Here is a 142,797-nt window from a genome sequence, read left to right as displayed (position 1 = left end):
TAATCAGGGAAACCCAACCGTGCCAGGCTTACGAAGCTTCCTGAAGCTCTCAAGGCCATCAACAGCCAGGAGAATGTGAGCAGCTAGTTGTGAGATCCTAGGTGGGTCTAACTTGTACAGGTCTAGGTTTTGTGGGGAGGGGAGCTGCAACTAACAGACACCATATTTAGGGCATCTCTTCTTTCATATATAAAGGTTTGGAACCCAGTGAGCAATGAACATACAAAAGATATCTAAATATCTATGAATGGGAACACTCATTAAGACCAGACACCACTTGGACCCATAAGTGACAAACAAAGATTTTAAAGCTTAAAGACGACCAAAACCAGACATTTGATGGCTTACACTTACAATCCTGGCTAGTAAGGAGGCTCACATTGAGAGGATCACACTTTGAATCCAGTCTTGGAAAGAAAAGTTTGAGAGATGCCTTCTCAATGGAGATCTGGGCTTGGTGACGTGTCCCTGTATTCCCAGCTATAACAGGAAACTTCCTGCCCAGGCTGGCTTTGAACCACAATCCTGAGAGCCTCCTGAGTAGCTAGGATTTCAGCACCAGTTGTTTCCATCTCTCTTATTTTCCTATCTGCTTCATCTCTATTGACTCTGGAGAGCCCTGACTAACCTAATCTCCCTTCCAGCTGTTCCCAGCGGAGCAGCTACTGGTAGGCAGACAGGTGTTCATTTCCTTCCTATCTAGAGCCCTGGATGAAGGAATCACAAAGTCACTAATTATCACAACAATTTCACACTCCACGGAAGCCTTATGCCCCTTTAGAAGGCAGAAAGCTGAGGCTTAGAGAAGTTAAACAACTAACTAAGGAAAACCAATTTGAGACAAAAATTTCATATCTTTCCCTCAAAAGTACCCAGCAGTGTCCTTGCTAGACAACAGACATTGGCTCTGCAACAGCTTAACAGGAAGGATGGGGAAGATTAAGAACCTGAATGACAGAAGCCAACTTTAGGACTTTGGCTTAAGTACTTCATTATCTCTCTGATCCATGGAGAGAATATGAATTTCTTAAATAACTGTATAAAATAAATAATTGATTTTTACTATATCTAAATTAAGAGGAGAAACTTTCAAGAAAGCAAAAAAAACAAATTGGGAAATAATTTATAAAAATTGGGAATAATTTATAAAGAATTTCTACTTACCAATAAGAAAAGTGTCTTCAATAGAGAAATGAGCAAAGAGATAAATGACGAGTTCACAGAAAAGGAAATATCTTTAAACAATAAGACCTTTTCTCTCTTTGGTGGTCAGGGGGCTGTAACTCAAGACTAGACTAAAAGGCTGGATGAGGAAGCTGGTTGCTTATAATCCCAGCTACTATGAAGTTAGAGATCTAGAAGATCAGAGTTCAAACCAACCTCAAAACAAAGTTAATGAGACCCCATCTCAACCTACCTGCCAGATGGGATAGCTCATGTCTGTGATCCTGGCTATTCAATGAGTAGAGCTATGTTGGATTATGGTCAAGACCCTATTTGAAAACTAATCTTATCTCATAATGTTACAGTATTTTACCTTGTTATCTGATATATTGTATATATGTTTATTTGGTTATTTGAAATAGGATAGGAAAGGGGTAAAACAAGATGGGGACCAAGATATAAGAAAGGGTATCAATGTTTGTGAAGTTATGCACCTTCTATCTGGTGAATATAATGTAACCCTTCTATTAATTACAATTTAAAATATATGAAAAAGGAAAAAAAGTTTAAAAAAATGGCTGGGAACATGACTCAAGAGTGACAGTACTCCTGCTTAGTGAACACAGAGTCCTGAGTTCAAACCACAGTATCACCAAAAGACAAAAGAAAAACAGAGACTGGACTAATATACCTCGTCAAGCATATTTTGTAGACACACAGCAAGAAACCCCCATGAGTTTTCCAGTTTGCTGATCATGAGTCTCTCCTAACGTTACATGGAAGAGGACAGTGTGATAAAAGTAATTTGAAAAAGACTTTGTTGTTTACATGAATATTCATACCCTGGACAATCAATCAGCTCCACATTACGCGAAACTCAAAGTTTCAATAAAGGACACCCATCAGCTAAGGGATGGATTAAAAAAAATAATAAGGAGGAGGTACTAAATAAAACAGTAGATCAGGGAAAATGAAGCATAGCAAACAGCAGCCAGGAATTGAGAAACAAACATTATACGTAGAAACTATTTTCTTCGCTTCAACCTTTATACTTCTTCTTAAGTTGCAATATTAGTACAAAGGAAAAGAAAAGAGTAAGAGCAACTTTTACTATCTGATCTGCTGGCTCAACATAGCTACCAAGCTCTGAAAACTGAGCAAGGACAGTGCTTAAAAAAAAAGACATGTATCCTGGAAAAGCAAATACGTGGAAAATGACCCACCACCACCACCCCAGCACAAAGTGCTACACAAGGATGGATATCTATCTTGAAAACCTGTGTAGCAAAAGACATTCCTTCCCTGAAGGGAGGCCCAAACTCAATGATCAAAGTTTAATGAACCAGTCAGTCTTAGAGACCCTGAACCCAGTGATAAAACAGAACACAAAGAGTGGTTAAATGTCCCAGGTGTGAGAACAAAGGAAAACAAGTGCCCCGGAATCACTTTAAGCTAGACCCTGCCTTCTATACACATATCCCTGATGTCTTCCTTTGCAGTCGCTCTACGTTACCATATGCCCCTGCCTTTCTGCTTGCCTGCTTGCTCAACAAAGCTCTGCCAAGTTTTCCTGCCATCGTGACTTGTCCAGAAATTTTTATTCTGTGATCAAAGTCAAGGACCTGGGACCCCAAGTGGAGGGGGCCTTCCTCCTCCTCCTCCTCCTCCTCCTCCTCCTCTTCCTCCTTCTTCTTCTTCTTCTTCTTCCTCCTCCTCCTCCTCCTTTGCCAATCCTGGGGGTTTAACTCAGGGCCTAAGCACTGTTCTTGGGTTTTCTCAAGGCTAGCACTACCACTTGAACCACAGCACCATATCTGGCTTGTTTTATGTATGTGGTACCCAAAGAATTGAACCCAGGTCTTCATGCATGCTAGGAAAGCACTCCACCAGTAAGCCAAACTCCCAGGCCTAAGAGGCCCTATTTCTGGAAGAAAACTGAAGAAACCATTATCCTGAAACTGGGGACAATACCATTTGCAACCGGATTAGTTGTGAAATCACACAAAGTGCACAAGGAACTCTGTGCACACCATACACTTAATTGATGAGACAGTGTACCATGAATCCAGAATTACGGGGGGTACAATTCTAAGATCCAAACTGGAGTCAAAACAAACAAACAAATAGTGTTGGATCTTTTAAAAAGAGTACCTATCTTTCCATGAGTAGATAAATACTGTGATCTCATCCTTGCAAAGAAATTAAATATTTATTATTGCAGAATAATTTTTAACAGAAAGTTGCTCCTGAAATTCCTCCAACCAATGCATAAATGAAATTTTGACACCACTATCCCAGAGTGAGATGAATTCGGATTTAAATGGCAGAGAATGGGGGCTCAGCTGCAGTCATCTTTATTTATGCATGTGCTCAGGCGGAGCTAACAGAGAATTCTACAGGCCCAATGATAAAAGTTAACAGCAACATCAACCTACCGAACTTAAAAAGAAAATGACTTGCAAGCACTCTGTCCCCCAGAACCAATGGCCTGTGATAAAGCTAGGCCATGCAACTGAGAATGGATCAGCAAGAGTTTACTGGACAAATGAGTCAGTGATGATTTTTTTAAAGGCAATATTTTCTAGGTACCGGTGCTCATGCCTATAATCCTAGCTGTTCAGGAAGGCTGCAATCTGAAGACTGAAGTTTGAAGCCAGCCCAGGCAGGAAAGTCCATGAGAGTCGTATCTCCAACTAACCAGCAAAAAGCTGTAAGTGGAGCTGTGAGAGCGGGGAAGAAAGGAAAGAAGGAAGGAAGGAAGGAAGGAAGGAAGGAAGGAAGGAAGGAAGGAAGGAAGGAAGGAAGGGAGGGAGGGAAGGAGGAAAACCATTATGTTGTTCAAGTTTAACCTTCAGGCACAGAATAAGGTCCAGAACAAAAATACCAAACAGCTTTCAAACACACAGAATCAAAGTCAGATAATTTTTATCTCAAACTTTCTTCCCCAGGAAGCCACTTTCCTCTCCTTACCCAATTAACAACACTACTACCCTATCCCTGTTCAAAGGCTATCAAATCATTAGACCAATATCTACTGAATACTCATATATGTTAGATTGTTGCTGAGCAACAAACACAAACACCCATGCCAACTTTGTTCATGCCAGCTTGTTAGCCCTTCATCAGATAGTTTCAATAGTTGTGTTTGATCAGAAACCAAAGTAAGGACTGTAAAGGGCAGAACAGAAACTGAGACCTGCGAATAGTAATAGAAACACACCAGTTAGAAACAGGAAGTGAAGGTAGGATCAATTTTTTTGAAAATGAAGAACAAGAAGTTGAAGGTGAATATGTATGGGGGCTGTAAATAATACAAAGGAATGTAGAGGAGGAATTTCAGAAATAGGCTCTACATGATTTACAAAGGCCATGTTCAAACTTCTACCTTCATGTTGAATTCAATTTAAAAAAAATTTTAGAAGGAATTTTTGTTGGGAAGCAGCAGGTATGGGGTGAGGCTTTTATAGTTTGCATTTTGTAAAAAAAAAATCACGCTGGACTATCATTATATCTTTTCTTCCCTCTGCTACTCCTTTTCTCTTTCTTCTCCTTTTTCTTTTCTTTCTCCTCTTCCTCTAGAAAGAAGAGAAATCTCATTTTCCTTTTACTCCTTTTCTTCCTTTCTTTCTCTCTCTCCAGTTTCCCCTTTCATTCTTCTCTCTCTCTCTCTCTCCTTCTAACTTCCAGGGACCTTCCTATCTTCCTTCCTTTGCACCACTATCAGCTTCTTCTATGACATCTGGGGTCATATTTGTTAATATTCATGCGTGTGTGCGTGTGCGAGCTTGTGCGTGCATTCTTGCATGTGCGAACGCACGCAAGCGCATGTGCATACACACGCCTAGTTCTTTTTTATTATATTTTGTTTTGTTTTGGCTCATAAATTGTATCCCGGTTATGCCCCTAAAGAAATTAGTCCCCTGAAAATTAGACAAATGAAAGGTGCCAAATCGGATGACTCCAACCCAGGAGCTAGGAGCTCATAGCTGTAACCCTAGCTGCCCAGAAGGAAGAAATATGAGGACAACTCACCATTGGAAAACAGCCAGGATACTGTATTGACACTCCTAAACCAGTTGACCAGTAAAACTCCAGAAAAGGAGATGTGGCTCAAGTCAGTAGAGTATCAGCCTTGAGCAGAAAGGCTTAAGCAATAGTTCAAGGACCTGAGTTCAAACTCCAGTACTGGCACCAAGATTTGTTAAAAACAATGAAGATTACAATCCAGTCACAACCATATGTAACTTCTGAGGTTGGCAGATGTAGAAGATAAAATATCATAGAGACTGGCTGTCAGTAGATTAATCTAAACACAAAGCTGGTTGTTTAGCCTAGTGGTAGAGTGCTTACCTACCATACATGAGGACCCAGGTTTGATTCCTCGGTACCACATACATAGAAAAAAGCCAGGAATTGTGCTGTGGCTCAAGTAGTAGAGGTCTAGCCTTGAAAAAGCCCAAGGACAGTGCCCAGGCCCTGAATTCAAGGACCAGGACTGGTGAAAAAAAAACGTCTTTAAACACAATCAAGAAGTGTACTCAACTTGGGCATGGTGGCTCATGCCTGTAAACCTAGCTATTCAGGAGGCTGAGATCTGAGGGTCAGGGTTCAAAGCCAGCCCGGCACAAAAAGACCTGAGACTCTTATCTCAACTTAATCCCTAGAAAACAGGAAGTGGGGCTTGGGTAGAGTAGGGTAGGGTAGGGTAGGGAGGTAGCCTTGAGCTGAAGTGTTCAGGGACAGTGCCCACACTTAGTTCAAGCCCCATGACCTACACATACACAAAAAAACCCCAGTGAACTCAATTGTATTTACTCTGTTGTTATGGTCTCTTGATTGGATCAAATCAACTGGTATTGTTATTGATCTGTCAGCATTTTTCTCATGCATTCTACCAATAATGACATTCAATCATTCAATAATACTCCTTAAAGCAGTTTGCTTTCTCCAGGTAATATATCAACAAACTACTTGAGTATTAACATTGTGACCAGTATCACTCATAAAATGACTGGCCATCTACTAGAATATCACATTAGTCTAGTTGATTGACAGCAGAATGCTCACAAGACAGGAAGAGGGTAAATTGACAAGTGTAGATATGGTGGGAAATAACACTTATAAAAGTATCTGTGTCCGTTATTTGAAATTTGATAGGGAAGGGGGGAAAACCAAGACGGGTGGGGGGAGTGGGGGGGAGGGTAATGGGTACCAAGACATGCGAAAGGGTATCAATGTATGTGAATTAATGCACCTTCTATCTGGCAAATATCATGTAACCCTTTTATTAATTACAATAAAAAATTTAAAAAAAACAAAAAGAAGTATCTGTGTCCACATCAGAATTGGTTAACTTTTATGTTTCTGTAGACATCTTAATGCCATTGAGTTTGTCAGAATATAATCTGCAAACCTGGCGCCTATAATTCATGCTACTCAGGAGGCTAAGATCTGAGGATCAATGTTCAAAGATAGACCAGACAAAAGAAAAAAGTCTGTGAGATTTTGAGACTTTTTTCTTCAATTAACCATCCAAAAGCTAAAAGTGGAGATGTAGCTCCACTGATAGAGTACCAGACTTGAACAACAACATAAAAAGCCAAGCAAGAGCTTGAGGCCCTGAGTTCAAGCCCCAATCCTAACACGAAATAAATATATTACATTTTAAAACCCCGAAGCTACCAGAGGGGAGGGAGGCAAGGGCTCAAGGGATTGCACCTGGAGTCATTCCAGAAGATGAGAAGGACCACAGGGTAACCTGAGAAGATACAAACTGGGGACAAGTATATACCAGCAAACTAGAGGTTACCACCCTGGACAAGGACTCAGATAGGCAAGGAAAACATTTCTGAAGGGATAAAGTCCTAGCTACAAGATAGGAAGGAAGGCAGAAGCCATACTGAACATTCAGATGGGCCTTGCATAGCAGAGCAAATGACAAGAGTGTCAGAGATCTTTGTTTCTGAATCCCCAGGGTCTAGATCAGCAAATGTTTGCTAAGGAATCAAATGAAGCAAGCCTTCTTCATGTGTAACCGTGGAAGAGTTCCAAATGAGCTGATGGCTCTGTCTCTGTCTAACATGGATATAGACTAGCTCCATCTCCGTTGTTTTCTTTCGGGAACTGACAAGACTGACTGACTGGCACAAAGTAGGTCCTCAGTAAATATTCATGAGTTGGAAAATGTATGAATGATATTGTACAATTTATAAGAAAATGAAAAGACTTCGTAAAAAAAACTATATATTGAGTGACATCAGCCAGACCCAGAGAAACAGAACTTACCCTCATTTTAGGGTAGAGAATGTACCTATAAATCTATAAATGAACACATGGTGTGGTATGCAAATAGTTACAAATGAATTAACTGAAGTATAATAAATTCTCTAGGGAGCTCAAATAGTATAATGGTCAAGAAAGGCTAAGTCAATGCCCAACAAAATCAACACTGAGATACAGGTGCCTGCAAGAGGTGGGGTGAGGCCAAAGGGAGAGAAGTAGAGGATGTAGGGTGAAGAGGGAAATGGGGAGAGAACGTAGTCAAGAATTTATTGTATATACCACAAAATTAAGTGGAGGAAGGGGCCAGGAGTTTGGCCTAGTGGTAGAGTGCTTGCACAAAGACTCGGGTTCAATTCCTTGGTACCACATACATAGAAAAAGCCAGAAGTGGTGCTGTGGATCAAGTGGTAGAACTCTAGCTTTGAGAAAACCCAAGGACAGTGCTCAGGCCCTGAGCCCAAGCCCAGAACTGGCAAAAAAGAAAATAAAGTGAGGAAAGGAGTGAGTGAAAGTGAGGTGAGAATGCAGAAGGCAGTGATGATCAAAATGCAGTGTATTCATAAACTGCCTTGTGAAATAATACCTCATTTGTATGACTACCAAAAGATAATTTGAAGCATTTATATAAGCTGAAATGCATGAACAAGCAAATGTTTCTATTTGTTCTACCTTGCATCTTTCTGGTGTGTGTGTATACTGGGGCTTGAACTTCAGGCTAGGAAGTTGTCTCTTAGCTTCTCTGTTCAAGGCTGATGTACTATCAATTGAGCCACAGCTCCACTTCATGCTTTTTGGTAGTTAAAATAGAGTCTCATGGACTTTCGTGTCTGGGAAAGACAGTCTCCAAAGTAGCAAGGACACAGGCCCCAGCCATGGACCCACGGGTTTTCAACATGATTTTGTGGAATTGGTTGTGCTCGGAAGTTGCAACATCCCAGTGTCCAGGCTGTGAAGGTTCACCCAACAGTCCCAGACAGTTCCTTCTGATCAGCCCAAGGCCAGAAGCAAACAGCTGGCTTTGTATGCACATGCAACTACAGGTGCCCATGCCTCATGAGGGTCCCAGCCTGCCAGAGCTAGGAGCAGCTGCCAAGGTTGTTCATTCCAAAACTCCTGAGCCCGTGATGGGACCTTCCTCTACCCTTAAAACATGTGGCTCGAGGCGTACAGCAGCCTTACCTCCCAGCCCTGTGAGAGGCTGAGTGGCATAAGGCTGCCTGTGTTCCCTGGTTTTCCCCTGGCTCAGACCCACTGTCCTGACACCATCCATTTCTTTGTCCTTTCTGGGCCTGTCCCAGGGCTTCAACTCAGGGCCTTGTTCTATGCCTTGGCATTTTTATTCAAGGTTTTACCACTTGAACCACACCTCCATTTCCACTTTCTTTGGTAGTTAATTGGAGACAAGAGTCTCACAGACTTTCATGCCAGGCTGGCTTTGAACCACGATTCTCAGATCTCAGCCTTCTGAATAGCTAGCATTGCAGGCATGAGCCTCCAGGCATCCAGTTCAGTGTACTCTGTCTGAATGACACAAACAGAATGTTTTCTGGCAGTAAGAGAGCAAGTACATTTGGAGAAGACACTACAGGTGTGGAAAGTGGCCTTCACAAACCCCAATTCAGGATGCACAGTCATGAGAACTACCACTGGTTGCTTGACGGCAAGGACAAGCCTGGTCACAATGGCTATTATCAGCTAAGAAAGTGCCTCTGGTCCAGGTGCAGGCTTCTCTCCCATGGGGGACCACAGATTGGGAAAAATGAACAGCTGGACCTAGGAGCCTGGGATCTCTCATTCAGAGCTACAAGGATGCTCTAACCAGTATGGTCACAAGGTCCCCTGAGGCATTCAGAGAAAGCAGCAGTGATGAGCGACTTCAGGACAAGGAACAGTTCCCCATTCCAACCATACCACACCCTGAATTCAGGAGACCTTTACAAGTAGAATCTGTGTTATTGGTTCACAGGTGAGGAAAAGCTCTGACAGTATGGAAACACTTTTTCTAGGCCCTTTTACAAATTTTCTACATAATCAAACCTACTGGGAAAGGTTAACATTCTCTCTTCCATGGATTAAAAAAAAATCAGAAGTCCACATTGGTATGTGACTTGCTTGGAGACACACAGCTAGTATGGCAGCTAAACTACACAGAGGTCTGCCTGACTCAAAGACAGGTCTTCTAGGACCAAAGCTGGACATCTATGGCTCCTATCTGTAATTCTACCTGCTCAAGAGGCAGAGTTCTGAGCCTGGGCAGGAAGTCTAGGAGACTCTTATCTCCAATCAACAACCAAAAACTATCCAGAAATGGGACTGTAGCTCAAGGCTCTGTACAGAGCTAAACCTTGATCAACAATATGCTCAGGAACAGCACCCAGACCCTGAATTCAAATCCCAGAACCAACACACACACACACATACACACATACACACACACACACACACACACACACACACACACTCAAGCAAATGCTACATTATACTTGCACAGAGCCCCTGCAGGTATGGCAGCTAAGCAAAGAGCCCCAATGCTCTGCCCAAGCTCCACTCATGACTACAGAAAACAAATGTGGATCCCAGATGCACTGAAGCCTGGGAAATATCCAGGCTGAAATAAATTGGCTCTCCTCTAACTGTCCTACCGTGGAGACGGGGGAGAGATGTGACAGACATCATACATCACCTAAAGCCAAATTCAATTTGTACCCATTTATAACACAAACATGTCTCAGGTGTAGCATCCATGGAGCTCATGTAACATTCTGCACACTCCCTTCGGAGGGCTGGCAGGACGCAGGCTGCACAGACCCACTTAGGGACGAACGTGTTCCAATGTGAAGGAAAAATTAGTTTACTCAAGGTAAGAGGAGGGGGAGCCCTCCCACGCTTGTGAAGTGCCAGACAAAAACAAAAACATGAAAGGATCTGAAGTTCCTGTCCCTCCCCATCCCCCCAAGCCCCTGCTAAAAGAGGAAACAAATTGCAGTTGGCTTCCTCCATGCCCTGTGATTGACAGGACAGCTCCTAGGTGCAGACAGACCAACAGGCCTCCCAGCTGGATGAGCCAAACTGGAGATGCATCCAGAAATCCAGAGCACACGCTCCTCCCTCGCCCCCACCCACTGCAAGCATGGTCCCTGCACATAGCCTGTGGTGCCATGATTTCCTCAGTAACTTTGTGAAAGGTGCTTAGACTTGGTTTCCTGCATGCTAGAAGGAGGGCAAGTCTATGCAAGAGAGTGTGGGTTGGAGGAAGAAGGAGCAGATGGGAGGAAGGAGTCCAGTGTGCTTTGCCATTCATCATCATTAGCTCCATTCCTACTATTTGCAAAAATCCTAAGACATGACAGTAGTCCCATTAGCCAGCGCCAGGGGCCTTCAGCTCACAAAGCCTGCTGGGACAGCAAGGGTTCCTGAGGGAGGAAGAGGAAATCCCTGCTGGCTTTGAACCATAATCCTCAGATCTCTGCCTCATGAGTAGGCCTTACAGGTGTGAGCCACTGGCACCTAGCTTGCTTTTGCTAATGCATAAACTGCTAATGGTCAGCACTTAATGGTCAACAATGTATTGCTGTCAATGAGACCAGTTTAGAGACAGCCATAGGAAAGTAACACACGGGGGTTAATGCTAGGGAAATGTGATATGCTGTTTAAATGAATTTTTGAAAGATAACATGGAAAAGAACTAAACAATTCCCTTGACTGCTTTCACACAAACAATATAACAATGACTCAGGGTGGTAGAAGGGGTATTTCTCTTCCCCTAGCAATGTGATTGGTGGAGGGGCAGGGGTTAGGGAACTCTGCTCCAGGTTTCTGTCTCAATAATTCGATGAGGTATCTCACCGGTGTGGTGAAGAATGGCACACAGTGTGCATCCCAGAGTGTACACAAGCAGCATCCTTGTAAGATTATGACCCCGAAGTTCTGCATGCCATGCCCTTTAAATGCCTTTATCCAGAACACAGTTACACAGCACATCTAATGTCATATATAATGGGGATGTAATGAGAGGAGGGGGTAAAGAAAGGGGAGGAGGAGACCGGGAGTTTGGCCTAGTGGTACAGTGCTTGCCTAGCATGCATGAAGACCCAGGTTCGATTCCTTGGTACCACATGCATAGAAAAAAAAGCTGGAAGTGGTGCTGAGGCTCAAGGCTCTAGCCTTGAGAAAGTCTAAGGACAGTGCTCAGGCCCTGAGCTCAAGCCCAGGACTGGCAAAAAAAAGCGGGGGGCGGGGGAGGAGAAGAGGAGGATGAGGAAGAAAAGAAGGAAGAGGAAGAGATACGAGGGGAAGCGAGGAAGTGAGGAGGGGAAGGAAGAAAAAAAGGCATTCTCTCCCTCTCTGGCCTCTCTGAGCTTCCAGGAAGGAAGCGGGACCTTGCTGGTAATCTGGTGGCTCTGCCTAACACCTCAGTTTGGTGCTACAGAAAATAGCCTCAAGAACGCTGTGAATAACAAACTTTGAATACTGACATTTTCCTGATTAATAAACTCATTGAACCAACTTCTATCCCCCATTAAATAAAAAACAATTGATAGTATACTGAGATAATTCTTCTGGGATTTTTGGGGGAGGGGGTTACTGGGGATCGAACCCAGGACATTGCACTTGCTAGGCAAGCATACCACTGAGCTACATCCCACCCAAAGGCTGATTTTTCATTGGCTTGATTGATACTGTTATACTTTTCTTGTCTATAAAATTGCTTTTCAGCTTTGCATGGATTTCATTTTATCTTTCAGCTTCCCACATTTTGAGATAGGACCTTGCTAGGTTGTTCAAGCTGACCTGGAACTCTAGCTCCTCCTGCCTCAGCCTCATCAAATGCTGGGATTACAGTCATAAGCCAGCAAGCATGGCATTTTAAATTCACATCAAAATTGAGCAAAATGTACAGAGATTTCCCATATCCCCTTCTGCCTAATATATGCAAACTCCTGAATGATTAATTCCTTGCACCATGAAAGGTGTGTACACACACACACACACACACACACACACACACACACACACACACACGAACTTCACACTGAGTACAAAATGTCCCCATTCCTCCCTATGTTTGATTCTCAAAGTGATGTTTGGAGTCACTGGCTTCTCAAACCAGAGGCTAAGCCATACCTTGAATTTTTGAAGTCCGCTCTGGCTCACAATCAGCTAAAGGGAACCCACCCGTGACCTTGGGCTGGTCACAGCAGCCCTGTGTAATGAAAATAACACAGGCTGTAGAACTACTGTCCAATTTTCTAATAGCCATTTGTTGACCTCAAAATATCCAAAGTATGGCCATCTCCACATGTAACAAGTATAAAAATTATTCACATATTTTGCACTAATACCATCTTCTAAACTGGTGGGCTTTATGCATTTAAAAATACAGATCCAAATGCTACATTTTAATCAGAGTTACTTGATCTGATTTGAGATTTCACAAAATTTATCTTTCAAAGCATAGACGCACGTAATTAAGTGGTTGCAAACAGAGCTAAAATTTTTCAAATACTTGATTCAAGTGTCATTTTTTAGTCAAATTGAAATTAATTGAACTTAAATATTATTAAAATTACAATGGTTCCAGAGCACCTGCCACATTTCAAGTCCGTGATAGCTGCTGCCAGGGTGGACAGCACAGGGCTGTGGCCAAGGTCAAGGAAGGGGCCACAGATCAGCCTCTGAGATCCTCTGCCCATGAGGTCATGAGCCACACAGCCCCAAAGCCTAAGAGTGGGAAACCAAAGCACTTCCAGTGTCTTTGAGAGCGGCTACTCCAAGGCCATTAGTCTACTGAGGAATGGGTCATTTTTAAACTACTTTTATTTTAAAGTCCTACAAGATTTTTTGAGCTGGGCACTGGTCATTCATGCTTATAAATCTTACCTGCTCAGGAGGCTGAAATCTGAGAATAGTAATTTCAAGCCAGATTAGGCAAGAAAGTCTGTGAGACTCATATCTCCTGTGAACCACCAAAAAGCCACAAGTGGAGCTGTGGTTCAAGTGGTAGAGTGCTAGCCTTGAACAAAAGAAGCTAAAGGGACAGCCCCCAGGCCCTGAGTCCAGGTCCCAGTACTGGCACCAAAAGGAAAAGAAAAGATCACACAATGGAGAACAAGGATATCTTAGCCTCTTCTGGGCAGACTTGGCCTCCCTGGCCAGCCCCGATCACCATCCCCGTCCTGTTCTGAGGGTCTCTCCTGTCCACCCAAGGGATACAGCCAATCCCCTAAGCACTTCATTGCTTATCCCTTACAGAACCCTCATCAACCTCAAGTACTCCTGTGACCCCCATCTGTCATCCTGACCACACTGGCTCTGGCCCCAAGTCCTGCTTCCCCTCTGGACCCTTCTAGCAATCTACTCCATACCACAGCTTCTTTAAGTCTCCTGTCCAGACCCCTCTGTCTTGAGCACTATTGCTTCCCTGGAATTCCTGTATGCAAGCATCACTCAGAATAACAAGGCCCACCCAAGCCTCTCCCTGCCTCATTCTTCCTCTTGACTTCTCACGCTCTCAGACTCCATGCCATTTGCTCAGCCATGCAAACAAGAACCCAGATACCACCTTACATCAAAACAATCTGCTCTGTCTGTATTTCATTACATCCATCTCCTCAAGGTGACTCCAGTGAGTTCCCCTACATATTACAAAGACCTCAACATCTCACACTAGGCTACAGCCCCCAAACAAACAAATGTACAAACCTAGTCACAACCATATTTATATGCCTACAGTTCCTCTGTTGACTGTGTTGAGTTATAGCCTTCTTCTTCCTCTATTCCTTCCTTCACCACCCTCTGAGCCATGATGTAGTCAGTCACTTCCAATTGCTGTAATAAAATACCCTAGGCTGAGTACTTTAACATGAAAAGAGGGTTATTCAGCTAGAATTCTGGAGCGTTCAAGGGCATGGCCCTGGTTTTAATGGCTCTCGTTAGGGCCTCGTGGTGGATAGAAAGAACATTGGCAAGGAGAGGCTACTTGGCCACATCAAGCAACAGGAGAGGTTGCTATATGACCTTTCACATATCTCTGATCTCCAAGCCACCATCATCTTTCAGCATCAGTACACTGAGAGCCAAATTCCCAACACATCAACCACTGGGCTCATTCAGACCTGCCTGAGGGAGGCCGAGATGGAAGCAGAACACTCAGAGTTTCCCTCGTCACAGCCCCCAGCTGTATCAGAGGATGGGGAGGATGAGGTCACTTCTATTCTGTGGTAGCACATGAGCCACGGCAATGGGCTGGAGTGGTCAGTCCAGGATGAGACCACACAACTGCCGGAGGCCCAGAACCATTCATTCCTGGTTAGTATCCCACTGGAACCCTTACCTGCTTCCTCTCCTCCCTTTCTCCCCATCCCCCAGCCACCCACTGCAAGAGACCCATTTACATGCCTCAGAAGTGGGGATGAAGAGCAGGATCACTAGACTGTCCACGCCCAGAGGCCTGGGGCCATGAACTCAGTGCACTGGATGGAATGTACAGGCCACGCTACCTCACCTCCGTCACACATCAAGTGAGAAAGGATCTATTTTTACCTGCGTGCCCACAACTTCAATGAGCCCAAAATACACTGGGCTAAATGTGCTTCTGAGATGTGCCAAGTGGTACCCAGTGTTTCCTCAGAAGTCAAGTCATCGTGAGAAGTGTGGTGGGGGCCAGGCTAGCAGGGGCACACCAGCCCCACTGCTCAAGCTGGCTGCACCCCACACTCTCTCCTCTCCCTAGGGTCCTTACAGTGACCTGGATGGACAGACACCTCTCATGGAAGCTTCTAGCATTATCCCTCAGCACTGTCCAACACAAGCAAGCAGCCGCTTACTCCCCAGTTAGGAAGACAGCGGGTCAGAATCCCCACATACCCCAGGTGCAAAACACACCCAAAGATTACATAAGCTAAAGCCAGGCAGTCTAAGAGGCCAATTACAGTCTTGAGGCTCTTTATGTCCAGATAAGTGAGGGGGGGAGGGGGGATTTGTGATTTCAGGCTCCATGGGCAGAAACCTAAAGCATGTGCACCCATGACTGGTAGCTACCATCGACAGATAGTCTATGGGAAGAGGGGATCAAAATGCAGATCATGCTGGGCGTGGTGGCTCACACCTGTAATCCTGGCTGCTCAGGAGGTGGAGACCTGAGGATAGCAGTTCAAAGCCAGCCCAGGCAAGAAAGCTTGTGAGACACAAGTCTCCAATTAACCACTAAAACAATACAGCCAAAAGTGTAGCTGTGGCTCAAGTGGTAGAATGCTAGCCTTCAGCAAAAAGCTTAGAGCTCTGAGTTCTAACTCCAGGTCTGGTACCAAAAAAAAAACAAGTATAGATTCATGTTCCCATGAGAGGGCAGTGGGCGGTGCTGTCTGGAGGCCAGGCTGCCTGGATGGAGGAATGAGTCGCAGAGCATCATGCTCTGGATACAAACTGTGAGCTCATGGCATGCATAGGCTGAGCTGAGCTTCCTCCTCTGTAGATCAGGAATAAGATATCTCCACCTCTTTACTGGGAAGACTAGGTCATGAAATGTACCCAGTGTCCAGCATACAGTAGGTACTCTAAGGTAGACTTAGTGGGAGCATGCCTTTATCTGGCAGCATGAAATGGGCCCAATCTCGAAGAGTCAAATGGCTGCATTCTGTTCCATTGTCCTGATATGGATGTCAGCAGCTCGGGTGGAGAAACTTAGCCAACTTCTCTTGAGGACTGTCTTTCCTCTGTGTGTGTGTGTGTGTGTGTGTGTGTGTGTGTGTGTGTGTGTGTGTGTGTGTGCACGTGTGCCAGTCCTAGGGACTGAGCACTGTCCCTGAGCTTTTTTTGAACTTTGTTTTTAGAGCTGGTGCTCTACTGCTTAAGCCACAGCTCCTTAGTCATCTTATTTCAGTGGTTAATTGGAGATAAGAATTTCACAGACTTTCCTTCACAGGCTGGCTTTGAACTGAGATCCTCAGACCTCACATGTTGAGTAGGTAGAATTAAAGGCATAAGCCACAAGCTCTTACCAAGCCCAGAGTTTTGACAATTATCTCCCGCTAACATATGTGCCATATCTGTATGGCATCATTTATCTACATCTCACATGGTTTGTGGGGGATACAGCCCCAGACCACAAAGTATTTGCATATAAATGGAGGCTCCAGACATATGTCTGCCTTTAATGGGGAATGTCTGCCCTATACACCTCGTGGATAGATTGTGCTTACAGGCACTGAATGCTTTACTTTCTGCCATGGCTTAAAGTGTGCTGATCCTTTAACAGTTTGTTAATTCTTTAAATTTATAATCCTGAAATGTCCATTTCTGAGCATACAAATGATTTTCAACTGCCTGATGAGCCGTGGCTGCCAAGCAACCCAGGAAATCAGCTTTACTTAGAGACGTGAAGAGTCAGTGTTGTTGCTGTTGAAATCATTCCAATGATGAACCATTATGGCAGGGGCAGGAAGGGGGCACGGTGGGGGGAGAGACATTTTCCAGATCAGCTGATTGACTATCGCCAAGTCACTAACCCCAGTGACAGAAACCCACTGTTTATATGTATTAACAAATGCAAAATTCAGCCTTTATCCAACATTGAGCCAGTCACTAGGAAGTAAATCCAAATGGGAAGATAGGGACAGGGCCCCCAGAACCCATGACAGAGCACAAAGTAAGCACTCAATAAATAACAGGTGTATCCAAGGTGCCCAGCCTGCCCAACTTTGACACAAATCCACTGTCTCAGGCAGTGGGTCTACAAGGCAGGGTGGATGCTACCACTGTTTGTCACAGAGATTCAAAATGGTGGGAGGCGGAGAAAAGAGCTCTATGGAGAGTTGGCTGTCTGCCCAGATCCTCGCCTGGGGTGACAGTCCAGATATTCCATGCAATATTATAAATGGGATCAAAGACACATAAAATTCATCAGTGGGACCATTTTTCAAATGTACAATTCAGTGGATTTTAATCTTCAGTGTTTTGTGTGTGTGTGTGTGTGTGTATGTGTTTGTGTGTGATCCCCATCTAGTTCTAGAATATTTTTATTCATCCCTTCCCCAAAGAAATTCCCATTCCCCTTTCCTACAGCCCCTAGTAAATCACTTGTCGATTGTCTGGTTTTCTTTGTTCATCAGATTTCTGTTGCTCACTGTTAACCGTATTGTCTCTCATGGTGTTTCACTTAAGACACCGCACATTTTAAATTTCACCTAAGAACTAGCATGTATCAGAAAATCATGCCTTTTTCTGGCTGTATAATATTCCATTGCATGGTCCTGTTTATCTGGCTGCTGATAGACACATTGGGGAACTATTGCAAAGGGAAGTTTTATGAAGCCCTTATCCAATGTTAATGGATGGGGCAAACATCACTTCCAATCCAAGGTGCCATGGTCATTCCATTCAAATCATAAGGTCATTTACCTCAAATATTCAGCCACTCTTCTGACTTTCTTTTGAGATCAAGTTTCCCTCAGGAAAAGCCAGCTGCCAGCTGCTTATCATTCGCACACTGTTTTTGTTTTGCATCAAATATGGCTTTGTGTTTCCTCCACTCATATTCCCTAATTGATTTACTGACTTCAAATCAGCATTGCAATAGTCATGAAAGAAACTGTAGATCATTAACCTGTAGCTACTGTCACCATGAATTCCCTGGTGGCTGCATACAGATGAGGAGAGAGACTACTTGGGTGAACACAAGCTGGGTTTGTACTGGGCTCTGTTGCCTTAGCTCCTTGGTCCTCGCAAGCTGCCTGAAAGATTAGAACTAACTTCCTCCATACACCGATGACAAAATTCAGGATCCAAGAGATGAAATGACTGGTCTCCAAACATACCAACAAGAGGCAGAGCTGGCATTCAGTTGCCAGGTGTGTTTGTCAGCAAAGCTGCCTCTTGAGCCACAGCCAAGGCTTCCTCCATAGAATAATGATTAACAGTGAGCCAGCAGAGTCAGCTCCTACCACACCTGGAGCCTCACATCCCTTCAAGCTAGAGGTACAGCCACTCTGCAAACAAGCAAAGACTCTGCCCTCAGAAATCATTGAGGGATGGCAATTATTAGGAGGAGAAAGGAAAAGGAAAAGGAATAGGCTGGATTGGATTCTCAACAGGTGAGGACTGTTCATTGAAGAGCAGCCAGGGGTAGCAACCTTTCCATGGGACTGGAGGTGGTGGGGTTGGAGTTGGACTTTCATGGAGTCTGAGCAAGGAGGCAGAACTTAACTAAAAAGCCCTTAGGTCTAAGTGGGTGGGGGCTTTCGCTTGGGCCCACAGTGAGGTGTGTACAGCCAGACTTGTGCATTCTCCTGCCTGCACCTGTAATGCACCTGGGATAATAGAGCTGAAGACAAATCCTTCCACAGTGGTACCCCTGCGGTCTGCAAAGGTGGTGGGATTTTATATTCAGCAAGGATATAGCACTGGGGACCTGTGTCCAGGCCTCGAAGCCAGGACCTCTTCTGTGCTGCAGTCTTCAGCTGACTACAGAAGACTCAGCTGCCCAGCACAGCCTGAGCCTTGAGGCCCCCCAACAAGAGGAGAAGCTGTAGTCTAGGGACCACTTGACCTGTCTTTACATCTGGGAATGCTTCATATTCCTGTGCAGGCTTGTGTGTGGAGAGCTTGGGTTTAACAAGAGATTGAGTATGAGGCACTCATTAGCGGACCACCTGGACCCCCCTCATCCTTGCCCCTCAATCCAGACAGTGGTCAGGGCCCCAGGACATTCACCATTATGTCTGATCATAAGGAACCCAGGGACCGGTTCCCTGTAAGCACCTCACTTCTGATGATAGGTAAACATGTCAAAAATGTCCCTGATCATCCAGTAGACTTTCAAATCGGAACCTCAAAGGTCAAAATAGTCACAGTAATATCCCAAGTGGCAGATCCACCTGCCTCTTCCAAATCCACCAAGAGATCTGACTACCCCAGCTCCTCTCCAGTAGGCTAACTCCACATCTAACAACAGGATCTGCAGGGGCCACCTCAAATTCAACCAAAGACCCAACTCTTTATTCCCATGTCTCTGCAATCCTACCCACACTCCTCTGCCTCACAGCTCATCAGCACACCCTTCTTCTTGCTCAGGCCAAAAGTGGTGGCACACCATCTTTGAATGCTCTTTCCACTCAGTCTTCCACATATATCCAATGTCTATTCACATGTCAGGGTTCCCCACTTTGCCTCCTAAGTCAAAGCCCCTGCTGTGTCCATCTGCATTGCTTCAATGGTGTTCTTGAGGTCTCCTTCCTTTCCTATCTCCTGTAGCAGATAGGCTCAGAATGCTCCCCTAGCTTCCAACGTGGAGTCAAATCTAATTTCCTCTCTAATAGCCTCTTGAGGCCTTCACTGACTGAATGCCAGGTATTTCTTGATCATGCCAAATATACACTCCCTGCTCAGAGTCTCCAACTGACTGTTCCTTCTTCCTGAATGCTCTTCCCTTAAAGTCCAGGGCTTTACCTTTCCACCCACTCCAGACCTCACAAATCCCTCCTTATCAAAGGGACCTCCCATCTCCCTGCTCCCCTCACTCCACTTTATTTTTCCCCATCAAAGATGCCTCTGATTGATTGGCATATAGTAGGTGCTCATTACAAGATAGTAGGAGGAAGGGGAATGAATTCTACAGACACAGGAATTTAAGCCAAGAAGTTTAAAGCTCAGCCAGATTCACCAAAGCTTTGAGTGTACAAAAGTCAGAACTTCAGAAAACCCAGTCTGCCTAGCTCCAATACATCTTCCCTGTTTTCAACAATGAATTGCCTCTCTGGATCACAGTTTCCATTGGAATTGGAATCACTGTCCTGAGTAGAGCAAAAAGAATGGAAGACAGATACGACTTTCAAGAAAAACGTGGAAAATAAATGTTGTGGGAACAAATTGTCATGATCCAATTATGGTCACCAAACATTTATCAAGGGTCCACAAGCACATGCCACCCACTCTCCACACTCCTCCTTGGCCCGATAATGTAAAAGATACTTTAGAGAGCCGAAAGCTAGGAAGTAGATGCACAAAACTCCAATCCAGAGCTGGCATGGTAGTACACACATAATTCCAGCCCATGGGAGGCTGTAGCAGGAGGTCCTTAAGTTCAAGGCCAGCCTACACTACACATAGTAAGTTCCAGGTCAGCATCAGCAACATAGGAAAACCTGTTTTAAATATATTTTTTTAAAAAAAACAAACAGCTAGGATCTAATGCCTCACGTCTATAATCCCAGCTACTCAGGAAGCTGAGATCTGAGGTTTGTGGATCTAAGCTAGTTCAGGAAAGTCTGTGAGACTCTTGTCTCCAATTATATACCCAAAAGCTGGAAGTGGAGCATAACTCAAGTGGTAGAGCACTAGCCTTAAATAAAACAGCTCAGGGACAGTACCCAGGTTCTGACTTCAAGCCCCAGGACCAACACACACACACACACACACACACACACACACACACACACACACACACACACACACACACACACGTCATAAAGAGTTGGACATGGTGGCAGATGCCACATCAGAGCTATTCAGTTGGTGATAGTACTAAAAAATATACAACATGGGCCATAGATAGCCCATGAAAAATAAGAACTTACCTTCAAAACAAATTAAAAGCAAAAGGACTGGGTATGTGGCTCAAGGGATAGAGCGCTTGCCTAGCAATCTCAAGGTTCATTCACTATACTGGAAAGGAAGTGGGGTAAAGGAAAGGAGAAAGGGAGTAGAGAGGCAGAGAGGGAGGGAGGGAGAAAGAGAACGAGGAAGGAAGGGAGGAAGGAAGAGGGTGGGGGAGGGAAGAAAGAAAGGAGGGAGAAATTAGTCTATCTGGAATTTCCTTCACTCAACCTGAGATGAGATCTGTCAATGATGGCAATTCTCTTCATTAGACAATGGAGACAAAGGAGAACTGGCTCCCAAAAGCTACACAGGCCCCAGGCCAGCAGGAATCACAGGAGTTCCACTCTTACAGAACCCACCACCCATGGGGACCCCAGAGGGTGGACATGCTGACCAACTACCTAGTAGAACCACCACTACCACTGCCCTCTCCACACACTCAAGCATGCCCAGGGAGAGCGGCGCTGTCTGCAGAGGAGGGGTCAGATCTGTCACTCTTGCCATCTCAGCCCATTACCCGGAGTTATCTAAAACAGAAGGAGTCTATGTCTATACTGGCATTCATTGCCCAAGCCTTCCGGGATCAGGGTTCTCAAGTTTACAGTTCCAGAATTAGAAATTAGCTTATACTAAGTAAACTTACCCTGTGATGTAGTTAATACTTGGTGTTGTTGTTTTGTTTTGTTTTAAACGAAATACTTATAAGTGGGCTAACACAGCTAATGGCATAGAGCAGTAGCTGTCCTATGAACCGCCCAGGGAAAGAGAGACCTTTAATGCTGAAGTGAGAGTTTTCAAGGCACCAAGAAGGTCCTCTGTAGTCATGTGATAATGTACCTTGTCGTCATGATGATAATCACCTGTCCTCTGTTTGGTCTCCTTCATTGGACTGGGAATTTCCGAGAACACATATGTGGAGTACCATAGTGCCTCTGTATCTGTCCCCATACTCTGCTTGGATGCAGAGATGTGTTCATGAGTGAGGATGGACTGAACATGGGAATGTGTAACAATGGTCCAGAAGATAGATGGATAGATGGACAAATGGATGGACAGGTGGACTGGTAGATAAATAACTAGACAGATATGCCCATGAATGAGTGATTGGTGGATAAATGGAAGTATAGATGAAAATATACACAAAATTACAGAAGCTGCTGTGCACCTGTGGTCCTGGGTACTGTGGAGGCTGAGATCTGAGGACCATGGATCCACGTCAGCCTTAAAGGAAAGTCTGCAGGATTCTTGTCTCCAATAAACTCTCAAAAAGTTGTGGCTCGAGTGGTAGAGAGCTAACCTTGAGAGATACATAGATAGATAGATAGATAGATAGATAGATAGATAGATAGATAGATAGATAGATAGATAGATAGATGATAGATAGATAGATAGATAGATAGATAGATAGATAGATAGATAGATAGCTCAGGGAAAGTGCCCAGGCCCTGAGGTCAAAACCTAGAAACAGAAAAAAAATCAATCAATCAAGATTCTAGCGTTCAGGGAGCATTTGAACAGGGGCCCTTTTGGCACTAGACTGCCTTGGCTACAATTTCTCTCTGGCCAGCCAAATGATAGCATTACACCCCCCACTCATGGACCTTTATCTTTTCTGTTCATAGTTCTGTGATTTTTTTTCCATGGTGGATGCTGGTGAGATTTTACCTAACAGTTCTGAAATGGATTTCTGGGGGGAAAGTAGCTCCTCCACATGTAACAGATGCTATTCTTATCCACACAGCTTTCCAACCCACTCCTTGGTCATTCCCAACTACTCACCTCCATGACATCCTGCAAGATGGAGTTGCAAAGGTTGATTCATTATATGAGGAGAAGGAGGAGGAGGAGGATGAGGAGGAGGAGATTCCTATGAGTCTATTTTAAATCTTCAGTCTTGAAATTTCACCACATGTCCTCTTGCCTGTGAATGCGTGGGTGGTTCGAGTGTGCTATGGGCTTCCATGCCAGCCCAGAGTGCCCACTGTCCACTGACCCTTCAGAGGAGACACTTCCTGGAAACCCCACAAGCAAGGATGCTTCCAGAGTCAATACTGAGGGCTCACACATGTTCCTGTGGATACTCTGTCAGCGCTAAACTTTCTGTGTACTGAACAGATATTGTATTGATCACCAAAGTTTCAGGCTTTGGGCTGGGGACAAGATTGATTAGATATACTTAGTTTATTAAGTAGTTTATTTATTAAGCAAACCACCATGGCCCAGGAAGAAACTCAATAAGGAGCATAAAGTAAATAAAAGCATCATAGGATATAATAGAAACAAATGAATAAGCCAACCTATAAGTGTTAACAGATAGATATTTATAAGGTGAGAGACACACCTCACAGTGAGAATAGCAAGTGCTCTGCTAGAGTCACAGGGAGGAGGTAAGTGAGACACTGACGTCTCCGTGCTTGGGGGAGGAGCCTCAGGCTTATGCCTCCTATAGACACCTCGGGTGGACCTGAGTGTTTCCAATCTAAACACACACATCATCACATGTCCAGCAGTCAGTTTGGAGAGAAAGGAGGAAAGGTGGTCAGCCTAGAATGCTACCAGAGGAGGAAGCCCAAAGAGGTGAATACAGGTGGAACCCAGGCAATGACAATCAGGAGAAAGGTTCTCAAGACCCCAAACCATGCTACTTGGACCAAGGGCAGCCAGGCTCGGGGAAGCTCAGACAAGGGACATTTCCAGGTCTGAAGCAATGCTCCATTGGCCTGGGTGGGTTTCCTGAGATCAGGAACTCTTTCTTGGGGGTACACAAGGGTTCTCATGAATGTCTGCTATCCCTGGAACAGAAGTCTCTAAATGTGTCAACAAACTTGAGCTTCAAGTCTGTCCATCTAAATGATCAACTCTGCATCTCGATGGATCTTCCCCAAAATACTAGCATTTAAGAGATCTTCAGAGTTCATCTGTAGCCCTCCAACCATACCCAGAGGCTACCAACTCCAGCCCCTGGGAGAACCAGACAGAGGACAAGACCCAGTCAATCATGCTACAGAGACAGAATACACTGCGGTCAGCAGAGGCTGGACTTGGAAAGAGGCCTCATTCCTACCACATGAGACCCTCTCACTGCAATCAGATGTAAGTGTCCGCTGGGAAGCCAGCAGGAAGACCCTCAAGTGCCCATCTGTTAGGAGGGGATAGATTCGAGACTTCTAGCCTTTTAGAGTGCAGGGAGCTCCAATTAGAACACACCCAGACACCCAGACCACAGTCTCCGTAGCCTGGAAGAAAACCTTCCACTCCCCCAGCCTGCTGCTTCCCGTTTAGTGGTTAAAACAATGTAGGCTACATTACAAATCAAAATAAGCAACACTGCATTTTATAATTAGCCACAACTTGACAAACTAATAAAATAAAAAAACTTTTTATCTTCCAGGCAATTCCTATGGCTTTAATGATATTGATAACACTAACTTGCTTCAGAGTTTGATTTTACTTGTAATCTCTCCATAGCTCAGTCTATCCTAGAATTTATGCTATTGTGTAAGGTCATCTATTTGCACCTCTGTTCTATTACTTTATGACATCTTGGACATTGTGAACATTGCTTAGTGATCTGGGCATTCTCCAAACACAACACAGTACCTGGCATTCAATAAGCATATTGTATATTGAATAAAGTGTGCATGTGAGTATCTCTGACTCTGTAGGAGTCAAACTCACTGGAAGTCAATAGAAGCTTTGTCAAAATCATTTTTAAAGTATATGAGTACAGGTGGCTCATGTCTATAATCCTAGCTATTTAAGAGGCTGAGATCTGAGGATTGTGGTTCAAAGCCAACCCTACACAGACAAATCAGAAATGCTTTTTACCTCTAATTAGTTGGCAAAAAGCTGGGGCTAGAGGTATGGCTCAAGTGGTAGAGTGCCAGCTGTGAGCAGAAAATGCCAAGCATGAGTCACTGTACCATCACATACACACATACACACACACACACACACACACACACACACACACACACAGTATTTTAAATGATTATATAATGCTTAAATCTAAAACAATTAATGATGAACACAGGAATGCATAAGTAACTGGTATATGAGCAGGACAGGTAAAAATTACCAAGGAGCATAGAGAATGAGACATTTCTTCAAAATTAAGACACTCAAAAAAGCAAATATAAGATCACAAAGATATAGATCACAAAGTGGGGGAAAGTCCTAAAAAAGTGATGAGCAATTTGAAAGGATTTTATATCCACCTCCCTCTCTGCTTTATCTCCATTCCAGCCAGGACTGACATGGAAACTGTGGCAGAGTATGTTAAGGCAAGAGTGAGTTTTGTTAGGGGGAGGGGAGAACACATGTCTTCTCTTTGTCTGGATTGTCTTAGCTCAAGTGTGAGGGGTTCCATGTACCCCTTGCAAACAAGCTCCCTACAAGGCTGCAGGCTTTGCAGGGCCAGCAGCCTGCAGAAGAGCCCTGAACCAGGTTTTCTAACATCTGTATTTCTAACACAAATTGTGCTTTCAACCGAGCTTCCAAAAAAGGCAAACACCACCTCTAAGACTTAAAGAACATAAAATGTATTATGAAAATGTCTGCTTATCATTGGTAAAGGCATCGTGGCAGGTATATTCAGACCCTTTATGTCCTACAATTAAAGTACACAATTTTTATTGTTATTTAAGCATAACTTTCTCTCTCCTATTTCCACAGCCTTCTGCTCACCCTCTCTCTTACACACACACACACACACACACACACACACACACATCCACACACACACACATCACTATCACAGTCCCACAAATACCCACACAGATTTCCTGAAACACTTGTAACCTTTCTACTATTTTAATTAATTCTGATGATACAGAAAAAGTGGCAGGAAATTTTTCTTCTCCTTTTAGGATGATAAACTTAAAAAATATTTTGAGCCCTGTATACATGCTACTTGACATTTAAAGTTTATGTTGAACTTTATGGGTATCATTCAAGATGGCCCTTGTGGCCCAATGAATCTAGGCCAGTTTTCCTGAAGCAGGCTCCTTGATGTCATCCCTGGGACATTCTGATCCTCCTTGACTATCCAATCCTGGGTTTGCTTAATATAAATCTCCATGCCCTTGAAAAATTATTTTGCAAAATACTCCTAACAAAGTGCCACATGATTTTAGCAGCTAGCTTGGCAAGCTGAGCTGCTCTAGTGTTCTCTGGTGCAGAGGGATGAGTGAGGATGTTGGAATGGGGGATGAGTGAGGATGCTGGAATGGGGGATGTGAGGATGTTGGAAAGGAGAATGTGTGAGGATGTTGAAATAGACGCCTCCTCAACTTATGGTTGAACATGAAAAGCTGATTAGACATGATGAGACCTTCTGGGCAAACAAAGCAGCTGCTCATCCAAACTAGCTTCAGCAAAGGAAAAGGTGAGTGGTTGGAGTTTTTATTGTGCTTCAGAGTGGAATGAGTATGAGTTTTGAGCCCACAGAGCTGACTGGTCCAAGGAAGAATGGGGTCTCTTTTTGTTACCTTTGTCAGACTTCAAGCAGGGGAGAAAAATGTGCAGTAAGGATAAAAGATGTGAGTAATCAAATATAGAAAGAGAGACTCTTCATTTTTGTTCCAACTGTTGATTGGAGGACAATGGAAATGGGACATTTCTCCTTTCACTGAATTACACTGGTTGTGTGAGTGGGATGCTCTATGAAGCTGTAGCAGGAAGCCAGTAGGAGCCCAATCCAGTGGCTTTTCCTTTCCTGATCCATTCCCTATTGCTACTGTAACAAATTACCACATAGTTGGTAGCTCTAAACCTCCACAAATCTGTTAGCATGCAGTTCTGAAGTCTAAAGTCCAAAATCAGTCTCACTGGACTGAAAATCAAGATGTCTAAACAGTACATTCTTTCTGGAGATTTTATAGAAAACCTGTTTCCTTGAAGTTCCCAGCTTCTAGAAGCTGCTTGCATTCTTTGGCTTAGGGCCCCTTACTCTATCTTCAATGCCAGCAGTTTTAATACCTGCAAATCTCTCTCACGTTCTGGCTTCCACTTTTACCTTTACATATCCTTCCTCAAACCTGACACTCTGACATCAGCTCTTTTAGCACTCGAGAAAAAAAAAGTAATATATTTGGGCAGTACTAGGGTTTGAACACAAAACCTTGCACTTACAACCCTTCTGAGAAAAAATTTCTTAGTGTAAGCTTCTTAGGACTGGGAGTTTGGCCTAGTGGTAGAATGCTTGCCTAGCATGCATGAAGACCCGGGTTCAATTCCTCGGTACCACATACATAGGAAAAAAAATAGGCTTCTCGTTACATATTAAGATATGCATACATGTGCATATACTATAGATGTATATATTAAATATATTTTATATTGTTCCCTTGCCCTGTCTTCCTCTTCCCCCTTCCTCTTTCCTAATAATCCATTTGGGTTTTTGTTTTGTTTTGTGTTCTTAATTTTGATTCTACATACAACAGAAAATGTGATATATGTCTTTCTGAGTGTGGCTTATTTTGCTTAAACATAATCATCTCCAGCTTCAACCATTTTCCTGCAAAAAAAGACTTGTTTTATGGCTGAACAAAATTGTATTTGAATATATTAGAGCTCCTTTATCCATTCATTGGCTTACTGTTACCTAGGCTGATTCCATAGCTTGTGAATAGTGCAGGTATCTCTATTGTATGCAGACTTAAAACATTCCTTTAGGTATATGCCCAACAGTGGTATAGTTGAGTCATATGTTGCTTCTATGTTTGAGGAACCTCCATTTCCATAGTGGCTACACTAATTTACATCCCCACTCATGGTGTAAGAGGTTCCTCTAACCCTAATCCCACACCCCCCACCCCCAGTGTCCTCGGTATTTTTGTCTGTTTCTTGATGAGCAACTTTCTGACTGGAATGAGATGGAATCTCAATGTAGTATAACTTGCTTTTCTCTTATGGGTACAAATGTAATATATTTTTCATACATTAATTTCTACTTCATTTGTTCAGGTCTTTTCCCATTAACTGGCTTATTTATTGCTTTCCTGTTTATTAGGGATTTTTTTGTCTGGCAGTATACTGGAGTTGAACTTGATCTGGAGCTTGCTAGGCAAGTGCTCTACTAGGTGATAACTCAGTTCTTTGCTTGTACTCATTAGTTTTTACATCTAATCTTGCTTCCTATCCAAGCACATTCCTAATCTGTGATCTACTTTAGTCTTCTAAGTCATAGGTGGAATGATAGAAGTATACTAACACACCCAGGTTCTTTCCATTGAGCTAGAGTTTTGCAAACTCTTTACTACACGCTACTAATATCTGATGATTTGCCTCACCTCAGGGCCAAAGCTGACCATGAACAGAAACTTCTGAAGCTATATGACAAAGGATCATATAAAATGATCCTTTCCTATATTCATCAGTTTCAAAATAACTAACCCAGAGACTCTAAGCTTGAGTTGCTTGAATGAACTCATATTGTTTAGTTGTACATTCAATTGAACCTAGTCTCTCACCTAGTCCATTTTACAGATATCCGACAGGGCAATGGTCTCTCCAAGTACTTTTTTTTTCCAGTCCTGGGCTTGAACTCAGGGCCTGAGCACTGTCCTTGGACTTTCTCAAGGCTAGAGCTCTACCACTTGAGCCTCAGCACCATTTCTGGCTTTTTTCTTTGCATGTGGTGCCGAGGAATCGAACCCGGGTCTTCATGCATGTTAGGCAAGCACTTTAACCACTAGGCCAAACTCCCGGCCCTCTCCAGGTACTTTTATAGGTTATGGAGTAGAGCTCTTGGGGCTGCTTTTCAAGAGAGCTGGTATAAGAGCAGTATTCCCCTAAAGCCATGATTGTTCTTTCTCACAGAGGGACAGGCAGCAGCAGTGGAAGCAAACAGAACTTTAGTCAGTCATCAGCTTTTGGAAAGTAGAGCTTAGTACTGCATGCCAGGACATCTTCTCTACAAGGGTGATCACCTGAGGAGTCCCTACAGTACCGAGGATATGGTTTTCTCCTGGTTGAATAAGGACCAATGACCCCATGAGACACATAACCAACAGTCCTATGGTAAGAGTCACCGAGCATCACTCACTTCTTGTGCTGGGATTCAAACACAGCACAATCCAAGACTCCTGGGGAGATCGAAATATTTATAGCCAAGGCCAATGGAAGGAAGGTGACAACTTTGTACTCCTATCCCTCAATGTTCTCAAAACTTCCAGCTTTAATTAGTGAAATATATATGAGAAGCTTTGTAGCCATTAGCAAATGTAGTGTAAAGTTGCACATGCTCACCAGCAGGCATCAAAAGCAGCTATGAAATCAAAAGCACGAGAAGACCCTGGAAGGAATAGGAGTGGTCCAGGAGGTGGTAGCCCGCACCCTCTTACATCATAATCATTTTGTGCCTGCCCTCCAACAATGGGACCAATTCCCTGCCCAAAACAGATTCAGAGCTAGAAACATGTTTCCAGTGGTGGAGTGACACCACTGTAATGAAAAAGCTAAGCAATCAGGCAAACCCCTGAATTCAAGTCCCAGGACAGAAGAGCCCATCAAACTCTTACCTTCACTTAATCAACAGTGCAAGAATTAGAGGTATGGCTCAAATGGGAGAGTGCCAGCCTCGAATGAGAAATGACAAGAGAGAGTGCAAGGCCCTAACTTTAAGGTCCCAGCACTAAGACACAAACACACACACACAAACACACACACACACACACACACACACACACACACACACACACACACACACACACACTGAACCAGAGGTTAAGACTGGCAATGAAACACAAACATATGAAGGAGATGGAAACACTGGCTGGTCAGGGAATGCAGCTTTCGGGAAAAGCAAGGAAGGCATACACACACTAGTCAGATGGCTTGAGTGAAGGGAAATGTGAATTGCTTTGGCTCTTCACTGAACCAGGATGAAAGCTTCCTGCTGGTACCAAGGGGAAGAATGCATGGCTTATCTTACTGACTTTCCCAGATATGGGACAAGAAGAGAATGGGGCATGAGTGGCATCCATGGTCAAATGGTAAAAGTGGAATGGAGCTCTTCATTAAATCTCTCCCAGGCTGAAGGTGCAGCACAGTGGAGGAGGGCTTGCTCACAGGCATGTACCAGGCCCTGGATTGAGTCTCAAGGGCCAAAGGGAAATATGACTGATTCAAAGGACACTTAACTGGTTTTAAAATCTTTCCTTGGTTTACTCAGTAATAATTTTGCCTCCATTTCTTATCTTGAGACAGAAATGTCAAAGAGATCTATCATTTGATTTGCTTAATTCCCCAGAAATTTTCCTAAACCAGGAAGATTAAAACTCTACCTACACCAACAATAATGGCTAGAACGATATCTTCACACTCCAGCAAAGTGCAATTCAATGATTTAAAATTCTAAGAATGGATTTGTGCTATTCCTATGCTAAAGACCAAAGTAATTGGGAATTGCTTTTTCATTTTCCCTAGTCAATAATGACTCTGTTCTTTTTAGTCTGAAAGGAAAGTGTGAAACTGATGATTTATTGTGACTGAGATTCCAGATCTAGAAGACTACAAAACCTTTCAGAGAAATATAGTAGTTTGTTGTCCGTAATGTAATTACTTTTCTCGGGGTGGGGGGGGGGAAGGGAGGAGGGAAGGAGGGAATAACTTCCCCAGTTAGGCACATTAATAAAGACAAACTTAGTCTACAAAGAACACAATCCATGTCTTCCTGTGATCACAAGCCCAGATGATCTCTAACCTAATTGCTTTTTATTTTTCTCTTCCCAGCCAACGTAAAATTTCTACACAATCAATGAGACCAACAACCCAGTCAATCCAATTTAGTTAAGAAGGCAAAAGCAATGGATTGACTGCATATTCGATCAAGCTGTTTTATAGGAGATATTTCAGTCAGAGAGACATGACTATAAATTTTCTCAGAGAGGCAATCTGGGTGGAAAAACAAATAGTCCTGTTAGCTAATAAATGTTGCTTTTCAAACCTGCTAATCCCTTTGGATGCTTTATCACTGTCTGAAAACTTTGGGCTACTTTACAAAGGAAAACTCCTGGTCCCTTGAGGTTGTGTATAAGTTTTTAAAGTCAATACCACCTGAAACTAGAAGTCATGCCAATCAATAGCTAATGACTTTCAACAACCAGAAAGCCTGAAGAACCACTCACGGCATCACCTCACAGGAGATTTGGAGTACTACACACAGAGCTCCAAATATTGGTTTTACAAAAGCTTCTCCAAAAAAGTCCCACAAGTCGTATATATTAGAAATCCAGGCAGAAATTTACCTGGGGCATTCAACTTATCTGGTAAGGTAAAGATTTTTAAAAACTAACTAAGAAGATGAGCAACTTTGGAAGGCACACTTTGGGCAGACTTTATGTTGTTTTCTGTGTGATTTAGAGACAGAAGGCAGAACTAATCACCTCTAACACTTTGGAGTTTAGGCCTGGTGAAGTGAGGCAGCCACTGCAATAGACAATCCCAGAAAGGGAAACAGAAACGTAACAAATGAAAAAAAATTAAAAGGAAAAGTGCAGCATTTGGAGGCCTGGTTTACATTAGATGGTTCGAAGCAAAGTTCAGCTCCATTCAAATGAACACTGAAATTTGAGACTACCTTCACTATGCTTACTTTAAGAATAAGCTATCAGAACACATCACTGGCCTTCTGAATAGATATAAATAAAACATGGCTCCTGGTTGAAAATAAAATTGCTCCAGAGAAAATAAGTGAAAACAACCTAAAGTGAGTTTAAATAGATAAATTTCCTCTCTATTTTTTCACCAGTTTAATTTTTTAAAAATCTTTTCCTTAGCCAAGCACTAGTGGTTCATACCTGATTACTGCTCAGATGACTGAGATCTGAGGATCATGATTCGAAGACAGCTCAAGCAGGAAAGAAGCCTTTCTTTTCTTTTGTCATGGGGCAAGAACTCTGGGCCTGGGTACTATCCCTCAGCTCTTCAGCTCAACCACTTGACCTCTACCACTTCAGCCGCAGTGCCACTTTCAGTTTTTTGGTGCTTAATATGAAGTAAGAGTCCCATGGATTTTCATGCTGGGCTGGATTTGAGCTGTAACACTCAGATATCAGCCTCTTGAGTTGCTTGGATTACAGGAGTGAGCGACCAGCATACCAGGTAAAAAGCCTCTTGTTTATAATTAACTTTAAGGCTGGAAGTGTAGCTATAATACAGGTGATTGATACAGTGCTATCTCTAAGCAAAAAGCTCAGTTACAACACGGGTATAGTAGCTCACACTTGTAATCCTAGCTACTCAGGAGACGGAGATCTAAGGATTAAGATTCAAAGCCAGCAGGGAACAAAAGGACTTAAGACTCATAGCACCAAATGACCACTAGAAAAGGGGAAATGGGCTTTGGTAGGGCAGTAACCCTGAGCTGAAGAGTTCAGGGACAGCACCCAGGCAGAGTTCAAGCTCCATGACCCGCGCCCCCCCCCACACACACATAAAAGCTCAGGTATAGCATGCAGACTGAGTACAAGGCCCAGTACAAGACAGGAAAAAAAAACTTAACATATCCATGTGTGTGGTGCATGAGCATATATGTATAAATCACCATGTTGTAATAATTGCAAAACTATGTTAAAAGTGAGGAGAAAAGAAGATACAACTACCAAGTTACAATTGCATCTGTTAGTAGAGTTAATAAAACCAAACTGACTGAAAGCTATGAGTAATAGAGGGTGGAACACTGGAAAAAGCAAGAGTAGATAAAGGGATTCCTCACATAAAGTACAGTAAATACAAGTATAAACTATAGTAATCATCTCAGAATAATTAATGTGCACTTTAACAAGAATGGATGTTAGGAAAGTGGAACATACTTTGTAGGGTGTGAGTAGTAATGGCAGGGAAAGGACGAGTGAGAATGGAGGAGGGTGAAAAGTCAAAATCTTTTTTGTAATTGGTGAAAATGAAGCCAGACAGGAAAGTCTGTGAGAGTCTTACCTCTATCCACTAAAAAGACACAAGAGACACACAAGCCCAGGGACATCTGCCTAGCCCCTAAGGTTAAGCTGGCAGACCAATAAACACACACACATACACACACACACACACACACACAAAAATTAATTTTAATATTTTATTTGATTCAATGAACAATATGGCACATTTATCACTTGAACAATTCATAAGTGGAATATTGAGATGCTTGACATTCTCATTATAGACACTCTACAATTGTGCGTTATGATTCTGCATTACAGTTCAGCACTTTGTTATATATTTTTCCACTATAAGAAATCTCCACATATTTGGGTATTACTGTTACTTTTTTGCAAACTGTCAGGCTTAATAAAATTTTCTTATTTCTCACAGTTTGGACAACTTATTACCTCCGTGTACTATTTTTGAATCATCTTATTATAGAAAAAGAATTTGTGTGGCTGGTGCACAATATTAAAAATGCATGAATGTAACAACTATAAAGTTAAATAACAAATGAAATAATTCATTTGAAGGGAAATACAATCTTCTCTTCAACGAATTAAAGAATTATGAAAACTACTTCATAAATCAGCATAGGATTATCTCACAAAATGCCAGTATGCTAAGGTAAAGTAGTTCAAAAGATGACATCTCTAAGACAATATGCTAAGCAAAAAGTACACCATAACTTCCCATCTTCTTGGAAAGAATTTTGTTACAAATATCACGTGGGGCTCTTCACTAGCAACCAATGGACATTCACAAAGTTTGGCCACCTCTCATTGGTGGCTGATCTGTCGGCCTAGATTAATCCCTACATAATACTCCCACCAGTGTTATAATTAAACTCATGCCCAAAGTAACTTTTATAGTAGCCCCAATCTTCAGATGGTGATGATGTCGAACACATCCTTTGCTTCAGCCTTATAGAAGAAAGGGAGGCAGGACTCTCGGCTCAAGCTTGCAGGATCTTGGTGGGGTTTGACAGCAGGCAGCAGCAGAACAGGAGGCTCTGAAGTGGGGCTCTCAAGGGGCCCAAGCGCGCGAGCCTCTCCAGGGCCAGGCTCCAAGTTTTCTTCAAGACACACGCCTTCCAACTCTTGCTGGTCCTTCCTGACTTCCATCTTCAGGGGCCCTGCGAGGTGTGAGGGGGCCTGGGCAGCAGGGGCCTGGGTGGCTGCCAGCATCACGTCCTGGCACTCTGTGCCCTCCCCTGCAAGGCACAGCAGCAGCTCCTGCAGCTCCTTCCTCTTCCTCCTCTTCTCCTGGGACAGTTGGCTGACACACTCGTCCTTCTCCTGACACAGCTTCTCCAGGACGTCCATCTGCTCTTTGTAGGAAACGATGGTCTCTTCCAGGGCGCTCACGTGCTGTGCCAGCTGGCTGCAGCGGTGCTGGAGGTCATCCACTGCACTCTGGCCATCCACCTGGGCGGCCAGGTCTTCGTGGAAGCAGATCTTCAGCTTCTTGGGCGCCTGCGCTTCCTGCTTCCTCTTCTCAAACAGGCCATGTATCCAGCGCTTGGCGAAGGGGGCCTGGCCCTCCAGCTTTCTCTGCCACTGGGCTGCCAGCTGACTCAGGCATCCGCAGCGGGCCTGCTGCTCCTGCAGCTGCCGGCTGAGCCTCGCCTTCTTGCACTCCGCAATGGACAGTGCTTCCTCGTAAAAATCACACATGCTTTGGGGGTTGTCCACATCCTCCGGGACAGACCCTTCAGAGGCAGTTGCCTCCTCATCCTTCTCTTCTGTGCCCAGGCCTCCTCCTTCCCTGGGAAAAGCCAGGGAGCTCAGCTGGGCCCGCAGCTGCGCATTCTCATGTCTGGTGGCTTCCAGGCACTGCAGAGTGCCCTGGAACTTCTCCCTCTCCATCTGGGCCAGCAACTTGCGCTGCACCTGCTCCTGCTGCAGCCGCTTCAGCAGGTGGGTCTGCCTCAGCAGGTGCTGCTGCAGGGCCTCCTTCTCTGAGCTCAGCTGCTGGCTGCAGGACACGGGCTCTTCACTCGTGGCTCTGAGTTCCTGCAGCTGCGCCACGTACTGGTCGTGCAGCTCCTGCAGATGCTCAGTGGCTTGACTCTTGAACTCAGTCGTCTTTTTGCCCTCTAAGTTCTCCAGCTCGGCCAGCTTCTCCTGCAGGGTTGTCTTCTCCTGCTGCTCTGAGAGGAGCTGGCTGGCCAGCTCCTCCTTCTCAGCGCTCAGCCTCTGCAAGGCATCCTGCAGCTGGCCCAGCTGCTCCTTGAGCTGTCGGTTGAGCACCAGGGTGCATCTCATGGTCTCGTGCTCCTTTTCCATCGTCTCCAGGATCTTGCGCCGGTCCTCGGCGTTCTGATCCCACTCCTCTGCCCTCTTCTGCAGGATCCACAGCCGCTGCTGCTGCTCCAGCAGCTGGAGACCGAGGCTCTGGTTCTCCTCCACCTGCATGTGAAGCTGCTCCTGCACGTTCTTGAGCTCCTGCTGCCACTGCAGGGCCTGGGCCTGCAGCTGCTGCTCAGCCTCACATGGGCCTGCGGGGGGCTGCGGGGGCTGCAGCTCTGACAGCTGCTTTCTCAGCTCCACCAGCCTGCTCTCCAGCTCTCCAACCTGCCCCAGCCCCTGCTCCTTCTCTTCTCTCAGCTGGCTCACCTGCTCTGCCAGCTGCTGGACCTTCTCCTGCCCTGTGCACCTCTCCACCCTCAGGTCCTCGGCAAAGCTGTCTCTCTCCAACTGCAATGCTCTCACCACCTCTCTCATGTGGTTGACCTGACTTTCCAACCCTGCCCGCTCCTCTAGTGCCTGCTGGCCCTCCTGCATTTGGATCTTCATGGCGGCCTTCTGGGTCAGGAGCTCTTCCAGCCTCTCCTGTAGCTCTGTGTTCTCATCCTCCAGGTCTTCACAGCATCTGGCCTTTGCCTGGAGCTGCAGCTTCACACGGTTCAGGGCCTTCAGCAGCTCTATGTTGTTCTGCTCGGCCTCTGTCTGCTTGGTGGAGTCTGCAGACGAGGTCATCTCTAGCTCTGCCACGCGCTGCTCTGCAGCCTGCAGGCGGCGGGTGAGACTCTCCTGCTCTAGTGCTCTTTCACTGGCCACCTGCTGCATGTGGGCCAGGGCAGACTGCAAATCCCACTTCTCTGAACTCAGCACCTGTATGCACAGCTTGTGCTGCTCCAGCTCTACTCTCAGCGCTTCCTGCACACAGGCCATCTTCTGGTTCTCCTCCCTCTGTTGGTCCTGCAGGTCTTCCTTCTCGTGCTTCATTTGTTGGATGTCACTGCGCAGCTGCTGGATTTGTGTTCTGCTGGAGTCCAGGGCGAGCACCAGATGCTGGCAGCGCCTTTCTAGGTCCTCGATATTACTGGAACCTGTGACCCCCTTGCCCGTGGCAGCTGTGACAGTGCCCATTGGAGGGGGAGGCTCAGGGTGTGCGTGGTCTTGGGCCACCCCCTTGAGAACAGCACAGTCCCCAGCGGTGTTGGTCTTGGGGTTACCTCCCTCTCTAGTGTTCTTCTTGTTCTTGGATGCTGCAGGTCTATCAGGATGATTTCTCTGCTGGTATTCCTGCAGTATTTTCCTTCCTGCAGCTACCTTTTTTCTTCTTGTCTGCTCAGACATCCCAGCACTGGGACGGCGAAGGTGGGGGGGCCACATTCCCAGGCTCTAAACTCCACTCACTTCTCACAATCAACAATAACTCTGTCTACCTCCAACTCTGTCTCCAACGTCACCTCGATTCGCTCTCTCACCACTCACCACCTCTACCTCCCTCGACCGCTCTAGTGGTGTGAGCCCATAGAGGGATACCAGGGGTAATAGGCAGCATAGAATGGTGGGCGGGGCCTCAATGCTTGTATCCCATTGGTCAGAGATAAATGGGGGGTGTGGCAGACTCTTGTGACTCAGGCAGAATGGGTGGGGTCACCTGAGAGCTGCACTGGCAGCCCCTCCCCCATGGGGCTCTAGCCACTTTGGCTGGGGACCTGCTCTCCTTGGACAGGTGCACGGGTTTACAAGTCAGCCTCCCTGGCCTCACTCACACAACTGGGGTCACTTGGAGAACTTATGTGGGTTTTGCCAGGCTCCTGGCCTTGACATTCCTGCGTTGCACATTACCATTAACAGTCAACTCCGATGCCAGGGATTTGGAAATAGATGAGCAAGCTGCAAGGCACGGTGTACTTCCCAGTGCCTTTTGCTCCTCCGCAGCCCTGTTTCCATTCCTTCACAGTTTAGAAATCCCTCCAGTGGACCCCATTCTTTCTTCCAGCTTGTCCCATTTCCACAATCTGTTTCATAAATGTTTTTCCCAAGGACTCTTCTCCTGGCCGACTGTCTACCTTCTGACAGCATAATCCAGTCCTGGTCCTCTGCTTTCCAGCTGCTGCTGTTCCTCCTCTCCCCTGCTGCCCTGTCTACTCAGAGGCAAGGTGGATCCAACCAGCCTTTCTCCTGAGGTTCTTCTCCAGACTGAGGCAGAACTGACCTGAAACTGTCAAGGCTTTCTGATACCCAGTGAGGATGGTAGTGTTCTTTTTTCCCACCCAATCCCAGCCATCTCAGCTCTCTTAAATATTTTTCCCAGAAGACCTCACCACATTTGCAATGTTTAATAGCATCATATGGCTGTCCCTTGCCTGCTATATTTTCAAGGCTAGATATTCCATTAGATTACCTTAATTCTAATGTAAAAAGGAAGTAGCAAAAATGGCTGATACTAAGGTGCATATTTCTTTTTCTTTTTTATTGTGATTAATAGAAGGGTTACATTATATTCACCAGATAGAAGGTGCATAACTTCACAAACATTAATACATTGATACCCTTTCTTATGACATGGTCCCCTTTGCCTCCCACCCTCCCTGCACTTATCTTGATTTCCTTCTTCCCTATCCCATTTCAAATAACCAAATTAATCCCATATAAAATATTTCAGATAACAATGTGAACTATTGTAACAGTATGAGATAACCAAGGGATGGCAAAAGAGATGAGAGATAATATAGTATATTAAGAACAACAGTCATTCATTATATGTGTTTTGTTTCCTTATCCTGGTGTTCCTTTCATTTGGTGTCATACTATTTGGCCTAATGTCTCTGTAAATCTCTGCTAGGAGAGTGCAAGGTTTCTACTGATTTTGACAAACGAGGGAGACTATTGGGCCTATGTTCCTTTGAGTCTGGCTTACTTCTCTTAACATGATTTTTTCCTAAGTCTTTCCATTTCCTTACAAATGGGGTGATGTCATTCTTTCTGAGAGCAGCATAGAATTCCATTGTGTACAAATACCACATCTTGTTGGTCCACTCATCAACTGAGGGACATCTGGGTTGGTTCCATATCTTTGGTATGGTAAATAGTGCTCCAATGAACATCGTTTTGCTGGTGGATTTAGTATGCTCTTGTTTCTGGACTATTGTGTAAATGCCAAGTAGTGGAATTGCTGGGTCATAGAGGAGGAACTGCCATACTGCTTTCCACAGTGGTTGAATGAGTTTGCACTCCCACCAATAGTGTAGTAGTGATCCCTCCTGGCCACATCCCGTCCAGCATCTGCTGTTATTAGTTTACTTAATCCTGGCCATTCTAACTGGAATGAGGTGGAATCTTAGAGTTGCTTTGATTTTCATTTCTTTTATGACCAGAGATGTTGAACATTTCTTCATGTGTCTATAGGCCATTTTTATTTCTTCTTCAGAAAAGACTGTGTTTAATATTTTTAATGGGATGGTTGTTACTTTGGAGATTAGTCTTGGAGTAATTCATTTTTTTGAGCTGTTGATATATTTTAGATATGAGGCCTTTGTCCTTTATATGGTTAGTGAAGATCTTCTCCCATTGTGTAGGCTTCCTAATTAATTTACTAGCTATGTTAAGGTGAATGGTTTTTTTTGTTTTTTTTTGTTTTTTGGTTTTTTTTGTTTTTTTATTGTAATTAGTAAAAGGGTTACATGATATTTGCCAGATAGAAGGTGCATTAATTCACATACATTGATACCCTTTCACATGTCTTGGTACCCGTATCCCTCCCCCCCCCCACTCCCCCCACCCGTCTTGGTTTTCCCCCTTCCCTATCAAATTTCAAATATCCAAATACAAATAAATTCAATAAATCAGATAACAAAGTGAGATACTATACCAATATGAGATAACCAAGGGACAGCAAAGGAGATGAGAGACAACATAGTACATTAAGGACAACAATCATTCATTATATGGCTTTTGTTTCACTATCCTGGAGGTCCTTTCAATTAGCTTCACATTATATGTCCTTATGTATCAAGATTTTGCTCTATTGCAAAATCTGTTCATTGCAGCACTATTCACCATAGCAAAGATATGGAACCAACCTAGATGTCCCTCAGTTGATGAGTGGATCAACAAGTTGTGGTATTTGCAAACAATGGAATTCTATGCTGCTCTCAGAAAGAATGACATCGCCCCATTTGTTAGGAAATGGAAAGACTTAGAAAAAATCATATTAAGTGAAGTAAGCCAGACTCAAAGAAACTTAGGCTCAATGGTTTCCCTCATTCGTCATAATCAGTAGAAACCTTGGGCTCTACTAGCAGAGATTTGCAATAGAGCAAAATCTTGATACATAAGGATATATAATGTGAAGCTAATTGAAAGGGCCTCCTGGATAGTGAAACAAAAGCCATATAATGAATGATTGTTGTCCTTAATATACTATGTTGTCTCTCATCTCCTTTGCTGTCCCTTGGTTATCTCATATTGTTACAGTATCTCACTTTGTTATCTGATATATTGAAGTTATTTGTATTTGGATATTTGAAATTTGATAGGGAAGGGGGGAAAACCAAGACGATTGAGGGGTGTGGGGGGGGAGGGAAACGGGTACCAAGACATGTGAAAGGGTATCAATGTATGTGAATTAATGCACCTTCTATCTGGCAAATATCATGTAACCCTTTTACTAATTACAATAAAAAAAAGACATGAGGAACTCGGGTTAGAAATAAAGATTTAAAGGCATTCTTCAATTATGTAAAAGAATTATGTCCTTGGTTCCCCAAGGAGGGAACGATTAATGAGGTTAAATGGCAAAGAGTTGGGGACTGTTTAAATGATTAAGATGATTCATGTGTTTATAAGAATTTTCATGTAATTATTGCAATTGTGGGCAAATAAGGAACATTTTCTGCTTGAAATGGTATTGATTTAAATGATGTGTGAGATGTTCACCATTTCCAGGCACTGTGTAATTCGATTGGAATAAACTGGCAGGTATCTTTGTAATTATAAATAGTACATGCTTGGCCATGTACACTGTAAATAGCCTTTACCAAATGTGTTTGACAAGGACCATAATTAAAATCACTTAGTGAATTGCGGTAAAGAAAAGGCCACGATTTACTTGATGTGATTGGCTTAATTGTTTTTACGTGGATAAAATGATCGTGGATCTTAAAGATTGCCTGTTTGCAATTCTCCTACATCCTGATGATCACATTCATTTTGCCTTCAGTCTCTCTCGTGTTAATTTTCAGGGACTTATGCAAAGATTTCATTGGAAATTCTTGCCTCAAGGAATGGCCAATAGCCCAACCCTTTGTCAAAAATTTGTTGCACAGGCAGTGGATCCAATTTGTATACGCTGGCCACACATTTATATTTTGGATTATGTATTTTATTGACAGTTCAGGACAGGTCAGTCCTACAACATTATTTTGTGGAAGTTTCTAAAGCCTTTCTTAACCTGTCTCTGTAATTCCTCCCTCTAGGCCCCTGCCCTGGTTGACGTCCCACTGGATAGGAAATTTGGGTTCCTCTAGGTCTGAGAAGGCTGGGAAAAGCCTCTAGGACCATGACAGCCCAGTCACTTTTGCCTGCCCTGGGAAACATCAGGGCTACAGAGTATAGGGCAGCTCGCATCTCCCCATCATGGGCATTCAGTAGGTTTCCTGAGCACTCACTGTGTGCGCAAAGGGCTCAAGGGGAGCTGTTGGAGTGGGAGTCAGGGAAAGACAGTTCATACATGGCTCCAGGACAATGAGAGCCCAAGCCGTTGAGGTCACACAGCAATTTGGAGGAACCAAGTAACAAGATCAAGCACCCTCAAGTGCATTGTTTGGGAAGGCTGCCCAGGGGCACAAGGAGGTAGAGGTGGCACTCCTACAAAGAGGAGAGTGGTGCTCACCCCTGTTATCTAAGTCAACCTGTCATCCCTCCTGCACACACTGCCTGTAGCCCAGCCAGATGACCAGGCCTGCCGGGCACTACGGATATGAGGAATCTCAGGACCACAGCTCCACACATGTGCTTTAGGGCATCAGAGAGGAGGAGAGGAGAGGCCCAGGTCCTGAATCTGCTGCTTCTCTCTCTGCACCCAGAGTCTTCTCATTCATCTTGGGTTACTGGAGGAGAGAGTCCCCAGACGATTTTCTTGAAGAACTGGGTCCATAGTGCTTGAGAGACCTTGTCATATCTCTACACTGCAATGTGCCTGGGTCCTACGAGGAGGGCCAGGCCTGCTCTCTGCTCACACAGCTGCAGCAATTGGGTTCCAAACAACCATAGCTTGAGAGTGAACAGATGGGGAATTCGGAGTTGTCTGAGTTGGAAGAAAGTTCCAAGGCTTCTATGGCACCATAGAAGGGGACCCTGGCAATTCAGAGGCCTTGGAAGAAACCCTGGTAAAACTTCCTGTGGCTGAATAATGGGACTGAGGCTTTTCAGGCAGGCAGCCCTGTAGAAGGTCTTTTCTTGAAGTTGTCCCAGCATCTGCAATTATTGTTGAGAAACCAAGTGTCAAACAAGGAGCACTTGAAACTGGGTCCAGGATCAAGCATGGAAGAAATCCTAGCATCTCAGGCAGAGCTGGAACCTAGGGCAGCCTCAGATCCCCCATCAACTCCAGGACCAGCTGCGGAAATCCAGGGTGATCCTCTGAAAATTGACTTCCTCTCTTATGTTCACATCCTTTGACCAAAGCCATGAAGTAATCTCCAGGTGATCCCATGACCCAGAGCCTTCCATCATTCTCAGACCTATATCTTAAGACTGATATCCAACACTTCTTTCTTCCGCAGATGTAGGAGTAGATGGAGCCACTGTGTAATATGGAACACTTAGCCCAATGATTGCACCAACAATCCTAGACCCAGGAATAGAACCATGCATTCCTGGAAGACAAAAGACCAGGACAGTGTCCACTCCAGAATCCTAGCAGCCACAATGCATGAATGAACCGATTCTACCATCTGTCCAAGCACCAGCCATTTGTGCAGTATTGACCCAGGCTCCTAAGTGCATTGCAGCAGACAGCCCAGAACAAGAGCTAGAGGCCCGAGGAAACTGAAGATTCATGTCTGATGTCCGTCCTTGTGTGGAAGGAGTCATCTTGCCACCTTGCAAGAGATCCTGACAGCTTTTAACTACCAGATGAGGATCCTGAGCCATGTGCCCAGCAGCCTTTGCCACACAACCTGGATAGAGTGCCCACACCATCTGCAAACATGGACACAGTTCCAAAAGTCTCAGAGGTGAAGCCCATCCTGTCCTTGCCATACCGTAGCACACACTTCCTGAGAATGAGTTGGCTGGAAGCCTCGGGGCAGAGTTCAATTGGTCATTTCTTTCATCTCTTGGGAGGCTCTTTAATGCCCTTAACCCCTTTCCAGACTTGAGCTCTGTTTAAGTGGAAACCCCGTAAAGTTTCAGTAGATCCTAGCACCAACTGTGGTTGCCCCCTTAAACCACTGTGTCCAGGAGGCATTGTATGTAATTACTACCTGCCTACTGGACCACAGCAGAGAGGCAGCAGACAGAGCCAAGTTGTTGCAACACTGGATTGAGGTGGCCCTGCCTGCTGCAGGAGGGCCCTGGGAAATTTCTCCCCTTTCCCATCCTGACCAGGCTGCCTACTCACTCACAGCCACTGCCTGACTCTTTTCCACAGAAGCCTTGTGGCTGGGCTCTTTGGACTCAGCTCTACAGACACCAACTCCTTCACTGGGTTCCCATGCTGTCCTTAGAGACCAGGGCACATGGGACACTTGGAATTGAGCATAACAATGGAGCCTGCCCCAGGCACAGGAGTCAGTGGAGGGCTGTGGCTATGATGTGTGCTCAGGGAGGCTCTGGCATTCAGACAGGCCCTCCATTCAGTCCCCAGGCTTCAATCAGAGAGTTCAGCAGCAGTGGCAAGTACCAGGTGGAGACAAGTGAGCAGCTGGGCAGTGGGAATGTCTGCCACCACCTACCGTGCAGTTAGGCTGCTCACCCACACCTTCCTCACACTTTTACCGTTCATATCACTCTGCTCCCAACATCTGTGAGTCCAAATTATGACCAGACACAAGCGAATCTTGTTCTTTCCTCAGCCCATAGCCCTCCAACAGAGCTGAGTGTGAGGCTATATACTAGGCTGCACTTGCTTCCCCACAGATGTCTGGATCCACACAATGAATGCTGTGGACTCAACCCAAGAAAGAACCCCGCACTGAAGGATGCATGCTTGGAAAAACAGGGCACCATGCATGAAGCCTGAAAGGATAAGTTTGACAATTTGGAGAGGGAGGATGCATGGGTTAGTAGGTGATTTACATTAACATGCTAAGTGGATGCACTGGGAGTCCATTAAAACCATTTCTCTAGGACAGCAAGTTGGTTGCGGGAATTTCTCTTTGCCTGAGTTCATGGCAGACACTCCCACATATGCATTTCTAAAGGAAAGCTTTTCAGGCTCTGAGGTGATTCATTGCAGAATGAGGAAGAGGAGGTTGGCACAATCCCATGTGAGAAATCCTGACCTTGCACACAGCCTGATTTGCAGGTGCTGCTCTGATCATTTGCTCACAACACCTGGGGCTAGATGATCAGATGTTACCATGATTCGTTCCACAATCTCTGAAATCTGAGTGCTGTAAATCACCTTTGCTGTGGCCATTGGCTGAGTGGGCAACTCCTGGGTTCCTTCTGTGCAGACAGGGAAGACACTCTCAGGTGTTGGAGGGCTGGATATCACCATGCGCATCTGCAGGAACAGGGAGGCCACACCAGAACCAGCGCAGTGCTGCAGCGAAGGACACACTGCTCAGCTGCAAGAAGAGGTAAACTCACTCAGTCCCAAAGCACACTTCTTCCAACTACGTACATTCCTCTGCCCTGGCACAGCAATGAAGAAATCATGAGGTAATATCAAATGAGGAGACACAGAGCCTCGAAAGAGGATTACTCATTTCCCACATCCATCACAGATTCATAAGATATATAAGTCCTTTTCACCCATAATTTCTTTTTTATTAAAGCATTTATTAACATTGTTTATTACATCATATTTCAAATGTCGTGTTGAACAAACATATATTTGGGAAGGGAATCTCTATATGCAATCACTGGCACATAGATTTTAGAACATAATTAAAATTAAACTGAGCATTTGTATATCATAGATACATATTGATATATGTAGTAAAACATTATGTGTATAGAGTATATAGTCCATCATATATTTTTGTGTCTATGAAGTTATGTTTATTTCTCCAAGATCATGGCCTTAATCACCCCTAATTTCTCTGAGTTCTAATAATACATCAATAGTTCTCCACCTTGGATTTTATGCAACTTACGGGAAGAAGTTTTATTATTGTGCCTCAATTAAGCAGTTTTAAGAAGCAGCCATAAAAGGGCTGTTTCCATTCTTTTTACTTCACAAAGCCAGAGTTCCTGTGGGCAATATGTTCACTGTGGCAGGGACACAAACATGATAAGGAAGGACAGCAGAGCCTCTGCCCCTGGAATCCTCCAAGATAGCCACTGAGGATAATGCACTCTCCTGGAACATCTCATGATCGAACAGGGAATTCTGTTTCAGTATTAAAATGGAAACCTCCTTTTACGTGCCTGTGACTCACTTCAGTAAATTTAGTGACTCAGGGGCCAAAAATTTCATCCTCACATAAATAAGATACAAGCTGTTGTTCCAGATAGTCTTCCAGGCTGTTGGCATGAAAACAAAGTATTTCAGATGGACAAATCTTAAAGCTTTGTATGTGTGACAAAGAGTAACTGCTTAAACAATCACAAATTAGGTGGAGAACAGCTCTTGGAATAAAAGCTGAATTGCTGGAATAGTACAGTATGTGAAATAACAGGACATTTAATCCAACATCTTATGTAATGACTATACAAATGAATTATCTATTTCCATCTGTGCACGATGTGATGAAGATGTGATGAATGAGTAAACAAAGCTGAAGATAAAATGTGATGCTTTCAAGAAAACTTCCCATGCTGTGAGCAGATTGCAGAAAGCTTTTCCTTTCCTGTGAGGTTTGACTTGAAATAAAAGATGGTCAACAAATAACTATATGCTTGGCAAGTGGACATTTGGTTACGTTTTTAGCAATGCATTCCTACTTTTATTGGATTATAAGCACCAAATCTGTATCATAGTTTAAAATATCTTGTTAGTGTTTTCCTTGAAATCAGAGAAATTTTATGTTCAGGGATCTTCCTGTGAATTTTTTTAATCAACCTCTGGGATAAGGAAACAAAAGCCATATAATGAATGATTGTTGTCCTTCCTGTGTATTTTTATTGCATCTACTATGGGTGACCTGATATCCACCATCAATGAAATATAAATTTTTACTTACTTTTGTCTACTAAGAGTTTCCTCAAGTCACTAGAGTATTTTTGCCAGTTTACTTCTCATATACTTAGGTGTGAGATTACTTGAATGTTTCTGTGTGTGTGTGTGTGTGTGTGTGTTTGTGGGGGGGGGTGTTTGTGCTGGTCCAATGGCAGGAACTCAGGGCCTAGGCACTGTCCCTGAACTTTAAGCACAAAGGTACTGCTCTACCACTTCAGGCAAGCACTACTTCAGAGTTTTTTGTTGCTCAGTGGTAGATAAGAGTCTCTTGCAAATTCACAAACTGACTTTGAACAGTGATCCTCTGGTCTCAGCCTTGTGTATAGCTACTGCCCTGTATGATATCAGTTTGTATGATTTCCAGAGATACAACAAACCAGCTAAACTCTAGGTACTTGCACTGCAGCCAGCTTATAATTTTTTCAGGATGGCCCTGAACTGAGATCCTCCAAATTTCTGCCTCTATGGTATCTGGGATTTCAAGAATGAGTCATGTATCCAAGCTCATTTAATGTTTTGAAGACAAAAGGAAGATTGAACCCACACGTGGTGAAGCAGAGATTGGGTTGGGAGGGATAATACCAGGCTCCAATCTAAACCGTAGGACCAAGACCATGAGACTAAATGTCTGTGTCTCATCTTCAGAATGAGATGTGTCCACCCTCCTCTAATGCATTGAAAGCACAAGATGGGTGCAAGGAGAATGTGGTGAGGTGGGCAAGAGTTTGGGTTGGGTGGGATAATGCATGGCTCCACTCTGTGCCTTAGGACAAAGGTCATGAGAAGAAATGGCTGAATATAATGTACACAAGGAGAAACCCAAAACCCTCTATTCTGTCAGATGTCCTTGGGGGCAACACCAGGTTTTCTCAACACACAACTTGAGATGGACTGGATGAAATACACACAAATATAGGTGTTCAAGTTTTGAGACCTGTGTGGGTCTGGCATTTCATTCCCACTTTCCATATAGTGAAGGATACAGGAATTTCTGGGTGCAGCTCCCTATCTCATTTCTCAACTATACTATTGTAGTAAAATTGTTTTGTTTTGATATACAGGAAATTCTCTGGTCTTCACAGCATTACATTTGATCACAGCAGTCTTGTACATTTCTCCCAGAGGACGGGAATTTCACTGTGTTGTCTCACAGTCGTGATCATGGGAGATGTGGTGAGAAAAAATGACCATTTGCTAATGTCTGGTGCATTGTGTCTTCCATGAAATTGCCATCCCAAATGTTTCTCTTTAGAAAAAAAGCAACCTTCTTCTATAACCCACAAGAAGGGCAGTATCCTAGATAGGAAGAAGGAAGCAAAAGTAGCCACAGCTCAGCATGCGTGCTTTTGATCTGATTCACACGGATTGCAAGTGACATTCATGGTCATATACATCAGAATGACAAGGAAGACAAACTTCAACCACACACCGGACAAAATTCAATTGACAAAGGGACCATCGGCGACTTCATCTTTGTCCACAAGATACACTCTATGTCAAAGAGTTGGTGTGTGTGGCAAATTTTTCTCTCTGTTGTCTTTGAGAATGAACACACATGCACAGACACACAAACAGAAAGCTTGATATGACAACAGGCACTGATATCCATTGAGGACACAAAATTTTCCACTGTCATCACAGAAGAATTGATTTTGGTTTTGGAAGTGTATGATGGATGGACTGAAATGTCAATTGCCCACAGTAGTTGGAAGTGTCATTAGTTCAAGGTTTGTGGTGACAGCTGAAATATCTTGAACTAGAGAGGCGAGCTATGAGATGAGGGTAGCAAAGAAAGGTATCTGCTAGAGATGAGACATGGAAAAGGGGAGAAGTTTTGGTTTTCTTTCCTTTTTCTTTTTTGTGGGTCGTGTGGCTACAATTCTGGACCTGGGTGCTGTCCCTGAGCTCTTCAGCTCAAGGTTACCACCCTATCCCTGGGCCTGAGCAATGTCCCTGAGCTCTTCAGCTCAAGACTACTGCCCTATCACTGAGCCACAGGCCCACTGCCCATTGTTTATTCTAATGACTAAGTGGAGACAGAAGTCTGGCGGTCTTTAGTGCCTGTGCTACTTTGATCCACGATTCTCAGATCTCAACCTCCTGACTAGCTGGGATTTCAGTCATGAGCCACTCTGTCCCACTAGTCCAGAAGATGTGAGCAGCTTTGGTTGTAACAAGTCATGCAATAATGAACACTGCAGTTAAGTAATCTCTAGTAGTTGTTGTAGACACTTACCAGTATTTTCTTAATTTCATCCCCCAACATCCTCTCCAAATGTGTACAAGAGTAGAATTTCATTATGCTGTGAAAGAGAAAGGTAAATAAAATAAACACACGTGAAGAAAATGAAACTGTGCTTAGAAATTTTGTTTCAAGGAAGTATTCATCTCTTAAAGAAAAATAAACACACTTGGTAAATGAACACAATGTCTTAGATGTAGGCGGCCAACATGATTCTGAGCATTCATTGCATCCTAGTCAACCATGGCCATAGATATCAAGGGGTCTGGTTTCAGGTCATGTTCCTCACATCCACAGATCAAGTGGAGGTTCGGGGCCCGGGCCTGGTCCACGAAGAGGTCGTGGGACGGTTCAGAGGTGAAACCCCGTTGAGGAAGTTAGGTGACCTGGTCGGCGGAGGAGGATGGAGAGGACAGGCATGAGGGGTGGGGAGGACGGGACAGGGATCACCTCCTCTCCAGTCTATTCCACATCCTAGCACAGGAGGACCGCGTGGACGGCTCCAGAGGGAGGAAGGGGAGTCCAGGGCGGTGGGGACCCCCGCTATCAGCCATGGAGACACTGGGCCTGCTGAGTCCTTATTTCTGGCTCCTCAGCAGAAGGGGCGGGGAGATCCCGGAGGAGCAGAGTGGACTTCCGGGGCAGGTCCTCCAGGGTCCAGGCCCAATCAATTCTCTACCTAAGGACAGGGATTCCCTCCCCCTGCACAACTTTCAGATTCACCAGCCAAAACGACCAAACGTCGGTCATCTACCGGTGTAGAAGGTTTCTGAGCAGTGGAGGAAGAATGAGGCCCCTCTGGGTTCTTATCTGTGTCCATTCAGCCTCAAGTGGATTCAGACTTTTCCATGACAGCTAATCCTGAAAGGACCTTCCAGAGCTGAGGGTGGCTCAGGTAACAAGGACCAACTGACCCTGGGGGAGAAGTCCCACAACAATGAGGCCCTGCAAGCCTTTCTTCCATAGGCCTGGGTTCTCTCAGCTATTTGCTGTAGTGTGGGAATGCTGCCAATGAACTACAATGACCACCTGCTTCTTGTGTGTGCACTGGTGCTCTGTGCATCAGGGCTGGGTCTGTGTCCTGCTCCCTCCTTTAGCGCTCTCCTAGGTTCCTTGTCTCCCTTTACTTAAGTCTCCATTTCCATAAAAACTTCTTGGCCTCCCCACAACCTATGCACTCATCCATTGAACCCTTATCATTCTGGGCTATGTGTTTAAAGAAGACCTGAGTGATGGTGCTGAGCAGGTCTTTCCACCCAGAGCCAGCAGCTGGTTGCCCATCCTCAGCCACTGTTTCCATAGGGTCCCACACCTCATGACAGCACAATCTGGTCTCAGTGTGTCAGCAGTCCCAAGTGGGCTGCTCAGGGACCTCTCCCCAACAGGAACTTACCAGATGCTGACATTCCTACTATCTCCCTGAGTTCACCAGTCGGGAAATTTAAATCACTCTAAGCTCTGTGTTGTTCTAGATTGACTTGGAGGGCTTTCTGGTAAAAAGCATTACAGATATGGCACTTTAGTCCCTGGAACACTGTTGATCATTGCGGTCATAATTCCACCTCAATCTGTTTACTTCTGATGTTTTATTCTGCCTGCTCCTCAGGTTCTCACTTCATCCTTACCTAATCTCCTGGACGATTCTCCCTCCTCTGGCCTCCCCTGACCTCCCAAGCACAGAGGTGCCCTCCTCCTTTCTTATCCATCTTGCGTATGGAGGGCACTCATGAGTTTCTATTGGTGCCCCTCGTTGCCCATCCCACTTCGCCCCTTGACAATCACAGGTGCCTTCAGAAAAAGAAAATTGTACACATAATGAAATTACTCCGTTTTTTCCTGAAATATTCTAATATGGCATAAGATTCTCCCAAGATCTTCTATTGGAACAAGCCATATATGTATTCTCACAACTGCAGAGCATCCACAAATTTACCCACAGTTTCAAGTTCCTCCCAAATGTCAACCATCTTACTATTTGCTTTTAGTTGATAGTGTTTTCTTTTCTTAACATTGCTGTGTCACTTTGAATCACTTTCCCATTCAGGGCTGAATCCCAAGGTAATGGATACAGTGAAACACTATGCAATCCACCAAATTTTGTTTGTATTTGCTACCATCTATAAGGGGTTACCAGGATGCTGTTGTCATCTGTGTTTTGTGGCATATGGAATTGGTTTTTAGATAAATTGCTATAAGGAACAGGAGGAGATGCTAAGGTACAGAGAGGGAGGATGGCATTGCTTTCATTCTACATCCAGCTAATTGTGTCCATCCAGTTGTCTAGCCGTGACTTCTGGGTGAAGGGATTGCCAAGGGGTCACCCTTTGGAGGGAACATTGCCCTCTCATCATTTTCAATATTCTTCTATCCTTACCAAATGTACCACTGAATGGATTCATCTGGGTACCTAATATCTGTCTTAGAGTTCCATTTGTATTTGACACTTCGACCTAGGGTCACCTTCATCTGCCTTATGACAAGAAGTGATGCAGACATCACAGACACATGCCCACGGTAGTAGTTCTTGCTGTGCCGGTTCTGCCACTTGAATAGGAGACTGGGCCTTGAATCTTTATGCTCAAGCCTGTGAATCCAACACATTGGCCATGAACCAAATTTCCTACTTCTTGCTGATTAATTGAAGATGAGACTCTCATAGGCTTTCCTGCCTAGGTTGACTTTGAAACATGTTCTTCAGAGGTCAGCTTCCTGAGCAGTTAGGATTGTGTGAGCCATTGGCATCTGGCAAAGGACAATGTGTGTGATTCCTGTGGCATGTCCTGTCTCAGGACATGGATGTGAGTAGCTTCTCTATCTCCTTTTTGTCACAACATGTACGAACGAAATTTATTCTCTGTCAAGACAGAATGCGCAGGGACCTCATCTCTACATGAGGGCAGTAAAATGGCTGACAGCAGCTGTCAAGGTTCACAGCCTACGATGGACACAGGGAACTACTATTCAGTGGAAGACAGCCTCCCCCTCACAAGCAGACCCTAAGTGGAATCACTGCAACGTGGATTGACTGGGGGACTAAAGCCAACAAGCACTAACACTAGTAGTGTAGAACACATTTGAGATGATTGGCTGTGCCAGGTGTGAAGCCAGTAAGTATGTCCTCAATACCAGGACATTTGCTGGACAGAGGACAGTGGGAAGGTATGTGGAGGGGAATGGGTCTAGTTTTCCTCCTGACCTGCAGGAGGTCCGAGGGAGCAGCCAGTGGACATGTGCAGGGGTCAGGTGTGAGGCTCAGGCTCTGGGGGGCGGGGTGTGATGACATCACCTAAAGAGATGACATGACAGAGGGCTAGGCAACAATGGGGGCACTGCTTAGCAGCTCATACATTGCGCTGCAGCTGAGCCAGCTCATTTGTGTGGAAACTTTGAAGACAGCAGGATGTTTTCCTGCTGCTGTCCTCTATTCCACAGAAAGAATCAAAATGGAGAGTTTGATCTCATTCGCAGACAATGGCTCATCCCTTGGCCTGGTTGCCTGCGCAGAAACCCACGCTACATCCCACAGGTGAATGGAGGAAGCATGGGCCAGGAACGGGGGGAGTCATCACATCTAGTACTGTGTGGCATAGGTGTCTGCATTCTGGGTGGGATGTGGGTACATGAGTGTGTGTGAGGGAGGGAAGGAAGTGGAGCCCCAAGCTGTTGGATGGCCAGGAGCCTTTTCCCATTGCTGCTTCTTCTTCACCCCAGTATGGGGATATTTTAGCTCCAAGCCTTGCTGATCCCTGCAAGGCAGGATACCTGCGGGGAGGCAAAGTAAAGCAGCTGGTAGAGCACCTGGTACCTGCCCTGCTCTTCGGAGATGCCTCCTTCGTCCCAGTCTTCCTGGGAACCTACCGCACCTTCACTACCACACAGCACATACTGACCCTGCTGTTCAGCAGGTAAGCAGCTCCTGGGAACCTAGGCTAGACCAAATGGCTAGACTCTGGCCCAAGTTGGTGCCCCAACATGAATCTGCTTGAAGCCTGGGAAGTAGCATGCTAGGGACAACACCCACACTGCCTGAGGCTGGAGCAGAGGCCTGAGCTGTGAAAATGCCTGTCCTGGCCCATGCCTCCAACAGCTGGGTGGGCAGAATTGTGGGTGGTGCGTGGAGAAGCTCCCCTCTCCTCAACACCCCCTGCTCTCCATGGTGCCCTCACTGAGACCTTAAGCAAAGCCTTTTCCAAATTCTAAAGGTGAGTGACCTTCTCTCTGGGGTCCTGAACTAACTGAACCTCACTAGGAAGCACTAGAAGGACACGGAGAACCCATGCCCACTCAGATATGTAGGAGGCAGGTAGAGGCCTCTTCACCTTATGTCGGGAGGTATGTCAGGCTCCACTCAGTGTAAAGAATGGGGTGATTCTTGTCATCCCAAGCTCCATCCTGTGCTCAGAAGCCACCAAGAACTGCACACGTCACACTCAGGGACAGTGCAGGTGACTTCCTCATGTTATTCCCTAGGTACAGCTCATTCCAACAACTTGAGGGGGAGAAGGCAGGAGCAAAAGGACCACTACAGCAGTGAGTGTGTTGGGGAAGAGATGGGAATCTGTTTTCAGAGTGGGGCATTAGGGAGCTGCTTTGTGGGAGGCCTGGGAAAAGTGAAATGGTACCCACCTGGCTTGAGAGTTCTGAAGGAGAGCTTGAGACCTGCCAGGAGACTGTGTCCACATGGGGAGCTGGGGTGAGTTCCTCTATTCCTGAGGAGGGTGAGAGAAGCTCTGGGACCATGCCAGCCCAGTCACCTTTGCCTACCTTGGGAAAATCAGGACTAGGGAGACTAGGACGGCCACACCTCCCCATCATGGACATTCAGTGGGTTTCCTGAGGACTCCACGAGGGCTCAAGGATCAGGCCTTGCCCTGTGGGTTGAAAGCAGGGAAAGACGCTTCACAAAGGGCTTAAGGACATGGAGGTGAGGACAGGTTACCTCAATGAGCACACGCAGGTCTCGAGAGGGACCAAGGGACAGGATGACCATCCCAGAGGAGATAGAGTGGATAGTCTGGGGAGGCTTCCAGGGCCAAATGAAGGTAGGTGTGGGGCATGTGGAAAGAGGAGGGTGGTGCTCACAATTGTGATCTAAGTCTAATCTCATCCCTCCTGAACATATTGCCTATAGCCCAGCCAGGTGACCTGGCTTGCCAGGGACTTGGACATGAGCAGTCTCATGACCACTCTATACACGAGCTTGAGGGGATCTGAGTGGAGGGGAGGCCCAGCCTATGACTCTGCTGCTTCTCCCTCTGCTCCCAGAGCTTTTGCCTTCATCCTTGGTTCATGGATGAGGGAGTACCCTGAAGATTTCCTAGAAGCGCCGGACTCGTCCTGCCTGCAACAACTTGTGGCATACCTCCACCTGAATATGCCCGGCTCCATTGAGGAGCACCAGGCCTGCCTTCTGCTCACCCATCTGGAACTCAGGAATCCCAAACAGCCAGAGCTTGAAGGTGAGTAGCAGGGGATGGGAAGGAGACAATAGCTGGGAGATTCTGAGCTGTTTCCAATTGAAGGAAGCCAAAGGCAAAGGGAGCCAGAAGTCCAGAGGCCTTGGAGGGCTGTCTGGAACACTTCCTGTGGTGGAGTCAAAGCACTGGGGCTTCTCAGGCAGGCAGGGGTCTCCTGACATTAGGGCAGACTTAGGGGAAGACAGTCCTGTAGGGATCTTGTCCTAAAATGTTCGCTGCAGCTGCAATCCTTGGTGATTCTGCAGTATTGCATGCCACGCATGAAGCCCTGGAGGCAACAACCCCCCAGGAAGGAATCAGAGCATCTTGGGCTGAGTCCCCTTCAGCTCCAAGCTCTGCTGGCAAGCTCCAGAGTGAGACTCTGAGAGATGCCTATTCCTACTTGCCTTTACCAGCTGGCATAGAAGACATAAAGCCTTGTGCAGGTAAGCTCATGACTCCCAGCCTTCCACCTGCCCCAAGTACAAGTGTGGAGGGAGTAGTCCCAGACTGAGCTGCTCCCTCTGATTTAGGAGCACTGGCAGCCATCTCTGAGCCTGGAGGACCTAATCCACTGGAACCAAGTACTCTAGAGCCAGGAAATGATGAGGAAGTTCCAGTGTCCACTCCAGAAAGCCAGCTGCCTCAAGGCAAGGCTGAAGCAAATCCCCCATCAGCCCCAACACCAGCGGCTGGTGCAGATCAAGCAGAGGCTCCCATGAGCACTGTGGCAGAGACCTGTGTGCTAGTTGTAGCGGCTGCAGAAGGACGATTTTTATCAGCTGTGGGTCCTTTGCTGGAGGAACAGGCAGCATGCCTCCTTGCTGGAGAGGTGGCCTGTCTCCCCCCAGCAGTGGAAGAGCCTGAGCCAACTGCACAGGAACCTGTGCCCCCCATTGAGGAGGAAGCCCCCGGGCCATCTGTACCCCAGGCGGCCTGTCTCCCCACAGCCAATGAAGAGCCTGAGCCATCTGCACAGGAACCTGTGCCCCCAATTGAGGAGGAAGCCCCCGGGCCATCTGTACCCCAGGCGGCCTGTCTCCCCACAGCCAATGAAGAGCCTGAGCCATCTGCACAGGAACCTGTGCCACCCATTGAGGAGGAAGCCCCCGGGCCACCTGTACCCCAGGCGGCCTCTCCCCCCACAGCCTATGAAGAGCCTGAGCCATCTGCACAGGAACCTGTGCCACCCATTGAGGAGGAAGCCCCCGGGCCATCTGTACCCCAGGCGGCCTCTCCCCCCACAGCCTATGAAGAGCCTGAGCCATCTGCACAGGAACCTGTGCCCCCCATTGAGGAGGAAGCCCCCGGACCATCTGTACCCCAGGCGGCCTGTCTCCCCACAGCCAATGAAGAGCCTGAGCCATCTGCACAGGAACCTGTGCCCCCCATTGTGGAGGAAGCCCCCGGGCCACCTGTACCCCAGGCGGCCTCTCCCCCCACAGCCTATGAAGAGCCTGAGCCATCTGCACAGGAACCTGTGCCCCTCATTGAGGAGGAAGCACCCGGGCCATGTGTACCCCAGGCGGCCTCTCCCCCCACAGCCTATGAAGAGCCTGAGCCATCTGCACAGGAACCTGTGCCCCTCATTGAGGAGGAAGCACCCGGGCCATCTTCACCTCTGGAAAAGGATGCCGAAGGTTTCAGGGAGGTTGTTTATCCACTACCTGGCAACGATCAAGGCCATGGCCTGTCGATCTCTGAGGATACCAGGGCTACACTGCTCAGTGCTGCAGAGCTAGAGCCAGACTCTGTACCCCTGGCTAGAGAGGCACACATGGGAACTGAGACAGACCCAGCTCCCTGGGAATCCCTCACAGTGGGGGATTTTCAGATTTCCTCCAGGGGGCCATCCAGGATTTCTTTGTTGAAGTTAGAAGAAATGAGTACAGCACACTTGGTAGAGTGGCTGCCTGACCAGAAGGCCGAACAGTTCGCAATCATGGCTGTGGTGAGTAGCTTGGCATGCAGTCTTTCCCTCTCTCCTCTACTGCCCACACCACCATTTCCCTGGGCAGAGGACATTTGTACTGCACATTCCAGCTTGGTGAGTGCAAAACCCAGGACCAGGTCTGGGTTCACCAAGTCAAGCCATCTTGATTTCTTGAGGGACAATTGGAATCACTGAGGGTCCAGGGATCCTGATGGCTCAGTTAGTAACAAGGACAAGCAGACAGAAGCCCAGGTGCCTTGATCTGTCCACTGGCCTTTGCATCCTTAACCCTCAGTGGGGGCCTGGGGACTGTTGAGATCCCATGGCATTCACAGGACATGCCACAGGGTGAAGGCCAATGCCTGTGGACTGCAGACAGAAAGGAAGTGTGGTGGGGAAAGCAAATGTGCCCTGCCTGGGACATGCAGGCTGAGGCACCTCATGGTTGGCAGAATGAAATTGGTCCATCCCTGCCCTCCTCTCTAGGCCCTCATGCTCTTTTTAGGGACACACATATGCCAGGGGCTCTCAGAGGTCCAGGAAGGAGCATGGAGACACACCTAGACATGCACCTCTGCTTCCTGAGACCCAGTGCCTAGACCTGCCTCACATGCCAGGCAGAGGCTCTGGAGGCCTCAGGCAGAGTCCCACTGACCATTTCTTTTCCCTTTCCAGAGGCTCTTCAAAGAGCTCAAACCTTATCATTGTTTGAGCTACGTGTATTCCGACCCGGATAAGAAGTGTCAGGAGCTCCTGGCACCTACAGTGCTCGCAATTTTACAGTTTTGTGAACGAATAAAAACATGTGTAATAACAACATCGGTGTTGGACCACAGCGCCGAGGCAGCAGACAGGGCAGAGGTCTTGGAGCACTGGATTGAGGTGGCATTGGTATGCTGCAGGAGGGGCCTGGGACCCTTCTTCCCTCTCCCATCCCAACCAGCAGGCTGCCTGCTCACTCACAGCTGCTGCCTGAGTCCCCAAACCCCTCCTCAGGCTCTGCCCAGCTTCCTGCCATGTGGCCTCCTGCTCTGCTTCCTCTAGGATGGAGTCATCTCCCCAGGCTCCCTAGCATTCATCCCAGTAACCAAGGTGGAGCCCTAGGGTCAAAGCAGGACCCGGGGGGCTGCTCCAGGGCTCACCTCACACATTCCTCATCTCTAGGAGAGCCACCACCTCAAAAATGCCATCTCCGTGTGTGCCATCTTATCTGCCCTGCAGAGCAGTGCCCTGCAAGGCCTGAAGCAAACATGGAGAGCTGTTTCCAGGTGGGTGTGCCTTGTTCCTGGGTAAGTGAAGTTTGGTCAGCCTAACACCCCTCCTCCAGGAGCCCTGGGACACTGCAGCTGCACAACTCAGATATGAGGGGACTTGATAGGACTTGCCTGCTAGGATCAGCTTCCTCTCCAGGCACACAAGACCCAAGGCCACAGGGGACTCTTGACACATTGAGGCCATCCAGTCTTTAGAAGCTCTTCCAAAGGAAACCACTCTGGTCTTTGGCCCCTAGCCTCACAATGCTCTGCTCAACTCCAGGTGACCTAAGTGTCATGGTGGAGCCACATGCAAAGCTCTTCTCCATTAGGGTGAAATCTGCCTCAACTTGAAAATCCACTGCCTCTCTTCCTCTCCCTCCCTCTACTATCTCTCACCTTGTCTCTGCCCCTCCTCCAGGGGGAGCCTTGAGGTATGGCAGGAGCTGAGGAAGATCTATTCGATGGAGAAACACTACAAGGTGGTATGAGCCCAGGAAGAAGTTTACTCCAGAGGAGGGAGGGCGAGGAAATCCTCCCTGATGGGGTTTCCAAAAGTTCTAGTAGGCATCATGTGGGAATTTAGGATGAGTCATGGGAAGGCTGGAAGCATGGGTTCTGTGCTGGGGTAAAGGGCAGATTATGTGGAGAACCAGTGACTCCCCCTTGCTTGGCAGTCCAGTGGAGTGAGTGCAGGCCAGGAGGCATCCTGGGTGTGTGAGGAGGGGAGGAACTGTCAGGATGGGGAATCTCCAGCTTCCTCCTTGTGGCAGGTCTGTGATGGGGCTGCCTCCTCTCCACCCAGCCAGCCTCACACCCAGAATCTCAGAACCAGACCAAATAGCACCATCCTCTTGGGCTGCTGCAAATGTCCACACTCAACCTTGCAGACAGGCCTTCCCATATGCTCTGATATGCCCAGGAAGAGTGATGATGGTCACTGGGAACCTGACATCCTACGACCCCAGGAAAGCAGGGAAGGTGGAGGGTTGAGTGAGCTGACAGTCTTCTAACTGCATGCTATATCCTACCAGGGCCCACAGTCCACACGGATGGCCTTCTGGAGCAAACTCAAGAGAGGACTGGGAACGCAGAAGGAACTGGTGAGTGTGCATGCCTGAGGCAAGAGACTCCCCAGCAGGAGAGGACAGGGCTCCCACAGCCACACACAGTGATGAACCCCCTTCATTCCTGACCTCTGCCCATTCCTGCAATGGGCTCCCACAGCCACACACAGTGATGAACCCCCTTCATTCCTGACCTCTGCCCATTCCTGCATATTGCAGGAAAGAGCTGCATCCAACAGACTGTCTCGCATGGAGCTGAGAAATTGCCCATCTGTCAAGTGTGCCAGCCTAGGATTGAACCAGACCCAGACTGATCCCCACTTGCAGGGCTGAGGGCTTGGGTAGGAGTGGAGGGTGGATCCTTGGGGAAGGAGCCTGTTATGCCCTAAGAAGTTCTCCTGGCTGGCACCATGGCACTGGGGTAAGTCCGGTGGGACTAAGCAGGAGCCTAAGTGAACTCTTATTTTTCACCACCCAATACCATAGGACTACTCCGAGGGCACAGTCCCTTACCTCGGCACCATCCTCAACCACTTGGCCTCACTACACCACCATAAGGACAAGGACTCCAAGAATGTGAGTGAGCCAGGGGACCAGGCATGGGGAATCAGATAGGAGAAGAAGAGCCTCTGGATGCCCCTGGAGCTCCAGCAAGAGGCCGAGTTCTCCCCAGCTTCAGGCATCCAAGCAGCACAGCAGAGCTATCTTCTGATGCTCCTGGCAAACAGCTAGCCTTCAGTGCTGCTGATGACTTGGGGCCATTTCTCCGTGGGTAGTGGGGCAGGGTGGGAGTGTGACAGCAGGTCCTCAAGGTGACCTAGCATGTGGGAAGAGCCCGTGCTTGTCCCTAGGATCCTCAGTCTCTGCAGGGTGCATTGAGAGTTGAGAAGAACAGTCAGATCCCTGTCCTCAGGCCCCCTGTCCCTGCCCTAGACTGAGAGCAACCCTAGTCCAGGTATGGACCCATGCTGCCCTCTGCTGACCTACCTCGGTAGGTGCAAAGTGGCAAGGCAGCCTTGAGCTGCAAGCACCATTTGCTAAGCACAGTGGCTCTCTGGTTTGCAGGGCAAGTGGATACACATGCAAAGAAGAAGAGAGGTGAGGAGATGAAGCCTCCCAGCACAGGGAGGCCAGCTGTGCAGGGCCCTTGGGTCCTTCTTTTTCTCTGAAGGTGGAGGACCGGAGAAGGGGGCATGTGGGGGGAGCTGTGGGATGGGCCCTGGATCATAGCAGGCAATGAGCAAGAGACAGAGCCAGATTGAAGAGCGACCCAGGTAAGGCCCCACATAGGTAGCCTGGTGCCCCTCCACTGTGCAGGCCAGTGAGCATCCTGTTCTCTTTCCCCCAGGAATATAAAGTCCTGGCCTTGATCAAAGAACTCCAGGGCGCGTGTCAGGAGCTCCACGTAGTTCCTGAGGAGAAGTTTGTGACATGGTTCACAAACCTGAAGCGCCTGAGTCCATCTGAATGGTGAGCTGGGGCACACAGAGGGGGCAGCACACATGGGGCCTATGGAACCCCAAGTTCCCAGGGGACCTGGGATGGAGCCCCAGTGTTGGCCCTGCTGTGCTCACAACTCCTACCTGTCTTAGCGACAAGCTGTGCCAGGAGCTGGAGCCTCCCAGGTGGGCCAGTTTCCTGTGCAGGAAGAGCAGGAAGAGTAAGAAGAGCTTGGTCCAGAGGAAGCCCTCAAAAGAGTAAGCAGAGGGACCCACAGGGCAAGGGACTCCCAGGCTGTGAGTGGTGGGATAGTGAGCCCCAGAAGCTGGGGCTGCATCCCGCCCGCTTCCACACAGCCACCTTGGGACTGAGCTGTGTGGCCTCAGCTCTGCCCACATCCCTTTCTTCCTTGGTTCCCATGGTGGTTCCCATTCCCAGAGCAGAATCATGAAAACTGCCTCAGGCTCAGGGCACACTGTGGTCTGGGGCAAGCATGAGTGCCCAGGGAGGCCCTAGGATTAAGGTAGGCCCTCCATTCAGTCACCAGACTTCAAGCAAGACATTCAGCAGCCATAGCAGCTCCCAATTGAATACCAGCGAAGAAGTTAGCATCAGAAGTATTAGCCACGAAACCTCTGGACATTTGGGCTTCTCAACCAGGCCTTCCATACTTTATCGTCGTGGATACCATTCTACTCCCAACATCAGCAACTCTAAGATTGACTTCCAATATGAGGTGATCTTGGGGTTCTTGAGCCCTCAGCCCTCCAGGAGAACTGGGCACAAAGGAATTTATTAGGTTGTTGCCAGTTCAACCTTTGGAGTGGACTTCAACCAAGCTAGTAGCACTATCTGATGCTTTGGGGAAAATTGCCAACTTTTCTGGGTTATTACAATTAAAACTTTAAGTGGAAACACTGAGTCCATGAATACCATTTCTCTAGGAGAGCAAGTTTGTTGTGGTTATTCGGAAGATGTATTTTATGAGGAAGTCTTTTCTGCTTTTGAGAGGTCATTTATTGTAGAATGGGGAAGATCATTTTTCCCCGGCCCATGTCAGGCATGCTGACCTTGCACAGAGTCTGAATCCAAGGTGATGCCTTGAGCCTGTGTCTCTCACCGCCTTGGGCCAGACTTTCAGGTGTTCTCATGGACCATTCCAGGATCTATGAAATCTGAGTGTTGAAATATCATCTTTGCTGCAGTCACTGGCTGTGTGGGAAGCCCCTGAGTTCCTTCTGTGCAGGCAGGGAGGCCACCCTCCGGTGTTGGGAGAGGCTGGATAGCACCATGCCCCTCTGCAGGAAAAAGGAGTCCACACTAGAACCGGGGCAGTGCTCCAGCCAGGGGCCCACTGCTGAGCTGCAAGAAGTGGTAAACTAAGACAATTCAAAATCACAATTTTTCCAAACCAGGTATATTCCTCAAACACTAAGCACACCGATGTAGGAAAATGAGCCGATAGAGCACAGAGAGAGCATAAAGTCACATGCCCATGCCACTCAAACATTCTCTTTGCAGGGCTGGGAGTTTGGCTTAGTGGTAGGGTGCTTGTCTGGCATGCCATTCTTCAGTACCACATACATTCAAAAAGCCGGAAGTGGTGCTGTGGCTCAGGTGGCCGAGCTCTAGCCTCGAGCCACATCCTGACTGCATAGTGGAAGAAGGGGAAGTCCCACCCCACCCCCCAGGTGATGGGCCTCCCTGATGTCTAAGAGTCAGGGATAGGGACCTGGATGGTAGGTTACTGGACCTGTCAGTCTTGTGTCTTGAACCTGGGACTCTCCAGGGTCCTGTGACCTTGTCCTCTGACCTGAACCTATTTCTTGATCAGACAGCTCAGCAGCCATTAAGCCAGGTCTCATGTACTGTACCCCACCTCCTGGCTCTCCTCAAATCAACAAGGTGTCCCACTTCAACTCTCTACTGGGTTGATGTGCGTGGTTGCTATTGGTTTTCTGCTCTTTCCTCTTTTATGGCACGGTTTTCATACAGTGTTAAGTATACCAGCTGTTAAGTATACCAGCTAGCAAAGCTGCTGTTCATTTTGACAGGAATCTGCCTGCAGATGCCAGCTTTTTCATTAAAGACTCTCAATTTGATCTCTCCAAATGTCGTGTGTAGGGCTGGGGGTTTGGCCTAGTGGTAGAGTGCTTGCAGATCATGCCCGAAGACCGGGTTTAATGCCTTCGTACCACATACATAGAAAAAACCCAGAAGTGGTTCTGTGGCTCAAGTGGGAGAGCTCTAGCCTTAAGAAAGCCCAAGCCAAAAATGTGATTTGTAAGCTGGGAATGTGGCTTAGCATGATAGAGTGCTTACCTAGCATGCATGATGCCCCACATAATGCACCACATTAACAGAAAAGGCTGGAAGTGCTACCCTTGAGCACATGCTGCTCAGGAACAGGGCTTAGGCCCTGAGTTCAAGCCCCAGGACTGACAAAAAATAGGACAAACAGAAAGTGGCTTCTCTGCATCTTGCCTACTGGATGAACCTTACAACATTAGCCCCCCCTACTACCTGGTCACAGAACACATGCAGCCTCTCTCATTCTAGATCCTTTCTAGATCCTCACTGAAGACAATGTATTTTGTCTATGGATGCAAATTTTCCTTGGGAGTTAATATTTAAAGGGAAGAGAAATCAAGACAAAACCTTACCAATCTTTGAATCTGAACATAATTTTCCTTTGTCCTGACAGTACTATACTATATTCACCACTGTAATTATATTTATATTAAAAGAGTGCCATCTGGACCCTTAGCTGCCAATGAACATTCTTAGGTTACCACATTCAGGACAAACTTTATTTCTAATTCAGAGCCCAGGTGTAGAATAAAAGAGTTCCTCAACTCCACATATTCATTTACTCAGGATAGGCACTGATTTGGCTTAAGACTTTTTTTCCTCTTGGAAAATATCCTATCTGAAAATATTCATAGAGGAAAGAAAGCTACTGGTTTTTGTTTTGATTTGTGTGCTGCAGGGGATAAGGAGATGCATTCCCTTAATAGTTCTATCAGTAGAAGCTAAAGATCCTGGAGATACAAATAAAGGGGGAAATGTAGCAGAGCCTTCTGAATAAGGACACGGCAACCAGGCCAGGATGCAAATGCTGCTGTCTTCATCTAGGAGATGCTACTGTGGGCTACAGTCCCTACCAACCTTTCACACCTTTCTTGAGGTCTTCCCTATACTCTGGTGAGGTGGCCATTGGTGTCTTCATCTTGTGTGTCCCTGCCAGCTCACACACCTTTCCAGGAGCTGAAGTGCTTTAGCAGATGACCCATTCATTTGTCAGGCCAAGGAGGGAAGTGTTGCAAAGGCTGAGGGAACTTCCTGCACAGCCCTTCCTTCCCATTCACACTGTGGCTCTGCCGTCCGCACATAGTGTACTAAAGCCCAGACAAGTTGCCTTACCTCCACGTTGTATCCTTGTTCCCCCATTATCAGTATGAGTGAATCATTGTAGAGTCCTGTACAAATTGGAAAAATCAAGGATCTAGTCTTTCTTTGAGGTATGTGTGTGTATGTGTGTGTGTGTTTGTATGTGCTGGTCTTAGCCTTGAACTCAGAGCCTAGGCACTGTTCCTTTTTTTGAAACACTGCTCAAAGTTCCGGGTTTTCTTCGTGGCTAATTGGAAATGTCTCACCTGCCCAGGCTGGCTGGAAACCAAGATCCTCACAACTAAGTCAGCCTCCTGACTTGTTAGAGTGACACATGTGAAAGAGGCACCAGACACAAGCTAAATCTGAATAGCAGGTACATTTGATTCTTGCATAGTCTGGGAGAGTATATTCAGCCTGCCCACAGAGGATGTATCTTAGACGACCATGCCCTCACTCTTGGTACTGGGGTGGCCCTCTCTGCACTCTGGCTGTCACTGTCCCGTGATTGCTGCTCATACATCTTCCCCTTCACAAAGTGACCTTCCAGCATTTGTCAGATGTCCACCCATCTTTCAATAGGACCCCACACATGAACTTCTTTCTTCACGCCAGACATGAGAACTGAGAGGTCTTGTGTCTGGGACGCAAGAATTTAAGACGATTGCCTTCCCATAACATTTGGGTCTCTGTCTCCTATTTCACTGGGAGGTCATGAACTGAATGCAACTGCTCTACAGGGAAGAAGGGAAAGGAAATCCTGTTCATTCGTGTCTAGTATCTCATGGAATCTATGGAGCAAGTCATCAGTGGGGAATAAATGAGCACATAAAGCCATCTATCTGACATGTAAATAATTTTCTTTATGTTACATACCATAATCATTAATCAAAGTAGGATATGAAATAGAAATTGAACAGTCAGGTAATCCCATGTATGGAGACAGTAATTTGGAACCAGAAATTGAGGGATTTGGAGACCTGAAGGATCACACTTTGAGGGAGCCTGGAAAAAAACTGTAGTGAGACCTTGTCTCCATGAAAAACCAAGTTGAGTAGGGTCTTGGATGTCTGCTCTGAGGGTAGAATGTGATCTCAGCCTCCTAAAGCATGGGCCACCAGCCCACACTCCAAATCACACAAAAGGAGACTTTGCACATCCGTTTGGATGGACAGACCTGGGGACAGCTTGTCTCTGAGCCTCAGGCTTTTCCCAGACTCTTCTTGATGAAGTAGCTCACCAGCCGCTGTGGCCTCTGCTGGTACTCTGCAAGCACCTCCTGAGGGCTGCTGATCTGGTCCCCCTGCAGGCGGTCCAGGAGGGTGACACACACCACTGCAGCTGCCAAACACAAAGACCATGTCAACCCCAAGTGCCAGATCTCTAGCTTCATTCACAAGAATCAGACCAAGCAGGGAGCAGGGAGCCTCAGCCTGTGCATGCCCTAGGCAAGTCTGCTCTGTCCACTCTGACTCAGGAGAGGATGGGGGATGAAGCAAGCAGGGAAAGCAGCATGGTTGGCTCAGGAACTCTAGAAGCTCTGCCCTTACAAACAGCACCTTGTCCTCGGTCTCACCCACCTCTTTCCTCGCTTCTACTGGAAAAGTCCTACTAGGCCTGGGGCAGTGGCTTACACCTGTCATCCTAGCTACTTGAGAGATGGAGATGAGGAGAAAAATGGTTCAGAGCCAACAGGGTACAGTTACAAGATCCAATCTCAACCAACAAGTTGTGGGGTTTCACGGCTACACTCCCAGTTACAAGATAGGTAGAGATGGCAATGCAAAGTGGCCTGGCCAAACTGCAGACTCTATCTGAAATATACACACAGCAAGAAAAAGGACGGGAGCATGGCTCACTTGGCAGTGCCCCTACCTGGCAAGATAAGGCATGAAACTCTGAGTTCATACCTTAGCCTATCACAAGGAAATAAGTTCATGCCTGAGCCAATTCCAAGGCAGGCTCTCACCTGTTCTGTACAGCCTAGAAGGCTAAGGTGATTTGACCAAGGGAATTCTGGGAGGGAAGCTGTTCTAGAAGAACTCCACATTCAAAGGCCAGAGAGCACTGAAAGGCAAGCCATTGGCAGGCTCAGGGCCCCTTACTGGCCAGCAAGCCAGCATCGAAGCTGTATGATCCCCTTTCCATCAGACATTCACTGCGCTATGTGGAGACTACGGGGACACCAATGATGCTGTCTTGATCACACAGCGTTTTCCCCAAGGGTGCAAGGGTATCAGCTGGGTGTGACACTGACCTGTGAGCCCACTGATAAAAGCCAAAAGCATAGGTTGTGGTGGGGTAGGAAGCGGTGGCCTGGACATCAAGATTGGCCAGGAGAGCAGAGATGGAGGAAGAAGGATGCCCAGAGGCCATCCTGTGCCTGCTTACCTCGTAGGCCACACATACTGCACATGGCTGCAAACACTGAAGATTCCATCTCGATGTTTCGGATGCCAGCTGTGTGGGCAGCGTGAAGGTAGGCCTGCTTGTCCTTTTCCGTGTAGGAGCAGAGGGCACCATCCAGGCGGCCTTGTCCTGCAGCACAGACATGGAGACTCTGTATTGTCAGCTGTGACCACATGGTGGCGCTTCTCTTTATATCTTACCCAGTGTGTCTGATCTGTGATCAGAGACACAATACAGCATCTTCAGCAATTTGCTTTTTCATTAAATCCTTCATCTTCTTTGTTGCTGTTATTGTTTTACCATTCCTGAGGCTTGAACTCAGAGCCTGGATGCTGTCCCTGGGTCTCTTTATGCTCAAGGAAAGTACTCTACCACTCTCTACCACTTGAGCCACAGTGCCACTTGCAGCTTTCTCTGGGTAGTTTATTGGACATAAGTGTCTCATGGACTTTGTTATCTGGGCTGGCTTCAAACTACAAGCCTCAGATCCAAGCCTCTTAAGTATCTAGGATTACATGCATAAGCCTCCAGTGCCTGGCTACCTTCTTTTGTTTTTAAAAGGAAAACAAAAACACTAAATAGTGTGAACTCTGCGTGTGTGTGTGTGTGTGTGTGTGAGAGAGAGAGAGAGAGAGAGAGAGAGAGAGAGAGAGAGAGAGAGAGAGACAGAGAGAGAGAGAGAGAGAGAGAGAGAGAGAGAGAGAGAGAGAGAGAGAGAGAGAGAGAGACAGACAGAGAGAGAGGAGTATAAGGCCTGAACTCAAGGCCTGGATGCTGTCCCTGAAATTTTTCACTCAAGGCTAGCTCTCTACCACTTTGGCCAAGCTCTACTTCCAGTCTTGTGCTGTTTAATTGGAGGTATGAGTCACATGGACTTTCCTGTTGCATTGGCTTCACATGAAGTCTTCAGATCTCAGAATCCTGAGTAGCAAGAATTATAGATATACACTCCCCATGTCTACTTGGCAAGTTTTGGGGGCTCATTGAAGGATCTTTCCCTTAGTTTGTAACCGTCTGTCTTTCTTTCTTGGGTTGTTCTGTGGCTTTTTCATTGGGTTCCAAATCTTGCAGGAAAAGGGAAAAGCAAGGGAAATGTGTGGAGGACTGGAGAAAATAAAAGGGGAACCAGATGAGGGAGCAAGGGTGAATAAATGCAGCAGTGGTACTCAAGAGACACTGTGTAGAACATGAAAAAAAGGAACCAGGCAAATAAGGCACCAAGTGTGAGCTCCACAAGACACACTTCTGTGTGTGCAAGGAGTGTGTCCTTTCTGGTACCAATCTCTGCACACCAGCCAAGAGGACAGACTAGACAAACATGACAGAAGATTCCTATCCATGCTCCATTAACACTCTTCAACAAAGCCAAGGTGGGACTCGATGCTGGGTAGATCAATGATGCCACTACAGGGAGCTCTGTGACCTCCCCAAAGCTAAGGCCCCCTCTATCGTCCTTACCTGAGCCCCAGAAGTGACGATTCGTATGATGGTGACATTGGAACACCTGGCATGGTAGAGCAGCTTGATGAGCTCATGCAGCATGATGGGGATGGAGGGAATGCCCATGCCATGCTAAAACCAGAGAAAAATGCCAAAGCTGAGTCCAGGGTGGTACCTTAGTGCATACACACACACACATGTCACTCCTTGACCAGACAAGATGCAAAACACCAGTAATCTCAGCACCCTGGAGGCAGAGGCAAGAGCCTGGGCTACTTAGTGAGATACTATCACACACACACACACACACACACACACACACACACACAGATGTCATCCTTCAACAGAAGATAAGCTCTGTGTTCATAGTCAACAAGAAGGACCAGTTCCATATCATCAAATATATAGCAGATAAGCAAGAGATCAAATTAAGGCCATATTCACATAACTTTTTGAGGGGGCAGTACTATGGATTGAACTAGGGGTCTTGCATAGCTAAGCAGAAACTATACTTGTTAAGTCATTTCACTAGCCATTGGTTATAGGTCTTGCCATATGCCTGACCCAGCCTGCACTGTGATCCTCCTATTGGGCTTCCTGGCCTTACAGGTATGACCAACTGCGCACCACCATACTTGGCTACTACTGGTAGATATGTAGTCTTCAAAACTGGGGATGTGGAGCGGGAGGCCGGGGAGAGGTCAGCAAGACTGGTCTGAACTTGAACTGTGATACATCGCTCCCCATCTCCAAGAAGCAAGGACTACATACAGACTTGAGACACTGTGCCCGGCTTCACATGATTTTTGCTACAGTATATTGCTTTAATTACTCTATTTTTTTGGTCAGCTATTTCTGTGCCTAGGTTATGTATCATATAGTAAAAAGAACTGGTACTGAATTCACATCTGCCATTTTCGCACCTTGAGGTCTCTGTACATCCTCTCTCCCATCTTTCAAAGATGACCATCTCCTTCCTGCAGAATGACCTAGCTACTCCCAGAGGCTGTGTAGCAGAGCCCTAGGGGAAAAGGTCCCCTTTTAAGAATTCCATCCGGGGGGCTGGGAGTTTAGCCTGGTGGTAGAGTACTTGCCTAGCATGCACAAAGACTGGGGTTCAATTCCTCAGTACCATATATACATTAAAAAAAAAAAAAGCCAGGGACCGGGAGTTTGGCCTAGTGGTAGAGTGCTTGCCTAGCATGCACGAAGACCCGTGTTTGATTCCTCGGTACCACATACATAGAAAAAAGCCAGAAGTGGTGCTGAGGCTCAAGTGGTAGAATGCTAGCCTTGAGAAAGTCCAAGAACAGTGCTCAGGCCCTGAGCCCAAGCCCAAGACTGGCAAAAAAAAAAGAAAAGCCAGAAATGGTGCTGTGGCTCAAGTCGTAGAGCTCTAGCCTTGAGAAAGCCCAAGTGCTCAGGCCCTGAGGTCAAAAAAGCTCCAGAACAGTGCCCAATTCCAGAGTTCAAGCCCCAGGGCTGGCAAAAAAAAAATTGTCTCAGCTGGGTAGTAGTGGTTTATACCTGTAACATGAACTACTCAGGAGGCTGAGATCACAGTTCAAAGTTAGTCAGAGCAGGAAGCTCTATAAAAGAGTGAAACTATGGATCAAGCTGTAGAGTGTTAGCCTTGAACAGAAAAGCTAAGGGACACAGGCTCCAAGTTTAAGACCTAGTACTGTCTTCCCACCCCAACACATACACATAAACACACACACACACACACACACACACACACACACACACACACACAGTTGTTATGAAGTAAGTCACTCACTCACTCACTGTGTGATGGAAGAGAAGACTGGAGACCTGGTACCTTAGCTCCCCTTACCCCCTGGTCCATGCAAGGCAGTTTCTCCTTTGTTTTGCTGGGCTCCCAGGCTGCCTGCCCCAGCCCCTATCACACAAGCACTATGTGCACAGCTGTGCAGTATTTGCATAGTATTTGTATCTGTATGCTTAGGTGCTCCAGGAGACAGAATCTTAAAGTCACAATCCTGGTCTCATCTATCGCCCCCAGCCCCACCCCAGCTGCACCCAGCTCACCTGGCTCCCACTACTAACAGTCAGCAGGTGTTAGGGTGCCAGATGTCTGTGGGTACAGAGGGTGGGGGCTGGGACCCCAGAGCCTAGAGACCCAGCCCAAGGACACAGCCAGTACTCACACTCACAGACAGCACTGGTCCAACTTTGTACATGGCGTAGCGGTCAGTCCCTGCACAAATGTTGGGAAAGTCTTCTCCTGGATGGTCAAGGCCCAGCTCTGTGGCCACATACCTGATGAAGGCACTCATCCTGGAGGGGCTTCCACCAACACACACAAACTGCAACCAGAGAACAAGGACCCCCCTCAGCACACTGCTGTCAGCAGAGGTCTTCAAGACCAAGACTCCTCACCAGGAATATCTGGCTTATTCAAGAACCTCAGTAAAATGCAAATTCCATGGTTCTGCCTCACCTACCATATTGAGGAGAAAGGAGGGATAACTGGCTTTACTGAATTTCCTGGTGAGATTCAGAAGCTCTGGTCTGGGACTCATTGCTCATTATGGGGTAACACAAAACAATGCAACTAGCTCTCCACATGCAGAGATCCAGGCCTCTGCTGCCTTTGTGAAGGCAATTCCAGGCACCATGTGTGCTTGGCCTCCTGCACCATGCCAAAGACTGCAGAAAGCCTGGGATTGGGCTGAGAATGGGAAGTCTTCACTCACCTCCAACTCTTCCTGTGACTAGGGTCCCATACCAAATCTGCAAAATGAGCCACTGGTCACCTGAGTGCCAAAAGGCCAATTCACGGAAAGAGTTGGGGAGGTTTAGGTTACTGTGGGTGGCTCCATCAGAGAAGTAAAAGCTTCAACTTGTGATGTATCGAGCAAGAAAACATTTGAAAAAAATATACATATATAGGGGCCGGGAGTTTGGCCTAGTGGTAGAGTGCTTGCCTAGCATGCACGAAGACCCGGGTTCAATTCCTCGGTACCACATACATAGAAAAAAGCTGGAAGTGGTGCTGAGGCTCGAGTGGTAGAGCTCTAGCCCTGAGAAAGTCCAAGGACAGGGTTCATGCCCTGAGCCCAAGCCCAGGACTGGCAAAATAAATAAATAAATAAATAAATAAATAAATAAATAAATAAATAAATAAATAAGATGGGATATGCTTTAAAAAAAATATATATATACACACACAAACACACATATACACATATGTGTGTAATAAAAAGAGAGAGCAGTAGTTTTAGAGAATCTGAAGATAAAAGAAAGGGATTATTCTTTAAACATGAGATCTCCACAGGCTGGAATGTAATCATTATAGATGATGTTAATGAATGAAGACCCAGAAGCCATGTGCCAGTGGCTCATGCCTGTAATCCTAGACCCTCAAAGAGGATGAGACCTGACGACTGCGGTTTGAAGCCAGCCTTAGGCAGAAAAATCCAAGAGACTCTTTAAACAACGAAGATCTAGAAGTAGTTCTGTGACTCAAATAATACAACATCGGCCTTCAGCAAAACAGAGCACAAGCCCCTGAGTTCAAGCCCCAATAGTGAACAGAAAACAAAACACTAATTAGAGCACCTGGAAAGTTTCCTGGAGTTGGACACCAACACGGTACCTGGAACAGTACTCAATGTTAGAAGTGACCTAGCCCTGGGTCAGCACCTCTGGATGCAACTATAAGTTGGATGGCTTGTCATTCTTCTGATTTGCCATTCCATGCATTAAGTCAGCTTTCCCCATGGGGACTAGAGATTTGCAAAGTTCTATGTGAGCAGGAAAGTATTCATGGCTAACCACAATTGAATGTTCATTTCCCAGTAGCTAGAAGACAAGATTGTGAATGTTCCCAAACCAAAAAACAATTTAAAAAAAAGTTACAGATATACTACCTTGATCCAATCATTATACATTGTAGAATTATACTGTAGTACTACACTGTACCCCATAAATACATACTGTCTTCATGTGTCAAGTAAAAATAAACTTAGCTGGGTGCTGGTAGTTCATACGTGTACTCTTTCCTACTTATAAGGCTGACATCTGATGACAGAAGTTTGAAGCCAACGCAGGCAGAAAAGTCTGTGAGATTTATCATCTCCAATTATCCAGAAAAAAGGCTATACATGAAACTGTGGCTCAAATGGTAGAGCCTCAGTCTTGAGTGGAAAATACAAGCAAGCGCACAAAGCCCTGAGTTTCAAGCCACAGAACTCCCCCCAACAAATAAATAAATTTAAGAATATTTTTAAGCCTATTAGACTAAATCAACCGTAAGGAACTGAAGATTTTGTAGAAAAATATAGACTCAATGCTATACTTTGCGATGTAAGTCCTGAGAGATCATTAAATTAACAAAATATGAATATATATCTTAAATTATCATTGTAATACAAATTGTCTAAATAACTATCCCTGCTTTTCCTGGAATTTTTGTTGTTGTTGATTGTGTGGGGCTTGAACTCTGGACTTAGGCGCTGTCCCTGAGCTCCTCAGCTCAAGGCTACCAACCTACCTCTTGAGTCACAGCCCCACTTCAGTTTTCTAGTGGTTAATTGGCGATAAGAATCTCACAGAGTTTCCTTCCCAGACTGACTTTGAACCTCAATCCTTAGATCTCAGCCTCCTGAGTAGCCAGGATTATAGGCATGAGGCATCAGTACCAGGCATGTTACTTTCATTCATTCATTTATATTGAGATGACAGTATCCTAATGTTCCCTAGGTTGGCTCTACACTCCTGGCTCAAGCAATGCTTCTGAGAACCCCAAAGTAACTGGCCCTGCTGTGTAAGTCTTTCGGCTTGATTCAGGAAATTTCCTGTCTGTACAGTTACCAAAGATATAAAAGATCAAGCAAGTCCATGCAACACTACTTAGTTTTCTTTACCTGTTAGTTCATATACTTGGAAATTTGTAAAAATCTAATAAACACATAATGACAGGTGCCTGCCCCCTCTCTACTACCCTAAGCAGGCCTGTCTGCATCACATAGGAGGTTACTGTACAGCAAATTCCTAGAATTAAAGCCTGGATTTTTACCTTTACATCGCCAAACATAGCTGGTGCTGAGGCTGAAATGGTACAGAACATCTTCCTTCATGGTTGCTAGGTTTGGATTGGAAAGCTGAATGAGGCAGTCACTGTCACTGTTAGAAACAAGAAATTGAGTTTAGAGATTGTGGTGATATTGGCTGATTATTATTGTTCCTTGTAAGGCACAATCAGAACCCAGCGATAAGACACTCCTCAGCTGTCAAGGTCTCCACTAGCCCATCTCCTCCCTCTTTTAACTCCTCTTTGCTCTGACAGCCCCTGTTCAAAGGAAACCAGCAAAAGTTCAGAAGATCCCACCACACGACAGACATCACAGTGTTGAATCATCCATACACAGTTGCTGTATATAGCTGGTTGCTATCCAAATCAAGTGCATTTAATACATAAACCTGATGATATTTTGGTGCTACCATTAGCAAACAGGAATAGAAAAAAAAATCACCCCTTCCACCCAAAGATAACCTTTCTAGTTCACATAGCTCTAACTCCTTTTTCTTGTCTTATTGCTAGCACTTCTCAGTCGACTGGGAATGGTGAGAGAAGATGTCTCTTCATTTACTTTTTATCGCTGTGGCTTACAGTGCATTGCTTTAATAAGAGCTGACAAACTTTAATGTGGCTTATACCTTTACCGGCCATTAAGTTTCTGCCACAAATCATTCCAGTCAGCTATCCACTCAGGAAAGCAACACAAACAATGACTATGTAATCATGCGCTGATGAATTCTAGTTACAAAACCAGGTACCTCAGGTGGAGGCAATTCCATTACCAGCCTGTCAAGCTCCCTGAGAACCAGAGTTGACATGGCTTCATCAACAATGCCTGTCTTCTGATTACCAGAGTCTCTGAAACTTAGTCTCTGAACGCAGAAGAATGAGAGTTTTCTTTATACTCCTCCATCTAACTTTATACGTAGAACTAAAGACCACTCATGAGAAAAGAAAAAGTAGAGAGCAAATGTCTCTGCTGCCTGTGATTGGAAATAAATAATCCAGACTCGGTTTCACTAGACAGTGGTGTGAAAGTGCTAGGCATTCAGTAAAGCAATACTTTGAATTTGAACTTGGATCTTTTCTGAAGGCAATTATACAGACTGCAACCCTTCCTAGCAAGGCTATGCAGCCTCCACAGCTCTTGGTCAAGGACACCATCACAAGGGGAACTCTATGACACTGAACAATCTGCTGTTTGTTAACTTAGACAGAACTGCAGTTTATGATATTTTCAGTCTGCACTACGTTTGTGGGAGTGTAACCCAGTCCTAAGTCAAGGAGTACCTGGACTATTACACAAAGTGACTTTCCTCAGAGATCCAGCTCCTTCTCTCCCGAGGATGCTTGTTATCCCCTATGTACATTTTATCACAACCACAACAATGCAAAAGGTGGGTGCTCTGCTCAGGGCTGGAATCCTAGCTACTCAGGAAGCTGAGAATTTAGGATTACAGATTAAAGCCAGCCTGAACAGGAAAGTCCATGAAACTCTCATCACCAATTAACAGTAAACATCCAGTGAAGAGGTGGCTCAAATAATAGGATGCCAGCCTTGAGAAAAAGCTAAAGGGGCAGAACCCAGGCCCTGAGTGCAAGCCCTAGTATTGGCATCAGAGGTCAAGGCTACAGTTTATTTTATCTGCAAATATGCAAAACAACATTGAATTGGCTCTGCTCAGTTTTCTAGACTATTTCATCTATTCTTGGGTTATTTCAGTCAGCATTAACAGCAAACGCTAAGGGCCCTTCTTGCTCCTTCTGCCTACATCGAGTTGCTTTCTCTCCTATTTCTCAAGTTCCCCTTCTGACCTTCACCCACCAGAGTGGAATCCAGATTAATTCAACCATGTTAACATTGTCGAGGCAGCTACAGAATAGAAAGTATAAAAAACTAGAGAGACAGTGGGACCCAGTGGCTCACACCGGTAATTACAGTTCTTGAGATCTGACTATTACAGTTTCAAGTCAGCCAGGGCAGATAAATCTGAGAAACTCTTATCCACAATTAACCAGCAAAAAGTCAGAAGCAGAGGTATGGTTCAAATAATAGAGCACTAACCTTGAGTGAAAAAGCTAAGTGAGGGTACAAGCCACCAAGTGCAGGCCCCAACTCTGGCAAACAAACAGAACTAAAGAGACTAAAGATTTATACAAAGCATGCAGGGTTGGCGACTGCTCCCAGATAAGTGTGAAGGGATACTGCAGCATGAGCTGATGGATTAAAATACCCACAGTGACCACTCCAAACTCATTTTAATAAGGAGTAAGGGAATGGAACATTTGTTTTTAAGGGCCCAAGTCCAAAAGTATATGTTGTTAGGACCAGTCCAGAAAGCTTTTTTGATCTCTAGAGAATTCTGAAATGCGGACCATTATAAAACAACCTGTGCAGAGAATAGTTCTTTTCATGACAACTGGCTTTGATATGGAGGTGGTACTCTAGTTTCTCTCAGAATTTCAGGAACAAAATCCAAAACCAAACAGTTGATGGATGTGCCCGGAAATGGTGCAACAGGATGCCATGAAGACAACTCAGCCACATCTTTCAAAACAGAAAACCTTTCTTCACTGCAAGCACAGAAGGAAACAGTGTAACTATGAGATCACCACAGTTTCTAACTATGCAATTTTGACCCTTACCATAAGGAATTGTACTAGGCTCTCACATACTGTTTTATGTGTGTGTTCCAGTACTGGAGCTTGAACCCAGGGCTTAGGCCCTCTCACCGGCCTTTTTCTGCTCAAGGCTGGCATTCTACCAGTTAAGCCACACCTCCACTTCTGCCTTTTTGCTGCTTAATGGAGATAAGAGTCTCATAGACTTTTCTGCCTGGGCTAGTAACTTCTTGATTATCTACAATTACAGATGTGAGCCTTGGGTGCCCAGCTGTCAAATACTTTTGGAAGGATTTCAAGATGATGAGGCAAGAGACAAAATTTTCCCCCTCTGTACACAATTTCAGGGAATTTATCTCTATACTCATTTAACAAATATTCACTGAGAATCTCCTGTTTAAGCCCCAGAAGCAAGGCAGGGCGCCACCTCACACACCCATCAGAAGTGATGGACAACTAGAGAAGGAAGAAAAGTAAAAAGGTCAATAGACTCAGGTCTAGGTAGGGAGTCTAGGAGTATGGGCCAGCATACAGCACATGCATAGCATGCTCAAAGCCCAGTGTGAAGAAGTTCACACCTGTAATCCTAGCTACCTCGGGGGGGAGGGAGAGGGTTGCTTCAGTAAAGTGGCTACTCATAGCAGAACACACATATTTAGGCACTGAACTGCCTCATCTTCTGAGACCACAAGTCCTGAAAGTAGAGGGCAGAGGTGCCAAGATCTAAGCTAGAGGTCTTCACCCTCCAGTTCCTTAATCCCTTAGCCTCTGTCATTTGACTTCAATGAGTTAACATAGGTCAAGTTCTCAGTGAAGCAAATGGCTTAAAGCATTGCAATCTTAAAGACCCTCCATATGTCCAGCCAACAAGGATCAATCCTACTTGTGATGATTTTCAAGTTTCTTTTCTTCAACTTTTGCAGCCGCCATCTCTCCCAGGAAAACCTGAAAGAAAAGCATTGCACAGAATAGTTAAGCCACCAGGATTGTGTGCAGCCAAGCTAATACCTAAAACATTGATACAGTTGGACACCAGTGGCTCACACCTGTAATTCTAGCTACACAGGAGGCTGAGACCTGTATGGGCTGTGATTGAAAGCCAGCTCGGGGAAAGAAGGTCCGCGAAACTTTTATCTCCAATTAATCACTAAAAATCCTGAAGTGGACCTGTGGCTCAAATAATACATGCCAGCCTTGAGGGGAAAAGCTAAGGAAGACTGTACTGAGTCCTTGAGTTCCAGCTCTAATACCGGAAGGAGGAAAAGGGAAGGAAGAAGAGAAAGAGGGAAAGAAATAGAGACAGAAAGGAAAAAAAGGAAGATAGAAGAGAAAAGACAAGATCACTCATTGTAGGCCAAAGCTTTGTTCCTGGATCTCAGCCAATAGTCCCATAATCCAGTTCACCCCTTGTATCTCACCGCTGTCTTAACGTCAGAAAGTCCTTTTGAGTGAGTTTGATTTTTAATAGTTATGAATCATATTATGTTGGCCATTTTCAGTAAATTCTGAAAACCAGAGAAATGATAGTTGTTTGGGTCCAGAGGAAAATTTCCCTAGCAATCACTACTTGCCTATCTTCATCTGGTTCTTGATACTCCTGGCACTTGTAAAACACTTCTCTGAACATGTCAGCCATTAAAACCCTGCCAGGGGAACTTTCAAAAGCAGAGTTTGTTGTAATTGTTGTTGCGGCAGTGCTGAGGATTGAGCCCAGGCCTCACCCTGCTAGGCAGCTGTTCTCTCTCTGGACTACATCCCCAGCCTGAGAATAACTTCTAGAAGCACAGCCCTTCATCCTGTAACATCAGGGAACAACAGCCAAGCACAGCGCAGAGAAAGACCATTTATGATCACTCAGAAGAGCAAAAGAAGCAGCTTTTGCTACTGTTGAGGGAAGGAGGGTACTGGAGGCAGTGGGTGGGGGCAGAGGCCCTGTGCTGACCCTCAAGAAAGTGTCCCAACCTGGAGTTTGGCCTAGTGGTAGAGTGCTTGTCTAGCATGCACGAAGACCAGGGTTTGATTCCTCAGTACCACATAATATAGAAAAAGGCTAGAAATGGTGCTATGGTTCCAGTGGTAGAGCCCTAGCCTTGAGAAAGCCCAAGGACAGTGCTCAGGCTCTGAGTTCAAGGCCCATAACTTGCAAAAAAGAAAAGAAAGTGACCAAGGTTGTACCTTCAAGCTTTCTCCATTACCCACTGATCAGATGCACAGAGACTCTGGCTCCCAGGAACCATTAGGAACTATGCAGTCCACATGGTCAGATGGACTGGGTGTCTCTATGTCCTGCCACTCCTATGGCTGAGACTTGGGCTACACAAACTGGTCTCTGTTAGTGATCTCTGATCTCTGAGCTGATTTCTCGCCACTCCCTGCCCTACCTTCGAAACCCGTCATGCAGCTAGCGCCAGACCAAAATTTACTAGCATTTTAACAGGTGAGGGCCTTGAGCAAACACCACCTGCTCTCTTGCTAGTTTCCTCCCTACCTCTAATCTGTGGCCCCGCCATTTTGCACATTACCTCTGTCAGTTACTTTCCTACCAATCTCCACCAGATACAACCAGCATTCTCATCGATCACTACACATCTCCTAATCTGTGAGTGAGAGAGGGCATCACTAGCTTTGGCTGGTGTTCCCCCCAAACTGCCTGTGCTGGTGTTGAGCCATCTCTGTCAATTTCTATTCACTGAGAAAAGAAGGGTTTGGGAACTCTGGAGAGTGATAGTCCGAAGGGATCCCCAAGACAGACAGGTGGTCAGAGAAGCTAATTTCTTGGTCCTGGCCTCATGGCTGCTGGTGCTTTCCTGAGTCTACTTCCTCCTTCCCCTGGTATTCATAGGACTTGAAGGCTTCTCCTTCTGACCTTCCTCCCTTTATCTCAGCCCTGTGCTTAGCCATACTTTATTATTTTTATTATTATTATTATTATTATCTTGCCAGTCCTGGGGTTTGAACTCAGGACCTGGGCACTGTCCCTGAGCTTCTCTTGTTCAAGGCTAACCTTCTACCACTTGAGCCATAGTACCATTTTGGGCTTTTTCTGTGTATGTGGTACTGAGGTATGGAACCCAGGGCTTCATGCATGCTAGGCAAACACTCTACCACTAAGCCACATTCCCAGCCCCAGACAGGCTTTATTTAACAACTTCACAGGCAAGGACCGTTGAAGACTTCTGAAATCTTGGTTGAAAAAGGACGAAGGGTGACTACGTGCACTGGAGGAGGTAGGGATGATGGTCTGGCTTTACCAGTGGGGGCTTTTAAGAAATATAAAAACCAGAGGAAAGAGAAGAAAGATGTCACCTCTTAGGCCAACTGGAGCCTCAAGGGATGACAACCGTGAACTGATTAACACACCCAGTGAACTCACCTATCCCCAAAGGCTACCTGGTACTCTCTGAGTTCATAGTCCAGGTAGAATAGGGCCAGTAGTGTAAGAACCCTCTTGTGCAAGCGAGAATGAGGTAGTAACAAGAGCCCTGCCTACCTGTCCATTTGCAAGCTGAGAATATGCTGTTCAGGAAAAACAAATATCCACTGCCCCCCCCCACCTTTAAAGTCTTGATTTTTCTGAGCACTCGCATCTCGTGCTTGTAATATTAGCAACTCAGGAAACTGACGTCTAAGAGTCTCAGTTCAAAGGCATACCAATCTAAAAGATTCTTACCTCCATTTTTAACCAGCAAAAAGCTTAAAGTGGAGCTGGGGTGCAAGTGATAGAAAGCTAGCCTTGGGAAGAAAAAGCTTAGGTACAGTTCCCTGGTCCTTTAATTCAGTATTGCCATAGGCGTGCACATGCATGTACACCCACACACACACCAGTGGGATCTTAGCATGTTGTCGTGAAGGAGGAATGGACCCTTCATGATTCCTGCCTAGAAACCAGACTGGAAAAGAGATGGTGGGGGTGGCAGAGCTAAGGTCTAGTACAAGGAGATGAAAATGCAACTATACTTTGGGCCTTACTTGAAATTCTGATTCAAATTATACTTTCAACCAGGTACTGGGGGCTCATGCTTGCAATCCTTGCTATTCAAGAGGCTGAGATCTGAGGATCCACAGTTCCAGCCCAGCCAGGATAGGAAAGTCTGTGAGACTCTTATGTCTAATTAACAACCAGAGAACCAGAAGTGGGCAATGGCTCAAAAGGGTAGAGGGTTTAGCTTTGAGAAAGACAAAAACAAAGGCTGAGTTCAAGCCTCAAGGTTGAGCAAAATAAACAAATAAAATCAATGACACAATAGATAAATAAATAACATTTCCAATTGCTTTGCCAAAAACACCAAGCTTGAAGCCCCTTATGACAAAACTAAACTAAAACTAATGAGGTTTGAGGTGACTCTACAAATGGAAACCACGAACTGTCACCATGGAAAGATCTTATTCCATAACAAGCCCTTGGTACCTACCTAGCATCCACCCAGATGTCAGATTACCTGGCAGACTGAAACCTTAGCATCTTCTCTTGGTTTATCTCTTCAAGGCTATCACTTTTGAAAGTCACACAGCTGAGCAACATATTATTAGCTTCCCACTGGCTTAGTGAAGACGACATCCCTGATAATGTGGGTTATAATCACAGTTGCCTGGCTTTCTTCAAAAACTTCTGAAGGCTACTTAGCTTAAAATACTGGTTCTTGACTGGAAGTGATGGCTATGGGATGGATAGTGAAAGCTGGTAGAAAAGCCTTGAAATCCCCATCTCATTCTAACCGTTTGCCCACTGACCTGTGAAGCAGATCCTACTCAGTAGTATATGTAAACACATTGATCATTTTGTCCAATACTTCATGTCAGTTTTTTGTTTTGTTTTTTTTTTCCACTTCTGGGACTCTAGGCAACTCTGGGCCTGGGCACTTTCCTTAGACTTTCTCAAGGCTAGCACTCTACCACTTGAGCCACAGCACCATTTCTGGCTTTTTCTCTGTATGTGATACCAAGGAATGAACCCAGGGCTTTGTGCCTGCTAGGCAAGCACTGCTACTAGGCCATGCTCCCAGACCCTGACACTATGCCTGTTGGAGCTACTCTGTTTCTTCTACCACACCCTGAGCTTTCTGAACAGTTAAGTTCTCACAAGCCCAGGCCAAACCAGGAAGTCAGGAAATTGCATACAACTATGAGTAATTCAGCAATTCCCTAGTTAAAGCATTGTTCGTGTGCAAACCTCAAGGCAGGATGCTTGTGCACAAGAAGGAACATCTTTGGAAACCATGTGCATGACCATAGGACAATCACCAAACTAATTAGCCTATGCTGACACTCAATTACAATGAGCAGTAACTTTTGAACAATAAGCTGCAGGCTAATCTTTCTATGGGCAAACTCAAATCCCAATAAAGAGCTGAACCCCAATGGCTAGCAACAATAAACCTGGCTAATCAGGAGACTGAGATATGAGAAACTCAGTTAAAATCCAACCTAGACAGAAAACTCTTATCTCCAATTAACCACCAAAAGGCCAGAAGTGGAGCTGTGACTTGTGACTGAAGTAAATCTGTGAAAGAGGAAGAAAGGGAGAGAGTTTGTCACTGGTGGCTCACACTGTAAACCTAGCTACTCAAGAACCTGAGATCTGAGGAACAGGATTCAAAGCCAGCCCAGGCACAGAAGTCTGTGAGACTCTAATCTCCAATTAACATTACACAAAAAACACAAAAGTGATGCTGTGGCTCAAGTGGTAGAGTGCTAGCCTTGAGCTGAAGAGCTCAGGGACAGAACCCAAGCCCCAAGTTCAAGACCCACAACTGACCAAAAAAAAAAAAAAAAGAGGAAGGGTGGAGGATAGGAAGGAAGAGCAGGTATCAGTGTTTCCTTTTATGGCATAGAAAAACTTGGAAGTTTCACTTTCTGTTTTTTATTTGGCTTGCATTTTATACTTTTTTTTTTTTTGCCAGTCCTGAAGCTTGAACTCAGAACCTGGGCACCGTCCTTGAGTTTTTTGTTTTTTGGTTTTTTTTTTGTTTTGTTTTGTTTTGTTTTTTGTGGGTAATGGGGCTTGAATGGGGCCTGGGCGCTGTCCCTGAGCTCTAAAGCTCAAGACTACCGCCCAATCTTGAACCAAGCCCCACTTGCTATTTTCTAGAGGTTAACTGGAGATAAGAGATTCAGGTCTTTTTGTGCCTGGACTGGCTTTGAACCATCATCCTCAGATCTCAGCCTCCTGAGTAGTGAGGATTACAGGAGTGAGCCATCGTGCTGCCTGGCTTTTTGTTTTTTGTTGTTTTGCCAGTCCTGGGCTTGAGCTCAGGGACTGAGCACAGTCCTTGGGTTTTCTCAAGGCTAGAACCCTACCATTTGAGCCACAACACCACTTCGGCTTTTTCTATGTATGTGGTACCAAGGAATCAAACCCAGGTTTTTGTGAATGCTTGGCAAGCATGCTACCTCTAGGCCGAATTCACAGCCCTGTCCTTGAGCAAGCTTGCTTGCTTGCTTTTCCGTGGGTCATGGGGCTTGAACTCTGCTGCTGGACGCTGTCACTGAGCTTTTCAGCTCAAGGCTACCACTCTACCCTTTGAGCCACAGCCCCACTTCCAACTTTTTCTGTGTATATGGTATGGAGGAATTGAAACCAGGACTTAATGCATGTTAGGAAAGCACTCTATCACTAGGCCACATTCCTGGCCCTAAGGCTTTTTAATTCAACCACTTCAGCTTTTTTGAGGGGAGGAGGGAGTTTACTGCAGGTGAATCTTACAGACTTTGATGCCTTGAGCTGCCTTCAAACCACTGTCCTCAGATCTCAGTCTACTGAGTAACTAAGATGATGGGGAGAAGGAGAGGCAGAGAAGGGTTGCAAAATCCTTGTGAGGGGGGACCTGCTAGCATGAAGGGGGGTGTTGAACTCGCCCCCCACGTGGGTGAGAAGCACCTGTGGACTCTGGGCGACCTGGTCCTGAACTGTGCACCCACCACGGAATGCAACACCAGCCAGCTCATCCACTCCCCTGAAGCTGTACCCAGCCAGCCCCGCACCACCTCCCGGACCACGCACCACCCAGCCCGGCCCCGCACCACCTCCCCGACCACGCACCACCCAGCCCGGCCCCGCTCCACCCTCCCGGTCCTGCTCCACCTCCCTGGCTCCGCACCACCTCCCCGACCCCGCACCACCTCCCCGACCCCGCACCACCTCCCCGGCCCCGCACCACCTCCCCGGGCCCGCACCACCCTCCCGGCCCCGCTCCCAGCACATCCTCCACTCCAGCTCCATCTGGTGAACTTGAACCACAGCTCACTTACAGCCAACCGGCGCCTTGTCCGGGCCAGTGACAGGCCGGGATGTCCGCACTAAAGGCTGGGCCCGAGCCCCGACCGCTCACCGCTCAGACCTGGCCGCCGCCCGCGGGGGGATCTGCTACACCGCACGTCCGCACCAGGACGCGCCGCGGGAACTGGCTCCGGGGGCGAGGCAGGGGCGGCGCGGGGGTCCGGAGGGGCGGGGCCCGGGCCTGGCGGGGCGGCGCCGGGGTCCCGAGAGGCGGCGCCTGGGTCCGGAGGGGCGGCGCGTGGAGCCGGGTGGTTCCGCCCGGAGCCGCGCGCGGTCACCGCAAGACCGGAATCTCCGATCCCAGCCCGGCGCCCCGCCCGGCCCGGTGTCCCCGCCCGAGGACAGTCACCCCGCGCAGACTGGGGCCCGGCCCCACCCCGGCGGCCTGCGGGCTCCGCTGACCGCGCCCGGCCAGCCCCGCAGGACGCGCCCGCCCCACCTCCGGTCCCCGGACACTCCCGGAAAGGTTGCTGGAGTGCTGTGCGCCGCTGGTTTCTTCTCCCAGGTCAGGTGGGCTGTTCTGCCACCCCGTTACTCACGGAACCACCGGTACTGCGGGGGACAGCGTGCCCGCGGGTCCTACCCACGGAAAACTGGTCTGGACCGTGTTCTTTTGCTTCCCAAGGTCACCCGCCACTGACCGGGCCCCAGGCTGTCCCTCTGTCTTGTCTGTCCGGCTTGTCCTGTCTGACTCTCTGGAGGTGGCCTTCTCAGGGGGGGACCCGCACAAAGGGAGGACAGTGTGAACGGATTAGGAACCCGAGGCTGGACCATGGTCAGTCATGGGTCAGTTTCTAGATTCTCCTTCCTGACTCTGGAAGTTCCCCAGTCGTTGGAAGAAACTCAGGAGAGAGCTTGTAGGATAAGGGGAAGTGACTCAGTCAGTCAGTCACCTACCCTGCCAAACTGTCCCTCCAGCCCTGAGGGGCACCACCCGCTCCACCCCCCACCCCACACACCCGGGGCCTCCCCAGCACCTGCTTCCTCTCTCTGGTTTCCTTTGCCAGCTTTCCTAGCTGGCATTGGCCTGAGGACAACTAAGAAGTCGAAGAAAGAAGCAGGCAGCCTGGGGAGCTGCCAGGTGCAAACTTACTTGCTTTGCTCTTGATCTGGGGTTCTGAGAATAGCCTTTCAGCCTCTAGCTGCCTATGGCGATTGTGTGTGTGTGTGTGTGTGTGTGTGTGTGTGTGTGTGTGTGTGTGTGTCTTGCAGAGGAGGAGGGGGGGATGTCTGAGGCCCTGGACACTGTCCCTAACCTTTTTCCTCAAGGCTGGCACTCTTACCACCTGAACCAGAGATCTACTTCCCAACTTTTGCTAGTTAATTGGAGATAAAAGTGGTAGGATCATTCTGCCTTGTGCTGATTTTGAGCATGGATCCTCGGATCTTAACCTCCCAAGAAGCTAGGATTACAGGTATAAGCTGTCACCAACTGGCCTAAAGGATTTGTTTTTTCCCCTAAGAAGCTGCAAGTGAATTCTGGAGTGAAACAAGATCAAGATTTATTTGTCAGGTAAAATTTTGCAGATATACCTGGGCACTGGTGGCTCACACCTGTAATCCTAGCTACTCAGGAAGCTGAGATCTGAGGATCATGGCTCAAAGCCATGCAGGACAGCAGAGTCTCCAATTAAGCACCAAAAAAATGAGAAGTGGCACTGTGGCTCAAAATAGTAAAGCACCAACCTAGAGCAAAAGAGCTCAGGGACAGCACCTAGGCCCTGAATTCCTGCCCCCCCCAAAAAAATTGTTTTCAGATGTCACAAACAAGAAATGTATTTTATCAGGCCATTTTTATGCCTCACCTGAAAATCCTACACTGTCTTAACTTCCAGAGAGATCAAAGTCAGATCACTGAGGCTGCCACTCTGCCTGGTTAGGCCCAAGCTCTGACACACACGGAGGGCAAGAGCCCTCCAGGCCCATCCAAGCCTGGTCACATCGGGAAATAACACTCCCTTGCAAGTTAGGTAAAAACAGCCCCAGAACTAGGCTGGGTAGCAAGATAAGGCGATGGGGAAATTATACTATTTTTACCAAGCATCTAAAGGGCAAGACTCAGAAATTAAAGCCTGGAAAAAGCACAACCAATCATATTTCCTTTTTGATGTAAAATTGCAAGGATAGAGACTTTGAGGAGCCATCTAAATCTACCTTTTCCTTTGAAATGTTAAGGGGAATAAAGAAGGAGGAATTTGTAGATTCTTTAGGAAAGAGAATAAAGAAGCTACACTGATTGGCAAAAGAAAGCCTTGAAGGTGACTTGTTTGTTGGTTAGGCCTCCGCCACCAATAATTAGACAAGATATAAAGTATTAGTTCTCAGTCTAGTGCTGGTGGGTTATGCCTGTATTCCTAGAAGGCTAAACTGAGGGTGAAGGCCAGCTTGAGAAAGAAGAGTCTGTGAGGCTCTCCAATTAACTAACAAAAAGGAAGAAGTAGAGCTTTGGCTCAAGTGGCAGAGTGCCAGCCCTGAGCAAACAGATAAATAGGTAGATAGATAGATAGATAGATAGATAGATAGATAGATAGATAGATAGATAGATTAAATGGGGCCCTGAGTTGAAGTCACAGAACTGGCACAAAACAAAACAAAAACAAGCAAGCAAACAAACAAAACTCTATGCTTCCTTCCTGGATTCCAAGAGAGTTGAAAACTGATTGTAAAGGAAATAGCTTAAAGACAGGAAAATACAGCTTCTAGTTACTTTGTTGGCCCAGGCAAATAGTGCTTTTTAGAAAAGAAATTTTTGTTGTTTATTAACTTTTAGCAAAGGTACTTCCTAAGTGCCTGACACAGCTGAGCACCCAGGACAGAGCACCCACCAAGCCACAGAGACTTACTATTCTGGAGGTTTCTTCCCTCATTGAGGAAATAACTGCTCCCTGGGAACTCTTCCCTAAACCAGAGCTGAGATAATGAGCCAGCAGCCTCTGCTCTGGCTAGGATTGCTTAATAATGAAGCATCTTTCATCCCCTTGCCCTAATTCTCTATTTCAATGTAAAGCTCAAGTTTGAACCTGGGAAAATGGGCTGACATGCTCCCTTAGCTTCTACCTAAAATTTTCTCTGTGCTTCACCAAGATTGTCTATTTAGTATCTTGGGGCAAGTGTCTGGACCTCACCTGTGCATTCCTATAGTTAAGCGTGGGGCTTAAGATCCAGGGTTCACCCTCCCCTACTTTTCACCCTTTGCTGACCCAGGCTCTTCCTTTACTTCAGCTTTCCACATACTCTTCTACTGGAGTGTTTTTTTCCTAAATACTCTCTCAAGCTAAAAGTCTTCATGACTTCAGGAAAAATGGGAGTTCATTTCCTAAGGGGACTTTTCCTTGTGTGAGGACACTGGTGTCCTTCGGTGATCTAAGACCTTGACAAGTTCCCACAGCCTGAGCTCAGCCTTCTGTTCTACTAGAGGGAGACAATGCTGTTCCAAAGGATAGTTACGGTCAGATAGGGCTTTACTTTTTCCTGGGTCCTGAAATTAGGGCCTCACATTCGTAGCTTGGCTTTTTAACTCTAGCATTTCCACTTCTGGCTTTTTGCTAGTTAATTGAGGATAAAAGTCTTGGAGAGTTGTCTCTCCAGACTGGCTTCAAACTAGGATCCTCAGATCGCAGCCTCCTCAGCATGTAAGATTTCAACCATGATCCACTAGTGTCCAGTTCAGATTGCTATGAGGTGGTAAAACAGAGAAGCCACATTTTTTTTTGCCAGTCCTAGGCTTAGGTTCAGGGCCTAAGCACTGTCCTTGGATTTTTTCAAGGCTGGAGCTCTCCTTGTACTCCACTTCTGGAGGTAGAGCCAGCACTACTTCTGGCTTTTTTCTTATGTATATGGTACCGAGGAATTGAACCCCGGTCTTCGTGCATGCAAGGCATGCACTCTACTACTAGGCCAAACTCCCAGCTGGAAGCCACATTTTGAGAAGTCAGATCTTGGAGTCTTTATTAAAAGGCCAGTAACTGCACGGTGGACTTCTGTTTCAAAATACCAGCAGCCGGTAAATGCACTTAACATTTAGGAAACTGAACCATAAAGGTTAGAAGTAAAAGAAAGAACAACAATACCAACAAATCAATTCAGCTCCAGTGGAGAGCTTAAGTGGGACGTCATGGTGACTACAGAAGGAGCCAGGAGACAGGACAGGAACATGGAGACACATGGCATTGTGAAATGCTGGTCTAGGCCTAAATAGGGTCAGGTCAGGGGGCAGGTTCACAGGAAACTCCAGGTTTAGTAACGTCTCAGCCATGTGCCTGCCCTGCCTCCAGGAACTCAAGTATGCCTGGAGGTAGAGGGCTTCACCTTTCCCCACCATGAAGACAAGATTCCAGACTTTACCATCCACCATGTGGCCAAGATGGCACTGGCCAGACTCGATCACACTATTTCAAGATGTGATGTTTAAAATGTTATCAGTGAGTTCTTGTCAAATTACACCTTCCCCGTCACTCAGTCCTAATATAGATTAATTCAATCTTACATCTGTATTGTCATAGATATTCCTGGAAGGTATGGTGAGATAAACTACCATTCAGGGATAAGTGCTGAAAACCAGCTAAGGAAAAAGTATTTGATGAGGGCATTGATGGTCAATGAGAAAGTCACACCAGGTCCTCTCAGCACTCTCTGCCTCCTGGTCTTCTTTTCCGCACACACCACGTATCCACAAAGCACTCTTACTGAAGTTTTGCTGACTATGCAAATGCCTTTTCCTTCCTCATTAGGTACAACTTGAAGGTCATCTCCAAGAGTTATCTTCCCTGCTCCTAAGAATAGCCACTGCTCATCCTTGAAACTAGTTCATGGTGCCATGTCAAAATTGTACAACATGAAGTTATAAGAAGTAAAGCACATCAAGGTTTTGGGGGGTTTTTTGGTTAGGTTTTATTTGTTTTTGGTCCTGGTCCCAGGGCTTGAACTCAGGGTCTGAGTGCTGTCCCCAAGCTTCTTTGGCTCCATGCTGGTGCTCTACCACTTGAGCCACAAAATCACTAACAGGCTTTTTCTGAGTAGTTTATTGGAGATGAGTATCTCACAGTCTTTATTGCCCAGGCTGGCTTTGAACAACCAAGCATAGATCTCGGCCTTCTGATTAGCTAGGTTTATAGGTGTAATCCTATAGCCACCAGCACCTGGCATACAAGACCAGTTCTGGCTCATACCTGCATTCTGGCTACACAGGAGGTTGAGATTTGATCATAGTTTAAATCCCAGGCAGAAAAATCCAGGAGACTCTTAGCTTCAATTATTCAGCTCAAATGCAGAAGTGCAGCTTTGGCTCAACTAAATTGTGAGCCCTAATTGTGAGCATGAAAAGCCAGGCAAGGGCTAGAGTTCAAGCCCCAGTACCATAGAAAAACATAGTCATTGGAGATGTCCTGGTAAGAGTAGTAGTGGGACATCAGCCCCTCTCTGTTCTTGCTCTGCTTCTTGCACATGCTCCACCACACACTTCTGTCACATGCCCAGAAGCAATAGGCCAAAACACATGCTCACTCTCGTTGTCTGTCTCTGTCTCTCTGTCTCTCTCTGTCTCTGTCTCTGTCTGTCTGTGTCTGTCTGTCTGTGTCTGTCTGTCTGTTTCTCTCTCTCTCTCTCTCTCTCTCTCTCTCTCTCTCTCTCTCTCTCTCTCTCTCTGCAGTACTGAACTCACCTCTCAAGCTTGTTAGGGAGAAGCTCTACCATTAGCCAAGCCCTTAGTAAAACTTTGGCTCTTATAAGTTGATCATCTCAGGCATTTTTTAAGGTTTGGAAAGCTGAGTAATGCAAAGCTTCTACTCTACAGTCTTGATGAACTGATTCCAAAGGTTTGGATTTGGTTCCTCTTGTAGATTCTTACAGATTTTGTACCAAGACAATAATGTCATTTGCAAACAAACAGTTCTGTCTTTCCCATTTGTACAGTTGTTTTCTTGACATGTTGCAGTGACTAGGCCTTCAAGTACTATGCTGAGTAAGAGTGGTGAGAATGGTTGTAATTGGTAATCCTTCCCTTGCTCTTAATGATAGGAAAACACAGCATTCGATCTTTACCATTGAGAATGTTAGCTGGGTGCTAGTGGTTCTAAATCTACTCTAATGGCCTAATTTTACTCAGGAGGCTGAGAAATAAGGATCACAGTTCAAAGGTAGCCCAGATAGACAAATCTAAGAGACTCTCCAATTAACCAGCAAAAAGCCAGAAGTGGAGGTGTGGCTTAAGGAATAAAATACCAGCCTTGAGTGGAAAATCTAAAGAACACCACCTATACTCTCAGTTCAAACCGCAGGATCTACACAAAAGATTTAAAGAAAAGAAAAACAACTATGGCTACTTTAGTTGAGGCCAAGATTATTTTTGTTTGTATTTATTTATTGGTGCCAATAGTGGTGCTTGGATTCACATTCTTGCTTAGCTTTTTCCTTCATGGCTAGATCTCTATCACTTCAGCTCCACCTTCACTTCTGCTTTATTCTGGTTAACTGTAGGTAAGAGTTACATAGACTTTTCTGCCTGGACTGCCTTGGAACTGCCATCTTCATAACCTCAACTTCCTGAATAACTAGGATTGCAGGTGTGAGCTAGTAGCTACCAGTGAAGATTCGATCACTAGTTCTAACTTTAAATTTTGTCCTCTCCACAAATTATAGATTTCTATTGCTATAATAACCTTTAAAAAATAAAGAACTGAACATTAATGATATCTCTTCCTATAAAATTTAACAAGGAAGGAGTATTTGGGAATGAGGTAACATTTCAACCAAGGAGGACAAAGGAGAGAATAGAGAAAGGAGAGGAAATATATTGTGTGGTATATCATTTTTTATTTCACATGTACAGCCATTCCCATTCTTTACATGTTGCATACATATTCCTCCACGGTAGTCTCATGTGATCATACAATGGACATGTAAACATTCCATTAACTAGCTCAGTTGGAGTTCGAATATGAAACTTAATGTTAGCTGAGCAAGTGCATGATAAGTTCATTCCAAGAAAGAAGGTACAAATGTCTGTGACCTTCTCTGGCTCCCTAAAAAAAAATTATCTGTCCAAAAACTTATTAATGAATTAAAGGTATAAAATGTTTAAATATATTTTAATGCAAATGTCTAATACATAAACAATAGCCTTTCTAAAACTAGAGCATTCAGCTGATCATTTCTAAGCTTTGTTCAAGTCTATGAAGTATATCTTCACTGAAAGGATATAAAATAACAAATCTTTCCTAGTCTAGACTTCTGTTATGCTCACAGAATTGGCAAAAAATTTAAACCAGTAAGTGTTACATTTTCTAGTAAGCGTTGAAAATTCCAAGGCATAATATTTGTAATACAAACTATATCATCATGTTTTAATTGGTTTAAAACTGAAAAATCTTTCTACAAAGACCATAGGGCCAAACAACAGGAAAAAAAAATGCTGAGGCTTGTTCTGTGAGTTTCTTCCCGTTCAGAACCTCCGACAAGGCCCCCATATGGTGGTGAACCCAAGAGGCGCTCATCCAAGAATGGCCAGGGAAGTGACTGTCCCCAGAGGTTGCCAGGTCCCAGAGACCGTGGTGGGACCACCTACTGACCCCGTGTTGTACCCCAGAGAGATGGGAGGGAAAAATAAAAAACAGTGTTTTCCCTACCTGTGCCTCAGTGATAGTAACTACACTGTGAGATATGTGGTTCTGTAGGAGTCTATACTAATAAAATATAACCGGTGCCTTATAGATACAGCTGCGACCTAGTCACACCACCGTGAACTACTACTAAAAGGGCGATCCTGATGGGACATCTGGGCTTATTTGAGCTCCGCGGGAGTCCAGTCAGATGGAGATGCTGCTGGGCCTGCAATGTTAAGTACACACAGAACAGATAGGTAAGCATGACAATTTTGAACAGAAAGTTTTAACTTACTCATTTTAAATATAAGAGTGAATGTATTTCTGACATTATGCCTGAGGATTAAAACTGAAGTCTGCACAGAATGGGAGTCCCATCGAATGGGAAAGCCTGTGACTCAACTTTGACTTTGGGAGGCAAGGACAGAGCACTCTCTTGGGGACTTTCTGTGCTTCACTGGCCCAGGCTGAAAAGGTCTCAGCTGACACAGAGACCCAAGCGAACTAAGCAGTGAAGCACCCCCACCAGCCCACTCAGCCTGAGTGACCAGCATCTCACTGTCTTCCCCCACGACGCCTCCCCTTCACTAATGTGGACCCCCAGAGAAGCACAAACTGAATCCAGCTGAGCACCAGCTGCTCACACCTACAGTCCTAGCTAGTCAGGAGGCTAAGCTCTGAGGATCCGGGTTGGAGATAGCCCAGGCAGCCAAATCTGAGAGAATCTTATCTGTAATTAACCAGTAAAATGCTAGAAGAATAGGGGGCATGGCTCAAGCAGCAAAGGGCTAGCTGTGAGTGATAAAAACAGTGACAGTAAGACCCTGAGCTCAAGCCTCAGTACTAGCACAAAACAAACAACCAATTAAGCTAGGCTTGATGGCTCAGTCCTTTAATCCTAGTTAATTGAGAGGCAGAGCTTGGAAGATCATAGTTGGAGGCCAGTCCCAATGGAAAAAATTAGTGCAACCCCCATTTCAACCAATAAAAAGCTGAGTACCGTGGTAAGAGCTTGTTGTTCCAGCTAAACAAGAAGATGGCAGTCCATAGTGGCCAAGGAACAAGCACAAGACCCTTTTGGGAAAAAAATACCTAAATCACAAAGGACTGGTGGCATGGCTCAAGTGGTAGAGTTCCTGTCAAACAAGGGCAAGGCCCCAGATTCAAGCAACAGTACTACCTAAACAAAACCCCACCCCAAAGTAAAAATACATCACCAACATGATCCAGATACTAAGTATCTCCCAAAGGACCTGGATGTCCGTAGCTGTAGAGAGAAATGCACTATGCAGTGCCATGCATAGTAGACAAACCATGGAATCCACTCAAGTGTCAATCGACAGATGAACAGAGACAATGGAGTGAATGTTCCTACAGTGGAATACTACTCAGCAATGAAAGAAGGCACTTTTGGGCAACATGGATGAACCAGAAAGGCATTAAGTAAAGTGAAATCAACCAGGCTGAGAAGGACAAATCCTGCAGGACCTTCTCCTAAGTGAGATCAGAAAAGGCCAAATAAGCAGCAGAGAGAAGAACAGGGTTGGGGGTAGAGGTCAGAAAGATCTAATGGAGGATGAGTGGTGAGTACAGAGAGTGACTGGACGCTGCACATTTCCCCAGTGTGCGTGGCAGGGCTGGGGTGAGTCTCCAGACGGAAGGACCAGGTCCACCGAGTCTCTTTGTGACATTTAGACTTTAAACTCCCAAGCAGCTCATTTTCTCTACAAACACTCACTTGGAAGAGCAGATTCTGAAATAAAGAATAAGGACATTGGTTTTTCAGTTTCATGAAATAGACTAAATATCCAAAGAATGTGAAATTACTTAACATAATAAGAACTAAATCCACAACACTCAAAACAAAAGAAGTCATAAAGCACTTTGAACCTAAAATTCAAAAGGCCATTTTCCTAATGTTGTTCTGGGTTTTGGTTGTGCCTGTGCTGCAGCTTGCATTCAGGGCCTGGGAGCTATCCCTTGACTTTTTTCACCCAAAAGGCACTCTACCACTTGAGCCACAGCTCCACTTCTGTGTGTGTGTGTGTGTTTCACTGGAGATAAGAGTCTTACCAACGTTCCTGCCCTATTCTTGTTAGCTTCAACCTGCAGTACTCATATCTCAGCCTCCTGAGGAGCCAGGGGTCGGCGACATGGGTCACCAATGTCCTTGGTGGGTTTGTTGTTGTTGATGTTGTTTGAGATAGGGTCTCACTATATAGTCCAAAGCTGCTTTGAACTTTTGATTCTCCTACCTCACCTTCCTGAGGGCTGGGATGACAGGTATCTACCACTGTGGCTAGCTAAAAGGACAGGGTTATAATGGCAGATTTTATTCACCAAAACAGCAAGCAGCTGGAGTAGAGATCTACTCACAAGAAAGGAAACAAACAAGCAAACAAAAGAATTCTCATCAAAGAAATGAAGCCCCATGAGTAAAACAAGTTGTCCAGAAATTAATACAACTATAAAAACTAAACACTAAATATATGCATACATGAAACATATGCATGTGCCTATACTCCCAGCTACCCAGGAGTCAGAGATCCAGAGGATGGTGGTTTGAGGCCAACAAGCCAGGCCTGGTGGCTGTAATGCCAATAGAGAGAAGCATAGGCAGAAGGAACGAGGGGTCAGCAGAGCCCTATACAAAAATTCAAAACACTATTGGAAAGACACTAGCTAAAGCACAAAGGACTAGGTTGTGACTTAAGTAGTAAAGCATCTGCCTGTGAGTACAAGGCCCTGAGTTCAAACTCTAGTAACTCTCTACCCTGTACCCCAAAAAATGTATACTGTGACTGGCCCTCGTGCCTCATCCCTGTAACCCCAGCTACTCAGGAGGCTGAGACCTGGGGATTGCTCTTTGAAGACAGCTTGGGCAGAAAAGTTCATGAGACTTATCTGTAAGTTAGCACTGAGAAGAGCCAGAAGTGGAACTGTGGCTCAAGTGGCCCAGTGCTGGCGTTGAGCAAAAGCAGCTCAAGAACAGCACCCAGGCCTTCAGTTCAAGCCCTAGGGCTTGCATAAATAAATACATACCAATGTATTATCTTGAATATCTCATTATAAAGAAAGTTATAATGGAACATATTCAAGACTTCAGAAATGTTTATACTGGAGCAATTTTAAGTTTGAATGCAGTCTGTATGAGGAGATAGGCCCAACTGCTTCTGTGGAAGTCTGTGGAAGTCCAGCAGGGTAAGAACTCTGTGCAGAAGACTAAAACTGATATTGCTGGATACATTCTTTGTACTAAATGAAGTATCAAGACTTTGGACAAGCAAAAATGAGAAGCCTCAAAAATCTTGACTTTTGCTTTCTGATAAAGAGGAAAAGGCAAAATCTTGTGTTAAGGGAGGCTCAATTCAGAGTGCTCCTCACCGTGAGCTTTCTCAGAGCCTTCAGGAGCCTCTGGGTCCTGTGCTGCGTCTGCATCCTTGGGCTCTTCCGAGTCCTGTGTGGACTGGGAGGATGTGGATTCCCTGGAGGTCTTTGAGGTCTTCATGTCCGTGTCTGTTCTGTGTTGCTGCAACCACTCATCCCTATAGCCATTGCTGATAAGCTTGGAGAAGTTTGTTGGTGAATTGGTTTTTTGACCAGGCTTCAAAAAAGATAAAAGTGAATATTAAATATTAACACAAACCTTGATAGCTGGGTACGAATGGCTTACACTTACAATCCTGGCTAATCAGGAGGCTGAGAGCTGAGGCCTGAGACTCAAAGCCAGTAGAGGCAGAAAAACCTTCTAGACTCATCTCCAATAGCCAGTAAAAAGCCAGAGATGGAGATGCGCACATGCACACACATACACACACACACACACACACACAGATCAGAAACAGAACAGTATTCAGGGAACAAAGTAATAAGTTGGATGCACAGCTGTCTTAAATACAAGACAGCTATACTGTTCTCCCTCCCTGGATTTATCTTTCCATCTATCCATCCGTCATCTACCTGCCAATCATTTTTCTTTCTTGGTTTTCTCCCTCTCATTCAGTCTAGCTCAGTGTTCTCAAGGCATTCATGACAATGTAATCATTGTTTATTGCCCATTAGATGAGAAGCTATCTGAAGAATTAGGCAATTCATGATATTTATTCTCGCACTAAACCAGTATTCTGTGCATAAGGAGATAAAGGAGTCCTTAGGGTTCTCTTCAGCGGGGACGTGTGGAGTGGGGGGGAGATGTGTGTGTTGGGGGAAAAGGACAGGATGAGGCCTCCTTCTGGAGCAAGGGGGCCAGGTAGGCCTGGTGGCTGGGAGGGCGGGCTGTGGGTGGGGACTGTCACTCAAGGAAGAAGGGGAGCAGCAGCTCGCCTCCTGGCCAGCTCAGGCCACTCTGGAACATACATGGGAGGGAAGGACAGTCTGCTTCCCGCGGAGTCTTTGGAGCCCGTTGGCGTCCCCGCTTTGCTGGGGTATTTTGAGTGGATGGCGGGCAGCTTCACCTGTGTGGCAAAATACAACACATGTGCAGAGTGAGAAGACTACACAACAAATGTAGGACCTCTGCTGGGAAAACAAACAGCCACAACACGTGTAGGTCAACAATCCTCCCATTCAGTAGAAAAGCTTTGTAAAGAGAACTTCTAAACATGGGCCCCTGGCAAACCAGGCACCCGCAGCTCACAGCTGAGATCCCAGCCCTCAAGGAGACTGAGATCTGAGGATCGAAGGGGAAAACCAGCCTGGGCCAACAAATCAGAGGCAATCCTATCTCCAGTTAACCGTGAAAAGCCAGAAGTGGAGCTGTGCCTCAACAATGGAGTGCCATCCTTACGCACAAAATCTGGTGAGAGCATAATGTCCTGAGTTCAAGCCCCCGTAAAACACACACACACACACACACACACACACACACACACACACACACACACACGAAGTCACTCTCTCCATATAGACAATTATGAACATCAGATGAATGGAGAAGCAGGCTACCCCTTGATCCACAATGAAATACAATCCACCAATACAAAGGAATGGAGTTCTGACTCCCCAGCAGCTGGCTATGTCTAAAATGCACCAGGGAAGAAAGGACCATAACTCGGGGATACCATAATTTGACACTCTGGAAAGACTACAGGGAGTTTGGCTTAGTGGTAGAGTGCTTGCCTAGTATGCACAAAGACCTGGGTTCAATTCCTTGGTACCACATACATAGAAAAAAGCTGGAAGTTGTGCTGTGGCTCAAGTAGAAAAAAAAAAAAGTCCAAGGACAGTGTTCAGACCCTGAGTTCAAGCCCCACAACTGGCAAAAAAAAGGAAGAAAAGCAGACAGGTACTTGCAGGAGCTGTGAGTTAGGAGGAGTTAACACCAAAGGAGCTGAGGGAAAAAATAAATGGAATGTCTCTGTACCTCAGTGGCTGTGGTAGCTTTGTAATGTATGCCTTGTACCACTTGTAGAGCAGGTGAGCTTTAAGTATATTATGATATCTTATTTTAAAAGAAAAAAATTGCATTTTATTTAAATTATATCTTATTTACAAAGAAAAAGACTATCGCTTTTATAACAGCAATAAAAGAAAAACAGAAATAAGTAGTAGGAGCCTGGCATCCATGGTTCACACCTGTAATCCTAGCTACTCAGGAGACTGAAATCTGAGAATCAAAGTTCAAAGCCAGCCAAGACAAAACCATTCTGTGAGACTTTCATCTCCAGTTAACTAGCAAAACATCAGAAGTGTGGCTTAAGTGGTGGAATGCCAGTCAAGCACAGTAAGCTTAAGGGATAGTGCCTAGGTCCTGAGTTCATGCCCTATTACCTGTCACGAGAAATAATGTTTTTAGTAAAATAAAAGATCCCTCCCAACTCCCACTCACCCTGGAAGTGAGCAAGAAACCCAGGAATGCTGCGTGAGGAGTCTTCCCTAAGAACAGGCCATTGTGTACCACACCCCAAAGACAGCCTGGGTGTGACAGGGAAGGGCTGGCTCCCGTTCCTCCCTCAGAGGCAGCAGCCGGTTAGCTGGGTGATTTGATTCTCATGTTCAGGTTCTCACTATCTAGGCCAAGATGCCTTGCAGACACAGCCCAACACTGTGTTCCTTCTGCTAGACAATGTTGATGTCCCCAAGACTGTCATCCTGTCTCCTCGACAGGGTGGAAGTAGACAGGCTGGCTACTAAGTGGATCATTCATTTGATTTGGGGGTGATACAGCATTTAACACTTTTACATCTCTCTAGCTTTGTGCTGTAATGGTAGTTAGCATCTCCCCTCTGCCCCCAATTATTTATAGCTTACCCCTTACGCTAAGAAACAGGCCTGGGCTTTAGTCCATTTACAGTACTTACACAAGTGACCCAAAGCCCAAGTCACCACTTGCCATGGAGGACAGCTTGATAAGCAAATGGCTTGTTCCAGCCAAGAGATGCTGACCTCGGCACTCACCCCAGCCCCCAAGTGTCAACAGGGAGGTTCCTTTCCACACCAGGACACAGAGATGCCAGGCATGGGAGCCGGGGACGAATATATCTCTCTCTTCACAATTCAAGTAGAGGATAGTGTTCACTCTTCATTCTCACTCTCAAAAGCATCATCGCTATTTTTAATACACATGTCATTGTTTCACAGATCTGACTGGGTGAGGCAACGAGACGAATTTCAGACCTTGCCACACCCAGTGGTACAGAGCCCTCAAAGTCCTGGGAGCTGCTAAGAGGAGGCCGGGGGATGAAAAGACTTTTAATCAAGAAATCACACTCATCTACCAATCAAAGTGTTTGGGGGGTTCACTTTGGAGGGACAAATGCACCCTTGGAATGGGTCTTTTATCACAGAGACATCTCAATTTAACTATAACTAAAACATGTGAAGATAGAATACAAAACCTGGCACTGGAAACTCACACTTGAAACCATAGCTCTCAGGAGACTTGAGATTTGAGGATCACAGTTTGAAGCCAGGCCCAACAGAAAAGCTGGTAAGACTCTTATCTTCAATTAACCAGCAAAAAGCAAGAACTGGAGCTGTGGCTCAAGTAGTAGCATGTAGGTCTTGAATGAAAAAGCTAAGAGAGAACACAGGCCTGAGTTCAAGCCCCAGTATGGGCACAAATAGAAAAAGATAATAAATGTATATTAAATTCCCTTTCTATAAGCGCTGGGTGACACATGTTATGCCAGTTTCTTCTAGGTAAGCATTCACTCGTTAAAACCACCTTAAAATGCAAAAACAAGCCAGGCACTGGTAGTTCATGCCTGTAATCCTAGCTACTCAGTAAGCTGAGATCTGAGGATTGTAGTTCAATGCCAACAAGGCAGGAAAGTTGGTAAGACTTTTATCTCCAATAAGCTACTTAGAAAAAAGCTGGCTCAAGTGGTAGAGTGCTAGTCTTGAGCACAACAAAGCTCTGGAAAAGTGCTCAGGCCTGAGTTCAAGTCCCAAGTCTGGAAAAAAAAGGCGCAAAAATAGTCAGGAGCCAGTGACTCACACATGTAATCCTAGCTATTCAGGAGGCTGAGATCTGAGGATCTCTGTTCAAAGCCAGCCTGAGCAGAAAAGTCCTTGTGAAACTCTTATCTACAATTAACCACTCAAGAAATGGAAGAGGAGCTATGGCTCAAAGTAGTAGAGCACTAGCCTTGAGCAAAAGAGCTCAGGGACAGCACCTAGGCCCTGAGTTCAAGCTCTGTGATTGACGACAACAACAACAACAAAAAGTAAAAATTCTGGATTGTTGGACAACTGGATTCTGCTTATTATATAACTTATTATTATCCAATAAAATAGCCTGTACAAAAAAAATGAAACAAACAAACCTGTGCTCTTCCCTATAAAACCACTAATCAGAAAAAGAAACAGACAACCAGACTGTGCCTGCTCACATTGTAGGAGATCCACAATTAAAATACAGACCATATCCGGCAATGTCATGGGCATCAAAGAGACACACCAGCAACAGCCAACAGACACACTGCACGGTCATTCAGGAAGCCACGGAAGGAAAACAACCCTGGATGACAGACGGATGAGCTTCTGTCACCTTTTTTTTCTCTTCTAGTTCCTCGGCCTCTCTTTGCCAAACCGTTTTCATGTCAAAATCGAAGGGGCCTCTTCTAGATTCATAGCTTCCATTGGTGTGATTGGGACTGAATTCTTCATACACCATGTAATCTGGCATGGAGACCATGGGGACTCTGCAAGAACAGTGGTGTCAGTTACAGCCTGCGCTCGTGGGGCCCCCTTCTCCCCTCTCCCCAATTTCTCTTGGCTTCCCTGAAGACACTGGTAGGCCCTGCCATGGGAAGCAAAAAGCTCCACCCCTTTCCAGTGCCAGCCTTGCAGATCATCACCAGAACATCATCTACTCCTTCGTCTTCTTCAATGAGCTAAATGCTCCCCTAAATATGTATCATTTACAATGATCATTTCAGTCTGCTTGTTTTCTATGACATGGCCATTTACAGTGTGGGCACTTGAACTTCCAACTGAGCTTTGGGACCAGTGACAGGAAGGGGTCAACCCCAGAGTCTCCGGCCCCCTTTCTACCAGGTTCTAATCCACTCAGCTTCTTTTTCTTTCTTTCTGAACTTAGCACAAAGAATTTTTTTAAGAAAAGGTTGGAGGAATGGCTCTGTTGGTAGAGCACTAGACAATGAGCAAGAGCATCAGGTACCAAGTTCAAGTCTCGGTCTTGGACCTTAAAAAAAAAAGCAAGGGAAAAGTCTAATATTACATGCCTCAGGCATGTAAAAAATTTATGTTCATTTTCCAGCCAGAAATGAAAACAAAGGGTTGAAGCCCTGGCTCAGTTGGTGGAGTGCCGGCCAATGAGTGAAAGCATCAAGTACCAAGTTCAAGTACCAGTCGAGGACCTTTAAAAAAAAAGAGGGGGGGAAGGAAATAAAGAGAAACAAAAGCTGAGCATTGAGGCATATACTCTTAGCTACTTGAGGCTTAAAATGACATTTACTGTGGTTTTATCTTACAGGCAAAAATAAATTAATAAAAAGCCAGAAAAGTGCCTGAAATGAATTTTCAATTTATGCCAAATTAACTACCCAAAAAACTGGAAGTAGAGCTGTGGCTCAAGGGGTAAAGCACCAGCCTTGAGTGATGCTGCTCTGGAACAGCACTCTTGCTTAATTTAATGAATTTCAACTTGAGCTATTTTGTCCCCCAAAAGAACAACGCATAGCTGCTTCCAGATACTCACTCTCGCTGCTGGGCAGTAGCAGGTTTGCTGTGGTGGATATACCAGTCTGGCAGGGAATAGGCCACTGGAGAACCTGTCGTGCTCCCAGGACCCAGGTGTGTCAGCAAATCTCGAAAAGAAAGGGACAGAGCTATGTGTGACCCAAATGTCCTGTGTGGCATCACTAGCCCACATCAAGGGGAACTGTGCCATTGCCCTGGGTGGCCTCTGGGCCCGGCACTACCCCAGCATCTCTGATACTCCCCTGCCTAGGCACAGGTAGACAACTGAGGGTCCTGGTTGGGCCTCAGACAGGGCCATGGTTCATGAACCTCCCTCCCTCCCTCCCTCTCTAGCATGGATCTGGCATGGGGTCTCCACCAGACATCATCACTTCTGGGGGCCCATCCTTCCATTCCTCCAGTTCTTACTGCTCCCCTACCTTTGGCCACTCCTCCAGGCCATTCCCCACAACTCACTGTCCTCCTTCTCCAGCCTGCTTCCAGGAAAATCTGCTCTCTCCAGCATCCCAAATGGTGAGTCCCCAGGAGGGATTTAATCATTTAGTTTGGAGCTAATCTGAGAGGCATAGCGCACAGGCTCTGTTCTACAAACTCAGGCCAGCGCCACAACACACATGCCCAGCTTTCTGACCCCGATCCCTTCCCTCCTAGATGTCAAAGGGCAGCTAGTAGAGCTGGAGGTATGGCTCAGTGGTAAGAGTGCCTGCTTCACAAATACAAGGCCCCGGATTCAAAACCCCAGTACCACAGATGTTTAATCTCCCATTTTGCAGCTTGAAAACCTTTTTCATGGTTAAATACTTTAAACTTAGAGAAAACATAGAAGAATAATATGAGTTCTTCTACACCTTCCAACCAGACTCTCTCTTGATGATATTTCATGACACTTGGTTTCTTCTCTCCCTCCCTGTCTCTGTCTCTCATTACTGTCACTTATTATACTTCACACTGCTGGACATGTGTTGCAGAAGGCCACACTTCCACCTCTGGGCTTCATGTCATCACACTGTGATGACACAAATCAAAACTTGGGCAGTGATGTAATACCCCCATTTCAGTTTAGATCTTACCAAATTTGGCCAATCTTTCCACTTTTTTTTTCCAATAGCAGGCGAAAGTGGATCTTAGAAAGTGAGATCTAGCCCTTGTCCCACCTATTATAGGCCTCAAGAGGATTGATATGGGGATTTGTGTCACTACTGGTGCTTGAACTCAGGGCTCACATTGTTGTTTAGGGCTGCCACTTTACTGTTTTGAGCTATACCTCCACTTCTGCCTTTGTGATGGTTAATTGGAATTAAGAGTCTCAGATTTGTCTGCTCAGACTGGCTTTGAACCATGATCTTCAGATAGGAATACAATCATGAGCCACTAGCACCCCGCTTGGTCTAGATTTTTTTTTAATGTTAAAACGATGACCATGGGACTGGGAGTTTGGCCTAGTGGTAAAGTGCTTGCCTAGCACACACAAAGACCCAGGTTCGATTCCTTAGTACCCACATACATTTTAAAAAAAAAAGCCAGAAGTGGTGCTGTGATAGAGCTCTAGCTTTGAGAAAGCCCGACTGGCAAAAAGGGAAAATGATGGCTAGCTTGTCTCCCCTGTGGCATTGCCAACACAGGTAATGGCAACCCGAGGAGGGATAATTATCTGGATGTCATCTACCCCAAAGGCAGGCTATGAGATTTCAGGGGTGCTGTCCCTTACCTCTCTGAATGATGATATCTATTGAACTCAGTATGTTCCTATTTTTAAGATTGTCAAATGCTTTGTGAAAAAAATAGATCTTGTATAAAATTTGATTCTCATCAGTGATCACACACATCCCCCTATACTTATGAGCCTCAATTCCCAATGGCCTTAGGCAAATGTTAAGAATGTTTTATCAAAGATTCTTGGAAGGATTGGGGTTTGAATTTAGGAGCTGGGCACTTTTGAGGCAGGTCATCTACCACCTGAGCCACGCCCCCAACTGCTAGAGCAATATTTTTATACAGATGAGATGATGTAGCACGCGGGGGCTTACGAGGTCTGCCGCCTTGCTTTGCAAGCTTCACATATTCTGAGTCGGTTTCTTTTATCAAGTACCTTCGCATCCCAGGCAAGTACTCATTGTGTGAGTCGTCCAATTTGCTGAGCCCTGGAATCTGAGATGCTGGAGGGGCATCCACAGCCTTCTCAGAGCGCTTCACGGGGAGATGGTAATACCATTCTAGATAGAAGCAAGGCCAGTTCACTGCCATGCTGGGCTGCAGGATTGGCCACATGGGGAGAACCTAGGTGCTTCCCAGTCTATCTGCTGTGGACGTCACCAGGCAAGCCACACAGCACCTGAGCCAGGCAGGAAGCCCCTGAATGCCCAAGACAAAGCATGGCACCATTGCAGGGCAAAGAGTCTCCAAACCCCCTGAGTATACCAGCCATCAATGCCAATGTGAGGAACAGCAACCTTGGCCCCACCCTGTCAGCTTTGCTGCAGCTGACTTCTTCTCCAAAACCAAAACCAGCCTCATCCACCAGTGTGAGCTTCAGGGAACTCTCCAAGCCCTATGTCTTTCCATCTTAAAATAAAATTCTTAACTGTTTTTCTTGTCATTCTAGGAAATAGGAAAAATCCCACGTTATTTAAAATATGACAGATAAACCAATGGAACAGATGGATAAATGTGACCTGCAATTTTTGTGTGAGCTGCAATTTTTGTATGTGCTGCTATTGGGGCTGGAACTCAGAGCCAGGGTGCTATCCCTTAGCTTTTTCACTCAAGGAGGGTGGTGTTCTACTATCTGAGCCACAGCTGTACTTCTGGCTTTTCTGGTTAACTGGATACTTTCCTGCCCAGACTGGCTTCAAACTGGTCCTTAGATATCAGTCTCTTGAATAGGTATGATTATGGATGAAAGCCACGATACCCAGCCATGGGCTATGATTTGACAAACTTACAGCATTGAAACACTGAGATAAGCCAGGTACTGGTGGCTCACACTTGTAATTCTAGCAACTCACGAGGCTGAGATCTGAGGATCATAGTTCAAAGCCAGCCCAGGCAGGGAGGCTTGTGAGACTCTCATCTCCAATTAACTACCAAATAAGCAGGAGATGGCTCTGTGGCTCAAGTGGTAGAGAGTTAGCCTTGAGCAAAAAGCGGGATGACCCTGAACGCAAGCCTCATTACTGGTACAAAAAAGAACAAGAAAAGGAGGAAGAGGAGGAGGAAACCCCTGAGATATAAATTATGGTACAGAAACCACAACCTGCTGTAACAGATGTACCCGTTTTATGAGAGCAGCAGGAAGCAGGTCAGGGAGAGAGCCACAACTCCTCACCTGTACTGGGAAGGCACCAGCCAGCCCACCTCCCATGCTGGCCAGCTCCCACACCAGCTCCCATCAGTGGCTTTACTATACTGTGGAGACCACAGTGAGAGGTGAAAGGTGCCAGGGCCTCAGTGTTTACTGAAGAGAGCATGGAGAGAGGGTGAGGCATTTACTTGCCCGAACTCCCCACAGGTTAGGAATAACATTTTAAAGATTCCAAAGGACTGTTTTATGGAAAAGATTGAGTCGAAGCATGATAATTGTGAATGGAAGGATTTCTCTCATCTAGAAGAAACTGGGTGCAATAGCTCAGAGGAAACACAAAAGACAGGAAATGGAGGCAAGTATGGGCCCCATGCTGAGAGAAGAAGCTGAGCATGGGACTGATGAGGTGAGGCAGCTCTCCAAAAGGTGCTTAGGATAGATGTTGCAGCCCACCTGGGGACCAGCAACAAGATTCCCTGGAGGTATTTAGTCACAGGCTAGGGAGCTTATATCAAGAGCTAGGGAGAGCCAGGCACTGGTGGCTTATGCCTGTAACCCTAGCTGCTCAGGAGGTTGAGATCTGAGGATTGTAGTTCAAAGTCCCTATGAGACTCATCTCCAGGCAGCCACCAGGAAACTGGAGGCGCTACTGTGGCTGAAGCCGTAGGGCACTAACCTTGAGCAAAAGAGCACAGGAGGGGCCGGGAGTTTGGCCTAGTGGTAACGTGCTTGCCTAGCATGCACAAAGACCTGGGTTCGATTCCTCAGTACCACATACATAGAAAAAAAGCCGAAAATGGTGCTGAGGCTCAAAGGTAGAGCTCTAGCCTTGAGAAAGTCCAAAGACAGTGCACAGGCCCTGAGCTTAAACCCAGGACTGGCAAAAAAAAAAAAAAAAAAAAAAAAAAAAAAAGCACAGGGACAGTGCCCAGGCCCTCAGTTCAAACCCCACAGCTGGAAAAAAAAACAAGAGCTAGATGTGTTGGAAAAAATCCAGAGGCCTAGAGTTGTTAGTACTTATTTATGACCCCATAGGGAGAAGAGAGGTAGGCACTTAGGCTATGAGTGTTTCAGGTAATTCTTTCCATCTGAAATTAGGAAGATACTCAAAATAAGAACCACACACACACTGTTTTATGACATACAATCTACGGAAAACAAAATGCAAAAGGTACAGCTTCATAACATAATTATTGGGCATAGTTAATAGCACCTATCAGTATGTACAAACACAGATTCATAACATTTACAGTCTGATGCAATGCCCGATTTGTGATAGATGAGATTATATGTTTGTGTGTGTGTGTGTGTGTGTGTGTGTGTGTGTGTGTGTGTGTGTGTTATTCGGCTGGACCACAGTACCTACATAATAGACATTATTCTAGATGCTTTTGTGAAGATGATTTTGAGATGAGATTTGCACTTAACTCAGATGGCCTCAAAATAGGCATGAGCCTCATGTAATCAGTTGAAGGTCTAATGAATAAAGAATGCAGTCCTCCAGGAAAGAGTAAATTCTCCCTCCAGATGGACTTTAGATTTGAAATGAAACCTGATCTCCTCCTCTGGCCTCTAGCTCACCAGACTTCATATTTGTTATCCCCTAGCCATGTAAACCAAGTCCTTAAAATAAATTCTGTGTGTGTGTGTGTGTGTGTGTGTGTGTGTGTGTGTGTGTGTGTGCACATGTATGCATGTGCTGGCTGACCAGAGTTCTTTGGAAGCAGCGTATTAAATGCACTAAGTCACCATAGCACAAAACAAGTCATTCTGTGAAAGTTTTAGACATCCAATTTGTACTTGGAACTTCAACTGCATGAAGTTTTAACCCAGAAAATATTTAAATGACTGAAGAATATTAACCAGCTAAATCATCGCCTTCCCTTAAAAAAAAGAAGGAAGAAAAAAGAAGAAGAAAGTTTAGACAATGGCACAAAAGATCACAGAGAATCAATTTAAGGATTAGGAATCAGGGTTCAGCAGCTCAACTATTTCTTCCTTTAGAAGGGCATTCAGTTTGTACTTTATTTTTCCTCTCTCTGTTTTGCTTACTAATTAATCCACAGAGAACAGTGTGCTTCTACCCGCTCATTACTGGAAGATTTGGACAGGCACTGAATTCTAATCTATTGCTAAATGCATGCAGTAGAAGAGCTCAGAAAGTGAGGGTTCTGGTTTGAATGAACCAGCTCTCGCCACTTAACAGACAGAAAGACAGAAACAGAAAGAGACAGAGACAGAGAGACAAAGAGTCAAAGAAACAGAGATGAGATGGTTAAAAGGATCTTTTAGCTTTTATCTCAAAATTTGTTTAACATTAGATCATTTACTATATGACTGTTTTTCTTTCTATGATTTTTCCCTGCATGCTCATAGGCTGTAGTAGTAGTTTCATTTTCCTTTGTGTGTGTGTGTGTGTGTGTGTGTGTGTGTGTGTGTGTGTGTGTGTGTACTGGAGCCTGAATTTGCAGTCTAGGTGCTATCTTTAGCTCTTTTGCTTAGGGTTGGCACTTTACCAGTTCATACACACCTCTACTTCCTCTTTGTGCTGGCTAATTGGAGTTAAGAGTCACACACCTGCCTGTGATCCTCAGATCTCAGCCTCCTGAGTAGTTAGAATTACAGATGTGAGCCACCGGTGCCTGGCTTCCCTGATCTTATCAAGGAAGAAATACAGACTGTTGAGAATGAAAGTCAAACTTGAGATCACCTAGCTCGTCAGGTGCTCAAAGGGGACCAGGCTGCTGTTTCTAGTCTGTGAAGCCTCAACTAATAAGCTACTTGCTTGGTGTAGAATGCTCCAAACCAAATGCTTCAGTTTCCTAGTGAAAAAGTGGGGTGATGGGGCTGAGAGTGTGGCCTAGTGGTAGAGTGCTTGCCTAGCATGCAAGCAGCCCTGGGTTCGATTCCTTAACCAGAAGTGGTATTGTGGCTCAAGTGGTAGAGTGCTAGCCTTGAGAAAGCTCAAGGACAGTGCCCAGTCCCTGAGTTCAAGTCCCAGGACTGGCAAAAGTAAAAATGGGGTGATGATTCCTGACAGCTCCTAATGAGGTTAGATGTGGGAGTGTGTATAAAGTACTGGGCACAGTGCCTGGCACTTGTTAGAATCCATCAATGGCATTCCTGTAGATGAGGCCTCGACCTATGACATCAGGTGGCTCACACCTATAATCCTAGCAACTGAATTCTGGACATCCCAGTTTGAAGTCAACCTAGGCAAAACAAGAAAAGGCTTTGACTTCAAGCCGTATGAGAAAGACAGAGAGAGGGGGTGGGGGGGGGGAGAGAGAATGAGAATCACAGGAAGGCCCAAAGGTTAGAGCAGGAGATGTGGAACAGGCCAGACCTGATGAACAATGCACTACCCACAACTGGATTTCCAGCACAGCCATGGCACCACCCTGACAGAGGCTGACTGTGCAGTTAAGAATGGACGGGCCACACTTCATTTTATTTCTGAACACACTGGGTGGATGTGATTGGCTCCAACTGATCCCTCTCAGCTTAGCCTTCTTCCCTACTCTCCATCTGCAACCCTTCTCACCACACAGAATAAAAACAAAAGCAACCAATAAAAAAATGGCATATGGAGACTCTTTCCTTTCTCTTCTTCTCACCTACACATTGGGTACATAAGAAGTCATGAACTTCCGCTGAATTAGCTTTTCTCATACCCTGCTGTTTCAAGCAAGAAACATTTGGTGGAGTCCTAACTTAGAAGCAAAAGCTAGGGAGCCAGCGGGGCTGTGCGACTGAGAAAGTTCCTTATTCAATATTCAGAATACACTGGGTTAATTCATGACCAAACATTTCCGGAAGGTTCCTATCCACAACACCGCACCAAAAAGAGAGGGGGGCGGCCGGGATCGTTCCCAGGGTGTCACGCCCCAACAACCCCGCAATCCTCAGGCAATCCGCAGTCACCGCAGGGAGCGTAGCGGTGAGCGGTGCTCTGTACTTCCTTGCTGGTATTCCTCATGGCCGGGCGCTGTGAGCACTTTCAGAGGAGCCCAGGGTGCTAGGGTTAGCTGGTAGCTGCAGCCACAAAGGCGAAGTCCGCGCCCCCTCCCGGTCTTCCCGCCTGCACCTGACACACCTGCACGCGCCTCCGGACCTGCGAGCGCGGGCACATCCACGCATGGCACACTCTGGAGGCACAGCAGGGGCACATCAGGCGGGGGGCGCAGCGGGCGCGGCGGGGAGGGGGCGCAGCGGGCACGGGGACATCAGGCCGGGGCGCAGCGGGCAGTGGACAGCGGACAGACACAGAGGGCAGGGGGCACAGCGGGCAGGGGCACAGCGGGCAGGGGCACAGCGTGCACAGGAAGCAAGGGCGCAGTGGGCACAGCAGGCCGGGGAGCAGCGGACAGCGGACAGACACAGAGGGCAGGGGCACAGCAGGCAGGGGCGCAGCGGGCAGGGGCGCGGGACCCACGCTCAGCCGGACACACTGCTGGCTGGGTCACATGCACGCCGGGTACACGGCAGGGGACGGGGCACGATGGGCAAATAGCTGGGGCCGTGCACGCGGAGTAGGCAGCAGGTGTACCGAGGTACAGCCTGAGGTCTCCACCGATTCAGCAGTGCCAGGGATCTCCTGCTCGCCGAGGGTCTCCGGGGTGCGACCAAGGGCGCGGCGGGAGTTCTGTCAGCCAATAGGGGCAGCCTTAGGCAAGCCAGTAAGCCAATCAGAGCCGGGGCATAGCGCGCAGGCGCAACCAGTCAACTGCCGGGCGCCCTGGCGAGCCCAGGGCGGTGCTGGGGGCGTGGCGAGGCCTGAAGAGGCGGGTACGGGGGCGGGCCCGGCGAGGCTCAGGAGGCGGGGCCCAGGGGAGGGGCGCGGTGGGGGTGTGTGTGCGGTGGGGGATGCAGGGCTAGCTCCCGCCACTCTTCCCCGCCATCCCGCACCAGCAAAGCAATCCGGAAAAGCTGGGAGCGTCTACCACCTCGTTCTCCAAGACACAGTCCCACCTTAAAAAAGAAAACTGCTAGTACCTGAAAATATTAATTAGAGTCGCGCACGTGCTTGATAGGGTGAATATGCAATAAGAGCTTTGGCAGAATTCATTCAGTAGGAGACACTTTTGTCACCCAGAAAGCTTCATATCATCCTGGCTAAATAGTGGGCACAATTACTCTCTGCTAACCCCCTGTGAGAGTGAGGGATACCTTATAATTTTCAAAGAAACACACAAGACCATGTCTTCAATTCTTGGTACTTCAGTATGTGTGTGTGCGTGTTTGTGAAAGAGAATAGGACATCAATTCATTTCCAACCATTGAGATTTCTCTTTCTAAATTTTTTTCTTTTTTTCATAAAGACATCTTAGCCAGGCACCTGTGGTGTGCACCTATAATATTAGTTACCGAGGTGATTCAAATCTCGTCCAGACACACAAGTCTCCACCTAAGCACAAAACAAAACAAAACCGCAAAGCTGGTGGTATGATTCACATTATATAGGCTCTGCTGTGAGTTCATGACCCAGTATCAGGACAACAAAATGACTTTTTAGCTTACATAGATATTTGACCACATAAGCTATATGAAGTGCTGCTTCAGTTATGCAAGTACCACTTTGGAAATGCAAATAATACTAAAACAAGCAGATTTTTTTTATTCAAAAAGTTACTGTCTCAAGGAATAAATACAAATCAGAAAACAGTACAATTAGGACAATAGAATATGGAGGACAACAGGTTAGAGTAATATATAAAACATTTTAATGGGTTGAAAACAAAGCTGTAAGAACTGCTTTCACAAAGAAGTACTCCTTTCAAGAGTGAGAAAAAGAATCAACTTAGGTTTGAAATCATATATACAGTCCTCTCAGCAGTTCCAGTAAATGCAGTGGTGTGTAAAACAACATTTGCAATACTTATGCACATAACTAAAACAAGCAGATTTTTGTATAACAAAAATGAATACTGCCTTATTTGATTCAGCTGTAATATAATATGGTGAGGAATTCCAAGGATCTAGCTGGCCCAGTTATGTATGTCATCATAACTTCATACAGCAACGCAATGTATTTGTTTCTTTCTATACAGAGAAACACTTAGGTTATCACTCACACAACAGAGTGCTTTGTATCACCTGATGAGCAGTTTAGTGTATTTGAAAACAGTTGATCAAAGTAACTGGGAATGCAGGATTCACCCAAGCTGATCAGCTTCCATACTAATTGAAATCCTGAGAAAAAAGCATTACTTACTAGAAACATTTGACTTTTGAAGGCTATTGAATTATAAGAATTTGTAGATCAAATAAGAATTTAAGTAACGGGCCATAATGAAAACAGGACACAAGGACAATCTAGTTATGATGAGAAAATCTCAGTTTCTTATCTGGCACTGATGGCTTAGGCCTGTAATCCTACTTACTCAGAAGGCTGAGATCTGAGGATTGCAGTTTGAAGCCAGTCCAGGCAGTAAAGTCCATGAGTCTTTTATTTCCAAATAATCACCAAAAAGCATTAAGGAGGGCTGTGGCTTAAGCAGTAGAGTGCTAGCCTCAAGCAAAAAAGTTCAGGGATAGTACCCAGGCCCTGAGTTCAAGACTCAGGAGACACACACACACACACACACACACCCCTCAATGTCTTTCTGAGATTTGATAAATAAGAGTCTCTTGGGTTTATCTGTCTAAGATGGCTTGGAACTATATATATTCCTTAATCTCAGTCTCTTAAGTAGCTAGGAATTACAGGTGTGAACCACTGATGCCTGGCTTGCTGATAACTTATACTTCTTTCATCTTTTTATACTATTGATGTCATGCTTTATTAAGTTTTTATCTTTAAATAATTATACAAAAGAGTTCCAGGGGCCAGGAGTGTGGCCTAGCGGCAGAGTGCTTGCCTAACATGCATGAAGATCCAAGTTCTATTCCTTGGTATCACATATATAGAAAAAGGCAGAAGTGGTGCTATGGCTCAAGTGGTAGAGCACTAGCCTTGAGAAAGTCCAAGGATAGTGCGCAGGGCCTGAGGTCAAGCCCCAGGGTGGGTTAAAAAAAACATAAAAAAGAATTCCAATTTGACAGGTTGATTTATGAGTACAATGCATCTTCCAAGCCCCCATTTCTTCCAATCCCATCCATCCACTCAAGATATCTGGTTGCATTTTTACATGTGTACATGAATATTGTAGTATATCTTTTCATATTGTATATCCACTGACAAAATTGTTGTAGATTTAAGTATTTTCATCCTTTTATCTTCTAACTTGTATGCTAGAGTTAAAAGTAGTTTATCTACCAACTTTAGGATTATAGGTGTGAGCCATGGCACATGGTCTTTTGTATCACTTTTTTTTGTTATGGCAGTAGGGTTTAAATTCAGGGTCTCATGTTCTTTTTTGTTGAAAGCTAGTGCTCTACTTGATCCACTTCTACTTCTAGTTTTTTGCTACTTAATTAGAGATAAGAGTCTCTTGTCTTTGTCTTCCTGTACTGACTTCAAACCATGATCCTAAGATCTCAGCCTCCAAAGCAGCTTGGATTACAGGTGTGAGTGGCTAGCTTCCTTTTCCTCTCCTATAAGGCAAATCATAACAAGCTATTACACATGGTGACATCTTTAGCTTTTCATGTCCAAGAATGTTTTTTTTGCCAGTCCTGGGCCTTGAATTCAAGGCCTGGACACTCTCCTTGGGCTTTCTCAAGGCTAGCGCTCTACCAATTGAACCACAGCACCACTTCCAGCTTCTTTCTATGTATATGGTATCGAGGAACTGAACTCGGGTCTTTGGGCAGGCTAGGCAAGCACTCTACCACTAGGCCAAACTCCTGGCCAGAATGTTTTTATCTCATTATTCTGAAGGACAACTTTGCCTGGTAAAGTGTTCTGGGTTAATCACTATTTTTCTTTTTTACTACTTTGAATGTATGATCTCACTATCCCTAAGCCTGTAAACTTTCTGCAGAGAAATCTGCTGATGTCTCACATGGTCCTGTGACTTATCACAGTGACTGTATGTGATGTCACTTCTCTTCCTGCTTTCAAAATTTCCTGTTTTGAAAATTTGATATCTCTGTGTAATCTCGGTTGAGTTAATCTTAGTTGATGGCTTTTCATCTCCTCAGCCTAATTTTCACAAACATGGGAGGTTTTCAGCCATTTAAAAAAAAAATAATGTATCTGTCACTTCTTTTGCTTAGAATTTTCACAATATAGTATGTATACATTTGTTCATTAATTCTATTGGGGTCTTCAGGTCCTGTATTCTTTCTTCACACTTTTCTTTTTGTTACTTTTTTCTCTTCTAACTGGCTAGCTCTAATGACTTCTCTCTGAGTTCATTGACTTTCTTTTGTATTCACATTTGCAATTTCAGTCTGTTGTTGTAGTGCTCTGTGGAATCTCTCAGCCCAGCAATGTATCCTTTTGTTCAAAGATTTGTGATTGGTTCATTTTTCACTGGAATTTTACAACTTTCTACCTGGATCCTAAAGCTCCCCAAAGGTACTTTTCCCCATGATGTCTACTAATTACTGTTTCTGGAAGTGGGGAGGATTTGAGATGAGGACCCTCTATTACTGTCTTTCTAATGTCCCTCCAAATGTTGCACACTTTAAAACAGATCAAAGTAACATGACATCAGGTGCTAAGATAAAATAATTACCAGCAGGGTGCTGTAATCCAAGCTACTCAGGAGGCTGAGATCTGAGGATTTTGGTTCAAAGTCTGCCCAGGTACAAAAGTCCAGGAGACTTATCTCCAAATAACACCAGAAAACTTGAAAGTGGCACTGTTTAACATGGTAGAACACTAGCCTTGAGCTGAAGAGCTCAGGGACAGCACCCAGGTCCAGATTTCAAGCCCTACAACCAACAAAACAAAAACAAAAACAAAAAAAATTGGGCAGGTGGAGGTGGCTCACACCTGTAATCCTAGCTACTCAGGAGGCTGAGATCTGAAGATCAAGCTTCAAAGCCAGCCTAGGCACAAAAGGACCAAAGACTCTTATCTCCAGTTAACCTCCAGAAAACAGGAAGTGGTTCTTGGCTTAAGGGTAGGGCGGTATCCTTGAGGGGCAGATCTCAGGCACAGCGCCCAGGCCCAGAGTTCAAGCCCCATAACCCACAAAAAATATATATGTTTATATCACCCTCCAATTTTACACCCCAAACAACCCAGCTATTCCTTCAATCTTGTCATTCTGTTTTTAGTCACCTAGGAACAACCTTTGTACATAGATGGACAAATAGGTTTATGTATATGTAAATAGACAATACATGAAATATATATACTATATAGTATTATATTGCATATATTGTATGTGCAAAACACATAAAATACAATGTTTACATATGTGTGTAATATATAATAAAATACTATAGAGCAAGGAAAATGACTAAATTAGATTAATATATCTTGATATGTCAAAAATAGCATATCATGTTTGAAGCATGAAAAGTATTACACTGAATACATATTTATGAGTGGTAAAATATTTTTCAAATGATGGAAGTGGAATGTATCGATTTTCAGGTTGTAATTTTCTAGGAAAAAAGGGAGATGTGGGCGGGGAGTGTGACCTAGTGGTAGAGTGCTTACCTAGCATGCACAAACACCTGGGTTCAATTCCTTGTTACCAAATACATAGAAAAAGCTGGAAGTGGTACTGTAGCTCAAGTGGTAGAGCTCTAGCCTTAAGAAAGCCCAAGAACAGTGCTCAGGCCCTGAGTTCAAGCCCCACAACTGGAAAAAAAAGCAGGGGGGGGATGTGACACTGGGAAGTATTGGGGTATATTTCTGATGCTTTATTATTGCTATTTTCCAAAATAGCATTGGAGCAAGCACACAGATAAAATATACCCAGCGTAGCTATAGAAAAGCAGAAGGCCCAGTGGGTTTAAAATAACTTGAAGGGAAGGAGCTGAGAGGTGGGTTTGTGTATATCCCCTGCTGGGCCTGCTGGGGGATCTGTCATTATGAGGTGTCACCAAGAGTGATGCAACAGAAGGGTCTGAGGCTTTTCAGAATCTTCCCACTCCCATACTCTCTCTTGTAGGAGAAACACCCACACAATAAGATACAAATAAAAAATGGTTACGCGCAGCTTCAAGTCTTCCATGAAATAGGGGAAGAGCATTCCACTAGCTCTTTACTCTGGCCAGGACAAAATGAGTGGAAGGCCAAAGCTCAGGAGGGTTACCCGTTTTTTCCCGAGTTGCTCAGAAGAACCCAGCAGCACTTCCAGTATTGACAACTTGCTGTCAGAGCAGGAACTCCCTGATGCAAACGGGTATGGTCTTCTGAAACAGCTGTAGTTGGTTAGAAGGATCCCATCATTAAGACAGGTCTCTGTAAAATGATGAGAAAAGAAAATTTCCTAACACTTCCCTTGGATTCTTTCTAATTGCAGCACTTCCGGTGGCATACCTTCTTCTTTCTATGTCACTGATGTTTAGGTTAATTACAGTAGACTGGGGACAGAGTATAAAAAAAGAAACCCTCCTTTGGTTTTTGTTTCTGTGCTGGTACCGGTGCTTGAATTAAGAGCTTATCCCTTAGCTTTTTTCATCAAAGCTGGCACTCTTATCACTTGAGTCACATCTTCCAGCTTTTTTGTTGGTTACTTGGAGTCTCACAGATTTTCCTTTCCTGAGCTAGTTTCAAACCTTAATCTTCAGCCCTTAGCCTCCTAAATTGCTAAGATTATAGATAAGAGCCACCAGTGCATACATGGCATCCTTCTTAAAGAGCAGTATTGAAAACCTGAGGGATCATTCAAGTTTTCTTCAAAGGGCCAGCAGATGCACTTTGAGGAGTGCGCTTGATATTAGATTCTTAGCACCTGTATTATACAATTGCATAGGAATTGTATAAACGGCCTCATAATGAATACGCATTTTGAGCTAATAACTAAATTTGCCTTGACAAGGTGTTACCTGAAAGCAGACAGGGCTAATTGTTGACTTAGCTATCGACCACTTTACCAAGGAGATCATTGGAAAATAATAGCATAGCCATCTCAATAGTAACAGTGAAGCACTTGTGTAGACACAAAAATATCAAGAAAAATTAAGGTTGCTTTAGAGTTGTTGGAATAATCATGTTCACCCTTAAAAGGCAGAGTCTTGAGACTGGGTGAAGGCCCATGAGGTTTTTTTTTTGGGGGGGGGAGATGGGGGAGGGTAGAGAGAGACAGACAATGATAAGTAGAGGTACAGAGAGTGAAAAGACAGAAACTAACCTTTAGTAGATAAAGTAATATAATCATTAATCATGTTCATTTAATTCAGCCCACCAAGAAAGGCCATATCTAGGTGCTGGTGGCTCACACCTGTAAGGCTAGCTATTCAAGCAGCTGAGATCTGATTGTTACAGTTTGAAGCCAGCCTGGGCAGAAAACTGTAAGAAATGATCTCCAGTTAACCAGCAAACAACAACAACAACAAAAAAAATCCCAAACCAGAAATGGAGGTGTGTTTCTAGTGGTAGAGCACCAGCCTTGAGTAAAAAAAGCCAAGTGAGAGCTTGGATAGGCTGTGAGTTTTAAGACCCAGTACCAGCACCCAAACACAAAGAGTCTGCAATAATTTCTAAATGAGATTCTTTAGACAGTGAACCTTTCACCACGCTCCACGTGACCACTACTGTTGAAATGGAGTGTGGTTTTAAGCAGTACTTCCACAGGTAGGTAAGTGGGTTAGGGAAGTCTCTGCTGTAGTAATGGCCCATTATCCTGGCTGGTCGTGCTCAAGGTTGCTTTATGCAGGATACATTAGGCTCAATATGAGATCACTGAAGTGTCCCGGTGACGCTGAGCTGGAGTTTTCCCAAGATTTCTTTGCCATTACAATTTGAGACATGAAGAAAGTTAAATCCATACATCTACCCAAGTAAGTTAGTTACAAACATCTATGGAAGTCATCTCTTTACTGATAGTTTTACATCATTTTATTTTTAAGTTATTTTTGTAGCTGGTCATGGTGGCTCATGCTTGTAATCGTAGCTGCTCTGGAGGCTGAGATCTGAGGATTTCCATTCAAAGCCAGCCTGGGCACAAATGTCCATGAGACTCTTATCGCCAATTAACCTCTAGAAAATGGGAAGTGGGGCTGAGGCTCAAAGGATAGGGCTTAAACTCAGGGCCAGGGCCCCTCACGCTTGTTTTGATTTTTCACTCAAGTCTGGTGGTCTACCATATGAATGATACCTTCACTTCTAGCATTTTGCTAGTTCATTGGAGATGAGTCTCACCGGCTTTTCTACCTGGTCTGGTTTCAAACTGAGAGCCTCAAATCTCAGCCTCCCGAGTAGTTAGGATTATAAACATGAGCCACCAGCTCCTTGCTTTTGCCATAGTTCTTTAGCTTGATACTCAATTTCTACCAAAACCTTTTTTTTCCCTTTTGCTCAATCTATGTTTGAGACTTCCAGATTATGTACTTCCATTTTCTTCTTATAAATATTTAAGCAATATATATTAAGCATCTATAGTTTCAGAGTTCTCTCTCCCTTTTTTCTCTCTCTCTGTACAACCATGAAAACTTTTCTCTCAATTTTGAAGATAATAGGTTAGAAATTAAGTGAATTTATAGACTCAATCTAGAATAATCAAGAGCAAGAATAAGCAAGTTTGTGGACTTGAGTGCAATAATAAAGTCCAAGTTAAAGGTTAATAGTAATGGATTACAATGTTTAATTTCTTTTTATGGTTTTTGCTTTTGCTAGGTTAGCTCGATCATGGAAGACTATCTTAACTCTCGTGTTTACATTGACTTTTCTTCTTTTTGGTAAGTTTTCCCACTAATGACAAAAGAGATTATAACAATGCTTCCAGTTGGGGATAAGAGGACTACAGAAAGCACCAAAAGTAGAATTGCATATTCTCAAAGTATTTTCATCATTTATCTGTTATGAAATCAGTACAAGCTTTCTTTAGAAAAATTTTAAAGTGTTCCTTTCTCTGAATTGTACACTGAAATCACAGAAGTTGCATTAAACTTAAGAATCCCTAATATATCACATTTTACCCTCTAAAATTTTTTTTGTTGGTCATGGGACTTGAACTCTGTTACTTCGTATAAATTTGAGTGGCTCAGACAGGGAGATTTTGAAAATTGAAACCTTTTTTTAATGGTTGAACTCAGGACCCACATTTTTCAGGGCCAATGCTCTACTACCTGAGCCATGCCTCCAATCTATTTGGCCATTGTTTTTCTTTTTGTTTTCTGTACTGTTCTTTGTTTTCCACTGTTTATTTTCAAGGCGAGGTCCCACTTAACACCAGGATCAACCTGGACTGTTATCCTTGTGACACTGGAAATGACAGGCTCCCACCACTGTATCCAGCCATTGATAGAGATGAGGTCTCCTAAACTTTATTATCCAGACTAGTCTCTAATCGCCTTAACCTAGTCCTTAATCTCTACCTCCCAAGTAGCCAGGATTACAGGTGTGAGCTAGTGTCCGCATTCACTGCTGAATGTCCTGTTTATGACTTCTGACCTGAGTATAGTGACATGATCCTGCTGTCCCACTGTCCACTTTAGTGACTTGTTCAGGAGTACCATGCATTTGGCAGTAGATCTGTTCATGTTCAGGACTTTTCTTTTTTAAAAATGTTTGCCGGTCACAGGGCTTGAACTCAAGTCCTAGGCTCTGACCCTAAGCTTCTTTTACTCAAGGCTAGTGCCCTATCACTTGAGCCACAGCTCTACTTCTGGCTCTTTTGGTAGTTGATTGGAGAAAAGAGTCTTATAGACTTTCCTGCCTGGGCTGGCTTTGAACTACAATCCTCAGATCTCAGCCTCCTGATCAGCTAGGATTACAGGCATGAGCCATCAGTATCTGGCTAGGACTTTTCTTATTCTGGTAAATAGACCTCAAATTCCCTTGACATCCATGTTAGTCACTTTTACATTACTGTAAATAACAAGTTTATTTTGGGCCTCATAGTTTTGAGAGAGTTCAGTCTAATTATTTAGTCCATTGCTTTTGTGTTTTCTCTCTTTCTTCTAGAGGACATGTGTGTCACCCCAGGCTACAGCACTTGTGATGGACCACAGGTCTCTTAGCCTTGGCTTGGCTTTCTTCTTTCTGTTCCTCAGACTTAAAAAAATTAATAGTTCCTTCCTCAAGTTCATGGACCCTTTCATTTCAAATCTGCTGTTGACCAGAGTTTCAGATTATTTTTTGCCAGTTGGGCTTGAACTCAGGGCCTGGACACTGTCCTTGCTCAAGGCTAGCACTCTGCCACTTGAGCCACAGTGCCCCTTCCAGCCTTTTCCGTGTATGTGGCTATGGAGGAATTGAACCCAGGGCTTTGTTTATGCAAGATGAGCACTCTACCACTAGGCCATGGTCCCAGCCCAGAATTTTTTTTACTTGTATTTCATTGTTATGGTATGTATAGAAGGGTTGCAGTTATATTTGCCAAGTAGTGGGTACATTACTTCTTGAACATTCATACCCCTTCCCATGTTTTTCTCCTAATTTCCCCTCCCCCACCCCTCCCAATCATCTTGTTTTCCCTCTTCCCTTCCCTATTTCAAATGAACAATATACCAGGTAGCAAAGTCAGATACAGTAACAGCATGCGATAAGCCATCAGGGGAGAAATAAGAGAAGTAACTTCACATAGTACCTTAAGAACAACAATCACAAAGATAAAACCTCTTTCCATATCCTGGAGTTCATTTCACTTACCCTCATCCTATACAGCCATATGCACATAGCTTCTGAGCTGTTGTGGTCCAGAGTTTCAGAATAGGAAAACTGAGGATCTTGTTAGTCTTTTTCTGTTGGCCTTTGAATAGAGGATTATTCTTGAGTGTCCCACCTCAACCATCTTTATCCTCCATGACGTCACTGGAGGACATACTACTTTTAGGAATGTCATCTGTCTCCGTGTAACATATTTTATAAATATTTACAAATGATTTTTTTCTTTATTTTGCAACTTCTCAAGGCTTTAGAATGTGAATAGGAGTTACATACAGTCTTTGCTGGGTCAAGATACTGTGTCAAAATGCCTTAGGCAGGGTAATTTATAAGCAACAGAAATTCATTACTCCCCAGTCTGAAAGCTAGACATCCAAGATCAAGGCAGATTCAGTTTCTGGGGAGAGTTTACTCTCTACCTGGACAACACCAACTTACAGCATAATTACAAGGTGGAAGGAGCAAGGCAACTTCCTTCAGTAACTTTTCTAAGAGTGACAATCTCATTCATGGAGGCAGACTTTGGGACCTACTTATACCCCCAAAGACCTCACCTCTTGTAACATTGGGTATGAGGTCCCAATATTAATTATGGGGGATACTAACAGTCCATCCACAGCCACATTGTTCAGAGAGGATCTCCTGTGATTGTTTCTGATAGAAAATATTTTTATTTTATTATTTTTTTTTTTGCCAGTCCTGGGCTTGAGCTCAGGGCCTAAGCACTGTCCTTGGACTTTCTCAAAGCTGGAGCTCTACCAATTGAGCCTCAGCACCACTTCCAGCTTTTTTCTATGTATGTGATGCTGAGAAATTGAACCCAGGCCTTCGTGCATGCTAGGCAAGCACTCTACCACTAGGCCAAACTCCCGTCCCTGATAGAATACATTTTTAAAAATTAATCAAAAAAAATTTTTTTTGTCAGTTGTGGGGCTTGAACTCTGGACCTGGGTGCCCAGAGTTTCAACTTGTTAGTTTTCAGAAGTGCTTTTCTATTCTGTCAGTACTTTCAAAAAAGTATTCTGGAGCCAGGTGCCAGTGGCTCATACCTGTAATCCTAGTTACTTAGGAGGCTGAGATCTGAGGATTGCAATTCAAGGCCAGCCCAGGCACTACAGTTTGTGAGACTCTTATCTCCAAGTAATCATTAGAAAACTGGAAGTGGTACTATGGGTCAAAGCAGTAGAGTGCTAAGCCTTGAGCTGAATAGCTCAGGGACAATGCCCAGGACCAGAGTTCAAGTCCCATGAACAACAAAATATTAATTAATAATAATAATAAAACAAAATAGCAAACTGACTTCAGCTAGGTTCCTGTAATCCTAGATTCTCAGGAGGCTGAGATCTAAGGTTTGTGGTTCAAAGACAACCTGGGCAGACAGCTTCTCCATGGTCTTATCAAACAGCAAAGTGAGTTGTGACTCAAGTAGTAATGTGCTGGCCTTGAGCAAAAGAACTAAGTAAGGAATTCCAGGTGGTGGTTTACCACCTAAGCCACAGTACCACCTCCAGCATTTTGCTGGTTTACTGGAGATAAGAGTCTCTCAGATTTTTCTGCCCTGCTGGCTCCAAACTGTGATTCTCAGATCTCAACCTTCTAACTAGCTTTGAATCTAAGTGTGATCTTAGTCCATTGTTTTATTTTTATATTTGCTGACAATTGATTTGGGCAATTTCTCATTAGCACAACTTTTTCCTACAGTTTTTCCCCTGAAAACAGACCTGTTTCATCTTTACAGTTAAGCTTTTTAATCAACTTTGGCCTTTTTTGTTTGACAGGATTTAGACATCATGAGTGGTTTAAAGAAACAGAATTTCCTCAAAAATCCAAAACAATTACATGCCATGATTGCAGAATACAGTTCACGGCTGCATCACTACCAGGTGATATTTCACTGTGACTCCTGGAAGCTTATTAGCATATCTTTCCAGCTAGCAGTATATTATTTTGGTTGTATATTGAGAATATCTAAACAGAAATAATTTATGGGTAGAAGCTCTATAAACATTCTCCATAGCCTCTGATCCCAGCAGGCACCCCACAAGAAACTCCAGCAAAAGGAAACCATTAAATGTATGTGTACACCACCACTCTACTCAGTGTGATCTTCCTCTTCACAGCAAAACTAGTTAGGTCTCAGGGAGCTCAGACTGAAGATATCATTTAATATCCCCTTGTGGCCCACCCAGCATTCCAGCCTTGTCCATTTCATGCTAGGCCTCTGGAAGTTAGGGGCAGAGGATGAAGGAGCAGCGGCCAAGGTCACCATGGCTCCAGAGGAAGGTGAGACAGACAGAAGGACCAGATGGAAGCCACACATTGACCTTTCAACACTCAGTGGCTCCATTCTTGGTTGCATAATACTTCATGCCCATTCCCTTAGGGCCTCTGAAATTTCTATTTCCCAGAACAGCCAGAAACTGCTACATTCCAAAATCTCTTGCCACATGGAATCTCTAAAGGGAGAAGACTGCACAAATACATTCCCTGCAGGATTCCAGCCCAGTAAGGAACAGCCCCTGGGTGTTGGTCATTCCCACTCCTAAAGACACCGAAGGCCACATTATCCGCCCTAGGCCGTAACAGAAAAAGATAGCTCTTTTCTGACATCCATCTCAGCTCAAATCCACTTATAGTGACCAATACAGCAGCCTGGGGCTAGTTTCCCAACTATAATTGGTAGAAGCTGAAATCTAAACCCAGACTTGGCTGAGTTCACATCCTGCTGTGTCCAAGAACATACAGCTTAGCCTCCGTGGTCATAGACCATACCAATGAAGAGTTTAAATCCAAAGGTTTCCAATTTCTTGCTCCAGTATTGAATGGATTTACACCTAAAATCCTATCTTATGCAACAAACTTAATTTATTCACCCAGATGAACAGACCACAACCAGTATTACCTTTAAGATGAGTTTGTTTCATGAGTTTTGCTGAGAGGAAAGCAGTTAATAGCTGTGTGGTCAAATCTCATCTCATTGAGCTAGGGAATGGTGGCTCACACCTATAATGCTTGCTACTCAACAAACTGAGATCCAAGGATCAAGGCTTGAAGCCAGCCTAGGCAGACAAACTTAGACATACACCTCTCATTAACAAGTCAGAAGTGGAAGTATGGCTTGCTCAAGTAGGAAAAAAAAAACTTGAGTAAAAAATTAAGGGAGGGGCCTGTTAGACTCCCGACTCAGCGGGATGTCTTCCAGACGGAGCCCCCTTCCCAAGGAACAGCGAGTCACGCAGTCGGATGCAATCAGCAAGAGGTTTATTTGGGAACCCGGGCACGCCCGGGGGCAACAAGATCTCCTAGGAGACTTGCGCACCTAGGCTGGGGAGAGGGGGATATTTATGGGTGGCTGAAGCAGGTTACAGAAGCAGAAGCATAGTTACAGAGTAATGATTGATTATAATCACATTAGGTAAGACTCAGCTAGGGGCTCAGCTAGGGGTTTATTGAATTTCCACTTGGTTAAACAGGCAGTTAACTGCATGTCTTGTTTCTGGCCATATCTTATTGTTTTATTCCTTGAATTTCCTCCTCTTATTCAGGTTCATAAGGTATACAGTTTCGCTGACTCGAACCAACTCAAACTGCACATCCTGTTGGCTGTTCTTCAGCCCATTGTATAAACTGCAGCTACTTGCACTATTCTAAAGACCATTCTTTTAAGACTTTGGATTATGTTTGTGTTGTGAAAGTACTTTCGAGTGGTTGCTATTGGTTACTATTACATTATGGGGAGATTTCATATTTCTCATCATTATGGGGAGATTTCATATTTTTCATCATTATGGGGAGATTTCATACTTTTCATCCCCCATTTTCTTATTGCTCAAATGAAATCTTTCATTTAATGAGAGTGGTCTCTTTCCTTAAGTTGCTGATACTGTTGAGTGAGCACTAAGGCTTGTCAATCGATCTTTTACAAATTGGACTAGTCTATTTAAGATACAGGGACCCAAGGTGAGAATTAGAATGAGTCCTGCTATAGTGGATAACAGAGTTGCAAACCAAGGGGACTGATTAAACCAGTTTTCAAACCATCCTTGCTGAGAGCGGAATTCTTCTTCTCTTTCTGATAGCCTTTCTCTAAGTTTGCTCATAGTTTCTCGGACAATTCCTGTCTGGTCTGCGTAAAAACAGCATTCCTCTTTCAAAGCAGCACACAAATCACTATCCTTTAAGAAAAGTACTTCAGACAAGGATGTTAGAGATTTTTATAACCAAGAAAGTCTTATTTTTTTAGCCATATTGTCCAGGTTTAATTTCTGTAAAGTCAGTTTCCCAATGAACACCTGGGAGGTGTCCTCTCATTCTAGTTCCAAGTCCAATTTTAGTCTGTCCTGCATTCACCCTAGCACACGCTGGGCACTGGGCAGCCACTTGTTGCAAAGTCTCCTCCTTTCCCAAGAAGTGGCCAAAGTCCTTGTTTGGAGTCATAGGCCGCCCCCATTTTCTTATGGCACTCAATATAGTGGGGGAAGACTACGGTGAGGCTTCTCTATTATTGGGAGGGCCGGCACTCTTGGTATTCTCTGAAGTGCGGCTTCCCGAGCCGCTTTGTCTGCTAGGCGGTTACCTCTGGCCTCCATTGCCGCTTTCTGGGTCGATGTTCCAGGGGGCAGCCCTCCAGCCCAAATTACCTCAGTCTCAGTGGTAACAGCTGCCCCTGCCTTCCGCTCTCCATTTTCCAGAAGGCTACTGCCATCTGTGAACCAGGTGAGCTCAGCATTCTGAAGGGGGTGGTCTGTCAAATCAGGTCGGGTCCCATCACCAAGAGTTTAGTTCCAGTCCTCTCAGTAAACAATTGTAAGGTGGTGGTTGAATCCGGCAGCACAGCAGCTCCAATGGAATGTCACACCTCCTGCTAGGTCACCTGCAAAATTTCTAAAGAAGCTTAACTTAAGGCCTGACTCTGGTGAATTCTCCCAATGCTTTTCTAGTTGCTTTACCCGAGCACACTCATTTTTGCAGGCTGGCACCGTTGGTTTTTAAGACAGTATAGGATTGAGAATCCAAAGTAATACCAGGGTGGCAACTTTTAGTAGCCAGATTGAACAAGGCTTAGCACTCTCTAGACAGGCACAGAAGACTCGAAACTGTAGCCGTTCCCCACAAGTGCAGTCTCTACTCTTGCACATTTGTTACTACTATTTTTTTTATGCCTCTAACTTATGCTGTCTTAATTTTTAAGAAACAACTTTTTGGTCCCTTTATCTAAAGAGGACTGATGGGCGACGATCCATCTTCTATAACTTCTTCAGGCTGACTCAGGGGCGTTGTCTCTATACCTAGCCAGGGACCCTGAAAACTTAGCCTATTTTACCAAGAGGCTGTCAAGATTACATATATTCTACTCCAAATTGGAGGTCATGTAAAGCATTTAACAACTGCACAAACTTTTTCTTTGGCTACAACAGTGTAGCTTACTTAGCACCTATTTGCAAAGGCATTTTCCTGATTTTCTGGGGAACTTAATCCCTGCATTCTATGCTTCAGTTGCCAGATCTAAACATATAATAGGGACGCAAGCGTCACATCCACCCTGAATTTGTGGCTGGTGTCAAATCAAACTTCACTCAGTTAGGATTTAAATCATCCTCTATCACAGATGATTGACAAGTTCCTGCCCAGGTATGAAAGGCACGGGCATTAGTAAGGCATGCTTACAAACTATTCTATGACCTCCCGGCTCTGATTAATTTTGAATGGCCAAGCACAAATGACTCTAGGATCTGACACCACCTCTGCCATCCAAGCTATGGCTTACTGCATTTGGATGCTTCATTGTCCCAGTAGTGTCTCTCCACACAGGAATAAATGTCCCATTGGCATTTCACTTTGTTGGTTGCTGGACTTGAACTCAGGGTCTGGGTGCTGTCTCTCAGCTCTCCAGCTCAAGGCTAGCACCCTGCCACTTTTAAGTCCCAAACACAGGGCCTGAGTGCCTCTCCTCAGCTCTGCAGCTCAAGGCTTGCACTCTGCCACTGAGTCCTGGGCCTGGTGCTTGAGTGCTGTCCCCCAGCTTTTCAGCTCAGAGCTAGCACTCTGCCACTTTGAGCTCCAAAGCAACTCTCAATAGCACTCTGACAGATTAGACACCACAGTCTCACAGGGACTTTGCCTTGCCCGGGCTGGCTCAAAACTGCGGCTTTCAGATCAGTGAGTCCTACAAAGGCCACTTTACTCCAATTAGAAGCAACAAGGTGGTCAACTCAGAAATAGTCTCTAAGCATGACCTTACCTGGAACTTGGTGAGGGCCAAATTTACATCTGAATGAGGATCTGCTGTCCTTCTCCATGGACCTGCTGCAGATTGCTATAGAGTAACTTGCAAGAATAAGCTGAAATAGCAATTAAGCAACCATTTTGGTAGTCCTAATTTTTCTTGTTTAAATAAACATTTAGGATAATTTCAATTTCAAACTTTGTTCAGAAACCCATTTCCAATGTTCTTTAAAATTTTTACTGATATTTGCTTAAACAATTAACACTTTAGCCTTTATGTGCATTTGAAAAATCTTTAAGGGCCCAAGGAACTCCCTTTGTTTCCAGGTTTCAAAACTCCAGCAACAGTTTAAACTCAAATAAGTTTTTCCTCAATGCAAGAACTGTAAACATCATCAGTGCACCAAAAGTCTAAATCTGGACTTAGTTTCCTTCTTTTTCTAGAATACATCCAATTGCAATGCAGTAGCATGAACCCAAATTATACAGAGATAAATTTTTAAATATTCATTCCTTTTAAAATACTAATTATATTACCCAGATTTTACCATCAGATTTTCAGTGTCAGTCTGCAAAGAAAATAAAAGAGCGAAGATGTGGATCTCAGTTCACCTGACCAAGTTAAGTGAACAGCCTTCACTCCAGCTTACCCAAGGCTGCACCTTTGCCAGTTCACCTCTCACCCCCCAAGACTGTCACATAGGACTATTCTAAGTTTTCCCATCCTTTCTCTTAATATTTGATTACCTAGACAGTTTTGAAAGATAGGTAAAGTCTCTGACATTAATAAATAAATTTACATTTTAATTCCTAATATTTATCTCCAAATTTTAACTTAAGGAAATAGATTTTAAATTCCCTAATACTTCTGGGTTAAACAGGATACAATGTTCACAATGTAAACAGCTCTGTGCATTTCAATATCAAATTATTAATGCAAATTTCATTTAGAAAATACTTTTTCTACTTTAGAAAAATACTTTTTACCAGTTTCTCTTTAAAGCAATGCAATAACCCTTTGAGACATTGTAAAACATTTTAACCTAATAATTTTTCTTGAAGTTTAGACTTAGATTTACCCAATTGCCTTTTTGTTTCAAGTATAAATTTATCCATTGTTTTATACAGCATGCTGATAATTTAACCTTGAACATGTTCACTTACTCATTCACACACACTCATATTCAAAGATCTTAAAGCGCGCAAAATTAATATCGGCCGTTTATTTTCCGGAAGTTTGTGTCAAGAGAGTTTTGCCAATTTTATTCTTGCAGGTGAGAACCAGATTTAAAACAAAACTTTTTTACAAGGCAACTTACAACTGCCCAGAATACACACACAAAGATTGCAAGGATCCATATTTAAGACTGGTACCAATTTTGAAAACAAAACCAGACAACAAAAAAAACACCTCACAAAACAAGACAGAAGCAGAGACCTTTAAGTACCCCAAATTTTGATGGCATGCATGGCAGCAGTCTCAGACTGTTCCATTTTAGACTCCGAGTAAAACATAACAAAACAGACATACAAGAAACAAAACAAACAGACTGGTCCCTTAACCTACCGCGCGGCTTTCAGACGGTCGGGGAGGGGCAAAAGCCGTTCCCTCGACCAACAGAGGCCTTCCGATACACTGGGGGCACCGAAAAATCGGGCCCCCAATGGAAGAAACCCAGACGTTTCCCTTACCAGCTGGACTGAAGAGTCCTCAGACTGGGGCGAAGCCCCAAAAGGGGAAACCAGACGGGTCAGAAATCTGACCCCAGATGCCTCAGGGACGTCTCCCAGGGGCTGCGGTCGGGAGTACGAGCTCGTCAGCTCCTCCACGGGTCCGCCAGATACAGATTGACCAGATACAGATTGACACGGCCGAGTCACAGATTCCAGAAAAACTCTTAACATAAGACAGGACATACAAAAGACAACATGCCAGAAATACTCTTAACATAAGACAAGACATACAAAGGACAACAGAAATTTGCTGGCCAGCTTACCTCCCGGAGGTGGGTCGGTGGTCCCTGGGTAGGGGTCTCCTATCTCGCTGGGGCCTCCAAATGTTAGACTCCCGACTCAGCGGGATGTCTTCCAGACGGAGCCCCCTTCCCAAGGAACAGCGAGTCACGCAGTCGGATGCAATCAGCAAGAGGTTTATTTGGGAACCCGGGCACGCCCGGGGGCAACAAGATCTCCTAGGAGACTTGCGCACCTAGGCTGGGGAGAGGGGGATATTTATGAGTGGCTGAAGCAGGTTACAGAAGCAGAAGCATAGTTACAGAGTAATGATTGATTATAATCACATTAGGTAAGACTCAGCTAGGGGCTCAGCTAGGGGTTTATTGAATTTCCACTTGGTTAAACAGGCAGTTAACTGCATGTCTTGTTTCTGGCCATATCTTATTGTTTTATTCCTTGAATTTCCTCCTCTTATTCAGGTTCATAAGGTATACAGTTTCGCTGACTCGAACCAACTCAAACTGCACATCCTGTTGGCTGTTCTTCAGCCCATTGTATAAACTGCAGCTACTTGCACTATTCTAAAGACCATTCTTTTAAGACTTTGGATTATGTTTGTGTTGTGAAAGTACTTTCGAGTGGTTGCTATTGGTTACTATTACATTATGGGGAGATTTCATATTTCTCATCATTATGGGGAGATTTCATATTTTTCATCATTATGGGGAGATTTCATACTTTTCAGGGCCAGGAGTTTAGCCTAGTGGTAGAGTGCTTGCCTAGCATGCACAAAGACCCAGGTTCAATTCCTCGGTACCACATACATAGAAAAAGCTAAAAGTGGTGCTGAGGCTCAAGTGGTAGAGCTCTAGCCTTGAGAAAACCCAAGGACAGAGCTCAGACCCTGGCCCAGGACTGGCAAAGAAAAAAAAAACCTAAGGGAGAATGAGTGAAAGGCCCTGTGTACTAGCACACAAAAAATTACATTAAATTAGAAGATATTAAATTGCTTAGCTGGAGAAAAGATAGGAGATTTTTTCTTGTATTTCACCCTGTTTCCATTATGACATTAGCACACGTTAGAAAACAGTTTCTGTAAAATACCCTTTGTGCTATTCTGTTCAGGGCAGAATGAGCTTACAAGGAGCTGACATTGTTTGTTTGTTTGTTGTACTGGAATCCTGAGGCTTGCACTCTGGGCCTGGGTACTGTCCCTGATATTTTCTTTGTTCAAAGCTAGTGCTAACTACTTGAGACACACCTCCACTTCCAGCTTATGCTGGTAGATTGGAGATGAGTGTCAGGGACCTTCTTGCCCAGGCTGGCTTTGAACTCTGATCCTCAGATCTCAGCTTTCTGAGTAGCTAGGATTACTGGGCATAATTAGGATCTTAAGATGAAATCAATCTGTTTCAATGCCCATCTCCTGTGGTTCTTCCCTCCTTTTATTCCTTCAGCCTCAGACTCTGGTGGCTTTAGCATCTTGAGAAAGAAGGAAGGAGGTTGTCATCTTAGAGTTCACTTTGAATATCCTTCTCTATTCCAAAGATCAGGGCTTACCTCTGCGTTTTCAGATACAGTGAGTATAGGTCCTCTAAGGACAATATTCCTGAATTCAGAAGGATTTATCTTTTTTATTTCATTTTTTCTCCCCAGGCCAGATTTCGTATGCCTAAGGAGCAACTGGAACTTTTAAAGTGAGTGAGACTTTCTGCTGTATCATCTTGCGGTACTGTCAAAATGCTGCAACGGTTTGATAAAAATATAAAACTTAAGCGATTTCTCTGTAATAGCGTTTGCTCGCTTTTTCATGTCACTTAAGAGTCTTTCTGGGCATTTTCTCTTGCCCTCCTTAAAAAAGCAAATCTACTTAAAGTACCTATACCTGGGCATGATAGTATGTACCTATAATGCCATGATGCTGAGGCAAGAGGATCTTAAGTTTGAGGATTGGCTAGCAAGTGCCAGGCAACATGTAAGATTCTGTCTCAAAGCTCAAATTAATTAATTACTTGATTTAAGTAAAATAACATAGACATGTATACATACACATTAGAATGTTGTGTGTGTGTGTGTGTGTGTGTGTGTGTGTGTGTGTGTGTGTGTGTGTTATACAGCATAGTTAGGACCAGCTCTGTGTTCCTTTGCTTCTCTTCTTTGGCCATATTGTTTTATCTTTATTCTTTATGTTTTGAAATACACAGAAACCATTTTCTTTTATCTTGTGATTCTTTACAAACAGAAAGGAAAGCCAGACTTTGGAGAACAATTTGTGAGATTCTGTCTTTAATTGACCAAATTGGTGTTCTGAAGGCATTGCTTAGAGACATGAGGGATAGCTCACACAATTACAGCTGGACCACTGTTGGAGATATCTTAGAAGAACAGGACAGCCCAGAAGTGCTGGATGAGGCAAGCAGGCCTGGCTGTGGGAGGTGGGATGGCACTGGGATAGGGTGGTCTTGTGTGCCAGTCTTATTCTGTTGTCTGTGTGCAAAACTGAGTAGTCACTGGTGAGAAGCACTGGGTTTCTTTGGAATGCTTCCTTTCTCTTACTAAGCTTGTCCTGGAAACTCACTTCTTCAGAACTGTGCCCCAAAGATGACTTTATATCACAAAAGGACCTACTCCCCACCAAAGGTGTGATGCTCCTGTCCCCAGCTTTGGCACCCGCAGTGGAAGAGGAGAGTTAGGTTGTGGAATCAAGTTCTTTTCAGGACAGAGAAAAGCAAGGGACACTCATTAGGTTAAACTTAAATTAATAAAGAACCTTTCTTCCAAGGGTCATTTGGATATAGATTACTTGACAGCCATAAAAATTATTAATACAGCTGAGCATCAGTGGCTCCCACCTGTAAGCTTAACTACTCAGGAGGCGAGATCTGAGAAGCATGGTTCAAAGCCAGCCTGGACGAGAAACTCTTATCTCCAAATAACTATCAAAATGCTGGAAATGGGGCTGTGGCTCAAGCCTTGAAAAGCTCAGGGACAGTGCCCAGGCCATGAGTTCCAGCTCTAGGACTGGCATACACACACACACACACACACACACACACACACACACACACACACACACACACACACACCAGTACAGGCCCCAGGAAATCATACAAGGAACACATGAAGTTCAAAGATTGCTGTTCAAAGCCAGTCCAGGCCGAAAAGTCTGTGAAACTCTTATCTCTCACTATCCAGCAAAAAAGCTGGCTGTGAAGGTGTTTCTCAGCAGGTAGAGTACCAAATATGAGCAAAAATAGCTAAGAAAGAGAAGACACCTCTGAATTCAAGTCTCAATATCACTAAATACACACAATAAAAGAACCTGACATTAACTTAAATGGTTGAAAACCAACCTTCTACTTTCATTCCTTCTTCCCGCCTTCCCTTTTTCTCTCCTTCCTTTCCTTTCTTCCTCCCTCCCTCCCTCCCTTTCTCCCTTCCTTCCTTCTTTCCTTCATCCTCTCTTCCTTGCTTTCCTTTCTTTTCTCTCTCCCTCTCTTTCTTTCTCTTTTATGACACTAGAGGTTGAACTCAGGGCCTGTGTTTGCTCTAGATAATCAGTGTGGTGATTTGGAAGAGGCAGCAATGATCGCCATGCTTCTGGCAGTGTGGGGGGTGCTGGAGAGAGCTTTGGCTCCTCCTGTGTTCCCACACTGCTGTGAAGGGGACATTGCAAACCCAGCTGGAGAACCAGGCCAGGGCTCCCAGGGGAAGCACCCACACTGTTACTTTGCCACTTGCATTGGGGCCTAAGTCCAAGTCAATAATGTGAGTGTTGAAAATCCCAAGAAGTGGTTGGAAATTGTTAACTGAAAACTGTTCTGGCAATTATTGCAGGAAATGTCAAACTTGGTTCATTATGTGCTTAAAAAGCTGAGAGAGGACCAGGTGCAGATGGCTGATTACGCGCTGAAGTCGGCTGGTGAGTATGGAGAAATGAGACTGGCAAAACACATTTCAGAAAGAGCACTTCAATGTGGCTTACAATGTTTATTAGGAAACCATGATTCCTGATTCTTCATAGGGTCCCCAGAGGAGCAAACTTACTAAATCTAGGTGACAAAGAATTTACACAAGGTTGATGTTGCTGGCAGCAGTGGTGTGTGTGTGTGTGTGTGTGTGTGTGTGTGTGTGTGTGTGTGTGTGTGTGTGTGTGTGTGTGTGTGTCTGTACTGGGACATTAACTCAGGCCTGGGTTTTTTCACTCTACCTTAGTTTTTTCACTCTACCACTTGAGCCACACCTCCACTTGCTGCTTTTTGCTTGTTAAATGGAAAGAGAAGACTTCGCTGCCTGAGCTAGCTTCAAACCACTATCCAAAGATTTCAGCCTCCTGAGTAGCCAGGATTACAGGCTGAGCCAACAGAACTCAACTAGAAATGGTTATCTTGATTGTATTTTGAATGCAAATTTCAGAGAAGAGAAAACCTGCAATTTTCTTGTTGTCTTCAGTGAAACCAAGAAAGTTCAGAGGCAGCAATGAAGTTGGGAAGGCAGAAAATATTTTAAGCATAGCACATTTGGCCACATTTCAAAAAAATCAGCATGTAAAACAAATCTCATTCATTATTAGTGATCAAATGGCACGGTTTAAAGGCCAATTACTATTCTAAGTATTTTCCGATTTAATTTTAATCTTCAAATAACCCTGTCTTTGTTTATGGGCATGATGTGCTTAATGATAATGTGGAAGGAAAGAGAAGATGCAGGGAGAGTGTGGAAGAGGACTTAGGACTAATTCCTTTATTTTTTTTAATTAATTAAATTTATTTATCTATTTTTTTTGCCAGTCCTGGGCTTGAGCTCAGGGTCTGAGCACTGTCCTTGGACTTTCTCATGTTTAGAGCTCTACCACTTGAGCCTCAGCACCACTTCCGGCTTTTCCCCCCTATGTATGTGGTACCCAGGAATTGAACCCGGGTTTTCGTATATGCTAAGCAAACACTCTACCACTAGTGTCTGGGACCCAAGAAATTAGTCGATTGCCTTCCATAACATTTGGGTCTCCGTCTCCTGTTTCACTGGGAGGTCATGAACTGAATGGAACTGCTCTGAAGGGAAGAAGGGAAAGGAAATCCTCTCCATTCATGTCTAGTATCTCATGGAATCTTGCTCCATAGTAAGCCATCAGTGGGAATAAATGAACACATAAATCCATCCATCTGACATGGAAGTCATTTTCTTTGTGGTATATGTTCTCCCAAATTAATCAAAGTAGGATATGAAATAGAAATTGAACAGTCAGGTAATCCCATGTATGGAGACAGTAATTTGGAACCAGAGAATGAGGGATTTGGAGACCTGAAGGATCACACTTTGAGGGAGCCTGGAAAAAAACTGTAGTGAGACCTTGTCTCCATGAAAAACCAAGTTGAGTAGGGTCTTGGATGTCTGCTCTGAGGATAGAATGTGATCTCAGCCTCCTAAAGCATGGGCCACCAGCCCACACTCCAAATCACACAAAAGGAGACTTTGCACATCCGTTTGGATGGACAGACCTGGGGACAGCTTGTCTCTGAGCCTCAGGCTTTTCCCAGACTCTTCTTGATGAAGTAGCTCACCAGCCGCTGTGGCCTCTGCTGGTACTCAGCAAGCCCCTCCTGAGGGCTGCTGATCTGGTCCCCCTGCAGGCGGTCCAGGAGGGTGATGCACACCACCACACCTGCCAAACACAAAGACCATGTCAACCCCAAGTGCCACATCTCTAGCTTCATTCACAAGAATCAGACCAAGCAGGGAGCAGGGAGCCTCAGCCTGTGCATGCCCTAGGCAAGTCTGCTCTGTCCACTCTGACTCAGGAGAGGATGGGGGATGAAGCAAGCAGGGAAAGCAGCATGGTTGGCTCAGGAACTCTAGAAGCTCTGCCCTTACAAACAGCACCTTGTCCTAGGTCTCGCCCACCTCTTTACTCACTTCTAACAGAAAAGTCCTACTAGGCCTGGGGCAGTGGCTTACACCTGTCATCCGAGCTACGTGGGAGATGGAGATGAGGAGAAAAATGGTTCAGAGCCAACAGGGTACATTACAAGATCCCATCTCAACCAACAAGTTGTGGGGTTTCACGGCTACACTCCCAGTTACAAGATAGGTAGAGATGGCAATGCAAAGTGGCTTGGCCACACAGCAAGAAAAAGGACAGGAGCATGGCTCACTTGGCAGTGCCCCTACATGGCAAGATAAGGCATGAAACTCTGAGTTCATACCTTAGCCTATCACAAGGAAATAAGTTCATGCCTGAGCCAATTCCAAGGCAGGCTCTCACCTGTTCTGTACAGCCTAGAAGGCTAAGGTGATTTGACCAAGGGAATTCTGGGAGGGAAGCTGTTCTAGAAGAACTCCACATTCAAAGGCCAGAGAGCACTGAAGGCCAAGCCATTGGCAGGCTCAGGGCACCTTACTGGCCAGCAAGCCGGTATCACATCTATATAGTCCCCTTGCTCAGGTCTGCAGCACACTTCCGTAGCTTCTGCACCAGCTGCTCATCCAGGTTGGTACTTCGAATGACCCGTTTCCCCAGGACAAGCTGCTCAAACTCCAGCTTGAAGCAGGCATCCACTGCCTGCCTGGTAATGACCACGGCGCCAGGCTCCAGACCTGGTGAAGAAGCAGATGTTCACAGCTGTGCTGGAGGCTCAGGCAGGGCACAGCACAGATCAGGGAGAAAAGACCAGGATGCATCACAACTCGCAATCCTAACAACTTAGGAGAATGAGATAGGACGATCATCCTGCAAAGCCAGCTGGGGCAGATAACAAACTACAAGTGGAGGTGGGGCTCAAGTAGTAGATTGCCATCCTGAAGAAAATAAAAAGCCAAGTGAGAGTTCAAGGCCCGAGTTCAAGCTCCAGTACCAGAACAAAAGTAATTGAATGAATGAATGAATAAATGCTCTTTTAAATGATCAATTTACGTGCAAACCCTGAAGAAAACATACCAAAGCTCTAAGAAGTGTTGGAAATACCCAGGAATCTTTGAACATCTTCTCAGAAGTATGTCTTCTAATCCTTACTGTTTTCTTAATTGGGGAGTGGCACTGTGGCTCAAGGGTGATAACCTTGAGCTGAAGAGCTCAGGGCCCAGGCCCAGAGTTCAAGTCCCAGGACCAACAACACACACACACACACACACACACACACACACACACACACACACAAATGGAATATACTCTGGTTTCTCATTAGGTCATATAAATGTTTCACCTTTTATTATTTTCTTCATTGCCTGGCACTCCTCCATGTAGGTAGTCATCAGTGCTTAGTTCTTTATTAAGTCAGTGTTTGTAAGCCGAGTATCCTAAACTCCATGCATCCTAAAGCTACCTTCACTAGAGCCAACTTCTGACCAAGCTGCTTATCCTCGTGTCATTGTGTCCCAGGTTTTGAGCAAATCCTTCCAGACTATTTTCAAGTTCATAAGTGTGTTATTCTGTCCCTTGTTTTGTTCTGCAGTAATTTTATATGGGATCTAAACAGTGTTCTGGAATGAATGTATGTCTCTAACTTGAATTTTCAAATCCTACTCAGTCCCCAAGGCAAGGAGGGCTTTTGCAGTTTCTGGATGTGGGTAAGTGACAGAAAGTCAAGTCCTCGTGAACAGGATTAATGCACTTATAGAAAAACAACTCCCAGGTGGGGCACCAGTGACGTCTGCATTCCTAGCTATTCAGGAGACCAAGGACTGAGAAGTTCTTTTGAAGTTCAAAATCAACCTGAGCAGGAAAGTCTGAGAGGTTCCATCTCCAATGAGCCCCAAGATGCCAAACTGGAGGTGTGGCTAGATTGATAGAGGGCCACCTCTCTGTGGGTTAAAAAAGAAAGCAGACTGAAAGCCAGGACTCTGAGTTCAAGCCCTAGTACTGACACAAAACAAAATGAAGACCAGAGAACCCAGCCCTGAATTGCCCCTCCAATTTTATGGTCATAGCAGGGAAAAGCCCATAAAGAAGGCACTGGATCTTCATCAGATGCTGATTCTCCTAGGGTCTAGCCTCCAGAAGTGAGAAATAAATGTCTATTATTTATAAGCCATGCGGACTTCAGTTTTCATAGCAATTCGAATAGAGTTCTTCCTCGAATTATTGTCTGTTTTCATCTTTTGTGCTCAAAGTTGCACTAGAACTCAAGCTCTCACTTGACTCTTCCACTCAAAATTCGTACTCTGCCACTTGATCCACACCCACACATCCCCCTTTTGGCTGGTTAATTGAAAATAAAGAGTCTTACACACATTTGTGTCCAAGCTGGCATCAAATGTCATCCTCAGGATCTCAGCCTTCTGAGTCACTAGAATTATGGGTATGAGCCACCAGCACCCAGCACTCAATTTTGATTTTAATATCATGGTGAGAGGAGATATGATTCAAGAGACCTTTTCTCAAGATCTAGGGATATGCCAGTTATTTCCCCTGAATCATTAAAACAAGTCCACATATGATATGAAACATTAAAAACATAGATGAGTGCCAAGACCTTCTACTTTCCATCAAGTCTCACAGCCTTCGTGCCCCGGTAGCTTTGAACCATGATCCTCAGATCTCAGCTTCTTGAGGAGATAGGATTATAGCCATTGTGCCTGGTTTGATTGTCTTTTTTTTTGTGGATCCTGAGGCTTGAATTCTGCACCTGGATGGTGTCCTTGAGCTCTTCTGTCAAGGCTAGACTCTGCCATTTCATCCACAGCACCACTTCTGGTTTTCTGGTGGTTAATTAGAAATAAGAGCCTCTCATGGTCTTTTGTGCCCCAGCTGCCTTTCAACCTTGATCGTCAGATCTCAGCCCCTGAGTAGCTAGGATTATAAGATCACAGGAAAGAGCCAGCCACCAGCACCTGGCCCCATTTTTGCTTTTTGCTCCCACTTGCCCCCTTCACTCAAAACTGGTATTCTGTCACTCGATCCACACCCACACTTCCTCTTTTTTGCTGGTTAATTGAAAATCAAGAGTCCTACAGACATTTCTGCCCAAGTTTTACATGTGAGAATTCAATGGGTCACAGGTGGAATTAAGATTATTAAGCATATACAGACTTTCTTTTAAAAAAATACATTTTTAATGGGTACCAAGACATGTGAAAGGGTATCAAAGTATGTGAATTAATGCACCTTCTACTTGGCAAATATCATGTAACCCTTTTACTAATTACAATTTTTAAAAACAGGGAAAATAAAAAAATACATTTTTCTCAAGAGCTTAACATAAGTGACCGTTATTATTCACGTATTATGGTTTTCTCTCAGGTGTTGCCCTTTGGTTAATCTCTTATTGTTCCATTATCCCACTTTGGTACCTAGTGCATTATATAGATGTTTACTTGTTTATTTGAAATAGGAGGGGAAAAATGAGGTGAGGAGGTGGGGGAGGGAAATGGGGACAAAAACATAAGAAGGGATATCAATGTGTGACAAGTAAAGCACCTTCGATCTGCAGAATTTAACTGTAACCCCTTTATATAATGAAATAAAAATAAATATAAAATAAAAAATACATTTGCCTAAAGAACAAAGCCTAACTACACCACCTGTACCTCATATAAGGCATGGTGGGACAAGACTGAAGTAAGTCAGTTTATATCGCTTTACCTCCAAGTCTCTCATCACTTGAGGGTCCTGTGTCATGTTGTGCTTCGGCCAGCAGGATGGCATTATCAAATGCCACTTCTCAAGCCTGGGCCATAACCATGAGACCAAATCGAAAGCTTCTCTTTATATCTTACCCAGTCTCAGATCTGTAATTAGTGTCAGAGACACAATACAGCATCTTCAGCCATTTGCTTTTTCATTAACTCCTTCACCTTCTTTGTTGCTGTTATTGTTTTACCATTTCTGACGCTTGAACTCAGAGCCTGCATGCTGTCCCTGCGTCAATTTATGCTCAAGGAAAGTACTCTACCACTTGAGCCACAGTGCCACTTGCAGATTTCTCTGAGTAGTTTATTGGACATAAGTGTCTCATGGACTTTGTTATCTGGGCTGGTTTCAAACTACAAGCCTCAGATCTGAGCCTCTTAAGTATCTAGGATTACATGCATAAGCCTCCAGTGCCTGGCTACCTTCTTTTGTTTTTAAAAAGAAAACGAAAAACACTAAGTGGTGGAATTCTGCCTGTGTGTGTGTGTGTGTGTGTGTGTGTGTGTGTGTGTGTGTGTGTGAAAGAGATAGAGAGAGAAACACAGAGGTGGGGGAGAGGAGTATAAGGCCTGAACTCAAGGCCTGGATGCTGTCCCTGAAATTTTTCATCAAGGCTAGCTCTCTACCACTTTGGCCAAGCTCTACTTCCAGTCTCATGCTGTTTAATTGGAGGTATGAGTCACATGGACTTTCCTGCTTGGATTGGCTTCACATGAAGTCTTCAGATCTCAGAATCCTGAGTAACAAGAAGTACACATATATGGTACCCATGTCTACTTGCCAAGTTTTGGGGGGCTCATTTAAGGATATTTCCCTTAGATTGTATCCTTCTGTCTTTCCTTCCTGGGTTGCTTTGTGGCTTTTTCATCGTGGGTTCCAAATCTTGCAGGAACAGGGAAAAGCAAGGGAAATGTGTGGAGGACTGGAGAAAATAAAAAGGGAACCAGATGAGGGACCAAGGGTAAATAAATGCAGCAGTGGTACTCAAGAGACACTGTGTAGAACATGAAAAAAAGGAACCAGGCAAATAAGGCACCAAGTGTGAGCTCCACAAGACACACTTCTGTGTGTGCAAGGAGTGTGTCCTTTCTGGTACCAATCTCTGCACAACAGCCAGGAGGACAGGCTAGACAAACATGACAGAAGATTCCTATCCATGCTCCATTAACACTCTTCAACAAACCAAGGTGGGACTCGATGCTGGGTAGATCGATGATGCCATTACAGGGTGCTCTGTGACCTCCCCAGAGCTAAAACCCCCTCTATCGTCCTTACCTGAGCCCCAGAAGTGACGATTCGTATGATGGTGTCATTGGAACACCTGGCATGCTAGAGCAGCTTGATGAGCTCATGCAGCATGATGGGGATGGAGGGAATGCCCATGCCATGCTAAAACCAGAGAAAAATGCCAAAGCTGAGTCCAGGGTGGTACCTTAGTGCATTCACACACACACACATGTCACTCCTTGACCAGACAAGATGCAAAACACCAGTAATCTCAGCACCCTGGAGGCAGAGGCAAGAGCCTGGGCTACTTAATGGGATATTTTCTCACACACACACACACACACACACACACACACACACACACACACACAGCAATGTCATCTTTCATCAGGAGATGACCTCTATGCCCACAGTCAAAAAGAAGGACCAGTTCCATATGACCAATTATATTGCATATAAGCGAGAGATCGAAATGAGGCTACATTCACATACCTTTTTGAGGGGGCAGTATTGGGCTTTGAATCGGGGCTCTGGCATGGCTAAGCAGGAACTCTCCTATTTGAGCCATTTCACTAGTCCCAGAAGCTGGGGCTGCAACCCACCCTCGTCCACACAGCCACCTTGCGATGGGGCTGTTGGCCTCAGCTCTGCCCACATCCCTTTCTTCCTTGGTTCCCATGGTGGTTCCCAGAGGATGGGCAAATGGGCTCCATGGAACTGAGCAGAATCATGAAAGCTGCCTCAGGCTCGGGGCACACTGGGCCCTGGGGCCAGCAAGCGAGTCCAGGGATGCCCTGGCTTTAAGGCAGGTGCTCCATTCAGTCACCAGGCTTCAACCAAATAGTTCAGCAGTCATGGTCTCTCCCAATTGAAGACCGATGAGGAAGACAGCATCAGAAATGTCAGCCATGAAACCTCTGGACATTTGGGCTTCACACCCAGGTCTTACACACTGTATCACCGATACAATTCTACACCAAACATCAGCAACTCTTAGATGGACTCCCACCATGAGGATATCTAGGGGTTATGAGTCCCCAGCACTCCAGGAGAGATGGACATGAAGTAATATATTAGGTTACACTCTCTTTATCTGAGCTGCCAGCTCAACCTTTGGGGTGGAGTTCAACCAAGAAAGTGTAACTGATGCTTTCTGGGCAAAGGGCATGTTTCCCCCTTTGGGGAGGGAGACAGGTGGGTGGGAGTTTTACTCAAATTTAATCTTCAAGTGGAAACACTGTGTGTCTGTGAAAGCCATTTCTCTAGGAGAGCAAGTTTGATGTGGGTATTTGTCCTATTCTAAGCTGAAACCTTCTCAGGCTTCGAGGTCATTTTTTCTACAATGAGAAGGAGCAGTTCTCCCCACTCCAAAGCAGCCATGCTGACCTTGTACAAATCCCGGGTTCCAGGGGATGCCGAGTCTGTGCCTTCCCAATCCGGAAGCACGAGTTGCAGGCTTCATCATGGACCATTTCACATCCCCTGTAATCTGAGTGTTATAAATCACATTGCTTGGCCCTGTACTTCACAAATACTGGGGCCAGAGTTGCAAACTTTGTTCTTATCAACCTACCTCAGATAGGACTGCAGTCAAACATGTGTTGAAGGGTTCCCGAGTCATCCAATAGAGAGCCTCTCATCCAGGGCTCATGATTATAGGAAATGATTGACTCCTCCCTTGTACAGGACAAGAGGTCTACAATAACACACCATCCCAAATATTCAGTTTTGTCTGGGTGTCCCTGTTTCTAGTGAACTCATCTTTCCTGAGCAGTCGCTTCTCCACATTGCAGCATGGACATTTTCAGGCAGCCATATAAATAATTCCAGCAGACCCCCAGGGAAAACAACTGTGCCACAATTCCAACAAGGGAGGTGAAAAAAAGGAGCTGAGCATATATTCCCTGATCTATGTAGAAATTATTTAGTAAGACTAGGAGGGAAATTAATTGAAACCTTTAGTAAGTGAGAATAATACTAGGCAAAGGAAGCAGGCAGCGGGAGAAGCAGTAAAGTTGTTAGAAAGCAGAGTGAGAAAGAAGACAAGTATTAGAAAAGATGCAGTGAAGCTAAAAGAAGAAACTCATGTGGCAGACAGCAATAGCAAAGTCATGATGAAGAATTTTAGAAGAATGAAAGATGAAGAAGCAGTGCAGTCATAAGACTCCGTCCATCCGCAATGTTATCAGAATGAAAAGTGTTCACGAGAGATTAAGAAAACAAGGAAGACAAACCTTGCTGCCCTTGGTGGTTTTGACCTTCAGTTTCTCACAGCTTAGTCTCCTATGTGGCTAGGATTACAGGACTGAGCACTGCTGCCTGGCTAAGCTTCACATTGTACAAAGGTTTTGGCTCTTTACTGATTGCCTTCCAGAGGCTCCAGACACCATCTCAGTGGGGTCAGCATTGATTTTTGTTTTTTTGCCAATCCTGGGCTTGAACACAGGGCTTGAGTACTGTCCTTGGACATTCTCCACACTAGCACTCTGCCGCTTCATCCAGAGCAGCCCTTCCAACTTTTTTTCTATGTAAGTGGGAACTAGGACTTGAATCTAGGCCTCTGTGCATGCTAGGCAAGCACTTTTCCTACTAGATCATGGTCCCAGCTAGGGGTCATGCTTCTGACCTGGGAAATGTAGTCAGGCTCTGTTACCTAAGATCATGATGGTCCATGCAAGGTTTCTGAAGGTCCAGTCACTAAAACAATGCTGGAATCCATCTAGGCATATGTGTGTTACACATCATGAAGACAATCAGAGTGATATTACAAATGCTCATTTAAATTTTTTGCCACTTTGGGGGGTTGAACTCAGGAGCTGAGCACTCTCCTTGGGCTTTCTCAAGTCACAGGACCACTTCTGGCATTTGCTCTCAGTGTGGCAGTGAGGAATCAAAGCCAGGACTTTGTGCATGCTAGACAAACACTTTACCACTAGGCTGGACTCGGGCCCAATCATTATATATTTTTCATGAAATATATGTAAGTCCTTATTTCAAAAGATACATCTCTCCAGACAAAACAACCTTCTTATAAGTAGCCAAGTCTTGATCAGTAAAAGTGTTAGAGGGATTGTCTAGATATCACTGACATTAAGTATACTCAGTGGAAAACTTTAATTTTCTTTTTAGGGGTGGGTATTTTCTCTTACTTATTAGTTGTCCATCAGAAAATTCGATAGCTTGAACATGTTTTCCTTTGAAAAATAACTAAAAAAAGAGAGACAGAAAGAACGGAACGAAGGGAGGAAGGAAGGAAGGAAGGAAGGAAGGAAGGAAGGAAGGAAGGAAGGGAAAGAAAGAAAGACAAGAAAGGAAGAAAGAAAGAAAGAAAGAAAGAAAGAAAGAAAGAAAGAAAGAAAGAAAGAAAAGAAAGAAAGAAAAAGCAACCTTAGAATTGGATAATTTGGTCCTTTAGCTCCTGTCTCAACCCAGTTCAAAATGCTTGCATCTCCTGATGGCAGCATCCTCTGGGATCTGCAATTTGCCCCAGCACATTCACACCTCAGCAGGATCCCCTGGGTGGTTTTGGACTTCCTTAGGGATATTGGCTTGGTCTGTCCTCTGTTGCTGCTGTGCTTCCTATCACAGCGCCTTTTCCCTTGGGCATACTGGGAATCTTTGACCTTCTTGCACTGGTCACCCTGTGAGGCAGATGCTTACCACACTTCTTACAAAAAGTCTTTCTGGTTTCAGGATCATTGACCATCTTCGCAGCAGAGCCGTCAGAGCTTCTGAGAGCACAAAATGAGCCCCTTGGTGCTCTGAGGAAAAGCAGTGAAAATCTTTTCAAAGAACTATCACCAATTCTATTCACCTAGCTGCAAGTGACATGATGCCTCTTTTTCACTACTACATATTGTAGACGTGTAGTATGAGTGTAACACTTCATGGTATATATGTACCCTGTTACTGATGGTCCTTGGCAGGTATGTCCTATGTTTTCTTCCTCCACTCATCAGTTGTTGGGCTCTTAGGTTGACTCTACCAATTTGCTGTTTTGTACAGTACTTCAATGAACTTGAGTGTATGACTGTCCTGTGTACTTACACAATTTCTTTTATATACCCTGTAGTGGTAGGATTATAGGTGAGTATACATTTAGTTTTGGGGGAATCTTCCTATTGATTCCATAGTGGTTGCAATAGTTTCTATTGCCACCAAGAGCTTGACAGTTCCTCCCTCACTTCCCTTCCTGGCAGTATTTATTGCAGATTTCCTGTAACCCTAAATTTGACTGGATTGACATATTTGTTCAAGGCTGGAGCTCCACTGCTTTTCCACTTGCATCTCTTTGGTGGATATTTGGACATAAGAGTCTCATAGACTTTCCATCCCATGCTGGCTCAAACCTCAGATCTGTCCTGAGATCTGAGCCTCCTGAGTGGCTAGGATTGCAGGCATGTGCCACAGGCGCCTTCCCTTCTACAAAACCTACTGTGTCTTCAAGTATCTCTTAGGCTCTTGTGTTTGTTCTTCTGAGAAAGAAGGCTTCAATTCACTTGTCCTTCTTGTTTCTTGTTGTTTAAATCTTTGAGCTCTTGGTATGTTGTTGATATTGATCCTTTATTTGTTGAAGTCACTGGCAAAGCTTCTCTCCCATTTATCACGTGGTTTTCTTGTTTTTCTTATTATTTGGAAACACTATTTTGATGCAGCACCTTTAGTTGTTCCTTGTTGTCACTTCGTGGCCACTGGGAATTCTATTCAGAAAATAATTCTTCTTGAAATTCCTCAATATTTGCTTGTAGTGATTCAGAAATTCAGATGGTACATTTCATTCTTTGAGGGTTTTTGAGTTCTTTCGTGTACATGGTGAGACAAGGCTCTTGTTTAAGTAGATTTCGTCACTTTTCCCAGCACCATTTGTCAAAGAATTTTCTTTAATTGAGTGGATTTTTCTATTTTCCTTTCCCCTTTTTTTTCTTTCCCTTTCCCTTTCCCTCTTTCTCTCCCTCCACACACCCCTCTCTCCCTCTTCCTCTTCCCTCCATATTTTCCTTCCTTGCTTCCTTCCTTCCTTGCTTCCTTCCTTCCTTCCTCCCTTCCTTCCGTCCTTCCTTCCTTCCTTCCTTTCTTCCCTCCTTTTCTTTCTTTTTCCCTGATTTTTCTCATTTTCTTCCTGTTACCAGAGCTAATACTCAGGGGCCTCTGGTAATTAAGTCTCTTCATGGTTCTTCCTTTCTATTTGAGCCTTGCGTACAGTAGACTTTCTGCTCCTTATAGCAAAATTGGAGTCTCATGAACTTTCTATTTGAAGCTGATGCCACATTACAAACTTTCAGACCTCAATCTCCAGAGATTTACTGGCTTGACACCAATCCCAAGGTGCCTTTTAGCTTTCAAGGAAGGCAACAGGAGAAAAAATTTTTGAATGCCCTGCATGTCTGAAAGTATCTTTTTGTAACTTCTTGTAACCTGGCCTTAATGGTAACATGTGTCCTAAATGTGGCCATGTCCATTCCTTCTAAGGTGGGAATTCTAAGTGAATATCTATTTACCATGAGAAATCTGAAGGCATTACTTCCTCTACTCATTTTCAGATTGCTTCAGAAAAACCGAAAACTGAATCAAAGCTCAATCTTGATTCTTCATATGGGACCTACTTCTTTTCAGAAACCAATTGCAATAAATTCTGTATTCTTTTCCAAAAGCATGGATCTTACAGTGAATGCCACACTGTCTCTGATTTCATCAACTCCTACTTTTCATTTTCTAAATGGAATCTCAAGGAGGGGCTGTACTTTCCTGTAAGCAAACTTTCCAGAGAATGGATAAAATGCAAAGGTGCATCTCTAGCCTCGGTGTCTCTCAGGTACATTAATGACATCCATTTTGGGGAAGCCACTGACACTGGAATGCCCTGACTATGTGGAAGTGTATCCATACACTAAAGTGAATCTACCTTGTCACCTACCTCTTCCTGGGGCGTCAGTTTTCTACTGAGAAGAAGCAAGTCTTGAGTCTCTACATATTCTCCACCGATCCTTTCCACTTCTCCATTTCTTTGGGAAGAATTTTTGGTTGGACACCATTTTCTCCGAGGAGCCTTGTTCATTCTCTAAGATTCTGTAATACTTCAAGCCCTAGGGTCTGTGCTGCAGACCTAGAGAGCAACAGCTCTGACCCTGAGACCTGGTAGCACACTTGGACTGTGGGGTAATTCGAGGCTTCTTGGTCAGGGCTTTCACCCTGAGAAGCCTTGGCATGTGGCAGCTCTTGTCATTCTGGGTAGCCACAGCAGTAATAGGAGACAGCAGACAGCAGGGAGCAGCAAGACATGGCTTCTCTGAGGGTGGCAATTTTCTTACAGGCCTCTAGGATGGACGGTCCGCCCCATATCAGTAAGGGGACAATGCTGGCTTTCTCGGCCATAGGCAGCATCCAGTGCTATGGGCCTCAGGTGTCTGAGACCTGGGCCTTAAGGCCGGGCAGCTGTCTGGGACTCTTCCAGTGAGCACAGCCCACAGCTGCCCTTCTTCTACTCACCACAGCCCTCTGTCTCCACTCCCTTTGCTCCCTGGCATTTCTGCATTCACCCTGTCTCTCTGCAGGACTTCAACTACTGCCATTTGTCACTGTTGCTTCTGGGCCAGCACCCACTGCCACCTGTGCCACTGCTGCCACCCCTATTCCTACTGCCTTGTACACTGAGTGCACATTAAGCACAGCACGGTGTCAAACAAGGCAGCAAGACTGGAAGGCAGACAAGAGAAAGTGGGGAAGAAGCTTAACTCCTCACATGCTTCAACCTTGCAGTATTTGGAAACTCTCAAGATATGCTGTGTTTCAACAAGCTCTATTTCCTTTCTTAGAATGTTCATACTTGCCTGACTACAATCTGCTCACGTGGTTGCCTTGCTTTTACCTTACAGGTGGAAAGGGAGATTAGGAACAGGAGAGCCTGGTGTGCCTTCTTGCTCTGTATAATGGACTCCTCAGGGCTAGAAACCAGCTGAATCACACTGCTCTCCATGGTTCAAGGCAGGTCAATGGGCGGGACATCAGTGTCATCCCTGCTTCACCAAATTCAACTAGAACTTCACCTCCGGAAATGCAAGCATTTTACCCTCATGAACAAGAAACACACAGCAAGGAACCAGTGGTCACAGCCATGCTGCCTCATTCCCCGACACACAAGGAAGCAGGGCCTGAGAAAATGAGACTCCTGGGAAGTCAGGGCAGAGGAGATGGGCCCATCCGCCTGCCAAGGGTATGACAGACAAGCCCTGACTCTGCATCCCATGAGCATGAGCATCAGCAAGGCCCACAAACCCCAGGCCCCTCCACAGGATTGGTGGACACCCTGGCTTTCTGTCTCTCCATCCAGCCCACCTTCAGTGCACACTCTGGGAAGGCAGTGTCAGGGTAGGTAGCATGGCCTCAACTCCACAGCTCAGTGTGTGTGTGTCTACTTTTCATGAGTGTGAAGAATGGTGCTGAAGGTCATCTGAGGACACTGGAGGACAAGGTGTGCCATCAACAGGCGACATGGGGACATCCACTGCTGGCCTGGAAGAGCTAATGAAGGATTTTGCATGTGTGGAGATGCCTCCTGCACACCGTGCCTCATCCACTCATTGGTGCCCCTGGGCATCAGGGCTTCTCGTGGTCTTTCCTCAGTTAATTGCAAATCAGGATATCTCTGTTAAGGACTGAAGGATGAGTCTCTGCTGTATCTGAATATAAGGACTTCATAATAAATTAATTGGTAGATATGGCATAACTTTCTTATAATTCATATTTTTATTTCACATATCAGATTTCTCATTTCTATTTTTACACTGTCGTAGGCATTCTCCTTATGCCTTTTCACTCATATTTATGGCTCCACATGTACCAATGATAGAACTCAAGACCTGAGTGGTTTCCCTCAGGTTTCTCTTTCAAAGCTAGAGCTAG

General features: G+C 45.2%; 3 protein-coding genes, 4 long non-coding RNA genes and 1 pseudogene across 14 annotated transcripts; 3 read left to right on the top strand and 5 right to left on the bottom strand.

Annotated features, from left to right (window-relative positions):
* Window positions 1-33,101: 33,101 nt before the first annotated feature.
* LOC150039351 (golgin subfamily A member 2 pseudogene) lies at window positions 33,102-36,723 on the bottom strand (annotated as a pseudogene).
* Window positions 36,724-43,443: 6,720 nt separating this feature from the next.
* On the bottom strand, window positions 43,444-48,319 carry LOC150039350 (uncharacterized). Its single transcript, XR_016534408.1, has 3 exons — window positions 48,242-48,319; window positions 47,786-47,852; window positions 43,444-43,993 (listed from the first exon to the last, which is right to left on the bottom strand). It is a non-coding gene; the product is annotated as an uncharacterized LOC150039350 (long non-coding RNA).
* Window positions 48,320-50,434: 2,115 nt separating this feature from the next.
* LOC150039349 (uncharacterized) lies at window positions 50,435-59,855 on the top strand. Of its 7 annotated transcripts, XM_090327865.1 has the most exons (16): window positions 50,435-50,589; window positions 51,224-51,317; window positions 51,503-51,696; window positions 52,262-52,321; window positions 53,057-53,250; window positions 53,514-53,693; window positions 53,781-55,198; window positions 55,856-56,071; window positions 56,345-56,448; window positions 56,855-56,918; window positions 57,468-57,536; window positions 57,987-58,076; window positions 58,566-58,598; window positions 58,849-58,970; window positions 59,093-59,197; window positions 59,481-59,855. In XM_090327865.1, the coding sequence occupies exons 1-16, from the start codon at window positions 50,567-50,569 to the stop codon at window positions 59,737-59,739; spliced, it is 3,225 nt and encodes a 1,074-aa protein (XP_090183991.1). In that variant the 5' UTR covers window positions 50,435-50,566; the 3' UTR covers window positions 59,740-59,855. The 7 variants fall into 7 exon arrangements, with proteins under 7 accessions (XP_090183991.1, XP_090183992.1, XP_090183990.1 ...); XM_090327866.1 differs by lacking the exon at window positions 50,435-50,589 and having other exon boundaries at window positions 51,156-51,317; window positions 53,664-53,693; XM_090327864.1 differs by lacking the exon at window positions 50,435-50,589 and having other exon boundaries at window positions 51,156-51,317; window positions 56,855-56,915.
* A 3,318-nt stretch (window positions 59,856-63,173) lies between these two features.
* LOC150039348 (uridine phosphorylase 1-like) lies at window positions 63,174-71,202 on the bottom strand. Its single transcript, XM_090327876.1, has 3 exons — window positions 71,096-71,202; window positions 64,722-64,870; window positions 63,174-63,671 (listed from the first exon to the last, which is right to left on the bottom strand). Exons 1-3 carry the CDS (start codon window positions 71,167-71,169, stop codon window positions 63,532-63,534), a joined length of 363 nt encoding a protein of 120 aa, XP_090184002.1. The 5' UTR covers window positions 71,170-71,202; the 3' UTR covers window positions 63,174-63,531.
* A 10,151-nt stretch (window positions 71,203-81,353) lies between these two features.
* On the top strand, window positions 81,354-96,396 carry LOC150039347 (uncharacterized). Its single transcript, XR_016534416.1, has 3 exons — window positions 81,354-81,629; window positions 88,832-88,979; window positions 95,302-96,396. It is a non-coding gene; the product is annotated as an uncharacterized LOC150039347 (long non-coding RNA).
* On the bottom strand, window positions 87,915-105,781 carry LOC150039346 (uncharacterized protein C7orf57 homolog). Its single transcript, XM_090327877.1, has 10 exons — window positions 105,738-105,781; window positions 105,285-105,336; window positions 105,113-105,185; window positions 99,915-100,100; window positions 97,886-97,994; window positions 96,713-96,866; window positions 93,075-93,176; window positions 92,107-92,326; window positions 90,461-90,475; window positions 87,915-88,948 (listed from the first exon to the last, which is right to left on the bottom strand). The coding sequence occupies exons 2-10, from the start codon at window positions 105,318-105,320 to the stop codon at window positions 88,902-88,904; spliced, it is 942 nt and encodes a 313-aa protein (XP_090184003.1). The 5' UTR covers window positions 105,321-105,336; window positions 105,738-105,781; the 3' UTR covers window positions 87,915-88,901.
* Window positions 105,782-111,165: 5,384 nt separating this feature from the next.
* On the top strand, window positions 111,166-132,454 carry LOC150039345 (uncharacterized). Of its 2 annotated transcripts, none has more exons than XR_016534412.1 (7): window positions 111,166-111,438; window positions 113,874-113,935; window positions 117,644-117,748; window positions 125,703-125,743; window positions 126,289-126,458; window positions 127,884-127,968; window positions 131,495-132,454. It is a non-coding gene; the product is annotated as an uncharacterized LOC150039345 (long non-coding RNA). The 2 variants fall into 2 exon arrangements; XR_016534413.1 differs by having other exon boundaries at window positions 131,570-132,453.
* On the bottom strand, window positions 129,000-137,190 carry LOC150039344 (uncharacterized). The gene is made up of 6 exons (XR_016534415.1): window positions 137,133-137,190; window positions 136,472-136,594; window positions 136,285-136,387; window positions 134,947-135,060; window positions 130,309-130,640; window positions 129,000-129,708 (listed from the first exon to the last, which is right to left on the bottom strand). It is a non-coding gene; the product is annotated as an uncharacterized LOC150039344 (long non-coding RNA).
* Between the last annotated feature and the right edge of the window lie 5,607 nt (window positions 137,191-142,797).

The sequence above is a fragment of the Megascapheus bottae genome, unplaced genomic scaffold, assembly GCF_031878675.1.
Source record: "Megascapheus bottae isolate mThoBot1 unplaced genomic scaffold, mThoBot2.hap1 HAP1_SCAFFOLD_40, whole genome shotgun sequence".
Lineage (NCBI taxonomy): Eukaryota > Metazoa > Chordata > Mammalia > Rodentia > Geomyidae > Megascapheus > Megascapheus bottae.
Note: the sequence above shows the minus strand (reverse complement) of the source record. Positions and strands in the feature narration are given on the sequence as shown.

Bases quoted from the DNA above. Each gene is read 5' to 3' on its own strand.
- LOC150039348 (XM_090327876.1), bottom strand. From the start codon at position 71,169: ATGCAGACAGGCCTGCTTAGGGTAGTAGAGAGGGGGCAGGCACCTGTC. The intron at 64,871-71,095 runs ATTTCCAAGTAT...TGTCTGTGCTGC, and splicing joins TGTTTATTAGATTTTTACAA to AGGACAAGGCCGCCTGGATG. The intron at 63,672-64,721 runs GTAAGCAGGCAC...TGTGTTTGGCAG, and splicing joins CAGTATGTGTGGCCTACGAG to CTGCAGTGGTGTGTGTCACC.
- LOC150039346 (XM_090327877.1), bottom strand. From the start codon at position 105,320: ATGTGCCCGCGCTCGCAGGTCCGGAGGCGCGTGCAG. The intron at 100,101-105,112 runs GTGACTGCGGAT...GCTTCTATCTAG, and splicing joins TCACCGCTACGCTCCCTGCG to AATGGTATTACCATCTCCCC. The intron at 92,327-93,074 runs GTTCCAGAGTGG...TCTTTTTTGAAG, and splicing joins TGTCCTTCCCTCCCATGTAT to CCTGGTCAAAAAACCAATTC.
- LOC150039349 (XM_090327863.1), top strand. From the start codon at position 51,192: ATGTTTTCCTGCTGCTGTCCTCTATTCCACAGAAAGAATCAAAATGGA. The intron at 55,199-55,855 runs GTGAGTAGCTTG...TTCCCTTTCCAG, and splicing joins AGTTCGCAATCATGGCTGTG to AGGCTCTTCAAAGAGCTCAA. The intron at 58,599-58,848 runs GTGAGGAGATGA...TCTTTCCCCCAG, and splicing joins ACATGCAAAGAAGAAGAGAG to GAATATAAAGTCCTGGCCTT.